At 46.3% G+C, this 112547-nt stretch overlaps 4 protein-coding genes across 22 annotated transcripts; 3 read left to right on the forward strand and 1 right to left on the reverse strand.

Annotated features, from left to right (window-relative positions):
* Positions 1-7136: 7136 nt before the first annotated feature.
* On the forward strand, positions 7137-20256 carry PGF (placental growth factor). 3 transcript variants are annotated; one of them, XM_017663857.3, is made up of 8 exons: positions 7137-7253; positions 7455-7598; positions 8810-8852; positions 13233-13429; positions 14281-14357; positions 16610-16639; positions 16746-16808; positions 19452-20256. In XM_017663857.3, the coding sequence occupies exons 2-8, from the start codon at positions 7524-7526 to the stop codon at positions 19477-19479; spliced, it is 513 nt and encodes a 170-aa protein (XP_017519346.3). In that variant the 5' UTR covers positions 7137-7253; positions 7455-7523; the 3' UTR covers positions 19480-20256. The 3 variants fall into 3 exon arrangements, with proteins under 3 accessions (XP_017519346.3, XP_017519347.3, XP_017519345.3); XM_017663856.3 differs by having other exon boundaries at positions 7139-7598; XM_017663858.3 differs by lacking the exon at positions 16746-16808 and having other exon boundaries at positions 7138-7598.
* A 16079-nt stretch (positions 20257-36335) lies between these two features.
* Positions 36336-55613, forward strand: RPS6KL1 (ribosomal protein S6 kinase like 1). Of its 17 annotated transcripts, none has more exons than XR_001849777.3 (13): positions 36336-36481; positions 37799-38079; positions 39393-39517; positions 40388-40480; positions 45367-45414; positions 45807-45939; positions 46711-47319; positions 47723-47812; positions 47967-48049; positions 49337-49456; positions 49746-49852; positions 51939-52027; positions 55382-55511. XR_001849777.3 is itself a non-coding variant. In XM_017639934.3 (12 exons), exons 2-12 carry the CDS (start codon positions 37815-37817, stop codon positions 55422-55424), a joined length of 1698 nt encoding a protein of 565 aa, XP_017495423.3. In that variant the 5' UTR covers positions 36336-36481; positions 37799-37814; the 3' UTR covers positions 55425-55557. The 17 variants fall into 17 exon arrangements, 14 of the variants coding, with proteins under 14 accessions (XP_017495423.3, XP_017495424.3, XP_036846573.2 ...); XR_001849778.3 differs by having other exon boundaries at positions 55385-55509; XR_001849779.3 differs by lacking the exons at positions 51939-52027; positions 55382-55511 and adding an exon at positions 50910-51027 and having other exon boundaries at positions 49746-50414.
* On the reverse strand, positions 52485-71420 carry DLST (dihydrolipoamide S-succinyltransferase). The gene is made up of 15 exons (XM_017639940.3): positions 70926-71420; positions 70308-70341; positions 67612-67660; positions 65143-65198; positions 64924-64998; positions 64643-64698; positions 63851-63962; positions 62084-62236; positions 61641-61717; positions 60680-60777; positions 57479-57609; positions 56005-56078; positions 55601-55684; positions 55027-55194; positions 52485-54052 (listed from the first exon to the last, which is right to left on the reverse strand). The coding sequence occupies exons 1-15, from the start codon at positions 70986-70988 to the stop codon at positions 53918-53920; spliced, it is 1365 nt and encodes a 454-aa protein (XP_017495429.2). The 5' UTR covers positions 70989-71420; the 3' UTR covers positions 52485-53917.
* An 11454-nt stretch (positions 71421-82874) lies between these two features.
* On the forward strand, positions 82875-93169 carry PROX2 (prospero homeobox 2). The gene is made up of 4 exons (XM_017639924.3): positions 82875-84389; positions 88324-88431; positions 89482-89676; positions 91200-93169. The coding sequence occupies exons 1-4, from the start codon at positions 83070-83072 to the stop codon at positions 91383-91385; spliced, it is 1809 nt and encodes a 602-aa protein (XP_017495413.2). The 5' UTR covers positions 82875-83069; the 3' UTR covers positions 91386-93169.
* The last annotated feature ends 19378 nt before the right edge of the window (positions 93170-112547 follow it).

The raw sequence follows: 112547 nt of genomic DNA on the forward strand, positions 1-112547 counted from the left end.
TCAGAACCGCTCCCCTGTATGTGACTGTGACATACATCAGGGGCCCTGAGGGTTCCTTTTGCATAGACTTGTTATTGTTTAAGACAACATTAAGCCTTATCAGCTGGACAGGAAGCTCCTTGAGGACCATCATCACCTTAGTGCCCCCAACACTGAGCCCAGGGGCCAGTGCTGAGTAGGGCTGAATAAGCAAATGACCCTCAGAAGATGCAGCTCCTTCTCAGAGTCCTGCGGATTTGTTCTGGCCCCGCTTCCTTTGAAGCTCAGAGTGAGATATGACCAGGGGCTAACACTCCAGGAGATGACATTAAAATGGAATAGGAACAGGCGCCTGCAAGGGTCTTCGCTGAGGCCATGCTGTTCCAAACAGGAGACGTTTAGTCTGTTCTGTCTCCATTGACCTTTCAACCCAAATAGAGACAACACCATTCCTGACAGGAACAGAAGCCCCTCACCACCTGCCAGGCTTTCGGCATCTGGGTGAGTACCAAGATGAGCCACCAGGTCTTTTGCCCCACTGCCAGCTGTGGGACACGGAACAGGAGCATTCAGGCCAGACTGGCAGCCTCCTCAGACTATAGATTTGGGACACGATGTCCTGAGGGTGAGGGTGGGCAACTTTTTGGTCGCTCTACCTTCCCCTGAGTCCCTCCTCCAGGCTCTCAGAGAAGCCTTTCATACCCAGAAAGCAGGCATTACTATTGTTTTTCCTTTGAGGAAGTCCCTGCAGAAGACTATCACACTGCCACCTTAAAGACATGGCTGGGCCAGTAAGACCTCTTTTCCCAAGAGGCCTCAGGCTCTGGTTCTAGGATCCATCACCTTTCACAGAAGCTTCCAGCTTCTGGGCTGTCTGCCTCCCCTGATGGGAGAAGGGATGATCAGGATTCCAAGGCTAGGAAGATCCAGTATTTATTTTGACACCCCCCACCACACACAGATACACACACATGCATCATCTTTCCCACTCTTTATGGTTCTGGAGCACTTTGTACCTGGATTCTGCTTTTTCAGATGCAAATTCCTAATTATCTGACCTGGGAGCATCTCTGCCTCCTTTTGTGACTGGCATAGAGAAGGGGCCCAGTGGATGTAGTCCTCTCCTCTCCCACCTCCTCCCCGTATTCCCACTCTGTGGGGAGTGAGGACTCCAACACTGGCTCCACCCCTCAGAGAGCAAGGGGGTAACCCAGAAGCCTTGCCTCCCCTGGGGTACTCTCCTGCCATTTGCAGTGACTGTGCTCCTGGTGAACTTGATGGTAATCTGGCCCATCTCTTTCCCCTTTCCCCAGGAGATGATCGTAGTAGCTGGAGTTAAGAAGCATTCACAGTGTACAGGCACTGTGTCACGTGACCGGCTTCCACTTTCTCAGTTAAACTACACAATTAGCCTCTAAGATGGAGTCAGAAAGCTGAAGAGACTTGACCAAGGACACACTGCTGGTAGGAGGCAGGCTCGTAATCCCTGCCCGACACTGCTTCCTTGCGCAGCCTCAGCTGGTCCTTATCCGTCCCTCTCCCTTCTGCTGCTTGCTAGCTGAGGGAATGTGCACGAGTACTTCACCTCTCTGAGCCTCCGTTTCCTCACCTGAAACCTGGGAGCAGCAGTACTTCCCTCCAAGGTGGGGGGTAGATGCCCACGCACTGCGGGTGTCCGGCACAGAGCCTGGCGCACAGGAGGCACTATGTGGGCAGCTACAAGCCGCCATCATCCCTCAGGGTCCCGGGGCCATGGGGCAGGGGAAGAGGAGGGTGATCTGCCATCCCCAGCCACCCGGCTGTCGGCTCTCACCGATTCTCAGAAAGCTCCATTGCACGTCACAGCCGATTAGTTACAAATAGCTTCCTCTCCTCATGTATCACTTACACAACAGAGAGAAAGGGGCGATTGTTCCTGAAGAGGAAGGTCTCCCAGACCCCCTCAGGGCAGCTGAGAGATGCAATAGGGAGAAGAGGAGGGGCCGGAGGAGAAGGGGGGGCATAGACACAAGAAATAAGGATGTGGGGGGTCCCAGCAGTTAAGAAGGGGCCAGCTGAGTGTCTGCCCCCTTGGGCAGCAGGCAGGCAAGGGACCAAGCTTAGCAAGGGTCCTGAGTTCTGAGGGCGGGAAGGGGAGGTAGCTACAGTGCCAGTTCTTCAGCCCAGTGCCCTGAAAGCAGGTTGCCAAGTAGCCCCAGCTGAGGAGGGACTGGGCCCTGAATGGATAACCAGAGCTCAGTAGATGCCCAGCCTCTAGATTTCTCAAGAGCTCTGGACACTACTGGAATCTGAACGAATGCCCTCCCTCAAAGCAGCCGTGACTAGCCAGCCCTCCAGTCCTTCTGGTTTCAATAAAGCCCAATCTGGGGCCTGAAAGTCTGGAAGGAAACTCAGTGTCAGGGAGGCTGCTAGGCAGGCCCCAGAACCTCCTTTTGACCTTGGTGGTCCTTGACTTTGCTGCTACCACTAAGCTAGGTCCCTGCATGAAAGTGAAGGACCAAGCACTCAGAGAGAACCCTTTTGTCATTCCTCTTAGCACAGCTGAGACCAGCTGGCATTTTCACAAAGGGCTTTACTAAGTACTAAGGGAGAACAAAGGAGAAATAATTACAGAAATCATGAAAAACCCAGGCCCAGCTGCCAAGTTCCCAAAGTACAGGTTTCCAATGCTTTGGTGATGACATGCCTCCCCAAAGGCCTGGGACAAGGCTGCAGGCACCTCGCCTGGCTTCCCTTGTTCGCAGCCGTTTTTGCGGGCGCCATCTTGTTTCCTGCCCCTGGGAACCACTTGGTCACCCATGGGCTCTGCTCTTGTCTTACTTCCAACTCACCCCACCCCAGGCCCCCCACTGGGTTCTGGTCTTTGGCCTGAGGCATGAGCCTCGTCCCTTGGGGGCTGGCAGGGCTGTGGTGACCAACCCAGGGTGTGATTACACAGCAATGGGAGGTTGTTCTCCCACACTTACCCCACCGGAGAGGCCCACCCAGGCTGTCTAGGAGGGCTGCCTCTGCAGGCTGGAGGACAACTGACAATTGGGTAAGGAATGATCAGACTTGGGACGTTTTCCCTGTGGGGGGAGAAGAGAGTGCTCTGAGGATTGACCCAACTCAACAAACATCAATAAAGCCCCTGCTGTGTGCCAGGCTCTGTACAATGTGCTGGGGGGTCCAAGGGTTAACAAGTGTCTGCCCTCTCAGACCTTACAGTCTGAGGGATGGAAGACAAACAGCTGGGCAATGATGACACTGAGGGCCAGGTGCCACGATGGAGAGCAATTCAAGTTCCCTGGAAAGCCAGGGAGAAAGGCATCTCACCCAGGGGTGGTAGCCAAGGGGAGCACCAGAGCTTGCCTGGAGGAAGTGCGTGGAGAGAAGGAGAGGGATTTAGGGTTGAGGCTGGGGTGGGGTGGGGTGGGGCCCCAGTAAATCCCAGTCCAGGAGGGAAGAGGTAAAGGCAGAGGAGGCCAACTAAACAGCTTCTTCCTGGTGACATTGGCCTGCTGGCAACTCTAGCATGTCTATCCTATAAAATGGAAAAACGCTCAGCCCAAGCTGCCCCCTGCTCCTCTCCATGTCAGCCGGGGGGGAACCTGATATGCTACTTCTCACCCACTTCTGGCCTTGGCCAGATCTGGGGCTCAGGGGCATTGTCAGAGGGCAGGTACTTGTCCAGGGCCACCTGAGACACTGCCTTGGTGGGAAAAGGCCATAGTTAGCAAATAGTTCAGAGGGTTAAGACAATGAAGACAAGACATTTCCCAAAATGGGAAAATGAGTCAGGAAGCTGGAAGTCAAGAGATTGGGATGGGTTGGGGCAGATGTTTCAGGCTAAGACCATGACTAATGTGAGGTGTGGGAAGTACGCTGTGTTTGGGGGCAGCTTTCGGAGGCAGACACTGGCCTGGCAGCCTGGCATGCAGGCCTAGACCCCGGGCTGCTCAAGGTGACTATGCTCAGGTATCATGGCCCAAACAGTCTATCTACAGCGTAGTCCCTTGTGTTTGCCCAACCCGTGTGACAGGATCAGCTGCAGGGCTGGGATGAAGGCTTCTCCTCCCACACATCAACCCTTCAGAGTTTGTCAAGCACCCACTGTACTCAGGCAAAAGGAAGACCCAGAAAAGATTTAAGACATCAGCCCTACCTTCAAAGTATTTGCATTCTGATTGGCAGAGAGAGCTTTGCTCACTGGAGAGAGCTCTGGAGAAAGACCTACGCTGACCCTCATCCCCATCCCTTAGTAGCTAAATGACTATGGGTGAGTTGAACTCCCTAAGCCTGCATTTTCCCATCTTCAAAATGGGAGCAATTAAAACCTACTGCAGAGGGTTCTTGGGAGAATTCACTGAGTTGACATGTTTAAAGAACCAGGCATGTGGCTTGGCACAAAATTAGTGCTCAGTAAGTATTAGTTCTCTCTCTAAAACAACAACAAATGGTTGAGATGGATGATAAACAGTTAAATGTTGAGTCATGAACTCTGACTCTGCCAGTGGGTCTACTCAGAAGGCCTTGATGACAGTTGGGGACTAATTGCCGGGATGGTGATGGTGAGAATCTGTGAGTGTGTGTGGGTGCACATGCATGCACAAGCATGCACAGGCATGTGCAAATTCCTCCATCTTTTTGCTCCTCTGCAACCGGCAGAAGCATAAGATTCTTTATTTTCTGTCTTATGTCTGTGATAGTAAAGACTCTGCTCTCTAACTGTAGTGTTTTATATCTTTTAATACGAATCATACGTTGCATTAGAAATCATGCATAACAGCTACCATTTCCTGTACTCTAGATGCTTCGTCATTCCTCACCTCTGAGGTCCCACTTTAAATGGAGGAATCTGAGGTTCTGACAAGTAAAGGAAGGTATTTGAGGTAACATAGCTGGAAAGGACTAGAGTCATGATTCAGGGGTGCAGAGCCGCCAGCCCACCTGCCCTGGACTGGATGGGAGCAAAAATAAACTTCTATCTAACCTGTGGAAATTTTGAAGTCTTATTGGTTCCTGCCGCCTCACTAATTCATCTCACATCCCATGAAGCCAGGTTTAGAAGGGTATGATCCCCAGTTTAGTGACAAAAAGACATTGAGCTCACCTGTAGAAAGAGAGCTGAAGCATCCCCAGCCATCTGTACCCCCACCCATGAACCTAAACTTCAAGTGAACCACCATACCACATCCCCAGTACCCAGGGCAGTGCCTAGAGCAGAGTAGGGCTGAAGCAATATGTGTCAAATGAAAAACTGAATGAATGCATACAAATACACACTATACACACCCCTATATGAACAGCTTTTTATAGGCAAATATGCCGAAAGTGTAAGTGCTCAAAACATTCAATTACAGACAGCATACTTTATACAGATACTTAAGTACACACCTGTACCCACATACACAAATCCAAATCCAAAGTAAAGACACACATAAGCACATGTCTATGTATACACAGATGTTATGGGCAAACATACATGATCCAGATATGTACAACACACATCTACTCACCCACACACACAGGCACAGCAATGCCCAGACACCCTCCACCATGACCCTGGGTCCAGGAAGGAGTCTGTGTGCCCCATGAGCCCTAGCATGTTGGAGCTCATCAGAGAGTTCTTTGCAGCCCCCTGACCGATGACTGGCCCCTAACTCCTGGCCTCGGGGCTTGGGGCTGGCCAGGCAGAGAGGCAGTGTCTCTGGTAGCCCCACGTGGGTGGGCAGGCAGGCAACGGATGCAAAGGTCACTGGGGTGAGAGCTGGGGCTGCCCTGGCCTCTCTGCTCCTGGCTGGAATGTGAGCTGCAGGGGCTGCCCCCCAGGCCTCCCTCCTCTTGCATAGCCACCCAACAGCCACAGGCCCAGGCCAACCTCTGATCCCAAATCCTACCAGATTCTTGCAGCCAGAGAACTGTGCTTGGAGGGTGGTGGTGATAAATGCTCAGGGACCATAGTTGGGCACATAAAGAAGCCAGTTCAGATATTCACACACACAAAGACATAGGCAGGAATACAAATTTACAACCCCACTGAAGTGGGATACATTTCCAAACATACCTAGAAATACAGTGGACACATGCACACACCTAATACCAAAGCATACAGCGATACCAGAGACCAGACCCACACATTAGCCACATTCATACATACGGCAGATGCACACAGACACTCCAGATCACACAAAAACTCATAGCGCATATGGATCTTCACAGTCACACATAAATTCTCACACACATGCACACACAGGCACACACAGACCCCAGTCGGCAGACCCCTGCCAAGTTAGCATTTGCTCCGGTCACCAGGTCACTCTCCAGCCCCCGTGCGGCAGCCTCACAAGGAGGGCCTGGGAAAACTGCTTCCGGCAAGAGGAAATAGTTCTGGACACAACCAGGTGCCCACAGCTGGGCTGCTTTGCTGTCTGTCTGATTAGGAGGACAGTGCATGGGTGAAGAGACAGTTCCGGAGTCACATGGCTTGGGTTTTGTATCTGTCAGTTACACACACAGACACACACAATTTTTCAAGACTATATTATTTATGGAATATGTATAGGCAGGGGCACTCTGGGAACCTCAGTTTCTTCATCTTTCAAATGGGATTAATAATCCTTTCACCCCTGAGGATTGTGGGGATGGCATGGGTGCACCACAAAAGGCCAGGAGCTGCAGGAAGCAAGTGAACAGCCTCATGGCAGGCATCTTCTCAGACGTCCCAAAACATGGGATTCCAAAGGAAAATCACCATGCTCAACCCCCTAGGAGGAACCCCTGGCACAGGAGGTCTCTATCTTCCTAGGGGTCTGGGGCTGCAGTTTCTGAAGAGCCCGCGAAAAGTCCTAATAAACCTTGTTCGCGGACGTTGGGCTCCATACCTGGATGCCCCCACCCAGGGAAAGCGGGAGCAGAGCTGTGGGCCACTGTCCGCTGGCTGCCGGCACTGGGTACCGCCCGGGTCGGCCGGGGCGCGAGCAGCCCCGGAGGGAGCTGCGGGCTGGGCTCCGCGGGGCGCGAGGGTCCGCGTCGGGAGCGCCCCTTCCCCGCGGCGCGGCCCGAGCGCGCTCACCCCTGGCCGGCTAGCGCGGCGCGCGGCCGCTCCCGGGACGCGGGTCCGGAGAGCCTCGTCGGCGGTGGGCGGGGCGGGCCCGCAGCCCCTCCCCGTTCACGGCCCCTGAAACCCAGTCGCCGGCGAGCTTGAGTCCCAGAAGGGAGCTGCTGTCTGAGGAGGGAGCTGCCTCTTCACTGGCCTGCCACGAGAGGACCGGAGGTCGCGCCGGGCGCCCGAGGTACCCTACCCAGGGACCCGCCTGCCCCACACCGCCCCGCCCCGCCGGCCGCTCGGCATCAGGTTTCCTAGCCGCAGCCGTACCTGCCAGCTCCAGACTCCCCAAGGCTCCCAGAGGATGCTTGGACCACCGGTGGGGACCTCAGGGCGGCAGTGAGTGGGACATCCAGCCCCCCACTCAGCTCCTGTCCTCCTGTGCCAGGAGTTCCCCCTAAGGGGGTGAGCATGGTGATTTTCCTTTGGAATCCCCTGCCTTGGGACATCTGAGAAGATGCTTGCCATGAGGCTGTTTACTTGCTTCCTGCAGCTCCTGGCTGGGCTAGCGCTGCCTGCTGTCCCCCCCAAGGTAAGGCCTACCCCTACTCCCAGCCTGGCTCCTCTGATCTTCCCACCCCCTGCACTGGAAGCAGGGAGTCTGAAATCACCAACCCGCTCAGGGGAGTGGCTCCCCCAAGGATGTCCACACACTTCCCAGGAGGCAGCCTGGACCATGTTGTCTGGGAGGAGACCTCAAGCTGGGCTGTCCCAGACTCCAGCTCGGGGGTCTGTCTTTGCGGGAGCAGGGAAGCCACAGGGAAGGGAGGGAGGCTTCCTGTCTGGCCCCTGGAGCCCTGGTGGCTTTGCTAAAAGCATCTCTCCACTAATCCCAGGCTGGTCCCTGGCCTTGTGGTCAGGGTAGAGGCCCCTTGACCAGGCAGGCACCCCCAGGACCTCTGACCTGGCCTGGTGGAGGGGAAGCCAGCTGAAGAGACCATTGGTGGGGAGGCTGGGCCCTGTCCCCACCAGAGCTCTGGTGAGCCCAGGGCTGCTGGGTTACTTGGGGGTAAGGCACGAGGTCCTTCTGTGCCATCTTCCCTCTGTGGGCAGCCGAAGTTCCTGAGTGCAGGGCCTGGGGAAGTGAACAGGGCCCTTTTCCCAGGAACTGGGTGAGTCTGGCAGGGAGCCAGCTTAGGCAGTGAAATCATGACAAAGCCAATGAGCTCTCTTCCCATTGCACTGTCCACTAGCCCGGGAGTCCCCGGCCCCAGCCCAGGAGTGGGTGGGCTAGGCAGTCTGCAGGGATGGAAGAGCCCCAGCACTGGCCACCCGCCCGCCTGCTGCAGGGCTGGCCAGAGGTGTAACGTTACCAGCAGCACCAGCTCATGGCGCCACCCGCTCCAGCCCCTCAGCTCTCACCAGCTGATCATCTCCCCCTGGGCCCTGGCACCCAGCCAAGGCGGGCTGCTCAGGGCCCAGCAGCCTGGCCTGGGGGCTGGGTAGAAGGGAAATCCCAAAGGATTGCAAGATCTTTGGGACACAGAAGACAAAGGGTCTCCAGAAGCCTCCAGCCTCCCACCCTTTCCAAATGAGGAAACTGAGGCCAGAGAGAAGGTGGGACCCAGGGTCCAGTGAGTTTTTAGTTGCACCTGGAAAGAAGCAGCTCTGAGACAGGGCAGAGAGTGTGCACAATGGGTGGGAAAGAGCTCAGAAGGGCCTCTACGCTCTTGCCAACACACTTGGCCCTAGAGCGCAGAGGCCAAAGGTGGTCCCTTCATCTCTGCACCTTTCTATCTGCAGCAGTGGGCCCTGTCTGCTGGGAATGGCTCATCAGAGATGGAAGGTAAGCTGTCTGGGCTGGGGGTGCACAAGCTCACCAAGCGCTTTCCTCCCAAGCCTCTGCAGAGGATGAGGCATGCAGGGATTGGCATGAAGGGTGGGAACAGACTGATATTGAGTGGGGGAGAGTCTGCAAGGTGGCTGACATCCTGGCTGATGAAGCTGGCAGGGCCCAAGAGATCCCCTCATTGTGACCCAGAGGCTTAGAGAGATGTATTCCTGGTTCAGAGTCACCAAACACACAGAGTAGGGCTGGGGCCAGTAGACCCAGGGTTTGTCTGGTTGGCTTAATGCCCCTTCCCAGCATGATGTAAGGGGGCAGATGGGGCTTGGAGGGCAGTGTGGCCAGTGAGTGCCAGGAGCCAGACTGGGGGTCTGGGAGCTAGATGTAGTGGGCAAGCAGTCAAGGGGATCTGGAAAGGGTGTGGGGAGCATCCCAGCAGCCCAGCCCTGGTGGAGCTGCAGGGATGTGACCAGGCCTTTCTATTGATTACAAACAGACAGAACATGAGTTGTGCCCTCTCTGGCCCCTCCACTCCCCATTGCGGGTTGCATCAAGAGGCAATCTTCAAAGGGCAAGTCGTTTGCCAAAGAGACATATGTGCGAAGTTGGGAGGCCCATGCCAGGCCCCCAGCTTTGCTCCTCCCTCCCTGTCTCTTCAAGAGGCCACACACCACTCCTGAGGCTTCCTGCTGTGCTGTGGGAGAGGGAGTGTGTAGGGATGCACGCATGCACATGCACACACACACACACACACACGTGTGTGTGATAGCCTGTGCAAGCTGGGAACACCCTCCTTCTGCTGGCCTGCCTGCCTGGTAGCCAGCCTGCCCTGGGCCTGGCATGCTCCCGCAGCTCAGTTCCAGGCTCCCTGGGCACATAGAGGTTGGGGAGGTAGCAGCCCTTAACTTCATTGATACTTCCCCTCCCCGTGCTGTGCCCTCTGGAACTGGCACAATATTATGCTCTCTGGGATTTGGGGAGGGACTCATCACCCATCTCTACCCCATGACCTTTTTGATGCTTTTAGTGTATGTCAGGCAACAGCTACCAAAGAAGTTTGGGTCTCACTTTCCTCATCTGTAAAATGGGAGCATTAGACACATGATCTAAGGTTCTGATTCTAAAATTGTAGGGTTCTCTGACTTCAGAGAGGAGACATAGGAGTATATATATCTCCCGCGGGATGAGGGTGAGGAGGCTTGCAAGTGTTAATTTATTAGAGCAACTCATCTGTCATCCTAATTAATCAGAGAGCCTATATTGTGGCCAAGAGAAGCACCATGAGCTTTGGACTCCAGTTATCAAAATCTGAAAATGCCATCCCCTCCCACTGACACCAGACCAGAAACAGTATGGTCTGTACTTTGCAGCTGTAGACATCGATTTTTACTATTACTACTCATGGTAATAGTATTGGGCACTTACTATAATTCGGTGCTGACCACAGGTTGTGTACCATGAAGGCATTTGTGTTCTTTTATTTGAAGAACCTGAAGCTCAGAGAGGCTGTTGGGGTCACCTAAAAACTCAGACACTCTTCAGCGTATGTGGCAGAACCAGAGTGCATGGCACTGGGCCTCCCCACAGACCATGGCAAGCAGACAGGAGCAGGGTGTCCCTTGCAGCAGACGGTCTGTGTGCCCTGCCAGTGACCATGGGAAGGACACCTGCTGGGCTCGGGCTGGTGGCTAGTGGCTCTACCCAGCCTTGTGGCCCCTCCCCAGTGGCTTCCCCAGGAGCGTGCTCTCAGGATTAAACACTGCCCTTCTTGCATCTGCTCAGTCCTGGGTGGCAGGCAGCTAGGGTCCGATGGGAGGCTCACCCACAGGGCTGGAGAGATCGCTGAGAGCTCACTCTTGGCCCCAGGAGCAACTGTTGTGGAGCCACCCAGCCCTGGCCAGGTGCCTGACTGGGCTGCAGCCTCTGTTCCTCTCACCCCCACCCATGCCTCTGAAGCAGGTCTGGCGCCAACGGAAGTGCTCTCAGGAGCAGCTGAGCAGAGCTCTTTCCTGAGGGGCTCAGCCCACATCTGGGAGTGGTCACCACACTCCCTCAGCTGGCCCCTCACCCAGCCCACTTTGTTTCTGCCACACACCCAGATAGGGGCCTCCAGGGATGAACTGCCCTCTTTCTTGGTGGCTGCCAGGTAGATCAGGCCCAGCCCATCTCCTTCCCAGCCCTCCCCAGCACAGTCTGGCCATGCGGCTGGGAAAGGGGCAGGCCTTAGGGTCCTGCAGCCTGGGTCCTGGTGCCAAAGCCTGCATGATGGGGTGTTGGGACAAGGAAAGGAAATCGCTTCTTCTGCTGCCAAGACCCAGCCAGCTCTGCTTAACCTGGCCATGGTCTGACAGCCCGGACGGGTGGGAGCCTGTTTGTGGAATGGTAGGGTGCTGGGGTGTCCCTTCTCTGCTGCTGGCCCCCTCCCTGGTGGCTGGGCCCAGGGCAGGAACCTGAGCTTTCTATGGTGCTTTGGCAGCTGGCTTTTCCTCTGTTGTTATTTATTTTTTCCAAGGTGGAGATTAAATGTTCAGAGTTGCACAGTGCTCATGGAGCTTTTAGACTAAACACCCACTCATGGAGCTGCTATAAGGAGGTGCTCCTCTGACCTCACACTGCAAAGGCTGCCTTCCCCGAGGCCTTGGGGCTGTCTATGGGAAGAAGACCTTGTTTCCCAGTTGGGTCCAGGGAAAGTATCCCAGTGGCCTGGAGAGGCTGGATCAGGGGGTGTCTGGTCCCCCTCCCATCCCTGGGCCCAGCCCTAGTGTCCCCTAAGCAGACAGGGCAGAATGGAGCAGCAGACACCCAGATAAGCCCAGTTTATTGCCTCTGTGGTCGCCCAGCCAGCTCCACGTGGACACACCACCTCTTGGGTATTTTCCACCAGCTTGCAGCCTTTCATGAGGGCCTCTGCTAGGGCTGAAGTTTATTTTTCCTCTGAGATTACCCTGAGATTCATGTCCTCGTAGGCTCAGTGGAATGGACTTCAGCCCCTCTGTCTCATAGGAAGGGCCAAGGAGGGAAGTGAGGGGCTGCTAGGAGAGGCCACTGCTCTAGGGCAGAGGCTGCAGGATCCCCAGGTGATCCTGCTTCCCTGTCCTCACACACGAGCCAAGGACCACCATCAGGCGTAGGGCAGGATGACCCAGGGCTGGGGATGTTTCTCTGCCCAAGGTCTGAAAGCTGGTCTGGGTTGCATGTACAGAATCACAGATAGTCTGTCAAGGCAGGGAGAGACCATAGCGACCATCTATTCCCAACCTTTACTCAGCTGAGGAATCTCATAAACTCAGAAAGGTTAAATGACCTCCCCAAGGTCACACTGTCCATGTAGGCCAGGACTAGAAGCCAGGTCTCCTAGCTCTGGCTGCTTACTTTCTATGATCCTGTGTTTGGGCTCAGGTCATAGGCCCTCCTTAGAGGAGCAATATCTTTTAAGAGAGTTCAGATCAGCCCCCAGAAGATCCTGGTCGTGACCACCAGGACATTGTGGGGGTCAGGGATGTCCCTTATAATCCTCACTGAGCTATCAGCTAATCAATTAGTAACTACTTAGCCTGTGTTTACTGGGTACTTAGATCCCTGTCCTCACAGAGCCTCGACTTGGCTGTAAAGGAGATAAGAGCCACCAGTAACCAAGATAAGGCAAGCCTTTGGGGCTAAGTTATGCTCAAAGGAGGAATATCTTGTTCATACTGGAGAAGTTGGAGAAGGCCTCTGAGAGGAGGTGGGGTGATGAGCTTTACTTGGTTAGAAACAAGAAGGGGACAAGGAGCAGAGCCCACAGGTAGGAGTTATGGTGATGCAGCCTGGGCTCGGTGTGAGGACTGGTCCCACTAAAATGGGGAGTGGGGAATGGGGCACGTTGCTGGCTGCAGTCTTGGCTGCCAGGCAGAGGAGCTGATCCAGAGTTGGGCAGGAAATAAGGACTAAGGGGAAGGCTAACCCGCCCTGTGGGACTCGGCAAGCCCTTACAGAACTGGCAGAACTATTTTCTGCAAATTCCCCAAGACCAAGGAAACACCAGGTCAGGCCTGAGAAAGACCCAGGGGGCCTGGGGAGCTGCCAGGGCATGCTCCTCAAAGCTCCAAGACACCGAGGCAGACTGCATGCCTGAGTTGAGAGCAGAGCAGAGAGCTCGGGACACAGAAAAATGTTGTTCCACTGGGATTTCCATCCAGCAGATGAGCTAAGGGTCCAGCAGTCCTCCCAGAGGGATCACTCAGGAGTTCAGAGCAGAGAGAGCTCACATAGGATGGGGGCTTCCTGGAGGAGGAGTGTGGGCTGAGTCTGGAAGGCCCTGCAGGGCCTGGGGAGCCAGGACTGGGACTTCGAGGAGCAAGCCACGCCTGGCCTGATCCTGCTGTCTGTGCCTCCTCATAGTGGTGCCCTTCCAGGAAGTGTGGGGCCGCAGCTATTGCCGGGCACTGGAGAGGCTGGTGGACGTTGTGTCCGAGTACCCCAGCGAGGTGGAGCACATATTCAGCCCGTCCTGCGTCTCCCTGCTGCGCTGCACCGGCTGCTGTGGTGATGAGAACCTGCACTGTGTGCCCATAGAGACGGTCAATGTCACCATGCAGGTAGGGAGGGTCTCCTTCTCATGTCCTGACCTGCCCCATCGTCCGCATCCTGCACAGACGGCCACAGAACCTGGCCACTAGAAGGCACTAGAGAGGGAAGGAGGGCAGGCCAACTTCAGAGGACTGGAGCTGACTCCCAGGCTCTCAGCACCCCAGCACAGTGCCCCTCCGTTCTGAGGCCATGCCCTGACATTCAGCCAACTTATCTCCTGCCTTTCCAGCTTTCTCAGGCTCTATCTTACCCCTACTCTGAGACCCAGGATATCTGATGGAGGTTGGAAAAGAAATCTGCTCATATTTAAGAAGCCTCTGTTTATATTACATCAGGAGCATTCAGTACCCTAGGATTTGTGCTCACACACACATATGCATATATATGCACATGTACACACACACACATACACAATGGCTTAGTGAGTGTTTCGTAGTAATGCTAAGTGCCTTACTGTACTAAGCACTTATAAATGTTACTTCATCATTCAATCCTTCAAGGCAAGAGTTATTTCCATTTCATAGATGAGGAATTTGAGGGTCAAAGGTGTTATTTCACTTGCCCAGCAGGTAGAAAGGCCAAGATTTGAACATAAGTCTCTCTGACTCCAGACCATGGGCCTTCCTCCTACACTGTTGCTATGCTGGTGGTCCTGGGTAGGGAGGGACAGGAGCCCCCCGCAGATCCACATGCAGGTGGGAGGGCCATTTGCCCCACACTCAAAGCAGAATGAGACTATATAGTCCAAAGGTTGCTGGGAAGTGGAGTCTGGTCCTCGCCTGAAGGAGAGGGTGGAGAGAGCTTTGGAAACCCTTGGGCCACCCTCTAATGCAGGCATGCAACCTTTCTCTCCCCGCAGCTCCTGAAGATCCGCTCTGAGGACCAGCCCTCCTATGAGGAGCTGACGTTCTCTCAGCATGTGCGCTGCGAGTGCAGGTGGGTCCTGAGGGGCGGCAGGGGCAAGTCCTGCACACTTGGCAGCCTCAACCGAATGGCTGCCCATCCCCGCTGCAGGCTACACTTCCTTCCTGGCTGAGGGAAACCAGGGAAGTCAGGAACCAGTGGCAGCTGCCTTTTGGCCCCACTGTCAGCCAGTTTTGCCTGGGGAGGTGGTCCTGGCAGCTGGAGTGCAGCTGCCAAGAAGCCACAGAGGCAGAGGAAGCCTGGGTCCTCCCAGAGGAGGAGTTTGGGCACACCACCCCCTCCCCAAGGTGGTGGGGGGCAGTTTTCACAGCCCTGGCAGAGGTTTCCAGGGCAAAGACATTGCTGGCCTGGGCTTGGTTCTGGACCAGGGTGGTGACCATGGGAAGGGGCAACTGGGCTGAGGAGCACAAAGAAGGACAAGCCCTGGAAGGAGAAAAGGGGCAGAGGAAGGAGGCAGGGGGATTTCTTTAAGTCTCAAAGCCTCGGACCAGCACCAATCTGCTACCTCTGCCCAGGGCACCCTGAACATTAGTTCCCAGGATGAGCAGGCCTGGCACAGCTACCAAGTTCAGAGAAGAGAGAAATGAGTTGAGGTGCTCTCTGGGGATGGAGGCACAAGACCAGAGGTCCTGAGCCTATCCTGCGGCAGGAAGAAGGGGAGGACCGCCCGTTATCATGCACCTCCTCTGTGCCCAGCCCCACACCCAGCGCTTGAATGTGCTTTCTCATTTAGTCAACAAACATTCATTGAACACCTACTGTATGCCAGGCACTGTCCTAGACGCTTGGGATATAGTGGTAAGGAAGACAGACAAGGTCCTGCTCTTATACAAGTACCTAGGAAGTAGGTACTATTGTCCTGCCCATTCTGCAGATGAAACTGAGACCTGATGCATTTACATGGTTTGCCACAGCTAGTGAGTGAACCCCAGCCTGGCTGGCCTCTATGCCTGCCCTTGTCCTTGCCAGTTCTCATAGCCGTTACCACCCTTTCAGAGCCCTAGTACTGCCCTGGGCTTGGCCCTGCCTTGTGTGCAGGGTTCTGGCCGCCTCTTTTGACCTGAGCCCAGGCTCCGAGCCCTCCCCACTGCTGGGAGTCCTGCCTCAGTCCCTGTCCGTCCTCCCCCTCAGCCAGGGCTCAGACATATGGAACAGCTCAGGAGCGAGCCCCCCAGGCATGGTGCGGGGTGGCTTCTTTCCACCTTTTACGTCACCTTTGCCCCCACGGCCACTCTGTCAGGACAGGCAGACGAGGATCCTGAGGCTCCACGAATGTCTCTGACTTGCCCAAGATGGCAGAGACATGACTGGGCAGTCCCAAGAGGCCCTGGTACCCTGCCCTGGCTCCCAAGGGAGGAAGCCCGCCTAGGGCAGCATTCCCTGGCCTCAGAAGGGCCCCGCGCCCCCACCCTGTTCCCAGGGAAGACTGAGGCCCTGTCCCCTTCCAGCGGGCTGGGCAACAGGGGTACCTTTCTTCTCTCTCTGGGCCAACAGCCACAGCCCCGGAGGCAGATCCAGGACAGGCCTGGTGACTGTGGGGCTTGTGCTCCCCTCCCCTCCCACTGCTCCCTCGCCCACTCCTCCTGCTGTGGCCTGCAGTGGCACATGGCCCCAGGTTGGGGGAGGGGGAAAGCGATGGTGGCTCTTGTGCCCTGACAGGCATCCTTAGCTGGCAGAAACCACCCTCCCATCCAGGGCATTGCCTTCCATTCATGGGCCTTGAAACCCCCAGGATGCACGCTGGAAGGAAGGGTAGGCACAAGGGAGGGAAGTGAACAGAGAAAACCAGCAGAGAGCAGAGTCCCCAGATTTGATGCCAAGAGGAAGAGGGGTGCAGGAGGGCGTGGAGAGGGGCCCCAGGAGGGGACGCAAGCCTCTTTTGGCAGGCTCCCAGGCCAGTATTTCTGCCACTCCTCCGACAGGGCCTTGGGTCCACTAGCTTCCTCTCTCCCTCTCGATGCTATGTCTTGGCTTCACACCTGGAGGCCCAGGCTGGAGTCCAAGCCTGAGTGTGGTTGGGAGAGGGCTAGAGGAGGGAAAGTCCCAATCTGTGAGAGTAAGTAATAAACATAAAATATTTCATATGCACGCTGAACCCAGGCGCCTCTGGCCAGCCCTGCCTCACTGGCTCCATGCTTCCCTCTAGTGGCTTCAGTGCCAACGCAGGACCAGGACTCAGGGTGTCTGATGGGAGATGTTGGGGATGGCTGGGAGCCCCCACCTACCACTTTCCTTATTACCCCCTGGTCCATTCTGTTTTCCAGGCCTCTGCAGGAGAAGATGAAGCCAGAAAGGTAAGTAGCCTGGCTGGGGCTCCGGGCTCTTCGTGGGCCTGCCAGCCCCTGTCCCAGCATGGGGTACCCCCAGCCGCTTCGTCCTGACGCTTCTGGCTTATTGCAGGAGGAGACCCAAGGGCAGGGGGAAGAGGAAGAGAGAGAAGCAGAGACCCACAGACTGCCACCTGTGAGTGTGAGGGGGCTGCCCAGGGATGGCAAGGAGGCTGGGCTGAGGGGATTCCCCGCCCTGCCATCAAGGGTGGAAGGGGAAGAGCAAGGCCCAGGGCAGTCTTGGGGACCAGAACAGGAAGCGAGCACCTCCTAGAGACTCTAGGGCCCAGGAAGCATCAGAGGACCTTGATTCCTGCCCTGGCTCAACCACGAGTCTCTGTGGCCTTGAGCAAATCGTGTCACCTCTCTGAGCTTAGGTTTTCTATGTGTGCAGAATGAGGGGTCAGGGAATCCACCAAGCATCCAGTCATTCTCCAGACATCCACTAAGCATTTCGTGGGTGCCAGGTACCTCGGCAAGCAAACCACTAAGATTCCTGCTCTCACAGAGCTCACATTCTAGTGAAAGAAAGTCCAACAGCTGAAAACTTGTCCAGGGCTACTTCTTCAGGGCCCTGGGGAAGGCTCAACCTCACAGGCTCCCAGGCCAGTATTTCTGCCACTCCTCCGACGGGGCCTTGGGTCCACTAGCTTCCTCTCTCCCTCTTGATGCTATGTCTTGGCTTCACACCTGGAGGCCCAGGCTGGAGTCCAAGCCTGAGTGTGGTTGGGAGAGGGCTAGAGGAGGGAAAGCCCCAGTCTGTGAGAGTAAGTAATAAACATAAACTATTTCATATGCACAGTGATTCAGTCACAACACAATTCTCCTCCAGGGCCTGTCTCTTCCAGGACCACATGAAATCATTGCATGCCATGCAACTGGAGCTGATCCAAACCCTGCCCCAGGAGCTCAACCCTCCAAGAACAGAGACTTCCACCCCACTCTGTGAGGCTGGGGCCTCTAGGGACTTTGGCCCTTGAAGGCATGTGGCCCTTATTGCTCCCCTGTTCCCAAGTATCAACTTGGGGAAGAAGCTGGCAGTATAGTCCATGCAGGGCTCCCCCCAGGTGGCCCCAGATACAAAGTGACCTCTTGCTCCATCTGCCAGGGCAGTGGTTTTCAAACATCTCATTCAGGACTCTCCAGAAAGAATTTCAAAAACCCTTGTGCTCCCTTGCTTATGTTTAAGTTGACATTGAACTTTTTCCTCAAAATTGTAAATAGCTACAAAAGATATAATTTCTGGCATGTTATAAATATTAATTTTTAATATAAAGCCATCATTATAACACTTCAGAAATAGCCTGTGGAATAAGCCATCCTTATTTAATACTCACCATGACCCATATAGTGACAAATATATATATGAACACTTTCCTTTAATAGTTGCATATTTACATTGCTTCTTTTTAACATGAACTTGTATTTTCATTTCATTTCCCCCACAGAATTTCAGCGCAATATACTATTGTTTTAATACTAAACAGCTCTTTATATATCACCTTGTCACATTTATTTGCTATAACAATGGTATATAAATGTGAATTATTTTAAATTTCCTGGGAACATAAAACTCTAAATTAAATTTCCTCCTGGAAAGAACTATCACAATAAGTATTAGTAGTACCAAGTGATCAAAATAGCAGATATATGTAATATTTTAATAAATGTTAAACAAAGAAGTGCAATCAACCTTATTGGGAATGCATCTCAATAAGATGGGCATGGCAGAAAAAAAAGATGGGCATGGCTACCTCTTTTCAATTAGTTAATGAATCCATTAATGAATGGTTCCTCCTGCCAGACTACAGGATTCAAAAATGATTCCATTGTCATATTTGATAGATGAAAAGGTTGAGAAACCATGCTCACCTGGAAGTAAATGAATGGGATCAAAGGTCCCTTTTTGAACTCCTTCCAAGTTATTTGCCAAAAACCTCAAGGTGATCTGCTCACAAAAATTATTTCTCACAATATATAAGCTGACACTCAGGCTGTTCTTCAATTTTGTCAAAAGCCAAGACTTGGAAACCATCTGACTTGCTCAAGGCGAGGTCTCTCAGTCATCCGCCCTATCTCCTCTCTCCACACCTACACCAGTATCTTAACTTGCCCTTTTGCTCACCATCTTCCCCACTATACTCTCTTACCTTGGAGAATAGTACTGTAAGAGCATTTGGAATGGGCAACATGTTTCCGTCCTTTCTGAAGGGAGAAGAGCAGCTGTGAGCAGGTGATGAGGAGGCAGCCGCCAGGCACTTTCTCTCACTGACAGTTTTCAGGTGGAGTCTACATGGAAGCTGGAAACTGATTCCCTGAACACCATCAAAACTCATCAGCCCCTGGGGCAATCTTTGTGTACATCTAGGGTTACCATTTGAAGACTGCTGTCCCAGAGTAACTGGTGGCATTACTGCATGGAGAAAGACTGGGTTCAAAGCTGGCTGTCACTGACTAGCTGTATGACCTTGGGCAAGTTTCTTAACTTCTGTGAGCCTCAGTTTCCTTATTTTCAAAAGGGTGACAACACCAGTGCCCTCCTTGCGGATGTTGTTAGAGGTGAATAAGAGAGTGCATAGCACAGGGCTGAACACCTGGGTAGGTTTTGGTGAAGGGTAGCTCCTTGCTTCCTGGCCTCAGTGCAGGCAGAGACCCACAGGTGCTGAGAGCGCCCCATGCTCCCTGTTCAAGCTTCCCCTTCGGTTGTCCCTCCTCCCACAGGAGGGACCCCGCCCTGAAAGTGTGCTGATGCCCCCTTTCTGTGTCTGGTCTCTGGCAGGTGCGGTGATACTGTTCCCCCGAGGTAACCAGCGTTGGAGGAGCGTGATCCCACACCCTGCTCGTCTATTTATTACCGTCACACTCTCAGTTACCTCCCTGCTGGCACCTGCCCTCTATTTATTAGCCAATGGTATCCCTGCTGAGTGACTCCCTCCCTCTGAGATGAGGAGCGGGGAGGGACAGGACCCTCAGGAATTCAGTGCCTTAAACACAACGTGAGAGAAGGAAGGCAACCGACCACAGACGCGTGGGCTGCAGCTTGGAAGAAGCAAGACATGTGGCTTTGTGGGGGATGATCCAGGCCCCAGAGGCTTGGGGGGTCTCCCCTGGAGAGGCAACAAGAGGGGCACCCACCACCATTACTGGTCCTTGGGCTCCACACGGACAAGCAGCCCTTGCTCTGGGGGCTCCTGGCAGGTTGGAGGTGGAGCAGCCTGTTTTGGCTTCCCTGGCTCCTGCTAGGGGGAAGGCAGGCACGGGGTGGAGGGATCCTGCTGTGTTCCCTTCTTCCTGGCGGCAGCTCTGCACCCTGGACATCAGAGCACTCAGCTCAGGAGAACAGTTGTTGCCCAGGGGCCTTTGCCATTCCTTGTCCCCTACAGTCTGTCCTCACATCTTGCCACTGCTTGTGCTGAGACATTGTTCTTTATTGCCAAGGCACCACCATCCTGCCCCTCTAAGGGACACAGGCAAAGAGTGGATCCCAGGCTGAACGTGGAGCAAGCTGTCCCTGTGTGGCTGTCTGACTGCCAAGCCAGATTCTCTTGAATAAAGTATTCTAGTCTGGAAACCGCTTTTCCAGGAGAGTGTCTGCTGGAGCAGTGGGCGATAGCACAAAATGGAAACAGACAGAAAAGGGGCTGGTGGGCTCCAGGGCTGCCTTGGGGGTAGCTCCAGCCATTCTCGGAGCATCTGGAGTCTCCCCTTCTCAGTTACTTTTGGCAAACCTCTGGGGTCCACACCTCCCATAATGAGGGTTTCACAAGATGTTATCTTGGTCCCAAAGTTGGGTGCCTAGCCCCAGCCACCCCTGAACACCCTCAAATTCAAGAACACAGTCGCCTTCCCCTACCTCCAGGTCTGCCGCACACTCAGGCCAGTGGTTGGCTATCTGGACCTCGAGTGAAGAGGGGCCTCCAGTCTCCTCGGGCCCTCGGCGGAGATGTCCTGGCCCCAGAGGGCTGAACTGCCACACCTCCAGCCTGGTTGGGGTGGCAGGTGCAGGGAGCTGCACGTGCCCAATTCTTCCTCCTTTTACATGCCATCTGCCTCTGACCTGCAAGGTGTATATGCATTTTTATGTTACATGTGTTGCAGGAAGGGGAGCTCCCTATTCTCATGTGAGGCTGCTGAGGATAAACCCATAGGCACTTGGGGGGCAGGCTGGCCAGGAAGCCATGGTCAGTCCAGCGGGGTGGGGCTACGGAGGCAGCTGCCCTTGGCCACCTGTTCACTGAAGCCTGGGCCTCCCTGAGGACACTGGTCAGAATGTGCTTCTGGCAGGTGATCACAGACAGGGTGTGGGTCAGCCCCAGGGGACAGGCTTTGCATAAGAAAGGCACTTTCTCTCCTGCTTCTCTACTCTTAGGCTGTAGCAGTTCTGAGCCATTTCCTCAGCTCAGCCCCAGAGACTCTGGCCCAGCCCCTGTAGCATCTCCAAGACTCTCAGTACCACCGGGTCACCTGGAGGTCAGCCTGTCCATGCAAGCCAGCCACACCTGTAGAGAGCTGGACAGAGACCAGGGTTGCTCCCAGAGGCCAGAAGCAAACACCTGCATCCCTAGCCAGGAGACTCACAGCAGTCCTTTCGGGTCATGTAGGTCCTAGAGGGCCCTTTTCATTTGCTCATCAGGAGAACAGTTGTTGCCCAGGGGCCTTTGTGGAGCAGCCACTGGGTGCCTGACACTGGCCTAGGTACCAAGAGTCCAGTGGGGAATAAAACACAAGGACCTGCTTGCCCAGATCTTATATCTGAGTGGAGACCATAATCATGTGTGGCAGGATATTAGGTGGACTTGTCTGTTGCCCAAATTGGTGACTAGACCCAGAGTTAAGTAAAAAGAGGTCTTGAGTACGTCACACTCTAAAACAAAGAAGAAACTATTTGGGGCTGTACACCTCTGCCTAGAGGATTTATTAAGAGATGGTTGAAGTAATTCTGCGAGGCCCAAACACCACCCAGGCCCCCTTTTTCAGTCTCCGTAAGCAGAAGGGGTGGAGGGAGTGAGGTCACTGGAGACCTGGGCTGCTGAGCCCCCTCTCCTCTACCTGGAGCTGGATTTGCTGTGCCTATCAGCCTGTGTGCTATCGGAGTGAGATCTGCAGGGTGTGGAGAACTGAAGAGTGACAGAGGACAGAGAGGGGACCTCCAGCAGGAGTTTCCCATGGGTCAGGGGACATAGTGGAAGGGGAATGTCCATGAGTCCATGAGCTGCTTGCCCATGTTCCCCAAGAGAGAGGCCTACAGGTAAGGAGCCCCCACGGGCTATAGACTGCAGGTGTAGGGCTGGGATGAGAGCTGAATAGGAGGTGTCAGACGCAGAGCTGGAGAGGGAACACACTGCTGCAGGATGGCCTTGGGGCGTGCCCATGAGAGTTGGCATCTGCATGCCCATCATGCTGGATGCATTCATAGAGAAGAAATAGCCACAGCTGGGTGAGGAGAGAAGGGGCTGTGTCCAGGAGAGAGTATAAGAGCAGACCATGCCCCTCCCCACTCCCTTAGGCCAAATTCAGGGAAAGGGGTTCGTCTTAAACTGGATGGCCCAGCCCAAATGGGTGCCTGGAGGAACATGAGAAGACCTGCCCAAGAAGCTATTGAGAGACAGGAAAAGGAGACTCAACATAGTTCATCTAGCAGCAATGAGAGGAAAAAACTGTGTTGTTTGCACCCCACTGTTTGCTCAGTAAGCCAGTTATGCATGTAAACAAAGAAATTAATAAGAAAATGTCTTACTGCCAAAATGTGATTCTGGCATATTCAAGGTGGCCTTGAATTCTGCGACATTCTTCCCCTTGAGAGGCAAGGTCTCTGTCCCTTCCCTTTGAAACTGAGTTGACCTGTGTCTGCTTTGATCAATAGAGTGTGGCAGAAGGCATCCTATAATGGTCCTAAGTCCTTCCAAGTGGACTGGCAGCTTCTGCCTCCATCTCTCGGAACCCTGAGCTGCCATGTAAGAAGTCCAACTAGCGTGAGGTTACCACGTTGGAGGGAAGCCCAAGTGAGACATATAGAGGTGTCAAAACACAGAGAGAGAGAGGCCTGTCCCTCTGCCAGCCTTCAGCTGCTCCAGCTCCCTGCCATTACAGCTATGTCAGCTGAGGCCCGAGACCCCGTGGAGCAGAGACGAGCACACTCACACTGCCCTGTTTGATTTCCTGAACCAAGGAATTATGAGAACAGTAATGATAAATTGGGGGCAGTTTTTAGGCAGCAGTAGGGCCTGAATGGAAAAGAAGGAAAATAAGGGAAAGTGATGAGATCGTATTTGGGAGAACTCGAGACCAGGAGGTCGTGGAAGGCTGCTCTGCAGAGGTGACATTTCCGGTGGAGCTCGAAGGACAAGAAGTTGGTCGTGAAAATTACAAGTAAGAGCTCTCCAAACAGGACACAGCTGATGCAAAGGCCTAGAAGGAATCCCAGTATGGCTGAAGCTTGATGGGCAAGGGAGGAAAGGACTTAAGATGTGACATCAGAAGTGGGCAGGGGCCAGATCATGGCTTTGCAAGGCAGGGTAAGGAGTTTGAATTTTATTATAAGGTGGAGGGAAGCCATTGGAGGGTTTCAAGCAGGGGGATGAAGTAATATTAGCTACATTTTTAAAAGATTCGCTCTGCCTTCTGTGTGGACAATGGATCGTAGCGGTACAAGACAAGAGGTGTAGAGACCACTCAGAAGGCTGTAGCAAATCCAGGTAGGCAATGATGGTGGCTTGGTCTTAGAAAAAGTACTGGGAATGGAAAGAAGTAGAGTTTAGTCTTAGTTATACATGTGAGCTGGTTACCCCAATTATTCATTTAATCATGGGTATTTTTTGAGTCTACTAGGACCAGCCATTTTGTAGTAAATACATATGAGGGGGTGAAATATATTGACATATGAAACTTGGTTTCCCCACTTAGTAAAGAAAATCCCATTCTGCAAGAAATGAGAATAAGGGGTGTGCACTCAGCTGGATAGGCTGAGCTGATCTACCTGAGAACTAAGAGAGAAGGCAAGTTGGGAGAGGGCAATCAAAGATCTCAGAGATGGATTGAGAATGCTTGGAGTGTTGTAGCCCTTCTGATGATTTCAGACATTTTGAGAAGTGAAGGAAGGGTTTGGGAATGCCACACATCCCTCAAGCTGAAGGCCCTAATGCTCTTTGCGAGAGGCTCACTCAGTGGGACAGGAGGCAGAGGCCAGCCCAGTGGAGTACCCGGAGTAGCTCGGGTTACATACAGAGCAGGTAAGACCTTGTCAAAGGAAGCAGATATGTACAAGGGATTGTAACAGAAGGAAAGAAGGCCGCATAGCTTAAACAAATGCAGATGGAGTTTTGCAAAAGCAAGCTGAGATACCTGAGATGATTTACACAAGGGGAGAATCAGGGCCACCTTTGCAAAGTTGGTAGCCCTGGGCCTGTGACTTGAAGAACAAGCAAGAGTGAGTGTGGGGAGATGACTGAGGAAGGCCTAGGGGGCAGCAATCCATTAACAAAGGCCCCATGTGGAAAACCCATAGCAGTGTAGGGATTTTCAAGTGGCTCAGTTTGCCTGATGCTTAAGGTATGTGAAAGAGAAGAGTGATGGATTGGGCTAGAGGGTGGGTGGGCCCTGGATGCTATCCCAGGGAGTTAGGGCTTTGCCAGGCTGTGGGATGCACTGAAACTTTTTAGGCTGGCAGATGACATGATCTTAGAATTTAAGAAAAGAAAATGTATATAATAATCCATTTCCACATCCTCATTTTATGAGTGAAGAAACCGAGGTCCGTGCTTGTCCGAAGCCATGAAAGTCAAAATGAGCCAGAATTTCAAAATTCACCAGTAAGTGGGTGAAATGGAATTGAATCCAGATTTGTCTCCAAAGCCTGTGCTCCCTAACCCTCACTGCATCGTCTCCTCCTCAGACGGGGAACCGCAGAGAGGAGCACGGGAGTAAAATTTCATTTGCTTCAAGTCTGAGAAGCAGGCCAGACATCTGTGTGGTGGGTCGGGTAGGTCGACAGATTAGGCCTCTCTACGAACTCTGCTGGGAAATCAAGGCTCCAGACGGGACACGGACAGGATAGAGCCTTAGATGTGGAAAGATGGCTGTCTGCCAGCACCAGAGCCCAGCAGCTGTTTTCCTAGAGAAGGCTGACCCTTCCCTTCCCTGAGGGAAGCCTGGGGCCCTCCCCCTCCCCTGACATTGGCTGTGACTGAGGCGGATGAGAGCCTGGCCCAGGCTAGCTGTTTGGGCCCCACCTCGGAGGCTGTGGGGCTCCAAGCCAAAAAGATGGTGTGTATGGTGTGTGTTCCGAGCCCCTGAGGTAACTTCATTACCATGGAAACCACCAGGCAGAACAGCCAGGCAAGGAGGAGGTTGAGGGCTTCCTCGCAGAGTTGGGCCCATCCCTGTTCCTCTCACTGAGTGATCCTAGGTGATGGGGAGAGGACCCTGCCTCCATACCGGCCTCTCCTGGAGGCACTCTGGACAATCTGTTCTGTCCTCAGTCAGTAAGAGAGACAGTCCCCCGGCCCCCATGCGCTCAGTCTCTGTTTCTCCTCCTCTCTGCTAAGGCCCCTGCCCCCACTCAGCCAGCAGGCAGCCGGGGCCACCCATGAGTTGGTGTGTGGGCCACACAGTAATGGGAGCCTCTGTGCTCACACAGCCTGGCTGACAGAGCTGGTTGTTTACAGACGTGTGACCGCCTGATGCCCCCAGTGGGGGTCTGAGGTTTAGACTGTAATGGTGATATCCTTCCCTCCTTGAGTGCTTTATCCCTTTCAAAGCTATCTCTGCCACAGTCCTCTTCTGAAGCCTGTGAAGAATTCTCACTTGCAAGACAAGCTGGAAGGAAGTGCCCTGAGGGGTGAGAAATGGGCCCCAGGAATTTCAGCTCCAGCCTCTCTGGAGGGTCAGAGGACCAACAGCTGGCTGCCGCCCTGAGGTAACTTCATTACCTGGGGCGCTTCCCCACCCGGTGTCCTGCTCGCAACAGGAGGCAGAAGTTGCCCAGCAGCTGAGCCCGGGTTCTCTCCTGGACCCAGGGCTAGCCTTGTCCGATCACAGAGGTCATGGTCAGGACCGAGGGCCCTGTCAGAACCTGAGGGTGCATCCTGGAGCTATCCTCCCAGATCAACTGGAAATACAGCTTCTCACTAGACGTGGGGAGCTGAGGAGGGGTTCGGACTGTTCTTTCACAACCCAGTCTGAGTCCAAATCCAGGAGACTCTGGGTGCCTTTGGGATCCTTCTTTAGAAAAACCCACCCTGGCCAATCGAGATTAGCTCATCTGCAAAGGCGGTGAGACCCTGCATCGATATGTATATGTAGACTGCCCATCAGCTCCTCCCTCCCCCCTAAGAAGAAAATGAACCCATCCTCTTAGGAAAAGACTGTTATGTGGTGATAATAGCAAATAACTCTTAGAACCAGTTATAAACCTGGTTTAGAAGACCACCTGTTCCAATAACCATACTCCTGAAACTGGGCACTCTTAACCAGTCAGCAGCAGCCTCACTCCATTGACCATGCTTCTAGGGCCAAAGGTCAACCAATTCCTAAACACTCTGCAAGTTGACCCATTCCTGAACTCCACGCTGCCCCAAAGCCAATATGAGATTAACTCTGCCTTGCTCAGAGACTGAGCCTAACATGTACAGCTCTCCCTGGCTTAAGTGAGCAGTAAACTCAGCCTGTTAATTCAGATGTTGAGTGGTTACATCTTCCTTCAATTCCCTCCTCACCCGACAAAATCTTTCTTATAATCTACCAAAAATTCTTCCAAAACCCAGAGATTGGGCAATATATTTTTGCATCTTGGCATAGAACTGGCGTATGTAGGCTGGGGCCAGAAGCCACCCTCCTTCCTATCTTTCTTCCCTCCCCCAACATCCCAGCTCCACACGGGACACATATGAAGCATCCACAAGACAAATAAACCTCTTTTGAGAAAGTGGATCACTTCCCTCGGCATAATTTGTATTATGTTGCATTATGTTAAAGATCCCCCCCTTCCCATCACTAACAGGCATGAAGACAAGGAGAAAGGAAGAGGTGAAGGAGACATCCTGCCACATATACCTAATTTCAAACACCAAAAGGAGATCACAGTATACTTATTATTTTATAACTTGCTTTTTAAATTTAATATATTGTAGATATTCCTCCATGACATTAGATAGTCTTCCGCAATAAGATTTTGTAACTACTGAATTCCATAGCATCATTTGGACATCCCATAATTTGATCATTTGATCCATTACTGGATATTTAGGTTTTTGTCATAAACCATGCTATGGTGAACATCCACATGGCTATGTCTTTGTGTGTAAAAGTCTTTCCCATCATAAATATAACAACAGCAGTAAAAATCAAACCCACCCCTCAGTTGTACATTCTTTTCCAGGAGCCTCCCTACCCCCATTTTGTGCTTCAGACCCACATGTTCTAAGAGTTGTGTACGCTTTCGGTCTCTTTCTTGGTACTTCTGTTCTCCACCATAATACAGCCATGAGAAAGTGACTTGAGGGACTTTCATGTTACCAGTCAGCATTTCCAGTTTTCATCTTACTCAACAGCACAGCACACATTGTTCTTAGAATTAAACTCCCAGCTCTTCCCTCAGCCTGGAAGCTTCCATGAGGTCTGATCTCTGCCCATCTCTCTAGCTTCAACTCATGCCATGCCCCCTCTTTCTCTAAGACCCAACACAGTTGTCTGCTTAGTTTCTGGAATTTGTGGTGCCCCCTCAGGGCCTTTGCTCATGCTATTTCCTCTGCCAGGAAATCCCTTCCCCCTCCCACACCCAAACCTTCAACCTTGCTGACTAATACACATGCATTATCCATAACTCAGCTCAAAGGCACTTCCTCAGGAAAGTCTCTCAAACACTCTTCCTCAGCGCACTGGGTCTAGTCCACCATTAGAGCCTCATGGAGCACTGTCTACTTCTTTGTAGCATTAATCACTATAGGCTGAAAAACCATGATGTAATTTCAATACACATAATACATAATTTCATATACACATAATTTTTAAAAATTAGTTTTAACATCACAAATAATACACCTCTTTACTTCATTCTCTAAATACATAGAACATTGCCAAAAAGCAAATAACCCAATTAGAAAATGGACAGAGGATATGAACAGACACTTTTCAAAAGAAGAAATTCAGATGGCCAACAGGCACATGAAAAGATGCTCCACATCACTAATCATCAGGGAAATGCAAATCAAAACTGCAATGAGATATCACCTCACACCAGTTAGGACAGCCAACATCCAAAGACAAGGAACACCAAATGCTGCCAAGGATACAGAGAAAGGGGAACCCGCCTGCACTGCTGGTGGGAATGTAAATTAGTTCAACCATTGTGGAAAGCAATATGGAAGTTCCTCAAAAAACTAAAAATAGAAATACAGTTTGTCCCAGGAATTCCACTCCTAGGAATTTACCCAAAGAAAACAAGATCCCAGATTCAAAAAGACATATGCACCCCTATGTTTATTGTAGCACTATTTACAATAGCCAAGATATGGAAGCAACCTAAGTATCCATCCACAAATGAATGGATAAAGATGTGGTACATAAATGCAATGGAATATTATTCAGCCATAAGAAGAAAACAATCCTTCCATTTGCAACATGGATGGAGCTAGAGGGTATTATGCTCAGTGAAATGAGCCAGGGGGAGAAAGATAAGTACAAAATGATGATTTCCCTCATTTGTGGAGTATAACAATGAAGCAAAACTGAAGGAACAAAACAGCAGCAGACTCACAGACTCCAAGAAGGGACTAGCAGTTACCAAAGAGGAGGGGTCGGAGAGGGCGGGTGGGGAGGGAGGAAGAAGGGGATTGAGGAGTGTTATGATTCGCACACATGGTGTGTGTGGTATCACAGGGAAGACAGCGTAGCACAGAGAAGACAAGTAGTGACTCTGTGGCATCTTACTACGCTGATGGAGTGACTGCAAAGGGTGTGGGGGGGACTTGATAATATGAGTGAATGTAGTAAGCACAATGTTTTTCATATGAAACCTTCTTGTATATCAGTGATACCTTCATAATAAATTAATAAAATTTAAAAAATAAGCAAAACCATACAAGAAAAAAAACACATAGAACATTTCAGAGTTTTATCTGATACTCCTTGTCCCAAGTCAGGTGCATGCCTCCACTCCCCAGTCAACACCATTAGGGGCCTAATGTGGGTAGCACAGTGATCCAGAGCTGGGATTCTGGAGCAAAATTGCTAAGGTTAGATTCCTAGTACTCCTACGTCCTGTGTAAGCTTAAGCAAAATACTTAACCTCTCCCTGCCTCAGTTTTATCATCTGTGGAATGAAGATTAATAATAGTAACTAATAGTGTAGTTTTAAGATTTACATAAAATGTTCCATGTTATAGTACTGGAGGTCCTAGCCATGGCAATTAGACAAAACAAAGAAATACAAGGAATCCAGATTGGTAAAGAAGAAGTCAAACTGTCACTATTTGCAGATGACATGATATTGTACATAAAAAACCCTAAAGACTCCACTTTAAAACTACTAGAACTAATATGGGAATTCAGCAAAGTTGCAGGATACAAAAGTAATACACAGAAATCTGTGGCTTTCCTATACACTAACAATGAACCAACAGAAAGAGAAATCAGGAAAACAATTGCATTCACCATTGCATCAAAAGGAATAAAATACCTAGGAACAAACCTAACCAAGGAAGTGAAGGACCTATACCCTGAAAACTACAAGACACTCTTAAGAGAAACTAAAGAGGACAATAACAAATGGAAACTCATCCCATGCTCTTGGCTAGGAAGAATTAATATAGTCAAAATGGCCATCCTGCCCAAAGCAATCTACAGATTCGATGCAATCCCTATCAAATTACCAACAGCATTCTTCAACGAACTGGAGCAAATAGTTCAAAAACTCATATGGAACCACCAAAGGCCCCAAATAGCCAAAGCAATCCTGAGAAGGAAGAATAAAGTGGGGGGTATCTTGCTCCCCAACTTCAAGCTCTACTACAAAGCCATAGTAATCAAGACAATTTGGTACTGGCACAAGAATAGACCTACAGACCAGTGGAACATAATAGAGACTCCAGGCATTAACCCAAACATATATGGTCAATTAATGTATGATAAAGGAGCCATGGACATACAGTGGGGAAATGACAGCCTCTTCAACAGTTGGTGTTGGGAAAACTGGACAGCTACATGTAAGACAATGAAACTGGATCATTGTCTAACACCATACACAAAAGTAAATTCGAAATGGATCAAAGACCTGAATGTAAGTCATGAAACCATAAAACTCTTAGAAAAAAACATAGGCAAAAATCTTTTGGACATAAGCATGAGTGACTTCTTCATGAACATATCTCCCCAGGCAAGGGAAACAAAAGCAAAAATGAACAAGTGGGACTATATTAAGCTGAAAAGCTTCTGTACAGCAAAGGACACCATCAATAGAACAAAAAGGCATCCTACAGTATGGGAGAATACATTCATAAATGACAGATCCAATAAAGGGTTGACATCTAAAATATGTAAAGAGCTCATGCACCTTAACAAACAAAAAGCAAATAATCCAATTAAAAAATGGGCAGAGTAGCTGAACAGACACTTCTCCAAAAAAGAAATTCAGATGGCCAACAGATACACGAAAAGATGCTCCACATCACTAGTCATCAGAGAAATGCAAATTAAAACCACAATGAGATATTTCCTCACACCAGAAAGGATCACCACCATCCAAAAGACAAACAACAACAAATGTTGGAGAGGTTGTGGAGAAACGGGAACCCTTCTACACTGCTGGTGGGAATGTAAACTAGTTCAACCACTGTGGAAAGCAGTATGGAGGTTCCTCAAAAAGCTCAAAATAGGAATACCATTTGATCCAGGAATTCCACCTCTAGGGATTTACCCTAAGAATGCAGCAGTCCAGTTTGAAAAAGACAGATGCACCCCTATGTTTATCACAGCACTATTTACAATAGCCAAGAAATGGAAGCAACCTAAGTGTCCATCAGTAGATGAATGAATAAAGATGTGGTACATATACACAATGGAGTATTATTCAGCCATAAGAAGAAAACAAATCCTACCATTTACAACAACATGGATGGAGCTAGAGAGTATTATGCTCAGTGAAATAAGCCAGGCAGAGAAAGACAAATACCAAATGATTTCACTCATATGTGGAGTATAAGAACAAAGAAAAAACTGAAGGAACAAAACAATAGCAGAAACACAGAACCCAAGAATGGACTAACAGTTACCAAAGGGAAACGGACTGGGGAGGATGGGTGGGAAGGGAGGGAGAAGGGCGGGGAAGAAAGGGGGCATTATGATTAGCATGTATAGCATGTATAACATGGGGGGGGTCATGGGGAGGGCTGTGCAACACAGAGAAGACAAGTAGTGATTCTACAGCATCTTACTACGCTGATGGACAGTGACTGTAATGGGGTGTGTGTGGGGGACTTGGTGATGGGGGGAGTCTAGTAAACATTATGTTCCTCATGTAACAGTAGATTAATTATACCAAAAAATAAAAAATTAATTTAAAAAAATGTTCCATGTTAAGTGATTAAGATAGTGCCCAGCTCCTAGTATAGTTCGCTGTACTATATGCCCAAATATTTGGTTAAATATTATTTCTGGATGTGTACATGAGATTGTCTCTAGATGAGATAAGCATTTAAATTGGTAGACTTCAAAGCAGATCGTCCTTGCCATTGTGAGTGGGCCTCATCCAGTCCATTGAGGGCCCCGAGTAGAACAAAAAGGTGAAGGAAAGGGGAATTTGCTCTCTGCCTGACAGAGCTGGGACACCTATCTTCTCCTGCACTTGCACTGGGACTTATACTACAGGTTCTCTTGCTTCTCAGGCTATCAGATTCAGACTAGAACTATGCCACAGGCTTTTCTAGGTCTCCAGCTAGCCTATGGCAGACCATGGGTCTTCTCAGCCTCCATAATTGCATGAATCAATTTCTTATAATAAGAAATCTACCTATCATCTATCTATCTATCTGTCTATCTATCTATCTATCTATCTATCTATCTATCTATCTATCTATCTATCATCTATCTATCTATTACCAATCTATCTCCTTATCTATCCTATTCTATTTCTCTGAAGAACCCTATTCTGTTTCTCTGGAGAATCCTGACTAATACTCTATGAAGTATAGGTAATATGTAATAGTTTTTTGTGTGTATATTTAAAAATACAAAAATATAAATGGCGTCATATTGTAGGTAGTATTTGAGAAATGACTGATTTTAGTCAACAACATTTTTGAAATCTTTCATGTCCATACCTGTAGACTTAATTCTGGTTCACTCTATTAAAATGCTGAATAATAATAATAATAATAATAATAATAATTCAATATATGAATATACCATATTTTATTAATTCATTTCCATGTGGATATTCCATAAGATACTGAAATTTTATTTTTTCCAATTTTTTTTATATTGCAGACAATGCTGCAAAAAATATCCAAATATATCCTTATGTATCTGTCTAAGACTTTTTCTAGATTAAATATCTAGAAGTGGAATTGATAGGTCATAGATTATGTGTATTTCCACTTTAAATGACTCTGATGAATCACCCTCCCAAACATACTAATTTACATATTCCTCCCCATCAGGAATTTTTATAAAGGCACTTTCTACCTGAAGATCATGCTGATACCCTTTGACACTTCTAAAATTTCGAGGTTGTTCTCTTTTTTTTTAGTTTAGAATTTTAAACTTGAATTTATTTTTGTATGTGGTATGAGGGAGGGATCAATTTTTTTCCCTAATTTAAGTCAGTTGCCCCAACACTTCTCATGAAAAATTCATCCTTGCCCCACTGGTTTGAAATGCATTTTTTTTTTATCCTAAGTCAAATCCCCCTTGATGCATGAATTTGTTTTTGGACTCTTTTCTCTTATCATCTATTGATGTATACCAATGCCACCTGTTTTAAAAACTCCAATTTTATAAGATGTCTTTTGATCTGGTAAGACAAGCTCCTAATCCCCACCATCTGTTCTTTTTCAAGGGACTGTTGCCTCACATTTATAGATACTATGCAAAGTCACCGTGAGATATTATGTATCTGCATGTCTATGTGTTTACATATTGCTCTTCTCCACTAGAATGAAAGCTCAAGGAAGGCTTTTTTTGGTTTGTTTCATTTACCACCTTATCCTCAGTTCACATAACAGGGTCAGACCCATGGTAGGCCCTCTATAAATGTTTGTTAAGTGAATGTACAAACATACAGATTTTAGAAGCATCCTGTTAAGTGCTATGGAGTCCTTTCGGTATTTTGATTGAATTGTATTGGAGATTTAAATTAAATTGGAGAGAATCAACATCTTTACAATGGTAAGTCATCCCATTATTGAAAGCAGCATATCTCTCCATTTTTGGATCTTTTTTTGTATCATTTAATATGACCTTACTGTTTTCTCCATGAAGATCTTATATATTTCTCATTAATTTATCCCTAAGTATTTTGTAGATTAGGTTACTATAGTGAATGGGATTAAGTTATCACATTTTCAAATTGCTACTGCTGATTGTAGGAAAGCTCTTGATTTATAAATATTGATCTGGTGTCCAGCCACTTTGCTGAACTCAACAATTGTTCTGGGTTTTCCAGGCAGATAATCACATGATCACAAATAATGGCAATGTGGCCTCTTCCTTTCTAATTTTTCAATCTCTTGCTTGTTTTTACTTTCTTACTGCATTAGTTGCAACCTCCAATATATGGTTGAAGGGTGAGGCATTGGTTCATTTCTGACTGCCTTGGGTGTATCATTCAAGATAGGTCAGGATATGCTGCAGTAAGAAATAATCCTAATATCTAGCAGCTTAATACAATAAAACTTTATTTCTCACTTAACCTCATGTCCAACACAAGTCATTAGCAGGGAGGAGCTCCTTGTTTTTCAGAGACTCAGGCTGGTGGAGGTTCTGGGTATCCATGGACATGTGCTTCCATGATCACTATGGCAAGAAGAAGGGGCATGGTGAATTTTGTCCTGGCTTTTGAAGCTTTTACCCTGAAATAATTCATGTTCTATTCATCAGCACTTCAAAGCAAGTCCCATGGCCAAACCTAACTTCCAAAAGGGTAGGAAAGTGTGATCCTACCCTATGCCAGAAAGACAACTGGACTGTGGGAACACTTCATTACAGACGGTGTTTGCTCTATGTTTCTGGTAGATAACCCTTTATCAAGTTAAAAAGTAAGTTCATGAGTTTGTTTAGCGTTTGTTAAGTAAAGAGTTTGTCCTTACATGAATGATTGTTAAATTTTATCAAACGATTTCATGCCCTCTGTTTGATGTACAAATGTTATTTTTCTCTCTTAATTTGTTCAGGCCCTTATACATGCTGTTTCTTAGCCCAGTATATTCTCCGCTGCTCTCTGAACAACCATCACACTATCTAATTGCAGGACATTTGTTGACCCCAAAAAGAAACCCATACCCATTACTACTCACTCCCATTCTCCCCTCCCTGATACCTACTTTCTGTCTCCACACATTTGCCTATTCTGAAAATTGTGTATAAATGGAATCACATAACATGTCGCCTTTTTTGTTTGATTTCTTTCACTTAGCATAACATTTTCAAGGTTCACCCATGTTATAGCACGTATAAGCACTTCATTCTCATAACTTTTTGAGGAACTTTCAAGTTGCTTTCCAAAGCAGCTGCACCATACATTCTGACAGCACTGTAGGAAGGTTCCATTTTCTCCAGATCTCAACACTTGTTATTGCCTAGATTTTTTATTATAGCCATCATAGTGGGTGTGAAGTGGTATCTCAGTGTGGTTTAAATTTGCATTCCCTTAGTAACTAATGGTGTTGAGCATCTTCTCAAGTGCTTACTGGCCATCTTTGGAGCAATGTCTGCTCAAATCCTTTGCCCATTTTTAATTGGATCATTTGTCTTTTTATTGTTGAATTGTAAGAGTTGTTTATATATTCTGGATACTAGGCCCTTATCAGATAGATGATTTGCAAATATCTTCTCCAATTATGTAAGCTGCACTTTAAGAGTTTAGTCCTGGACTTGATGAATTTGAGGTGCTTTATTACACTATTAAATATTTAAGTTTGGTAGAGAGGGGAGGGCTAAGAGATACGGATGATATATCTGTAAGTAGACACACAGAATCATCAGTATATGGAAGAATACTACTTAAAATCATGAGACTAGGTGCAATACCTTACCAAGAGAGTAAGGCTACAGGGAAGATGTCAAGGTCTGAACCTTGGGACTCTAACATTCAGAAGTTGAAGAGGAGGGTAAGAGCCATCCGAGGACACTGAGAAGAAGGGGTCAGTGGGACAGAAGGCAACCAAGAGAGTATGGGTCCCAGAAGCCCGGGGAGAAAGTGCACGGAAAGCAGGCTGTGATCACCTGGGTCAGATGCTCCTGAGAGGCCAAGTAAAACTAGGACCAAACACAACCATTGGGTTTAGCAATCCGGAGGTCACTGGTTGGACCAAGAGCAATTTCAGAGGAATGTTGAGGAAGAAAGCCTCACCAGAGGGAGTTCAAGAAAGCCCAGAAGAGCAACCGAGACAGCAAGTACAGACAGCAAGTATCTCTTTTGAGTTTTGTTGCAAACCTAGGGTGGCGGAGCCAGCAGTGAGGCCATGAGCATTTTTCGTTTTGTTTTGTTTTCTTGTTTTGCTTTCAGATCGGGTAGTCAGCATTATATTTGTATCAGATGGGGATGGTCTAGTGGGAGCCAAAAATTGTTGTAGGAGAGCGAGGCAAGAATTGCCGGAGCAGTGTCCTTGAGTAGGTGAAAGGACAGGATTGATCCCCAGTGGAAGGTTGACTTTTTGATGGGGCACAGACAAGTCATCTATGGAAAGAGGTGGGGAGGCAGTGTGTGGGTACAGACCTGGCCAGAGCGGGGTTGGTGGGCAGGGTAGAATTCAGACCACTCATGTTTTCCAGGGAAGGAGAAAGCACATGTCTGGGTGACAGTGAGGATGGGGAAGACGGAATGGGAGTCGGGATACGTACTGGTATGAAAAGATTCCTAGGGGAGAGCAAGTACACTAGGGAAGGATGTGTGAGTCCAGGCAGCATTACGGCGCAGATGAGGGTGTGTGCACAGCTGGGATATCACTCCCTCCAGAAAGCCTTTAGAGCCCCAGGCCAGGTCATTCCACATGTTATAAATCCATTGCCCCTGTGGTGCTTCCCTCTCACAAAACTGATCCCAACTGTATTCTTTAGTTCTTTAACCCCCGCGGCCCTCGTTAGACTGTAAACCCCCTGAAGATGGGAGCAGAGACTGTCTACTCCATTGTTGTAACTCAGCATCTAGCTCCTCCGGCATAGTGCTCTTTCAATTCATAGTTACTTAATAGTTGAATAAATGAATGAAATGAGAAAAGTTCTGGATGTGGCTCGTGTGTTTTTCAATCAGCCTAGATTTCTGAATCAGCTCCCCCTGCATCCCTGTGTGATTACGGCCCTCCTCCCCTCTCGCAGCATTCTCCTACCACCCCGACTCCGCAACTCCCCTCCACCGCGCTCCGCACCTCCGACGCGGCGACTTTAAGCGCCGGGAGAAGCCGAGTTGGGGGCTGATTGGTGGTTTATTCTAACGCTAGAGAATGAGCTCATCCGCAGCCAATAGCCGGGCTGCACACGGCCATACCCCTGCATCTTGCTGAGGGTGCAAGGCCCCAGCTCCGCGGTGCACCGGCGCCCGCGGGGATGAAGGGGAGGTGGCGGCACGGGTAGGTCTGGACGCGGACCGAGTTCTTGGCTCAGGTAGGTATGGTGTTTGTTCGGCTCCTCCTCCATGCTCCTCTGGCCAGGGCAGGATCCCTCTCCTTTCACTCCCCCAGCGCGCCTTCCTCCGCGGGGCGGTGCACTTTTCTTGCCGCGGTCTCACGGGCCTGACGCGCCGCTCTCTGGGTCCTGAAGCCGGGGCCTATCGAGCCGCGCAGGCTGGTCGTCCTTGGCGCTGCAACACAGGCCTTCAGAGCTGCAGGTCCCTGGAGGCTAGGCGGAGCACGGAGGGTGCGGCTTCCCTCCCTCCCTTTCTCCACCGCTGCCGCCGCCAGGCCAGGGGGCGCTCCCCACTGTCCTGGAGCTAGGGGTTTCCCTCCCCGTCCCACTACCCACCCTATTCTCTCTTCGGTCTCTCCACAGAGGCAAAATGGCCCAGGGTTGAGAGTTCGGGCCCTGCCCCTCTTCCCAATGGGTCCTGAGAGCAAAGGTGCCGGAGGGACGGACGCAGCTCTGCTGGCTTCTCTCTGAGCCCTATCCCTTCTCGCAGCCAGTGCTCTTATCCCTTTGACCACTTGTGTCATACACTTCTCAGGGAGGGGCTCTTGTCTGGCCCTCGGAGGCCTCCTGGCCTTCTCAGAGGACAGAGCCATCCCCTTCCCAGAGCTGGGCCGAAGAAGCCGTCCCTTCCTTGAACTCCGTCTGGAATCTACCAGTCATTTCATTTGCTCACAGACTTTAAGACCTGGCCTTGTGCCCAGCTTTCTGCTGGGCTTTGTGGGGGGCCTTAGTCCCTAACCAAAGAGACCTCAGCACCAAGGGAAGTGAAATAAAGCAGTAGCAATCCATCCTGTTTCAAGAGGTGCCATTGAGCTGAACCCTGAAGGATAAATGAGATTCCCATAGGAGGAGCAGGGAGAGGAACAGGCAGAATGGAGGGACAGTGTGAGGATTGGCCTTTGAGCCTAGGGCCCTTGCCTGGGCCCCAGAGTGCTTGGCCTCCACAGAATTACTGTAGTAGACCCCAGTTTACTCTGTGGAGGTCCTGCGAAGGCTGCTCTGTATTACAAATATCCTCGGCTCTCTCCAGTGCTCACACATAGTAGGTACTCAGGAAGTACTTGTTGAACTGGATTTGAATTGAAAGGAAGCACCCCAAGCATATTGTTATTCTGTTACTACCCCCATCACGGAAAGAGCTGGCTCTGGAAGGGACAGTACCACTTTAGCTAGGATCCCTAGAGCCTTTAGAAGTGAGCATTCGTCTCCAGTGTTCGGTGGAGGAAACCAGGGTGTAGATGGGGTGCTGTTCCCAGCTGGGTCCTCCCTAATGCATCTGTTTTTTCCGGGTTGCAGCCACAGGGCAGCAGCCATGAGCCTGGTAGCCTGTGAGTGTCCACCTGGCCCTGGACTCGAGCCTGAGCCTTGCTCACGAGCACGGTCCCAGGCCCGCGTGTACCTGGAGCAGATTCGCAACCGGGTGGCTCCAGGGGCACCTGACATGACCAAGCACGACTACCTGGTGGATGCAGCCACGCAGATACACCTGGCTCTGGAACGCGATGTCAGTGAGGACTACGAGGCAGCCTTCAACCACTACCAGAACGGTGTGGACGTTTTGCTGCGAGGCATGCACGGTAAGGGCTGGACGGGGCAGGGCCACGGGCCTCTAGGGACTGGCCGGCTCAAAGCTTGTCCTACCTTCTATCCATGTGTGTTGGGTAAACAGGGCTCTATGCTGGCCCTGCAGGGCTTCTGTGAAGGACAGTAATAACTGTTAGCATTCATTAAAGTTCCTATGCACCAGACACTGGTCTAAGGGATTTACCTATATTAACTCATTTGAGACTCATAGTAATAGAAATTACTATATATATTGTTGCATGTAGTTCCAAGTATATGGGAATTATTTTTATTCCTATTTTCCAGATAAGGAAACTGAGGCACAGGACAGTTAAATAGCTTGCATAAGGTTCCACAGTGGCAAAGCTGGGGTTTGAATAGTTTTGGCTCCAGAGGCTGTACGCTTGACCCACTGTGCTTGCCTGCCCCCTCCCCACTCTGCCCACCACCCACTACTCCTCAGAGCTGGGCTGGGTTCCTGCCTTCTAGGGGCTTGCTTGTTGTAGTGGGGAAAGACTGATGAGTTGATGATGGACAATTAAGCCCCAGGTGAGAAGAGCAACAAGGAGGAAGTGAAGGGAGGGAAGGGGAAACTGAGGCCAGGCTCAGTGGCACAGGGTATTTTCTAGAAGTCAGAACTCTAATCTGAGCACTGAAGGATGGTAAGTGCATTGTCCAGCTGAAGGGCTGGGTGGTGCTCCAGAGAGAAACAGCTGAGGCCCAGAGGTGAGAGGGGTGGCCCTTGCAGGGCAAAGTGAGACATTTCCCAGCCGTTGGGGAGGCTGTTCCTGAGGCCAGTTTGAGACCCCTGAGGGTGGGGGTTGGGCCTTGACTCACCGGCTTTCTATCCCTTCTGCGGATGAGGTCCTCAACACCTGGGCTACGAGCCTATCCGGTGAATTCCTTCATCCTCCAACCCTGGTCCCCATTTTGGCCTTCTTCACGCTGGGCAGCAGAGATGGAAGAATGCACGCTCTCTGGGAGCTTCTGCCTCATCCTCCAAAAATGGACGTGGAAATCCCCGCTCTGTCCCTTCCAGGGTCTGATGGCAGCCAGTGAGGTGGTGGGTGCCAACAGTAAAGCTGCAGGCTGAGGGGGGACCATGGTTCCCAGCCTCTCCTCCACCTTCCTTCTTCCACCCTGAGGGGACCTTCTTCCAACCTGGTCCCCCATCTGGAGGGGGGCTCCAAAACAGGTTTGGGGGCAGGATCTTCTGGGCAGCCTCAGACCTGAGCACTCTTCTGCAGAGGGCAGAGGCAGGCAGTGGGAGCTGGAACCCCAGCCCTCCAAGGCCGGGGTGGGCCCTGGTGACCCTTTCTTCCCATAGTCGACCCCAACAAGGAGCGGTGTGAGGCAGTAAAGCTGAAAATTGCCAAGTATCTGCAGCGGGCAGAGGAGATCTTCAATTGCCACCTGCAAAGGACGCCGGGCAGTGGAGGCAGCCCTGCTGTGGTGAGGAGTCACCTCCCCACAGGTCCGCGGGTTGGCACCTTACAGCCTGGACCTCCGGCAGAACGGGGGTGGTGGGGCCAGATCTGTCTGCCTTCTGGCTTCTCTCTCCCTCACCCGCCATAGTTCATTTATTTTCACACACTTAGTGCATCCTCTCTGGTCCAGTACCACACCCTCCCTACACAGAGTTCATGCACATCTCCCCACCCTTCCACACGGTTTGTACCCATGCTCATGTGTGTACACAGGCAATCTCTCAGATCTGTTTGCATTTGAATGGGTTGCAGTGTGTACTTGGAGCAGACGTGAATACCCACTCATGTACACATTTGCACATGAATGTGTGCAGACACGAATGTGCACAATACTGTCCCCATACAGCTTTTCCTAACCCAGTGGACACTCAGAAAGGGCTGAAAATGCACACAGACTTCTGCCCACAGACATGCACAGACACACACGGCCCCCTCCGGGGCTCACGGCGTCTTAGAAAGTTGCTTTTCCCCAAAGCAGCTCACTGGGCTGCATGCCTTGGTCTTCCAGGCATGTTCCCTGTTCCCAGATTATTTCCCCACCCCTAGATCATCTGTCTACTGTGGATGGGGCTTTTGAGAGGGGGTTTCTGAAGCCCCAAGAATTCCTGGGCCTTGTTGGAAGTCGGGGGGGTGGTGCTGAGGGAGGACAGCATGGCTCCCAGGATCAGTGTGGGCTCTGCCAGCCAGGGCCAGCTTCTCCACCCATCGTGTCCCTGGGAGGTAGGGGCCGCTGTACCACAGTCCTGCTGGCTGTGGCCTGCCTGCTGCTGGGTGACAAGGCAGTGGCTGGGGGGCTGGGCCCTGAGCCTGCACGGCCTGTCTTCTACCTCCACAGGGTTTCAGCAGCCTGAGGCTCCGGCCCATCCGGACACTGAGCTCTGCCCTGGAGCAGCTGAGGGGCTGCAGAGTGGTTGGGGTCATTGGGAAGGTGAGTGAGCAAATGCCCATGATGTGCGGGGAAATGACGTATACGATTGGAAGTGGTGGGTGGGGGGAGAGAGCAGCTGCTGCTTCTCCCCCAGAGGGGGCTGGAGATAGGGCAGAGGGTCCAAGGGGAGGGCACAGCTGTGTCCAGTTGGTTCCCCATCCCAGCACAGACCAGTCAGTCCTGGAAAGGAAAACAAACAAAAGAGGCAGACAACCCCCCTCCACTGCCCTCCAGCTCAGATAGAAAACCACGCCCTCCAAGATTGAAGACAAAGGCCACAGGAGACGCTGTGCCACAGCACTGTGCTGGGCACCGTGTCGTGCACACTGCCCTGCTCATACCCACTGCCAGCTTCCCACAGGCCCCACCCTGCTCTCCCTGTATCCCCGAGCTGGGGCCCAGAGTCTCCCCACCAAGCCCAGAGAGAAGTTCCTGTGGGGGGCATGCTCATCTGCAGAAACCTGTCCTGCAGACGGTCCCCGCTGGCCGCAGCGTCATCCAGGACTTGGGCAACTGTACCTTTCTCTCCCCCACCCCACCTCATCTCAGCCCCATCTGGGGCCCTTTCCCTTAATTCAGGGCAGACAGGAACCCCTACTTGGGACACCCATGAAAGGGAGGGAGTCAGAAGGATGAATGGCTGGGTCAGATGAGGTTTGAGCCAATATTTGATTGTTCCCCGTCCCATTCCAGGGGTGGCTGATTTGTTGCTAAAGGTGTTCTTTCTCAAATTGGCTGTTTATCAGAGTCACCTGGGGAGCTTCCTAAAAATACAGATGCCGGGCTCCACCCCAGATCTGTAGAGTCAGAGCTTCTTGGTCTGAGCCAGGAATCTGTACTTAAAACACTCATGGGGGGACTTTGATGGGGCTGGGAGCCCAGAGAGGGAAGGAGGCCAGGGTGGGCTTCCCTGCTCACCAGAGGGTGAAGGGCTGTCCAGGCATTGCACCATGTGGCCCTCGTAGCCCTTCGCCCCTTCGGGGTAGGTCTCCTCATCTGCAGCTGTAAGTGGGTAAGAATCTCCCCCCACCAGCCCCAGAGGGGTATGTGTGTGGGAAATAAAATGAAATAATTTTTGGGAAAGGCTTGGCACACACTAAAATTTGATACATGTTTGATGGCTCTAATGCCAGTGACAGGAGTGCGCTGGAGGTGTGCAGGCGTCCGGCCCCCCAGCTTTGCTCAGCTGCTTCTCCCAGGCCCCTGGCACAGGCCCCCTCTGTTAGCCGAGGCCCAGCCCGCTTCCAGCAGTCTTCCCTCCCCCTGCACTAGCCGGTACAGTGTCAGCCGAGCACAGCCACTCCCACAGACCGCCGGGGGAGGTGACTGCCACCACCATTTCCCTGCGTGAGATCCCACTGAACCACAGGTGTTGTGGATAGAGGGGTTCTGGGTCACACAAATTTGGGAAACTGTATTGTTACATTACTTTGTTTTTTAAATGATAGTTTCCAGAGCTGTTAGTATGCAAATGTTCACCTAGAGTTTCCAAGACAGAATTCCCTGAATTTGTTTAACCCCAGGACATGCATATGCAAAGCATTTTCAGAATCTGCTATTCTGAGGCCAGTGCTTATGGAAAACACAAGTTAAATAAAGCCAAACCCAATCACTCTCTTCTGAGATTGCCGTGCTTTCCTTCTTCCCTCTTTCCTTGAGCACTCAATTTACCTGCCCGCCCCCCCCACACCTCCTGATATCCTCCTTCCTTTGCCTGTGTCATTTCCAAATTGGGGAACACCAATTTCCCCAAATTAGGAGAGGTGTTGGGGCCTCTGGGCCCAGGTCCCTGCAGCCAGGCCTGGCTGTGCTGTCTGTTCCATTCCACAACTCTGCCCAGGCAGATCTGGACAGGAGGGCGAAGCGGGCCAGCAGCAGCCTGCAGAACCAGGGAGGAGCCAGGGACTCGCTCAGGAAACCTTGAGCATCCCAAAGGATGCCTGGTTGCTAGGGTTTACCTGGCTGGGGGCAGTACTGGCATCTTAAGAGATACTGGCATCAGTAGGGGTTGGCTGGGGACAGTGAGGTGAATGGGTCAGGAACCAGGTAGGCAGCTGGCCAGAATACCCAGGGGCCTGCTCTTAGGGAGCATGGAAGGCCTGGGAGATACCACTACATATTTGCTGAGCCTTGTCCAGGGGCCAGGCTCTGAGTCAGGGATGGGGAAGAAAAAGCCATCCAAGTCACTTACTGTTTTTTGGCTTGAACACAGGAGTGGTTTGTTTGTTTGTTTTTTTAGTTATCAACATTTAACAATTGTCAGGTTTCTATATGACTTCATGTGGAAGCCTGCTTTCCTGCTTCTCCTGAAAAATGCGAAGGTCTGGACCTGTTGGCTTACAGCTCCGTGGAGCGGCAAGGAGTGGAGGAGGGGCCTTTAATGGGGCACCAGCCTTCCAGTTTGCCCCTGTCCCTGCCCTGTGCATGGGCCTCACATGCCCAGCCCCTGTGGGCCTTGGAGTTTGAGAACCTGGCAATTCCTCCTGAGATTTTGATACTTTGGAGTTTTTTAAAGAAAGGGCTAATGTGTTTCACCAAAGCTATGACTGTCCCCAGATTCCAGAACTCAGTGGGTTTCTTTTTTTAAAAAAAAAGGTTTTCCTGTTTTAAAAGATTGAAGGCAGGTACCCTGAACTGGCTACCATCTGCCCACCAGCAATATGCACTTGACATTAGACATGTTCTTGTTTGCCAGGCTGTTGCATTAATCCCCCTCAGCCACCCTGGGGAAAAAAGCTTTACACTGTGCAGTCTGATAAAGTAGTTGTGAGCCACGAAAGACAATTTAAATTAAAATCAAGTATTGTGTTTCTCAGTTGCACCAGCCATATTTCAAGGGCTCAATAAGCCCCATATGGCTGATGGCTTCCCTATTGGACAGCGCAAATATATAATATTTCCTTTATGGCAGAAAGCTCTGTTGGGCAGAACTGTATTTCAGTAATTGTCTTAACAGAGAATGAAACTGAGGTTCACAGAACTCAAGTGACTAGCTAAGGCTCTGTCCCCCATAGCACTGAGCAAAAAATAAGAGGATATATTGTTTCCTTGGTTTAATGGGAAAATGCTCCCTTTTGAGAAAGATATATTCTTTTTTTTCTCCAGCATCCTACCTAATTCCAAGATAATTACTGTTACTGTTTTGGTCTTTTTCTAGATAGGCAGGTTTTATATATAAATGTTTGAACACACTTGTTTTAATGTACCGATTAATTTTATTTCTGGCTTCCCCAAACTTCTCTGCTGGTGTTTTGACTCCACTTGCCCAGGATGAGGTGGTAGGGAACCCCATTTGGCAAGAGACAGAGGGGAATTATCTGTGGTGTCAGTACTTGTGGGAAACTCTGTTCTCCTAAATGACCCCAGAGTTTCCTTCCTTTCTTTTTCAAACAGTGCACAAATTTGGCCGTGTTTGTGGGGCCAGGCTGGGTTCGGTCCCTGGCTGTTGAGGGAGAGACCTCTAGTGGCCAGAAGGGACACCTCACTCCTGCTGCAGGGAGGGCCCCTGTGCTCATCTAGTCCACTGCCTTCATTTCACTGAAGATGAACCTGGGGAGACGGCACGTGGTTTTGCCAAGGTCACCTGGTGGTGCCATGTGTTGCAGGGCTCTGGGAACAGCGTGCCTGGATTAAAATCCTGGCTCTACCACTTTTTATCAGTGGGATAGGCAACATAACTTCTCTGAACCTCAGTTTCTTCATCGATGGATCACTAATAACACTCACCTGGTAGGGCTGTGGCAATAAAATTAAATAATCTATATAAAGTGCTTAGCACAGAGGGAGCACTGGACAGCCAAAGGGAAGTTTCTCTGCAATAGTATTAGTAATAATCACTACACATCCTGAGGCCAGCACAGGCTGCTGCTGTGCTTGAGTGACCTGCTTTAATAGGATCTTCCTCTGACCTGCACGAGGTACTGCTGTGACCCCATTTTGTAGTCAAGAACAAGGTTCAGAGAGGCAGTGTCACTTGGTAACAAACCAGTGTGCTGGTCTTGCCCCCACATGCCCCTTATCTGGGCCAAGTCTTCCGCCTTCCTGCCCTGACATGTGCAGCATGCCCTCTCCTGTGGCTGGGGTCCACACTGTTTGGACAACTCCAAACAGGCGGGCCAATCTAATGAAGCCACAGGAGTGGGCTGCCCTCCAAAGACAGCCTCCAGAAAGAAAGCCTATTTAAAAGAAGAGACAGGGGGCAGGTGGGAAGAGACCTGAAGGAACATGCTAAGCCCTTATGCTTCCAGGTACGGCTGGGCCTGTGGGTGACCTGGGGCCACACTGCAGAGCCTCAGCTGGCTCATCTGTAAAATAAGAGATCAGAGTAAGAGTGTATATCAATAATACCTTAATAAAAAATTTTAAAAAAAAGAGATCAGAGGAGGTAACTGGCTCTGAGGTCCCTTCTAGTGGTGATGCCCATAGACCCTACAGGATGGACCACTCCCCATGCCTGTGCGAGGCTCCTACTATATTCCTATACTGTGTGCAGAGCTCTTGGAATACAGGGCTGGACAGTGTGGGCCCTGCCCTCAGAGATCACAGTGCAGTGGGGAGAAGGGAAGTCAGCCATGGTGTGACAGGGCTTCTCTTAGGATCCCACAGAGCACTGGAGACAGATTAGAGGACCCAGCCTGGCCTGAGGGTTGGGAGGGCTTCCTAGAAGAGGTGGCACCTGAGCTAAGACCTAACAAGGGTGATGAGCAGGACAGGATCCATGTCAGCTTGTGGTGGGAATGTGGGGTGGGGTGGGACGTATCTGCACCACCAAAGTCTGCCCATCCTGTGCTGTCCCTGGAGTGATTCTGCCTCTGTGGAGGAACCTGGGGGCTGTGGAACCCCAGAACTAGCATGTGCCTTGACTGGGGCCTTTTGGACCTTGGCAGGTGCAGCTGGTCCAGGACCCAGCAACTGGAAGGACCTTCGTGGTGAAGGCAGGTGCCGCCCAGCCCCTGCCCTTCTACATATCCTGGGACTTTCTCAGAGCTGCTGGAAACCTCTGTCCTCTGGGAACCCTCCTATCCAGACCTATATCTGAAGCCCATGCTCCCTCCAAATCCAGAAGCTGCTTTCTTTGCCCCGGGCATGTCTGCCTCTGAGATAGACGCATGTATACTGTCTCCTTCTTGGCCCAGAGGTGGAGGACCTGGATTCCATGGTAGAAATAGGGGTGAGGGCCAGGTCAGGAATGGGTGGGGGTGCGGGGGAGGCAGTTGCTCCTCAGGGTGACTCCCATCCCTCATCTGGTTGCCCCAGAAGCCGGGACCAGCATGTGCTCGAGCAGAGCAGCCTCTGCCCATCCCCAGCTGCCCTGTCTCATCCCCAGAGCCTGTCTAGGTGCCATGCAGCGAGCCGGGAGCGGCAGACCATCATCCCACGTGGTGTCCCCTACATGACCAAGCTGCTGCGCTACTTTATGAGTGAGGACTCCATCTTCCTGCACCTGGAGCACGTGCAAGGTGAGGGCCCTCCTTGGGCCTTGGGGATGCTCTTCTCTTCCATGGCCTTCACACGCCAAACCCAGGGCCAGGGTGCCTTGCATCTGTGCAGCACAGAGAACCTAGCCCTCCTGGAGGCTGAATGGCAGTGCTGGGCTGCTGTTGGCCTCTGTGTGGGGCCAAGGGGGCAGGGGGTGTCCTGGGGAGGATGTGCACAGGCTGGGTGGACAGACGGGCATGTATGCAGTTGTCCCTTTTGTCACCATTTCTCCAGCCATGACTTCTCATTTGTCTTGTCTGTGCCCGTCCTTTGGAGTGGCACGTGAGATGGTGGTGACTGACGCTGTAAGGACAGGACTGGGATAGCTACTGATCACCTATTATAGCGATGAATTTTTTAATGAGATGTAGGGTCATGATGTAAAGTCATTGCACGTCCGTGCCTGGCCTTCTTTTATTTTACTTACTCAAATTTCACTACACTATCCTCCCTTAAAAACAAAAACTTGGAATATACTGAACACTCGTGAACTCACCCCCCAGGTCATGACCAATAACCTACAACTACTTTGGGGTTAAGCACCTATTTTTGTGCTAGGTTATGGGTCTTCTTTGGGTGAATCAAGAGGAGGGGAAAGGGCATTCTAGGCTCAGGGAGGGAGCAGGGGTGAGGACCTGAAGCAGAGGGTCCATGCCCAGGATGCAGACCAGGTTGGAGTGGGGATAGGGACCTGGCGCCCATGCCTTTTTCTCCCCTGTCCCCATGCTTGCTGCTCCTTCTCTGGGGCCCAGGAGGCACTCTCTGGTCCCACCTGCTCTCCCAGGCGCACCCTCCACAATCTGGGCCCAGGTCTGGCTCCAGCCTGGAGAGGATGAAGGCTCCGCTCAACGCATCTGTCAGCTTCCGGCCCCCAGCGCTGCTCCCCCGGGGCCATACCCGCCTGCAGGACAGAATCCCCCTAAAGCCCCCCTGGATTTCTCAGAGCCTTCCCCCTAACAGGGGGGCCCCACACATCAGTCCCCAGAGAGAAGCTGGAGGTGAACCCCCAGCCAGGACCCATACTTCCTACCCCTCAGAACTTCCAAAGGCCCCAAGTGGCCCCCAGCACCTCCAAGCCAGGCAGGGACCTGGCCAGAGATTGGACATGGGTCCCTCCTGGGGGCTCCCTTGGGTTCAAGAGGGAGCTGCCTGGGTGCTGGGGGGCTATGGCCATGGCAGAGGTCAGAGCCACCCCTCGATGGATGGCGGGAACCTGGGTCTCAGCGGGGGTGCCTGGAATGTGCAGGAAGAGCAGGTGAAGCAGTGGGCAGCAGAGACGCTGGTGGCCCTAGAGGCGCTGCACGAGCAGGGGGTGCTGTGCCGGGATCTCAACCCCAGGAACCTGCTCCTGGACCAGGCAGGTAGGTGCCCCAGGCCTGGGGAGAAAGGAGTGGGCCACCTGCACACTGTCCTACCCACAGGCCTCAAGACAGAACCAGAGTTCCCCAAATGAAGGGCCTGCTTCTTCCCATGCCACCACCAGGCCTTTGCATCCAGGAGTTTGCTGAATCTAGTTGGCCAAGGTTGAGCTTGGGAAGGAAGCCCCTTTCCCCACAAGAGTCCAGGGCAACAGCTCCTATGAATACCTGGTTGTGTCTGGGCCTCAGGGGCCATACCCTAGGGAAGCTCTGCCCCACACTACCACTGGCTCCTATCCTGTTTGTTGGGGGGGCCCTGAAGTTGGCTTCCCCATGCCAGCTGCTCAGTGATGATTCACTGTAATTTTTGTCCTCTTACTCCTTTCTATACACATCGGACGAAAAGGTCACATCCGGCTCACATATTTTGGCCAGTGGTCAGAGGTGGAGCCCCAGTGCTGCAGAGAGGCTTTGGACAACCTCTATAGCGCCCCAGGCAAGAAGGGGGAAGGTCCCAGGATCCTAAATCTCCAGGGTGCCCTTGGGTGGGTTGAGGATGACAGGGGGAAAGTGCCAAGTCTGGGTGAGATAAGTAGAACTGAGACCTGCCCCCTTGGGTATGGCCATGACCTGTATGTTCTTGTTCCCAGAGGTGGGTGGGATTTCTGAGCTGACGGAAGCCTGTGACTGGTGGAGCTTTGGGTCTCTGCTGTATGAATTGCTGACTGGAATGGTGAGTGGCTGGGCAGGGTGTTGGAGCCCTTGTGGGTGTCCATAGGTGCAGGAAGGGGGCTTAGTCCACCCATGCCCTGGCTATTGAGCTCTGCCAGCCTAGATGCCCCCACAGGCCATGGGAGACACAGGAAGCCACTCCCACCCAGGCCATGGACACACTTAGCACCCCCACCACATTAGTGAGACTGTCAACTTCCATGACTAGGAGTTGAGTTGGAGTGGTCAGGGAAGGTTTCTCAAAGAAAATGCCTGCATGGAGGGAGTATGGAATTTGACACAGTCCTTCTCTGGGAAGCCATTGAATCATCATGCCCCCAGCTTCCTCCCCACTGCTGCCCCCCCCCACCCTTCTGATCTGTAACCCTGAGACTTAGGCTGCAGAATAGGAGAGAGGGCCTCCTTCACCCAGGCTAGCAGCTGCCCTGTCCAGCCTGGGTCAGCCAAGAGCTCAAAGCACCCCCTGTAAACGCCCCTGCTCAGGACAGTGGCCTCTGCCCTCCATCCTCCCTGACGAGCTCAGCACTGCACCTGGGGCTGCCTAGGTCAGGCAACCAGGGAGTAGGCCAAACTGCATTTGAGCAGGAAATGACAGGAGTGGGTGCAGTGTGACCTGAAGTCCAGATCTGACTAGTCCCTCCTGGCTCCCTCCTGTTCTTGTCCAGAAGCCAGGGCCTCTGAAAACCCTGGCTGCAGACACCCACCCCAGAGCAGCTGTCTCCTCTCAGTCGCCCCAACCCCCTGCAGCCCAGGGTTCCTGGCCCTTCCTCTTGGTTGCTTCTTGCAGCTCTTCCTGACCACCTGACAGACCTCTCTGCTCTCCAAAGCTGCACCCTTCTGGAGCAGAGGTCCTGCCTTCTTCCCCTGCCACAGCCCTGCTTGGCTCTGCCAGCAGCATACCATAGTTGGCTGGCAAACGAATAGCCTGTGGAGATCTTTTTCCTATAAAGAGACATGTTCCTGATAGAATGCCTGCCCTGACTGCAATCCAAGATCGATTCTTCTAGCAAGCTTAGAGCCAAAAGATATGTGGGTTCAAACCCTGAACTCAGCACAAGTCTCTTTACCTCTCTGAGTCTGCTTCTTGTCTTTAAAATGGGAATATTCATACTTAGTTGTGGAAATTACAGATAATGGATGGCAGGCATCTTCCCCAGCCTAGTACATAGTAGAATCAAAGCAGAAGGCAACGATCCAATCGTCATCATATCCATGGGATGACACAGGGAAAAAGTAAAATCCTGGCTGCCCCTGGAGTGTCCAGACTTCCCTGGGGTTGCCTCGTCAGAGGCCCCTCCCTTTGTCTTCCCAGGCACTGTCCCAGAGCCACCCTTCGGGAATCCAGGCCCACACCCAGCTTCAGCTGCCCGAGTGGCTCAGTCGCCCAGCGGCCTCCCTGCTGACTGAGGTGAGGTACAGCTGGCCTCAAGAGGGAAGCTTCTTGGCCTAAGGGTGGGTGCTGAGAGGGCAGAACCCTGTGTGTACTGCTGACTAGATGTCCGATGTGGGTGCAGGAGGGTCATAGGGACAAGGAATTCCTATATGCTGGTGGCCGAACAATAACAGTGTTCCCCAGGTTCTGTTGGCCATGCTGGCAGCCCCAGGGCCCTGATGACTGGGAGTCCCCAGAGGTCCCCCCAGGCCTCAGCAAAGAGGCTGGGAAGGCCTCTTGGCGCTTACTGGGTCTTCCTCCTCAGCTGCTGCAGTTTGATCCCACCCGGCGCCTGGGTGCTGGAGGAGATGGTATCAACAAGCTCAAGTCCCACCCCTTTTTCAGTACCACCCAGTGGAGCAAACTGGTGGGGTAAGGGCCGGTGGAGTAGGCAACAGAAGCAGCTGGACTGGTCTGGATCTCCCCTCTTCCTGCCTGCCACCCAGAGCTGGCCCTTCTACTCAGTGACCCTCAGGCAAAGAATGCAGGGCAGCAGCCTTTCCTGGTCAGCCCCCTCCCTTGTGCCTCAGAAGTAACTGCCACTGCCCAGGAAGGGCCTAGGGAATGCCCAGCCAGCTCTTGGAGAAACCCACTGTGGTCACTGCTGAGGGGGAGGGTTGGGAAGGGAGATCTCCCCCTGCTCAGTGGCTTGGAGCCCTCCACCCATCACTCAACAGGTATCTGTTGTGCACACCCTGTACCTTGAATGCAGATCTATGTGTTAAAGGGTGCCTCTGCCTCCTTAGCACTGGACTACTGACCATCTGCTTAGCTGACCAGGTTTTGTGACTCATTATCTGTCCCACTTGGGACATCTCTGGAGTCTCTTCTCACGATACCAGTCCACTGGCTCAATGGACCCAAACCAGGGCTCTCTGGCTGGTCATCACAGCCATGCTAAGTGGGCCTCTTCTACCAGGCTACACCTGCTGGGGTGAGCAGGCCAGGGAAGCAGGAAAGACATCTGTAGTGGGCATTGGGTGAAATAGGGGACAGGGTGATCCACTCCCCCCACCTTTACCATGCCCCCTATCTTGTGATTTTAGACTTTGGAGCAAGAGGGAGGGGAACACAGTAAGGATAAGGAATGGGGAGAGGGGGGAATGCACAGCTTGCCGCTTAAAGCAGTTTTGAAAACAGAGTAAGATCTTTTGCGCACGTAGTCCACGGGTGTGGACTGCAGGGAGCCTGCCTGATGGGTCTGAGAAACCACGAATCAGCCTTCAGGCTGAAGCTGTTAAGATAAGTTGTACCCATTAGGGTTCCCTTCTCAGGCATTTTCCATTTACCATTTTGTATTTTAGTCTTAGGCTCCACTCAATTCATAGTGCACTGTGACCCCATCCCCTTTTAAAATGAGAAATCACAAGACACACAGAATGAGTGCCGAAGTTTTTAGCTAGAAGCAAGATATTTCTGGTTTCTTTAGAGCCTGGGGTAGTTACCCCCAAAGACGATCCCTTCCCCAAGTTTGGAGGCTCACCTATTCCACTCAGGACTCACACTGTCACTGGGGTGGGGCACCTAAGACAGAAACTTCCAGCGGATCTCTGGCCCCAACTCCTTCCAGTGTGTCCCTGACACCACCAGGTGGCGCCTCGGACACTGTTCTCCAGTCTGTGAAGGCCTCACTTGGGGCATGCACCTGGGCTGTGGGGAGGCCAGGATGACTCGGTCAGCAAGGACATGGGAACGCACACAGCCTATGTGGCTTTCCCTGGGGCTTGCCCATAGAACCCCCCACCTCCCAATAAAGCCTGCTGTTGCCTATGGTGTCCTTGCTTCATTAGTACAGTGAGAACAGCCCTGCTGGAACCAGGAAATTGGGAGGCTCTCAGAGAAGCTCCAGGATAGCCAAGAATGAGCTTGGACTCTGCTAGCAAGTAGGAAGCAGGGCTGGTAATACATGGCATATCAGCCTCTGCCCTGCAGAGCAGCTTTGCACCTGCAGGGAAATGCTGGCACGTAGTGCCTACTGGGATCTGTGGGAAATAAAATAGGGATGAGAAGTGTTGGGAGAGGGTGACAGGCTTGGGCGGGAAATACTGGTTTAATACAGTGACCCCATGAGATGGATGGTGGTGCCTGTTCAGAGATTAATGATAGAACCTGGTCAAAGCCTGGCGGAGCCAGTTCAGAAGTCTGTGTTCCTTTTGCTACACTAAGTCAGGCTGGATCACTTCCAACCACTGCTGCACAAAGCATAAGTTGCTTCTGTAACTTCTGGGCCTCATCCATATAGCGAACACTGAACACCTCAGGTTCTGAGGTGGCTAGGCTTTGAGTTTTGAATACTGTGGTCCTTATAGGGCTTATAGTCTACCACCTTCAAATAAAATAGGGCTAATCACACCTCCTTTGTAGGTTTATTAGAAGAATTAAAGCTTCTAGCACCATGCCCCAGACCTAGTAATTCTAAAATTCTTCCTTTCACTGAATGCTTTTTTTTCCTATGTAGAGACAGAACCACACAGTTACTGTGACAGTCCTTCATACAGAGATTGTATCACTGCAAGCAAGAGATTGTACTACCTGCAGGCAGCCCAGGTTAGCTCCCAACCCTGTATACTCACCCTCCAGGTCACTGCTCCCAGGAAACGGACTTTCACATGTTCTTACTGCCCTTGAGCATCTTGATACATGTGACAAATCTAAAATTCAAAATTATCTGTCACCTGTCCTCCCAATACATCCCAGAAATAACGCAAACCCCCACAAAAATGCAAATACCTATTGATGTCCGAAGGGGCTTCACAAAGGTGGGAACCAATTTCTATTCAAGAGTACAGCTTGCCAGGCTTGAGGGGCTCACTGACAAGCAGCAGGGCCACTGTCCTGACAGCCAATCAGGGTTCCACCTTCTCACAGTAGTACAGGGTTAACTTCAAAAGTCTGGAATCTCACAGGGTAACCAACAGGACATTATGTGGCTTTCAATGCCAATGCCAACCACAGGCTAGAGAATGGTACAACCTCAGTAACCAAAGGGGCTCAGAAGCAGGAACCATTTGAGAACATTTGCCCTTTAATTTGCATTTAAAATCAGTTTCTTTAAATATTTTTAAGTTCTGAATAGTGAAGACTTAGATGCTGCAGGCACTCAGTATTGGCTCCCATCCCTGCCCCCCACCCTACCCATAAGGCCTTGACTCTTCGCTCAGGATACAATTGGGCATTGCACATTAAAATGGCTCCAGGTGTCAAGGGTCAGCAGCCTCAGGTCTGGATGTGGTTGGATACAAAGTGATGAAGCCTGGTAACTTTCACAACATATGTGCATTGAACCAAGTTCCAAGGAATTCCAATGATTGTGCCCAGACCCAGTGGGCAGTACCTCAGAGGTGACAGTGACCATTTCCCCAATATGTCCTAGCATCTTGGGGCTGGTTTCCACCCCAGTTCATCCTCCCCCAGACCTGTGTTCTGCAGAGGAGGTAAGGCCCCACTCCCTAAGGGCCACAATACAGGAAGGAACAGAACTGCCTCTTTAGCCCACACGCATATACCAGTGGAATTTAAAAGCTCGAGTCAATCTGAGGCAGTCCACAGGAAGCCTCCCTCACCGCAGTCTCCACCAGGCTCCAGCCCATGGTTATGACCATGCTCTCTAGTCTACTGCCGTGATGCCAGAATCTGCTCTAAGAGAACAATATGCTGGAATGGTTCCTAGAAGCCTGAAAAAGTTGGCAGAACCACAGCTGGGAGTGTGCCAAAATGGGTCTTCCCAGAGTGAGGCTATGACAGAGCGTGAGGGCAAGCCTGGGTTCTGCCCCGTCCTGTTCAAGACGTAGGACCTAAGGGAATCTGCCCTCTCCCCAACGCTGCCCACCCCTTCTATCCCAATCTCTGGCCTGTGCTTCCTGGAAGAGGTAGAAGAGGCATCTTGAAGTCACTGACAGCTGAGAATGAGGGTGCCATTTAATAAGCAAAGCAGCACCTAGTGGCCTATGGTCAATCCCTCCACACAGGTGGGACTTGGTGAGAATGTGCCCAGTGGCTGCTCTGAGCTTAGGAGGCACAGCACCCTCCTAGATGTCTCTGGAGAATAGGCTTCCAAAAGATATAAGCATAATCACATGGTCCTCGGTGGTTCCCTATGGTACACCGGCACGGGAGAAGCTTAATCATCTCTGTGGAGGGCTAATAGGAGAAAGGCAGGAATATTAATGTGCGTCCCTTAAGGATCTCTCTCTCTCTCTCAAGTCTAAGGATATAATAGCTCTGGGTGTAAGAGAACAGTACAGAGAGGGAGAGAGCCCGGCAGGAACACCAAGAAAAGACCTGCGACTGCTGGTTACATCGTGCCCTGGCTTCCTTCCTTGAGGCCAACAGCATGTGCCTGTCGGTCACCAGGCTAACCCGGGACCCATGAGGGGACAGGGAGAGGACTGGTTTTCAGTTCCTGCATGGTGGATGTGTAGGGCGTGTGGCTTCCTTCTAAAGGTCCAGTAGGAGGACTCTGGGATCCTCTACCGCTGCCTTGATTTTGCGGAGAAAAGTCACAGCCTCTCTGCCATCGATCAGTCGGTGATCATACGTCAGTGCCACAAACATCATGGGCCGCACTTCCACCTGCAGAGAGAAGTGGTGGACAGGTGTTTGCAGCAGGTTAGAGAAATCCCTGCTGAAAGGGGCAGATGAGAAAGCACAGCCCAGAGGAAAGTTCCCAGCTCCAGAGCCATCCTTAATAATGCTGCTTCTGGATAAATATTTTCAATGGCCAAGCCTTAACTTTACGGCAAAGCTCCCAGACTCAGAAACAAAGCTTAACCAAGAAAATAGGAGTCTCCTCAACTGCTTTTTTAAAACATACTCTGCCCTTTTATTCATCTGTTGTCAAAAGGGAAAGTTCCCCCTTCACTTCTGGCTGCCAGCAAGTTTCTTCTTTAGTGTTGCGATTTTTTTTTTAAGTTTTTTTAAAATCCTGGGGTCCACCGATTCTCTGAATTTGTATGAAAATTTGGGCATGTGAGCCTTTACAGGGAACAAGATCTATGATTTTTGTATTAACAAAGGAGTTAGTGACCCCAGAAAGGTTCCAAACACAGCAGTCCCAGAAAATGTTTTCCTACCAACATATCTTCCAGGACCAACTCATGGAGACCCTCTGACTTCATTCCCTAAACTCCCAGAGAACCTCTGAGCCTTGTCATGCACTTGGCAGCTTGTAGATTGCTCTGTATTGTTGTCCTGTTTCCCAGGAGCAAGGATCATGTTTCCAACTGTATTCCCATTCCCTATAGCACTTAAAGAATGAAGCTTGTAGACTGTCCCAGATGAAGGAGCAAGTCTTATCAGCTCAGTGGTCCTCAAACTTTAATATGCATCCGAATCACCTGCAGTTTCTGCTTCAACAGGGGCCCGAGAATTTGCATTTCTAACAAGTTCCTGGGGAATGCTGATCCACACACCACAATGGGAGAATTCCGTGCCTTAGCAATTAGAAACTGAGAGAACTTCTGCCTGAAATTATAGTACATTTTTTCTAATTAGCATTTCGTTAGATTTTACCTAGCTGCTAGGACATTAGCAGTGATGGCTCTTACCTGGCCTCCCACAGCCACTGGCCTGTCAAAGATGGCATGCATGCCCAGGATGGCAGACTGAGGGGGGTTGATAATGGGTGTTCCAAAGAGTGAGCCAAAAACACCTCCGTTGCTAATGGTGAAAGTACCACCATCCATATCTTCAATGGCAAGTTCATTCTTCCGGGCCTAAAAACAGATTTCATAATTGAAATATTAGTTCAACCCAGCTTTCTGCCCCTAAAGGAAGTCCAGAAGGTTCCTATTTGAGATTAGCAGTCCACCTCTAGCTTCAACATGGAAGTCGTTCAGCTGAGATGTCTAGGACTAGTGCTCCACCATGGGAAACGCATGACGGGACCTTTTCTTTTCCCAGCAGGTCTCATCTGATGAGATCTTCAGTCACGAGAGCAAGCTAAGCCCTCCAGGTATCTGGGCTTCTGCCACTGTGGGCCATCGCGATTCTCAGGGGCTCTCCTCCAGAACAGAGAGAAGCACCAGCATCCTGAGCACCCCTCACTGGCAAGCCCTGCCTGCCCTGTCTCTCCTGTCCGACCTGCCCAGCACCTGATATACATGCTGCTTTCCACTTTACCTTTTCTCCCAATTCACTGATGGTTCGCTCAATATCTGCAAAATTCATAGCTTCCACGTTCCTGATGACGGGAACCACCAGTCCCTGATGAGATTGAAAAGCTGTTTTTAGTTGCAGATTATACCCCTTATATCCCAGTACCCCTTATAGTTACAACTCCCTTGATTGAAGCCAATGGTCTCTCCTCCCCAGAACATCCTAATTACTCAATGTGATTAACAAGAGTCTAGAATATTTTAGGCTTGACATTAAAAAAATGTGGTGCAGTCAAAAAATGGTTACTCTTTTACTAGCTCCCTTCTAAAAAGGCAGAATTACAGAAGTGATCTCTCCTAGGGGTCTGCTTCTTCACACAAATAAGGTGAGAATCCCAGACCAGAGCTCCCCACCTCCTCCTGACATACCCGTGGGGTGGCCACCGCAACGCTGATGTCGATATAATCCCTATACACCACCTCTTTGGTTGTATCGTCAATCACTGTGAGAGAGCAAACACACATTACACACAACTCCCCAGGTCTAAGCTAATGAGGTAATATTTGCACTGACAGAGTAAAAATCCACAATGCTTGGTACAGTGTGGGCTGAGCAATGAACATGAAAACCACCGTGTTACAAGCGGCAGATTCCTTTACTCCCAGTACTAACCCATCGTGACATCTCCCAAGTGCCCTGACTGAGCCTGAGCACAGGTGCATCCATTTCTTTGGCAGCCCTCAGAAGGGCTCAATACCCTGGCTCACACAGGGTATTGTGTGCACCAGGCTCTTTTTAACTACTACTCAAGCCCTCTCTGAGCAGAGAACAACCGGGTTTACAAAGTGCTCCCAAAAAGACAAATTAGCAAGGGGGAATGGGCACTGCCCATCCTGCTGCCCACACTCATAAAGGGGTGAGGGAAGCCTCTTTCTAGGAGACTCAGGAAAAAGCAGGTGGTCTGGCTTTAATATTGTAGCACAAGCTAGCAAACCAGCAGCTGGAAATTTAGCTCAAGTGCTCAGGAGAAAATACATGCTTGGCAATCTTTTCCACAGAAAGTTTAAGTTTGTTGTATTGTTAGATAAGACACGCAGGAAAAGAGGCCAAGAAAACTCTGAAAATCCCTACATGTGCTGCAGGCAGAGCAAAGGGATGGAGGAGTCAATCAGGAAGCAGGAGAAGAATGGAAGAAACAAAGAGGTACACATTTGGGCAGAACAAAACCAGTCTTCTACCTACCTAGAACACACCACTTAATGGAAGGGACTAGGGCTTCTATTTCTAGATCTTTAGGGACCCTGGCACTGCTGAGGATCGCAAAAATGTCACTGACCCATCTCTAATCTTCCCAGCAACAGAGAAGTGTCTCAAAAGGAAAGAGAACTGCTTGTTGGGTCAACATTTCAATGAGGTAGGTGAGTAAAAGGTAAGGAAAAGGAGCAGCAAGCCCATGAAAGAGGGACCACGCCCATGGCCTCTCAAGGAGGCCCATTGACCAGAAATAAAGGTCACCCTGGAGCCTGTGCCAAGTGTAGAAGTCAGGTCCCAACATAACAAGGCCCATGGGAAAGTGGGTGCCGGACAGAACAGGAGCCTCCTCCCTGACATGAGAAGCTAGAGAGCTGGGCTGGCTCAGAAATGCTTGCTGCCAGAGCAGCCGCCAACCTGAGCACTGGGAGAAGAAATTTTTCTGCCCAACTAGTGGAGAGAAAATAATCAAGATTCCATTTCAGGAAGGTGAATCAAGAAATGACTAGGGAAGACACTCGTGTTTTCTTTTTATTCTGAAATTTAAAGTCTTGGTCTGTTGACCCTCGTCTTTCTGTCTGTGTGGGAGCAGGTCTGTGTTCATACACATACCTCCCAAGACCTCTGTGATTCTGGCCACCACAAACTCACCTGCATTTACAACAGGCTGCTCCTGTAAAGCAAAGGCTGAGGCCTTCACAAATGCCGACATGAAGCCTAGTTTGAGGTTATGTTTCTTCAGAAAAGCATCTTTGTGCCGAGCCCTCATCTCCTGGATGTTACTGCAAAAACACATTACAGAACAAAGCCTTGATTCTGACTTTCATGTTGGTTTCTAACTCCATGTACACAATCGGGTAAGGTTTTTTCCCTTACTCTGGACCATCTACCTAAGTTCAAGTTTTGATATAGTCCACTACAGGTCAACAAAATAGCTTTGTTCCTTTACAAAATGCATAACAAAGAATCAGGTCTATTCTGTCTTCAAGGTAGGTGGAGCCCTTTACAGGGATCCTTTATGTTCCAGAAGCCACAGATTTCAGTGACAGATAATGAACAAGAGATCACACAGCGCACCAACATTTTTGCCCTAGATGAGAAAGTAATTTCCAGTTACACTAAAATCATGAGCTCTCTTCCCTGAAGAAAAAAAAAGTTTTTGAGCATAAAGAAAGTCCACAAAATAAGCAATATTCTTTTTATTTTTTGTCAGGTTTATTTCTAAAAAAACCCACCTAACCTGATTAGGACTTCCTTCTGACAACATTCTTTTTATCTCCTAATTAGTGAAGACAAATAAACACACAAAACCCCAAAACTCCACCTGTGTGTGAGTTCTATGTGAGTGAGCAAAGGTGGTCACAACTATACATGGCGTGTATGACCCAGTGTCCTTTCAGGCTCACTGGAAAGGCAGCTGATCCATTCACCTCCCCAGAGCTGGCAGTTCCACCCCCTCGTTAGTCAGGTGCTAACACCCACCACATGCAAGGGTCAGCGCTGGACACCAAGACAGAATGATCATAAAGACACAGCTCTTGTCCTTAAATTAAGGTCAGTTTAATGGATGTGGTATCCCTGATATTTAGAAAAGTGGCCAAGTGTAGACCTAAGCTTTTCAAGTATGAGCAGCAGGGCCTTCTGAGAAGCCTTTGCTACTTCAGGACTGGTTTTTCTACATACATACCAAACATACTGCAGAATTAGTGGGAAATGGCTTCTCACCATTTTTTGCAGAAACCTCAGTATTTATCAGAATACTGTTCTATGACGGAAATTGAATTTAACTTTATCTCAGGCCAAAAGCTCAGTTTTTCCTTTCTCCCTATAATGGTCTAATTTGACATTAGCACAAAAGATAAGATGGCATAGCTTTAACACGGCCGCCCCCTCCCCGCCTTCAGACCTTTGCTTCTGAAAAAGGAAGTTTTCCTAGGGGAACTGATTGGGTTTAAATGTTTGTTTTCCTGAGTCTAACCTTATTTAGTGCTAGGATTACTACCCTAAAGAAATTATTGGTTCCCAAGACACAAGAGCTGCAGAAGAGGGAAAAGGATGTGATAAACATCTCTGCTCTCAAACCTGCCCAAATGCTATTGTCTGGTCATTAAGTAGTTTCTATTTCAGAGCTCTGCCCTTGGAGGCAGAGGCTGGGACAACAAGGGAGAAGAGAGAGTCTCAGAAGGGCCCCTATGGGTTAGCTGATTAGCACAAGACCCAAAGGGCACTCAATCTAAACCAGATTACTGACTGCAGTGAGACCCCAGGCCATCATTAAGTGACACCTCGATTAGCTCCTGAAAGGAGATCCAGCTATTACACTTCCCTTCCAATCAAAGCTGTTGGGCCAAGTGCACCTTCTGAGGCCACAAATATTTACATGTTTTGTCTTAAGGAATTGGGTAGAATTTCAAAGTCCAATTCAATTTGAGTACAATTTGGTCCTAATGCACTGAAACATAAGCTGCAGCCTTTCTGGCTCATTAGTCAAGGTCCTTTCCTACGTCCTATGGATAGAAGAGGAGTCTTTGGCTTGAATGACATCCAGTCTTTTCAGGAAGCTTCACAATGGAATGGATGATATCTAGTGAGAGGCCACAGAGCCCTCCCCTGCAAACAGGGTCACAGCATACTTTCAATAAAGTGCTCCTTTCTCTATACTCTTCAGACCCCTCCCAAAGGAAAACAGATTCCCTAATGAAAAGTGGGTTAACAGAGTAAACGTTTAGAACAAAAAGAAGAAATGTGACAGCCTTTAGACTTAATGACTTACTTCCTGAATTAAATATAAACTTACCCCTGGCATTCAGAACATTCTCAAATATGGATCCAACTCCCCTTACTATTTTTTATGCATATTCCTCACCACAGATATTTCTCAAATGTGTCTTGTACTTTCCTGTATGTGTCAGATCCATATTGCTAACATTGTCTGAAATGACCATTCTCCACAGTGCTGTATCAAAATGCTAGTTGCTCTTTGTCTATTAAAAATCTCTTTTCTACAGGAAGCACTTCCCTGACCCTACCCTCCGTATGTCTACCTTCTCCTCAAAAACAGATGATCTCATTCTCTTATCCACTTCATGCTCTTTGTACCCTTCTGATACTTACTTTTGTAGATTTTACTTCGGTTTATTCAAGCCTGGAAGCTCCAGAACAGGAGGGGTTCTTTCCACTCCTCTTTGTATCTCCCTCAAATACAGTGTAGTATCTTGTACACAGTTAAGTGCTTAAAAAAATGTTAACTACAGCCTCTTCCCTAGTGCTGATACTCACACATGTCAAAATCTGGATGAAAACAGGTGAGTCAACAATTAGCTCACTACAGAAATAGAAATGGTATACTGAATTAGCCCCTTTAGTAAATATTGAAGTTTATTTAAAAAGCACAACTTTCAGTATCAAAGCTGGGAAATGTGAAAAATACAACAAGCATGTGCCTTTTCACCCACCCAGTTCTGAGCCATGTAGGAACACACATAAGGAGCAGTGACCATGAGAAAAAAGCAGGGTGCAGGGCCCTGGCTCTGGGCACACTACCAAGTGATCTCTATCCCAAGGAGCAGACCCGAGAGTTTAAGACTATAACCAGCCTCATTTATCAGATGTCACAAGATTCAGGTATGAGTCTAAAAGGCTTAGTTTTTAAGTCACAGAGGAGGAAGGCATAGTATCAGCAGTCAATTCGAAAATGAAACCAATGGGTCATTCTGTGTAAGTCAACAAGCAGTACACAGTAATAACTCTTCTCTGCTGTTGGTTTCAGAATCAGCCCTAGGTAGGGACTGGTCCAAGTCCAACTGTTCTCCCAGAATAGGGCCTGCAGAGCAAGAGGACTGAAGTGCTCACCTCATGTCAATCTCATTGAAGGTAGTCAGCATTGCACATGTATTCTGGGCCTCCTTCAAACGCTGAGCAATACGCTGCCGCATCCTGTTCATTTTCTCCTGAAAGTGAAAGTGGGACAAGTACTACAATCTGGTCTCTTTGGATCAAGCACTCCCCACTTAGTCCAAGGGAGCACTCAGCTTTCCAGGACTGGATGGTCAAGGGCTACAGTATCTATGTACAAGAGCTCCAGACTTCCTCTTTCCCGGTCTTGCTCCTCTAAGCAAGAATGAGGAAACAGACAAGACCTACCCATTCAGATGCGCCTGAAATGTGACCAAGAATGGAGGCCCAGGAAATGGTTTGACTTAAAAACCAAAGCCAATTTATGAAATAGGGCTAGCCAGGCAAGAAGTATTATAGAGAGGGTGATTTCTGATGATAAAGATTTGTATGAGAATAGCTACTTGTGGAATGGAAACTCACAGGCAACAAACTTTTGAGGCTACAGTATTTTTAGGAGGCACTCTGCAAAGGAACCCATCCTCTTGACCATACTTCATCGAGGTTTCATGTCTGCCTGACAGCTATGCTACTACCTCACCCTCAGCTAAGTATCCCAGAAGTTTAGGAATGGGAGCTCACTAAACCACCTCTCTGACATGTGTGTTAATGTGGCAAGGACGGGCATGTGACTAAACAACAGTCCCGGGCAGGTATTTTCCTCACCCATGGCACCTCAGTGGTAGTATGATATAGTGGGAAAAACCACTGGGCAGGTGTTCAGAAGACCGCAAGCTCTCATCCTAACATTTGAGAGTTATGTGACCAGGAACAAGTCACTTCCTAAACTCACTGTTCTTGTCAAGGCTAAGGGGATGAGCTGCCAGCCATCACAAGGCAGCACCACCATACTCACTGTCCACTAATCTCAACATTGCCCCTTCTAACTCTTTCCTGGAAGTGGTCCTCAGAGGCTTACCCGATGCTCTGAACGCAGTCCTTTGCCAGCTCCTGGCTCAGCTACTGGAGGGGCGGCACTGGGTTTTACCGCAGACACTGAAAACCGAGAGAAGGTGCAGCTGCATCAGGAAACAGAGATGCATTCACTGAGTACATGCCAGTGCTTTCATCCTGCCAGGCCACTTAATCAAGATATGCTGAGGTATACTAGGGCCATTCCCATGTCACAAATGAACAATCTGCTCAGAGAAGTTAAGTAACAAGCCTAAAGTCATGAAGCTATAAACAGAAAACTGGGATGCAAACCAGGTCCTCTGATACAAAGTCTAGAGTTCTTTCTACAGAGCAGCCAGTGGAGCCTGTTCAGTCACAAGAAGTCTCCGACTTTGCTCTGTGAGGGAACATGACATTAGATGAGATGTTCTTCTCCCAGCTACATATGCACGGGAGAGGGAGGCTCACCTGGTTTGCTAACGGGAGGCTGTGTAGGTGAGGGCACTGGTGGCATCTGAGTGGGTATGGATGCTGCAGGGGGAGGAGCTGCTCTTGTTGTAGGCTCTGCTTTAGGGACTGCAGCAGCAGGAGCTTCAGCCAGCTTGGCCTTCACTGGAGCAGCTGGAAAATAAGAAATATAGATGCCGTTGTCACTGCCTGGAAAGGAGAGCGAACAAACTGCTGACACTACAGAATTTAGCAGCTAAAGCTCTAACTCCAATCAACGAACAGATACATACTGGGTATCTGCTCCATATGCAAGGCACCACAAGACACACACAATGATACACAATGATGGAATTCTTCAATGGGAAGAATTCCCCAGGGCTTCTACATGTCCTACACCAGGTAACTGACTTAACTCAGCTGCCTTCCTGATTTCACAAATATCTACTGATCAAATTCAGCAAATACTTTCCAGGCACCTACGCCCATAGAAATACAACCTTACAAGCAAAAAAATCCAGGCAATGTAAGATGTTACAATACATACACAAAATTAACATTTCTAGTTATGGTAACATTGCTAGTCTCATCTTCTATTTAAACCTTCCAAGCAAAAAAATCCAGGCAATGTAAGATGTTACAATACATACACAAAATTAACATTTCTAGTTATGGTAACATTGTTAGTCTCATCTTCTATTTAAACATTACATGTGGAAGAACACTCAGAACTCTTAAAAAATGAAAGTTTAAATAATCAAGGGCTCATTCATAAGTTCAAAGCACTTCATCCAGGATGACTCTCATAAACTAATGAGGTGGTCAAGTAATAAACTCACAACTTTAGATGTTCACTTAGATTTTACCCATCTGGACATCAAGTCTGGTTTTATATTTAATTCAGAATACTCTTAAGGAATGAATGAATGATCAGAAGATGGAATTCTTCAATGGGAAGAATCAATCTTATTCCCTAGCCTTCTACTGCACATTTTCCCACTCTGGGCTTCTGGTCTGGACTTGATCAATCTCAATGATGTTATCTACCATCTCTCTGATTAAGTGTTTTAACAGTGAGAAACAGACTTCAGTAGTTAGAGCGTTTAAGAATCAGAAAATATTTTCTTTTCTAATCTCTAATATTGACTGTAAGATCCACTACAAATTCTTTCGTTTCTCATGTCTTCCCAAGAGCAATACCAACCCTCTACAATGTTAGTAGAGAACAGATGTGAAAAAAACCACAGTGAATCCTCCATAATAGACACCATGAAATATTGCTGCTTCTCACTTTAGAACAGTGTCTCTCAGTCCTGGCCAAGAATAACTTGGAGAGCATTAAAAAAAACAGTAACAACAAAAACAATGACAGACAACCAAGATCTGATAACCCCAGATTTAATGTATCAGATTCCCTGGACCACAGAGTCTAGGCATTTGTACTATTTTTAAAGCCCCCATGTAACCCTGATGCCAGGGCTGGGGAAAAGGAAAAAAAGTCACTCTTAGGAATCTTCTTCATTTCTATTACATCTTTAAGAAAAGGTCCAGCATAAGGAACATACATGCAAAGAACAGGGTACCATGAGGTTTTTTCTTTTTAACACCCTCTTCTAGAAGTTGGTATTTAAAGTTCAGACTATATAAATATCACCCGTCTTATTCTCTCAACTAAGGGCAATTGGAAGGCCAAACAGTCTTTAGGTATCAAGGAATTAGTACATTATGCTCAGCCCCAGTTCCAGGGGGGAACACTGGAGACCTTGACAACCAGGAGAACTTCTTTACCGCCAGTTTTCCTGAGTGTGAAAAGAGGAGTGCCTCCTTCTACTTTTCCCCCATCAGGTACCAAAAGAGCTTCAATCACGCCATTTGCTGGTGATGGAACCTGCACAGATGTCTGGAAAAGGAAGACAGATGGAGAGTCCAAATTTTTACTCAGCATTAAAAAATTAATTGTACTGAATCTTGAATATGAATCACAAGATTTTCAACACAGATATAAAAGACACTACATACAGAAACACCAAGGCCACACTTTCAAGGTAAGAGTAAGACAAATCAATGCTCTTGTGAAGATTTACCCTTTAGCCTTTCTCAGAAACATTAAGGCAATTTTCAATTAATGTGTTTCCAAGTGATACATGAAAAACAAATGGCAATAGCTCATTCACATACAGGAAAAAAGCTATAAAACTAAAGCTACTAAAGTACATAGTACATACACCTAGAACAATCTAAAATTAATTTAAATTTTAAAGCTTTTAAACCTTTTTTCCTTTTTATTGGCAAATAAAATATACATGTTTAATGTGTACAACTTATATAGAGATATACATATGAATTATATATATACTTACACAAAGATTGTGAAATAATGACCAGAGACAAGATAATTAATACATCCTTTTAAAGCTTTTAAACCTTTTAAAGCTTTTTCTTTTTAATGAACTATTTTAACACTTTGACAACAGAAGTTAGATAGTTAAAAATATCTCTAAACACAGTTAAGTCCCTGTTTCTTTCTTTTAGGTTAAAGAGGAGACCAAGAAAAGTGGTCCTACTATAGGACAAACTTACCTTGTCAGTTTCAATCTCACAAATTACTTCATCTTCTGCAACTGTGTCTCCAACAGCTAAAAAGACAAAGGCTACCTGTTAGTAGGAGAGCCTCTAGGAGCTACACAATCCCTTTTGACAAGTGTCTTGTAAGACTCCTTTCCTAAAGGCCAGGAGAAAGCACACTGCATGTAAAGAAAAGGGTGGAGCCACAGGGTCCACTGATTACCACGGGAGGGGTGGGGGGAATAGGGAGACACTTTAAGGAAGTACTTAAGCAATGAAAGAGCACTAAATCTCACCTTTCTCCCACCTGACATCCCCCTCTGTAACAGACTCTGCAAACGCTGGGGTTTTTACTGTGATCACGTCATCCTCTAGGAAAAAAAACAAAAAAGAAAACCATACATAGCCCTTATTTTTCCTTTAAAATTTTTTCTTTAATTAAACCCTGTCAATTGTTGCTCTTCCCATTAAAACTCCATTCCCAGGAAGGCAGGGAACTGAAGGTGAATACTTACTACACAGGACTGTAGTTCTGAAGAAGCGAACGTTGAACACACTACAGCTGTTAATGCTACAAAAGAAACATAGGTGTAAAGTACTTTAGCAGGTGAACCACTCACACTACAGTCTAGATAAACTACCTTCCCTTTAAATCAGAGATGGGGCACAGGGAGCCTGGATGACTTGGGTGCCTTAAGTAGGGAGTTTTTGGTTGAATCCAGACCTTGTGCTGCAGTGAAATGCCAGCTCTCACAGAACAGAGACTTGTATTTTGTTCTGGGAAGAAAAAAGGTAAGTATCTGGGGCCTTTGTATACCCACCAAAAGGATTTAGCTTCCTGACTTTTTTCCTTATCTAAACCCAAGTCAGACAAATTGTGTGCCCTCAAGGTACATGCCACTGTGCCAAGTACAATGGAATTTCTGTCCCCAAGGTAACAGATTTAGATAAGGCAGCAAGATGAGACAGTTAACTAGTAAGTAAAACAAGGTGTTATGTGAAAAACAAAACAAAATCCCCCAAATACCCACGCGGCATATCCTACTCCATTCTCTTCCTAGGAGGCAGCACATCAGTCCATTTGGGACTCACTCAAGGGGAACTTCAGAAGACTGAGGTATTCTCTGATATGGCACTAACTTTAAATAATGCAAACTGGAGAATGATATCACCTCGTATGCACAAAACCATTAACAGTGGTTACCCGGGGAGAGTGGGAGATGCACATGTATACAACATTATGGTTATTCATTATGTATGTACACATACTGAGAGTAATTTGGACTGGTGGGGACTTTCACTGTCTACACTTCAGGACTGTCAGAATATTCTACAACAAGCACCTTTATAACAGAAAAATAAAACAGACTTCAGTTGTCTTTGATATTTTTGCTTTTATGTCAAAATTACTATAAGGTCTATGTAGAACCAAGGGAAAAAAATGTATGTTATAACAAAATACAGGAAGGCAGGTGTTCTGTATAGTTTTTAAGCATGTACGCGTACCTGCTCTTGGACAAGGACTAATGGGTTATGTGCAAATGCAGAGAATGCTGTGCAAGGACAGCCAGGAACCTGGGGCGCCTGCTGTCTCTAGGAAGAGGAACTTGGTGGCAATGGAGAATAAGGATAGAGTCTTTTCACGAATAATCTTTTTACTTTTGAATCATGTAAATGTATAACCTATTAAAAAAAAACATAAAACCATAAAACAAGTCTTATAATAAAAGATTTTTTAAGTAAAGGGGGTACCTTAGTCACAGAAAAAAGCCAACACAAAAAAAGTTACTAGATTAGGGTGATACCTTAATCTAATGTGTGATCTTACCCCTCAAAGTTTAGGGTTTTTTAAAAATAATATACTTTCAAGAAGTTATTTTTATTGTACTTATTGTGGTTGTATTTATTGCATAGATACATGGTTGCTCTGACTTTCATTTAAATTGCAGATGAGCAGCACATTTCTGAAGCTTTCTAAGTAATTTTTTTATTACAAAAGTATTAGATGTTCATTGCAGAATTTTGGAACAGCAAAAAGAACATTTAAAATGAGATCATACTGCAGAGTAAAAAATGGAATCATTTTATAACCTGCTTTTCCCCACTTCTCATACTGTTAACAGGGCATAGCTTAACCAATCTCCTATTATTTGTTCATTTTGAGAGAAATCTGGTATACCAGGATTAGTACCTCAAAAGTTACACACGTTCCAAGATTTATGAATGCCAAACTGCCATCCAAAAATAATACAGGAATTCATGCTTTTAGTATTGAATGCAGTATAGAGTACACCCTTTTTCTCAATTAAAAAAAAAAACCCATTGTGATGGACAGTGAAAAAAGAGCTAACTGTTGACCCTTCTTTGAGGATTCTTCCTGTAGAAAGTAGCTTGATAGCTGTTTCACAGGTAACTAGAAAGCGTCCTCTTACCACCCTGAAAATACTTAGAATGCAAAATAGCATTAAGCAAAATTCACAAGCAGAAGTTAATCTGAAACACACATGGGTGGCCTTTCTCCAAACTTTGCATGATGCAATACCACATTCCCTCCAAACTAGTAAAAGTCCCAGGACTCAACCAACTAGTCTTTTGCTTTTACTGTTTCTAAAAAGAGTAACTATACTACCAAGAGGATGCTCTCAATCACCACAATTAATGTAACTTCCAGCCCTTCAGCTGCACTTGTATCCAACCAGAATATTTAGGAGCACCCACCTATACGTATTCCCATAAAAAGAGAGTTCCAACTTCACTTTTGTTATAATCTGAATATCTGAGGACAGGCACACTCCTGGCTGGCCAGGGGCTAAAGCTCAAGATGCATCATGCGTCATAAATTAACATCAAGGTTAGGTCTAGGGACTCAACATAACCACCTCAATTTCTAGGCCTAGAGCAGTGAAGAAAGCAGATGGTCAGATTTAGAACTGGTATCTTAAATACCCCATCACCACATATCTGTGCTCCCCAGTGATACTTACACAATCTTCCTGTTGTCAGGGTAACCTGGTCCCTGACATAAGGAGACCCCTGCAAGAAACAAAACAACTCTTAACCAACAACTCCTATCTTACACAGGATACCTGCTGGGAATGGAAAAGAAGTCTGTTCACCCCCTAACTCTGAGATAGAAGGATCAACCGCAGGCAACAATATAATCCTTATCACACAGAGTACTGCTTCTCAAACTTTCCCACCAAAGTAACTGTGATGGCAGAGAATAGCAGGTTATGTGTGGTTGAAAGTAGGTATGTGTTTAGGGAGGAAAGGAGAGAATTCTAAGGGCATAGCTTGAAGTAGTTTTATAATCTTACCTTAAAATTCATAAACTTTCAACATCCCTGTATGTTTCCATAATTAAATGTCTCTATGCCCCAAATCTTCAAATACAACTGAAGCCTGAGAAAGACATGTGATGGCTTATCCTGTCATTTTGCAGAGCCTCATCTGAGAAGCAGAGGGAATGTTCGGTCTAGTTTCTGTTTCCCTGGTTACTTAAAATGCACTGACCTGGAAGTCTTACTGCCTGAACTCTAATAGCAAAGACTGCGCTACTTTCAACCAACCCAGGGTCTCCAGGGTGCCCCAGGACTGAGCAAATCATTCTCTCTCCTTTCACTTTTTCTTCCCAGGCTCTTCCTGAGGTCTTCAACTTTGGTCACACTCCATAAGGTGGGAGCCCTTTTCTGCCTTCCCAACTGTCCTCAAAGATAAACCGCATTTCCCCAACTGACAACTAATTACTGTAGCTGCCTCACCTGACATTTTTTTAACCTATTTTTTTTCTAGTCTATTAATAACTCTTTCTGAACCATTCAGGAGACACCAAATTGGAGAGCGCTCTCTCTAGTGCCCACCTTCTTGAGAAAATCCCCAGAGATTCAATGTCATTCATCTCTATGACCAGCAGCTAATGACTCCGCAGTACCAATCCCCACATACAGCATGTCTTTGACTTAAAACAGCCAGCAGCCCATCCTGATTCTTGGAACCCTGAGTCCAATTAGAGTTCATCCTACAGCAAGTTTCATTTGTATAGTGCTTCAGGGTTTATAAAGTTTTCACACGATGACCTCATTTTGATTTTCATGTCTCACAACTCCCTGAAGTTGAACAACCACCTGCCATTACTCCCATTTCATATTTAAGTAGGACTTCTAGAGGTTAGTGACTAGCCCAAGGTGAAGCCCTGAACCATGATGCCAACCCCAAGCACATAGTTCTTCCCATTGTCCTGCCAGTCTACAAATGGAGAAAATGTCTACTGATATTTTTTATTAAAAAAAAGAATAAAAGAATATTTATTCCTAAAAAGAGTATTAATGAGAGTCCCTATGAGCTAACACTGTGCTAGGTGCCTAAGTTCCCATGACTTTTAGGATAAAGTCCAAAATCTTTACACATTCCTGTACTGTCCAGCCCTCCCTATCTTTCCAGCCAAAAAGGCTTTTCTTTCCTTTCCTATCACTGGTTAAGTCCCTTTCTGCTTGAAAACTTTTTCACAAGCAATTCCCTTTGGCTGGAATACTGTTTCCTTGGCCAACTCCTCATTCTTCAAGACTTGGCTTCAATGTCACTTCTTCAGGGAAGCCTTTACTGACATTCCCACCACACTCTCCAACACCCGGAGCTGGGCTACATCATGCCACCCTCTCATTACAACCCGCACTTCCTTTTCACAGTCATCACAATGTAATCATATCCTTATGTGTGCATAAATGTGTATTTGCTGTCTCTCCAGCTAGCCCATAAGATCCTCGAGGGTAGAGACCATCTGTATCCCTGTACCTACCACAGTGTCTGGCATGTAGTAAGAACTCAATTAATAATCTGTTGAGTGCCGGAATAAATGATAACATGGTGGGCTAAGAGTTCAGGTTGAGGCATCATGTAGACCTGACTTGACCAACAGTTGGTTGAGTGACCTTGGTCAAGGCACTTAACCTCCCTTAGCCTTGGGTTATACACTTGTAAAACAGAATACCTGTTTCTTGGTGATTTACTGAAAAATGCACAGAAAGCACTGAGTACAATGGATGGCACACAGAAAGTCCACAATTAAGATCGATTCATTCAACAAATATTTATGCCAGGCATATAAAAAATTATTAACATAAAATCTAAATTCTTTGCAATAATTTCTACACTAAGTCTGTCTCATGCCACTCTCTCCCTTCACCAAAATGCTCTGGCCAAGTTTTTTTCTAGTTCCAAAACACTGCAAGCTCTTTCTTTCAACAGAGATTTCGTATATGCTATTCCCTTTCCTTCTTCTGATCTTCACTGGGCTGGCCTCTGTCACATCCTCCAGGTCATAGCTTTAATGTCACCTACTAAAGGGGCCTTGTCTGTGTACTTTCATTAGTTTCCTTCTCAGCACTTTACTAAAATTCATTCATTACCTCAGAAATTTACACTCTTTCCCATTAGACTGTAACCTCCAGGAGGGCACGAATTGTTAAATACTATATCCCTGAGTGCCTAGCACAATACCTGACACACAGTTGAAATTCAGTAACTATGTACTAAATGAATACATGATAGATGTTATTGTTAAATAGCATTTTGTTTCATTCCTATCTGAACATTATGCGGAGGCACATATGCACCCCGATTTTTCACATACTGCTCTGCTCTGGAGGGGAGCAGTTGAGGCGACAGCAAGGACAGAACTTACCAGGCAGGGAACGTCTCCCTAGAGGGCAGTTCCCCTGTTGAGAAAGAAGACATTATCGACGTCACCCAAAATGAAAGGAGGGAAGAAACTGCTTTTCCTTTTAAGTACAGACTGAAAGCTGTCCAGGTGCTGGTGACAAGTGAATCTCGTGACTCCAAATGCTAAATGCAACAGCCAGGGATTTCAGTCCCAGTCAGCACACTGGGCCTGCCAAACTAGCTCAACTTGCCAACGGGACTGATACCCACTGCTCTAAACAGGAGACAGGGAACGGGCCCCCGGATCCCGTCGGGGACTCCGCGGCGCCTCCTCCCCAACTCTTTAGTCTCGTGTCAGGGCGGGCGCAGCTCTGGGCGGCTCCTCGGCCGCGGCGCGGAGGACGGGGTGGAGCAGGGGATGGTGCCCGGCTGCCGCGCGAAGGCGAGGAACCGCGGGAAGGGCTTCGCAAGACAGCTAAGTGCAACGACGGCCCTGGGCCGCCCAGCCCGCGGAGGCCTCCGCGTCCCGGTGTCCTTGTTGCTCGGCTTGGCCACTGCGTCGCGCTCCTGCCCCCAGGCTGCCCGGCTGCCCGCCGGCCGGTTTCTTACCCTCCGAGACCCCGGCCCACCCGGACCGTACCTTATGGAAAGCGAAGAGCGAACGGCTGAACGCCCGGGACACGCAGCGGGACCGGGACAGCATTGTGACGGCGGCGGCAGCGGCAGCGCAGCCGAGGGCGGGCGGACACCGGATGTAGGGCCCGGCAACAACCGGAAGCGGGGCGGGATTCCGCACCCGCCGCACCAATGAGGGGTGTTCGGAGCGAACCACTGGCGGGCAGGGGGACCTGGCGAGCAGCGCGGAGCAGCCCCCACCCGCCGGTGAGCCAATAGAGGTCGGGGGTGCTCGGAGCCCGCAGCGCTGCGTTCCGGCCTACGCCAGTCCTTCTAAAGATGCCTACGACTCGCCGGCGACCTGGTCGCTCCCAGGGTCCGGCTCTCCCAGGCCAGTCATCAGATCTGGCTCTGAGCTTGGCGCCCTTCCCTCCTGGACCCTAGGGCACCGCGCCATCCCGCCTCTGCACTACTGGAAAAGAAAGGGAGGCGAGAGCACGGGCTTTGAACTCGGGTCTTGGCAGACAAGTCTTCCTGATCTCACACTGGTGTCCTTGGGCGGGTGAAATTGCCTCCGAGCCTCAGGTTCCTCAAATATTTAAAAAAAGCAATTGTTGCTTCCCTGTCCTCCTAACCCCGGAACAAAGAAACAGCCCCAAAGAACCTCTAAAGGACACCCCTTGCCCCTTTACCAAGCCGAAGAGAGTCACCGAGTACCATTACTACTGCAACTAACTTCTGATCTTCCGAGTCCCAACGCAAACACTTTGCAGCCAAGCTAATAATTTCCCATACATCCAGAGCATTTTGGAGGCTGTTCATCTGTCACTCTACCCGTAAAATATAAACTCCATGAGTAAAGACCTTGTCTGTCTTGTTCACTGCTGTATCCCCAGCATTTAGAACAGAGATTGGCATAGATTAGGTGCGCAATAAATACTCATGGGCGTTTGAAAATCTCTCCGCTTTGGGCATACTATTCCGCCAGCTACCTTCAAAGAGAAAGCACACAGCACCTCCTTCCCCTCTGTAGTTTTCCCTCTTAAATCACCAGGCCCCTGGGTATTCACCTTAACAGCTCACCTTCCTAAAAGAAAAGGTTTGTTTGTTTTTTAAATCATATACAAGCTTTGGTGGAATTAAGAATGAATGAATGATTGAATAAGCTACTTGGTGCCTGCTCATGACAGATTCTTTAGCTGAGTCATCTTGCCTGGTCCTTAGGACCTTTATGGTACCTTCACTCACCCCAACTCTGAAAGCACCTCCACTGGAATTCCAGGGGGTTGGGCAGAAGCCCTAACTAGAAACGGAAAAAACATTCTTGCCCTGCTGCTGCCCCAATCAAGTTCTCAGCATCCTTCACCTGGGTTATTTTTAAAGCTGTCTAAAGGAATTTGGGCCTCCATTCTCACTTTCTCTAAACTGTCCTCCACACCTGTGTCAAGGATCCTTTTGAAATGCAATATAGTCCTGTCACTCTCTCCTTTGAAGTCTTTCAATTGCTTTTCCGCGTTGGTAAGATAAAGTCCAAACTCCTCAGTTTGACACAGCGCCTGACAACCTAGCCTCTGGCTGTGTTGTAATCGCCCGCCACCCCTCCCACATTCTCACAGGTGTTGAGCTTTAGTGCTGCCACGCTACTGTCCCAGTGTGCATTCCTTCACATCTCTGTGTGGGCTGTTCCCAAATTCTGTTTGCCTAGGGACTCCTGATCATCCTCTAAGTCTCTTTTGAATTCCTTTCAATCCCCTTTGGCAGAATTAACAGAAACCATTTCCATGCTTTCAAAGCATTGCGTCTGTATCTCTACATTACATTGTGATGTCCAGGTTACCTATCTGTCTCCTACTAGGCAGAGCAGCCAGGGGAAAGATGACTCTGTTTTCCTGAATCCCCTTAGCAGAACCCAGTGCTTGGTACTAGATAAATACGAGTTGAATGACTAGTAAGTACTCCATGCTCACAACACTGCCTGATGCAGCCAGAGTCCAAGAGCAGTCACCAAGAGTTATGACAATCCCTTGCAGGGGTTGCTTGCTGTTGATATTCCTTAGATAGCTACTTAAGTTTTTTAGTTTTAAATACTTAATTTTTGGGATTCTTAATCTAAAATTTAGAAGCTCAGGCCTGGATGATGTGACAAAGGATTTCTTCTGGAGTTTTAGTGATCACCCAGGTTAATCTTAGATATTACAATCTTAGGCATCACACACATAGGTATGCATACATGCATGGTAGCATGCAAAGTCCCTCTCAGAGAATAAAGGTTGAAATTGATTTCCTTGAGATTCATATATAAGCTTCCATATTGGGAGCCCAAGGTACAACCCAATAAGTTCACTCCCTCTTCTGTATTTAGAGCCTCCCAGGACACAGTATCATCTATGGGGACAGGAGTTTATGAATACAAGTTCATAAACTTGTGTTTACAGCAGAGTTCAAAAGATAATTTAAAAAATTTTTATTGTAAAATATGCATTCAGAGGGTATATGTGTATGATTTAAAGAAAAGTAATAAAAGGAATACCCATGTGTGGTCCTCCTTGCCAGTCCCCTAGCATTCATCACTCCCACACTGAATTATGTATCAACCAACCCTTCACTTTCACTGTAGTTCCAATACACATGTGTCCTAAACTATACACAGTTTTTGCCTATGTTTTAAATTGAAGAAAAATGTGTTTATTTTCAAATTATATAAGAAAAAAATTTGTTTCAAGGAAGGATAAATGGCTCTGCTCATGATAAACACCAGAGTGGGCAGCTTGCCTTAAGTAATATGCACAGTATACTTTTCTCTCACCTGAAATTCCCCAATACTCATGTGTGGTCTGAACTATAACATTCACATCTTTGCTTATATATTTTTGAATTTATTGACCAGATAGTAGATGGGGCTATAGCCTACCCTTCCATCTCTGGGCTCCTTAAAATAGAGACTATACCCTATATTCAATTTGTATTACTCATGATACCTAGATTCCATCTTCCTGTCTATCTCTCCAGTCAGTTGTAATTTAAAATAAGGGGAGGGTGAATACTCAGTGAAAGTCTAAACATTGTTTGGCCTATTTTAAAATGTAATATAAGTGGAATCACATTGCCTGTACCATTCTGTAGCTTATTTCTTTCACTTAACATAATGTTTTGGAGATTTATCCATGTTGAGTTGAGCTGAGTTCACTGATTTTTATTGCTGTATATTGCAACATTCTTTCTACTTCCCCAACTGAAGGAGATGACAAAATATGAGTGAATTTTGGGGCAGGTGGATTTAACTAGTAAGTTTTCCCCAGCTTTGCCGGATATAAGGCTTTTGACCCAGCAAACCACTTTCCCAACAGTGTTCAGACCTCTACTGGAGGGAGAAGTCACACAGCCATGCCTTCCTCCAGAACTAAAATGTCCTGTCTTGATGCTAGGCTGGCTTCAGTATCCTCTTCATGCTTGAGGCACAGGGAAGATGTTCACTTTGGAGCTGCCTCTCTAGAGAATTTGGAAGCAAGAGTAAGTGGGGGGGCCAGTGCAGTGGGTGAAACTGGGTAATTCAGTTCCCAAATTTCCAAGGGGCTCTGTGGGGCCTTAGGCAAAGACAGAATAGATGGCATTTCAGAAAGGTCTTCTCTGAGCTGGCTTTATGGGCATCTGAACTGGGGTGGGGGTGGGAGATGGCAGTGGGCAGCCAACCAGCTCTGGCCTTTATTTGCATATTCATAAGCCCCACACATCGGTTGGTTGGGTTAGGCAGCACCCACTCTCCCTTAGTGCCAGTAGCTGCAACAGGGCTGGGTCTGTCAGATGGTGCCTTGCACTAAGAAGGGGCTGGAGGCTTCCCTCACCCAGCCACAGGCACCAGGCCTGATTAGAGAGGAAGCCAAAAGCACTTTCTGACCGTGGCTCTCCGTGTCCAAGGCTGGTGAAGAGTGGGCTGCTCCATCTTCTGGGGGGGCGGCCCACCTGACCAGCGCCCCGCACCCGGACTTGCCTGAGGGCGTCTTCTCCAAGTGAGTAATACCATCCCTTCCATTTACCTTGCCAGAGCACTTCTCTCTTTTTTTTTATGATGGAATGTTTATTGTAAAAATATTCAAGTATGCAGAAAAGTAGGGAAATTAGCATAACAATACCCATCTAGATATCTATCACCTAGATTTAACCATTGTTAACATGTTGCCATGCCTGCTTCATGTTTTGTTAGTGGATTTTCAAGTAAATCACAGTGAGACTTTTCACTCCTAATACCTCGTTCAGTAACCACCTGGGATGGATCTCCCCAGACTTTTAAAGTGCCTCCTTCATAAGGTTCTAACATGGTATTGAGTGAGGAGGCAATTATGACCCCCATTTTAGAAAAATGGGAAAGGCAGAAAGTTCGGGCTCAAGGGCAAATGGCTGGGACAAGAGACCTGACCTCCTAACTCCTGGGCCAGAGCTCCTGTCTCAGGCACATGAAAGGATCCCTTAAGTCCAGGCAACAATGAGACACTGCAGCCTGTGACCTTGGGGGTATCACTTCACCTCTCCACACTTTGGTTGCCTCATCCATAAAGTAAAGGCATGAAGATCTGAGGTTCCCTAACACTGGTCTGTGATGTTTTCTTTGATTTTCAGAAAAGACAATGTAAAAGGTTTTTGACAAAGCTAAATTCATTTGGATATTATGCCCTTCCTCCCCCTTTTTTTTTAAACACAGGGTGGTTAAGATATTTTTCTTTTATGAAATAAAAATGATAGTGGATTGTAGTCTTTTGTATAATTACCTTTTGCACCCTGACCTGCAAATCAAATGTCAGCAGCTCTCCAGCTGGCCCAATTTTTTGTTTGTTTTAATTTTTTTTTTTTTTTGGTTAAAATCTAAAAGTCTGGAAACTGCTTATTGTTCCAGATGATCCCTAAGTCCCTCCAAGGCTAAAGTTCTAGGGCTGCAGGGCTTCCGGGACCTGCTCTAGGGGGAAAGGAAGCTACAATTGAAGGAGTGGGTATTACCATCTGGGGGCACAGGCACTCGTCATGTGTTATCACATGTGATCCTCTGCACAACTCTAGTTGATGACCCTGGTATAAATACTATTTTACAGGCAAAGGAACTGAGGGGGAAAGAGGCTAGGCTAACTTGCACAAGATCACATAAGAGCTAGGGAGTCTGACCCAGGCCTGATCATTCATATTTCATGGGCACCACTGATATAGACCCCCAGGGCTTCTGACTTGGTTGTATCTATGGATGGACAGGGCTGTGTGGTATGGGTCGTCAATCTGACTTTCTCTCCCGATTTCCATTCTCAGCCAGTGTGGCAGGGAGAGTTGCTCAGGGCTGGACCAGAGATAGATGGGACCACCACTGGCCCACAGCCATGTAGGGATGATGTAGGGGGCTCCCAAAGAATGAAACAGAGATGAGTTTGTACATGAAAACAGTTTAGTGAAGTGTAAAAATGCTGCATAACTTTGAGATATGCCACCCTGAACAAGTCTTACACTGGCAGCTAAAGTTTGCTGAGCCTGGTAAGTGCTTGGATGGGAGGCTGTTCAGGAATAGTGTGCATCAGACAAAAATGTATTCATGTCTAGATGTGTGATTAAGGAATCACTATTACAAATGACCAGTAGTGGACCCTTAAATCCTGTGATATCTGCATAAAAGAAGCTATTTCAGGATAAAACATTTTCCTCCTTATTTCTCCAACTTATAGTGGGTAGTTATCCACTAGGCACAAGGCTGGTCCAAATGGAATCCAACTGAGTCTAGAAAATGAATAAACAAAATCTTGGAAAAAGAAACACTGCTTTCCTAATTAAAAACCTGGCAGGAACTTTATCAAGGAAATAATAAACTTTCCAGGATAAATCTGGATTGGGCATCAATGACTGTGATGAGAATGAGTTAGCGTTTTTTGGGTTTCCAGCTGTGCCTTTTATCTAAGGATCCCTGATAGGCCATCTTGCTTTCCTGATTGGTTCCCCCAAAGCCAAGCTGGAGTCTGAGGTGTTTGCTCTTCCCTAAGTATGGGCACACCACAGATGGGGAGACAGCCTGTCAGCTGCTGGTCTCACTGGCACTGGTCCCCAGGACAGGCCTCCCCTTTCCCTCTCTGGGAAGAGTGTTGGGAGATCTCGAGGGAGATCCAGTGGAAGGGCAGACTGCAGGGAGAGGGCTCCTACCATTGGAGGTGATCTGCACTGTCTTTGCAGCTGTGCTCATGGCCTTCAACACTCCAGCTGAAAGGAGACAACCGACACACAGCTTCTTTCTTATGTCTATTATTTCAACCTCTCCTTCATTAAATACTTTCTAGCTATAAAATCCTACATGACTTTGCATCTCACAAGCCCTGGCGCTATGTTTATGTGTGTAGCTAAATTTGTTTCTCCAGTGGGACTTTTTATGTCCGGTGCCCAGAAATGTATATCCGGGAAAGGCTCAATGAGAGAAAATGAAAGTTTTGTTTGTTTTTCAATAGATTTTAATTTTTAGAGCAGGTTTAGATTTACAGCAAAATTGAGCAGAAGGTACAGAGATTTCCATGTATCATTTGCCATCACACATGCAAATCCTTCCCCATAAACACAAGTTTTTAATAACTATGTGCAAGGAATTGTTCTAAAAACAGATGTTAACTCATAGGAGCCTCACAACAACCCCATGGGAACAGTATTATGATTGTTCACATCATATTGATGAGAAACTGAGCTACAGCAGGGGCACAAAGCTGGGAAGTGGCTCTAGGGATTCAAATCCAGGCAGTCTGACTACGAGGTCCACGCTTTCAACCTCTATGTTAGATTGTCTTTACTGCTATAATAGTGAAAACTTAAAAAGAAATCTGTCTGACAAAAAGGGAATTTGTTAAATAAATAATGGTACATCCATACAATGGAATATTATCAACTTTCATGATGTTGCTATAGATTGATATTCACTGACATGAGAGGGGGAAGAAAGAAGCTACAGAACTATGTATTTGTGTTTCATTTTTGTTTTGTTTATTTATATAATTATAAGAAATTATGTGAATTTATCTGTACAGAAAAAAAGTTTGGGAAAAATGAACACCAGAATGTTAACTGTCAAGTTTTTTTCTGGGAGGCAGCGTTATAGCTGTCTTTCTTTTCTGTATTTGGGAAGTAAAATGATCCTGTATTACCTTCACAATCTAAGAAAAGCAGTAAAACTGTTCTTAAAGGGCTGTGACGATTGCTACTTCTACCTGTGAATGTGAGAGTGTGGTTAATTTTCAAACAGAAAGCTGCTTTATGCCACACCCAGATAAAGGGCTCTGGGCAGCACCTCGGCCCCAGCACAGAGGTTTCCTGTCGCTTGGCTGCCTAGATGCAGTGGCTCTGATCGTCCTCCAGAGATGGGTGTAAATACCTCTGGGCACCCAGCCACAGTGGAGTCTGGCTGAATTCTGAATATCTAGCTTCTGACCTCAAGACATTCCTGTGGGTTGTTGCTTCATTAAATACAGAGCCCCATCCCTTGCCCTAGTAGTCGTGCCTCTGGAGCACACAGACTATATGGAATCTTAGGGAAAAACACCTTAAACTACCCACAGGGGAGATTTGGCAAAGTTGGTCGTTCTATGTTCTATCTATCATCTATCAGTCTGTCTGTACTGATTTTGTTCTATGTAGGGGCTAGAAGGATCTGAAATAAAGTACTTCTAATGAGACAAAAATCAGTCTAAATGAGGTGTATACAGAACATTTTTTCAACTGAATCAGCAAATACCTATTTCATGACAACTGGGAGTCAGGCCTTACTTGGGGAAACAAAGAGAGGGCTCACAGTCTAAACGGAAAGAGACATTGATTGCTTCAGAGAGGAGGTGACATTTCAGCTGGATTTTGAAAGAGGAGTAGGAGCTTTTCAGGTGAAAAAGTGGGAGACAGGTCTTCCAGGCAGCGAGGACTGTGCATGCCAAACACGGAGTCATGAAGGAATTTGGCATGTGCGGGGAACACAGCCCGGGACAGCTCCACACTTAAAACCGGGTAAGTTTTGGGCATAATGGCTTCAGAGGAGTTAGATTAGGACCACATTTATGAGGAGCTGAGACATCTGAATCTTATATTCCAGAGGCAGCTAGCAAAGACTGACTCCATGGAGGGATGTGAGCAGACTCACATTAAAAAAAATTAATGCCAATGCTAACGTCACTGAGAAAACTGAAATAATCAAAAGGGAACTTCCACCAACTCCCATCACTGCATCTATCCGTCAGCTGGCTCCTGTCCAAACACATTGACTAGCCCACCCCCACCACTGACAAACTGAGGATTCTCTTCTGTGAAGTCAGTCATCCATGTGTGCACTACATTTTGTAGTCCCCTCCTTGCTACCCAAGGACTGGCCCCAGAAATTCTCCCCCTCTTGCCTACATTAACAGTTTTTTCCTTCACTGCCATAAGCCTACAAATATGCTGTTATTCTTTCTCTCTTGAGAAACCCTCTCTTGACCCCACTTAAGCCACCATCCCATTTCTCGCCTCTTTACAAAACACCTTGAAAAAGTTGTCTTAGTCAACGCCACCAGTTCATCTGCTCATCCTCTTCCTTAAATGCTCTCCAATGAGGCTTTCTCTCCCTTCACTTCACCCAAACTTCTCTCATCAATGTCCTGAATGACTGCACTACCAAATTGAATGGTCAGTTCACAAACCTTATGTGGCTTGACTTCTCTCCCCTCCTAGAAACACTCCCTTCACTTGGCTCCCAGTCCCTCACACACCCATAGATTTCTTCCTACCTCCTGATTGTGCCTCCTGTGTCCCTGAGTGACCCCCGTCTTACCCTAGCCTCTTCGTGTTGTTATGTCCCAGGACTCAGTCCATGGCCCCTTCTCCTCCCTATCTCCATCCACTCCTTGGTGAGCTCTTCCACCTACATACCTACAACCTCCATTTTATCTTTCCAGCCCAGATCTCCCTACTGAATCCAAGGCTTATTTATCTAACTGCTTTCTCAACATCTTTACTTGGATGTCTAATAACACCTCAGATTTATCATGTCCAAAGCTGACCTCCTGATACTCCTCCTAAATCTGCTCCTCTGTAGTCCTCTCATCTCAGCTCATGCAATTCCAACCCCCGTTGCTCAGGCCAAGCACTTGGAGTCATCATCAGTGATGCTTTGTTTTCTCCTGCACCCCACATCCAGTCTGTTAGCAAATGCCACTGGCTCCAACTTCAACATATATCGAGGATCTAACACAACTTCCCACCTCCATTACTACCAACCTTGTCCAAGCCATCTTATCTAGATTATTGCAAGGACCTTCTAAAGTCTCCCTGTTTCAACCCTTGCTCCCTACCAGTAAATTCAGTTTATTATCCACCCAGTAAAGAATGATCCTTTTATAGCTAAGTCAGGTGATATGCTTATAACCTTACAATGGGTCCTCATTTATCTCAGAGTAAAGGCCAACATTTTCACGATGGCCAGCAAGGCTCTACATAACACTTTCCATTACTTAGTATGTTATTCCATCTGTCTCCCTTCTCATGAATGTTAGCTCTGCATGGGCAGGGGATTTTCATCTGTTGTCAGCAATTGGTGCATGTTTGTTGAATGAATGAGTGAATGTAGAAGAAGGACCAGAGTGAGAAGAGGCTAAAAGAGGAAGACCAGTCATGAGGTATTAGAATCGTCCAGGTGAAAAGTTACGCAGTCTTGATCAGGAATGTGTAATGGGAAAGGCATGTAGAATGTAGTTCAGAACCATTGCTGCTATAAATTCACCAGATGTGGTGCCCAAATCAATGCTAAAGATGAGGAGTTGGGCAGGAGTCAGAGAGACTGCTCAGCATGCAGCCTGAACAAGATGGGTAGATTGAGAGGCAGAGGGGCAACTCTAGAGTTTGGGTTTGAAAATGTTGAGTTTAAGCAGGAAATGTCCCTGAGCAATTAGAATTACCATAGCCAATCCCCTCTTTTTGAAAGCTATTTAGTTGAAATTATATGTGGCTTGTATTATAGTTGTATGCTCCCTCCTGGTTAAAATATAATTCTTCCAGTATAGTGATAATTAGTAGTTAGAAATCAGCTTATATATGCTTAATGATCCAGTTATGCTTATCAGATGTTAGGATCTGATTTAAAAATAATTTTTCATACTATGCAAATAATACATATTCATTGTCAAATGATCATAGAAATTTAAGAAATGTTTCTCTCTCCAAGAGGTGGCAAACCATCCAAACTTGGTTTGGCAATAAATCCTTTAATTTATATTAATTTTGCAAGTCACCTATTTTTATTTTAGTAATTTACAAATGTCTTACTCAAAGCAAGTACCTTTGGGTTATTGTAACCTGATAATATAGCCCACTTTCTGTGTCATTTTCCCCATGAGGGCACTGCAGCTGTCACCACCTCCCACCCTCCACCCTGGAGCTTGGAGTGACATTGCTCACAGAAGCTTATGTTGGGTGTCTCTGCCATGTCCAGGTGGACACTGTGGCATTGTCTACACACCAAAACCCAGTGGCTGCAGAAAAATTGAGATTTTCCCAAGGTAGAGAATTCCAAGTAAGTTTTAGGATGAAAGTGGGAAGAACAAAGCAGGCTCTTTCACCAGAGGAAATTTGTGCAAAATAAGCAAAGGAGAGTGGAAATTCGTAGAGGAAAAAAAATTCATTTGCCTCTTCTAGGAAAGGAAGAATCTGCTTAACAGATAGAGAAATGGGTCTCTTAATGCATGTCTTTTTTTGGGGGGGGTATCATTAATATACAATTACATGAGCAACATTATGCTTACTGGACTCCCCCCATTATCAAGTCCCCACCACATACCCCATTACAGTCACTGTCTATCAGCATAGTAAGATGCTAGAGAATCACTACTTGTCTTCTCTGTGTTATACTGCCTTCCCAGTGCCCTCAACCCCGCTACATTATGTGTTATGCATGTCTTTTCATCTTCAGTTTCCTCATCTGTTTAGACTGACTCTTAAGTTTGGCATGAGGGGCAAAGCAGTTAAAATGTACAAATGTTTTGTAAACTCAAAAAATGCCTGCTACTAGGAGCCTCCTGATTAAAGCATTTTGGTACTGTGTGGGAATAAAACAGTTTTACGCAGCCTTTCCTAAAGTAGCTCCCTTATTCTCCCCATACCCTCATCCAACCCCATATGATGCTTTTTCTTAATAGCAGATATCATGACCTGAAAACACACTTGTTTATTCTCTTTCCCCCTGCCAGATGACCAGCTCCATGAGCACAGGGCTCTGCCTGTCTTGTTCACGTCTGTCTCTCCAAGTGCCCAGAAGAAGGCCTGCTGCTAGTAGGTGCTTAATAAATTTTTCTTAAATGTTGAACAGTGAATGCATAATCTGATTCTTCCAGGAGCAGGACAGCAGAGTGGTTAAATAGCTGGTTCTCAAACTTTGCTTTGCTTTTTTCAAAGGCAGGTTCCCTGCCCCAGCATGGAGGGATTCTGACTTAGCAGGACCGGTATGGCCTCCTGAATTTACTGTTTTTAACAAACGCTCCAGGTGATTCTGCTGCAGGTAGTCACTAAGTTACTCTGAATCAGACAAATGTTCTTTGGACTTCAGACTGCCACATATTAGCTGTATGACCGTCTTAACTTCTCTGAGTCTATTTCCTTATCTGTAAAACAGGGATCACAGCATTCTCACAGAATAAGAGAATTAAATTAGGTACTGAATATAATGCCAGTTATGCAGTTACCTGCCGTTAATATTATTGCTGTGCCCTGGCAGGGAAGAACTGGATGATCCTTCTTGGGAATCTCCTCAAAGTGTGGGCCTGACCACCCGCACCCCATTACCTGGGAATTGGTTAAAGATGCAGAATCTCTGCCCACCCAGACCTGCTGAATCAGAATCTGCATCTTAACACTTTTTTTAAAAAACAATAAATGGTTTCTTTGCACATTCAAATTTAAAAAGTACTGTTCAAAGTTGCCAGTACTGTTTGCTTTCTGTCTCTGATTTCAGAGTTTGCCCAGGAGGCTCGGAATTCCTGGCATCCAGAGCCTGAGTCTGTGACGGCTGCTTTCCACCTTTCTAAGTGCGGAGGAGGAAGGACGCCCCAGCTTACTCTGGGTGCCCCTCCAGCTGAGGACATTAGGAGGAGGGAGACCCCTCAGAGTCCTACTGGCTCGGCAGCCTCCCAGCAAGTGCCTGGGGAGCCAGGGGATGGACCCAAATTCCAGCTTGCTTTCTCCTCCATCCGGGGCCTGCTCCCACCTGGCAGAACCCCATATGGAAGGTGAGAGAAGCTCATCCCTCCAAGAGCAGGGCAGGGACTCCCCTTTAGCCTGGAGCTGGGTCCCCAGCTCCAGCCTCACTGACCCTGACTTGTTTTGGGATGAGCACATCCAGGCAAAAAGGGCCAGAGTGGAGACCATCGTCCAAGGCATGTGCCTCTCCCCTAACCCTCCTATGCCAGGCAATTCCCGAGCCAGGGACAGCCTGTGCTGCCCAGAGAAGGCCCGGGAGCAGAAGAGGAAGCAGAACCTACCCAGGCAGCAAAGGCCTCTGAAACCAGGTCCTGCTGGGGGCCACAGCAGCAGGAAGGGGGACCCTCGAGTGAGAGAACAGCTTCATCTGCTGAAGCAACAGCTAAGACACCTGCAACAGCATGTCCTGCAGGCTGCTGAGGCCAGGGACACAGCTCTGGGCTCCAGAGGCTCCGAGAAGGGGCAGGACCCTTTGAATATGAAGCAGAGGAATGGCTATAGGCCCAGACTCTGGGGGATGGACAGTGACAAACACCAGTGTTCCCACAGGGACCTCTCTGGGGCGGAAAAACACAGAGTGTCTGAGGTCACACACCAGTCTGAGGAACCCAGTTTCCTTCCTTCCGGAGCACGTGCTTTGCTGGAGATTCTGCGGAAAGAATTGGCTGGGGCAGTGTCCCAGGCTGTGGACTCAGTATTACAAAGGGTGCTACTGGATCCACCACGTCGCCTGACTCAGCTGGGCAGAAGCTTCCAGGAGCTGGTGCCAGAGGGTAGAAGCCAGCCCTCACCTCCTGAGGGAGCAGCCTGTAAAGATCCACTTCCTCCGGCCGCCTTGCCCAGGAGCACACACCCACGGGCTGGGGTCCCCCTGGGAAACTTCTCATTGGCCAAGCCTCTGGATTCTCCTCGGTATCCTGTCTCTCCAAGAATGATCCCCAAGCCCTATCAGGGTCCCCCAGCAAACTATCCCTTGACTATGCCTTCCCACCCCCAGGAAAATCTGATTCTTAGCCAGCCGGTGGGTCATGGGCCCCAAGGTCACGGGAGCAGCAGTCTTCCCCAGGACTCATCTTCCCAAAGTCACCCCTCGTCAGAGGCTGCCCTACGACCCTGGGGAGCTGTCAAACCGCGACCGTCAGGTCTGAGCCAGCAGTGGCACCCTTTGCTCCTCACGCCCACCCATCTGGAAAGTCTGCCCCTTCTTCCCTCAGTGAAGATGGAACAGGGGGGCCTGCAGGCTGCTGCTCACGCACTTCCTTTCTCCTCAGTCCACATATCCTTTACTAGTAATTGTCACAGTCCAGATAAAAGGGAAATCCAGAAGATGAGGGGAGGTGGGGACAACTGACTACATGGAATAGGGAATAGCTTTGCTTTCCCAACGGTCTTCTTGATGTCACTTGCAGGCGTTCCTTCCCTGTGGCTCACAGCTTTTAGGTGAGGAAGTGATGGCCACATTCTGGGACTTAAGGATGCTTGCTGGGAGGTTCATCTACCTCCTTCTACGACACAGGAGATTCCACCACTACTGATGTATTACTTTGGGTCTAAAAGAGTTTTGTTTTTAAACTCAAACAGACTTCCAGAATATGATAAGTACCCTATGGAGGGAAGAACCCCTTAATTTGGTGTCAGCTGCCCACACCCCTAGGCAGAGAGGCTCACAGGAATGACCTCATCTGAAGCAGGGCTCCTCCAACCTCTTGGATCCAAAGGCAAAAAGCCTGCACTGTTTAGGTAATTCATGGGGAAGATATAAAGGACCAGAGACTTTGGGCAGATGGGAAAGAGGAAGTTTTCCTTAAGGACTAGAACTGAGAGGCAGCTGTAAGCTGTAAGAAGCCTTTAGTTTAAGGAATAGCTTCTAAGCTGCAGCTGAGAGGACTAGAGTCTGGGGCTGGGCACGTGGAGGGAGAAGGCAGCCCCATGGGATGACTGAGGGGCAGGCTGGTCTGCAGGAGTCTGGCTTTTACTGTGTTATCTGTGCAACCCTTAGGCAGACCCTAGTCTCTTAAATGGTGTTTCCCAGAGGAACGCGCCCTCAGATTGGGTAAATACTGGGTTAGTGTCCTTACTGAGGGACTTCTCAGAGCCTTTAACATGCTGATGTCCAATGTGAAGCTCTAAGAGAAGAATGTATGCAGCTCCAAGCTCATATGTCCAAAGGATTCCCTCCAATAAGCATCTTATAGGACTAAACTTTCAGACAACACATTTTGGATGTTGCTTTTTTAGCAAGCTGAATTCACACCATTGCTTCTGATGGGCAGCCTTGAATCTAGTCTCCAGAGGTCAATGTATGTGTGGAAATACATAGCCAGGTGTGAACAGTCGTGCCCTCTGCCTGGCAAGCTGTAGTAAGGGCAGCAGGATTGGATAGGACCGGCTCACTGTCACACCAGGGCTTGCTCTTGTGTCCTAAATGCTATGAGCGCCCTCTGCTGGTGACACACACACACGCGCTGGGTACTTCCCACCCCCCTGCACGCGCGCGCGCGAGCGCACACACACACACACACACACACACACACACACACACACACACACACACACACACACACACACACACACACACACACACACACACACACACGCTGGGTACTTCCCAGCCCCCTCCACGCGCGCGCACGCACACACACACACATATACACACACACACACGCTGGGTACTTCCCAGCCCCCTCCACGCGCGCGCACGCACACACACACACGCTGGGTACTTCCCACCCCCCTCCACGTGCGCGCGCGCGCGCGCACACGCACGCACGCACTCACGCACGCACACGCTGGGTACTTTCCCCACACGCAGTGAGCAACTATAAAACCAGCAGCCTCTTCAGGCAGTAGGGAATCTTCTTGGAGGTATGGAGACATCAGTGCAGATATCAGTGCAGATAAGATTTTCTCAGTCAGGCTATCACCTTGTGCAAGAAAGGCTACCAGTCTGGGACTTTGATAAGAGGCTATCGATTACGAATCCCTGATAAAGTCAGGCAGTGGTGGCAGCAGCTCAAGAATTCAGTCCCCAAAGATTCTCTGCCCAGCTTCCCGTGGGAGGGGCATGCTGCTATTTCCCAGGCACCTACTGTGCCCCATGAAATGAGGCCTGGTCTCAAAAGAACTTCAGGAGGTTTCTGGGCCCATCCACTAGGCCCAGATGCACGGGCAGGGTACTTAGCTACCTATGGAATGATTTGGGGCTCCCAGGCAGCATCCTGGCTCCCCAGCTAGTCCCTCATTCCTGCTGCCTACATTCCAGCATTAGAGATTTGTTTTGGTGGGTCATGAAAGCCACTTAAAAGTAAGCTGTGTTGAAGTGTAAAAGAACTTTCAAATTCAAACAACATCCCTGTGAAAAGGCATGATGTGAGACAATAATGAGGGTTAACATTTACTGCACATGTTCTTCCTGGCAGGTACCACTCCCAGCAATCCACATGTATATGTCCATCACCTCTCAGCTACAATTCGGAAACTCAGAAAGCTCTGAAAATCCCTCTGATTTCTTTCCCTAAAGTTGATGGCACATTTTTGGTGGCAAAACCTGACTTGCACCGATTGGAGGCTATTTATAGACTTTTATAGACTATCCCACTTAGTGTAGACAGTCATCCATTCTGCTGTGGAAATATGAACGTATTGGATTACAGACTGCTCCCATAGCCTCTGCTGTGAGAGTTAACATGTGGTATGTGTACCATATTACTGTTGAAAAAATAAATTCTGAAATCTGAACCCCCTTTGCCCACTGTTTCAGAGAAGGAGTTGTGGGCCTGTGTTCTCTCACAATCCTCAAGCATCCTCTCTAGATCAGGCATCTGAGGGGCAGGAACAGAGAAGCAAACCAACTTGCTCAAAGTCACAAGACAGACATATGTGGAACTGGGATTTGAACCCAGGATCTGAATGCCAAGCACAAGCTTTAACCACCACACTCTGCATTTTAGAAGTGAGGCCGCAGCTAATAGGTGGCAAAATCAGTATCTGAAACTGGGTCTCTGGACTCTCAAATCCAGGAGCCTTTCCAAAGCCTTTATGAACCTGTAAGAGGAGTAAAGAAGTAAGGCCAATGAGACAGGGTACAGGGCTCTCTGGATAGCAGGCTGGGTGCCAGCTGATTACTATGACTGTAATTCTCTACTATGACTTAGTTCTCCTAAAGCTACAGCTCTCAGACTTGAGCTCCAAGGTTACTCTGTGTAATGCTTCTCACCCAGCCCAGGATTATCCCTGAGACTAAGTGTTCATGTCTAAGCATTTTTATTTCCCTCCAGCCCTGGTGCTGGACAGTCACACAACAGCTCTCTGCTGCTGCTAAAAGGAAGGAGTCTGCTCCCAGGGTGAGTTATGTGTTGGAATATAATTTCCATTATTTGTGGATGGATTAAGGTTGATCAGCTAATCACGCAATCAGTCCTTTATCCAACAGACATTTATTGAGCACCTACTATGTTCCTAGCACTGGGCTAGGCATGTGGAATACAAAGATGGAAAGATAAGGTCCTTGCCCTCAAGGAGCTCACAGTCTAAATGGGGAGACAAACATGCGGTAAAAATTCCAATAAGGTCATTGCTAAACAGAGGTTTGTACAAAGAGCCTTGGTAGCCCAGGGTAAGGAAGGCCTAATTTTCACAGAGGGAGTGTGAGCTGAGATAGGAAGAATGGAAGCTGTGCCAGGAAAATGGAGAGAAGGTGCTGCCCAGCAGTTCAACCTTCCTGAGCCAAAGCACACTGTGATCTGGCACTCAGTCCAGTTAGATGCTTGTGGCTTAAATACTGCAAAGGAGATCATGAGAGCCAGAATGGGGACCGTCTAGTTGGCTCCTCTCATTTTACAGGTGAGGAAACCAAGGCAGAGAGGGGCAGGAAACCCCTACTTGGGGGTTTGGACGGTTTATCTGGGATTGACCTGCCATCTCTTTGCTCCCTTTCTGAGAGCACACGCACCAAGTACAACAAACTGTTACATAGGCCATACGACTTCTACACATCTAAGTGTTTTTTAAATTCTGTAACTTCACTATACATAGATGGTATTCATCTAGAAAGAAAAGGCTTATCTGATCAGACTTGCTACAGAGTAAATACACCATTCAACCAGGAAAAATAAAATTAAATAGAATCATAAGGAAAAGAGACAATCCACTATTTAAATTGATAAAATTATTTGACAAACTGGTGCTAGTTTTCCTTGACGCTGGAATAAATCCAGGAGGGCCTAAATCCGGGTCACCTGAGGAAGGCCAAACTAATGTTTTTCTTCACACGCTATCCCAGCTCCAACCTCTTGAAGGCTTATTTCTCTGACGTTCAGGTAAAGTTATTCAATTCAGTTTCAGCCTCTTCAAAACTCCCAAGCGGCAGTGGATTTTGCCCCATTTGAGGTCCTAGGTCATCATACGGGCATTTTATTTTCCCTTCATGTTGTTGATGGAATCAGTGCAATTTCCAGTTCTGTGCTAAGACTGCCTGAATACTCCTGAATAATATTGGACTAGGAAGGTTGGGTATCTGAAGTCTTAAGCTTTGAGCTGTAGATATACCCAGAAACACACGGAGAGGGAAGATGGAAGGAAAATGATTAGTAAACTGAATCTTCAGCCTAGTGCTCTAGTCTTTCCTGGGGACATTATGAAAAAATAAAAAATGTGTAGAATTGGACACTGTCAAATTTCACAACATCAAAATCGCTGTGTTTCAAAACTGCATACAGATCAAGTGTGACAATAAGGAAAATCAAGTTCTGATGGTTGGAACCAGACTTTGCCTGTTGTCATGAAGTTTCTGAGGGCTTCCTTTACCCTGGGTTGTTGGGTTAGGGGATGTTAGTACTTGTATCTACATCTTCCCTTTGCATTTTCTAGGTCTTTCCCTCATGTTCAGTTGCTTGGTTGATGCCTGCACCAAGCTCTTATATCTGTCCATTCTGCAGCTCCAAGTTGCTGATAAATTGCTCACTGATCTGCACTCTTACCCCTTCCTTGGCCCTTTACTGGTAGAAGGCTCCGGGGACACCATGCAATCTGCCTGGATGCAGCAGAAGCTGGTACCATACTGTTCTTGGCTCCAGACCCTCCCCAAACCTAGACACCATAGAAAGCTTTTCATGGATAAAAAATAACTTCCATAAATCTAGTATATAAAAAAACAATTATTTTCTAATGGGCATTATAACAAATTCAGATTCTTCTGTGTGTAAGTTAGTGGGCTTGGAAAATAGCCGAGGTTTCTTTTTAAAGGAAACCCTTTTTAATGTTGGTTAAAGTCATTCTTATTAACCCTTACGTTGAACTGGAAGCTGATAGTTCTGACTCTGAGCATCTCATGGCAAACATCTGACTCAATGGACCCACTGTTTGTACAGTTCAACCGCTGCATTACCTCCCAGATGATCAAGTGGTTCAGCAACTTTCGTGAGTTTTACTACATCCAAATGGAAAAATTTGCCCGGCAAGCAATTTCAGATGATGTCACAAATCCCAAAATGCTGGTGGTACTCCGTGACTCAGAACTTTTCCGAGCTCTCAATATGCACTACAACAAGGGAAATGACTTTGAGGTAAGACCATGTACTTGGGTGCCATGAGGTCTGATGAGTGCTGCCTTACTTTGTGATCGAGTTTTAGAGGAAAAGATCCCCTTCTGTATCTGTCCTTTAGTCACTGAGAGCCAGGGCACCCTGGGGTCAATCTCTGTTCCATTCACAAAGATTACATCCTCGACATCCTCTGTTAGGCAACAGGCAGGTGCCACAAACAATATACAGCCAGTCCTCATTCTAAAACTTATACAGAGGTTTGCCAGGTCTTAGGCCACTTTGTAGTTAATACTCTGTAAATTATCTCATTACTTACCAAGTTGACCTCTTTGCCTTAGCACCAGGAGGCCCAGGACTCATGCTGGAATCAGCTGCAGCTCCTAGTCTTGGCTCAGGTTTTCTTGACAACGATTTGTTCTTTTCATCATTTGGTTCTTATATTTATTTTCACTTGAACAATTTTATTTGTGGGCCTTCCGTGGCAAATCACCTCAAACCCTTCTGGAAAAAATGAATAAACAGTACTAAACCTCTCAGTCCTTTGGGGATCCCTATGAAGGCACACTGGTGGCACCTTAGAGGTAAGTGTCAGTCAGGGCAAGCAAATGGCCTAAGTGTCACTGGCGAGAACTCCCCATCCAGACACACATTTCTTTGTGTGGGGCTGACAGCTCTGCGAAGCTGGGGGCCAAGTGTGTCTGGTCACCAATTGTGCGTCCGTCTTGCTGTTCTCCCTTGACTGTGATTACAAAGAGCAGTTCATTAATGCCTCCAAGAAAGGGAGGAAATGCTGGCATCCACTGGTCAGATGCTCTGTCAGAAGATGTTTGGAAACCTAAGCCCGGCTGTAGGGAAACCTAAGGCTCCTTTCTGAGGCTTGCGGGGTCAGGGCCTGGGGAGGAGCAGGGCTGCCACATCTTTCCAGGCTGGTGTGGTCACTTGGTATGCAGTGGTGGCAAGCCCTGGGCCAGGCTGTGTCTGGAGGACCCATGGGACTCCCCATCTCCCTGTCATTTATGGTACCAGTCTGGGTGAGGTCCTGGGACATATTCTTGAGTGCCCCTCAAACTCATGGTTGGCTTTAGGAGCAGGAATGATTCCACATCCTTTGGATCCAGCCCCAAAAGATGGTGGGATGAGGTATGACAGTCATAAACTTGGGGCACTCCTTTCCACATCAGGCTTAGACTAAGGGAAATAATACTAAAAACCTCTTTTGAATCACAGACTTAATTTCAGAGTCAGAGTTTCCCGCTTACTTACTAAAAATGTCACCTGTTAATGGAATCACATCCTTCTACAAAGGGAGTATTGTTATGCTTTCTCCCACAGCCTGTCTCACTGACACCATCATTTCAATGTTTTTATTTGATGAAGGAGCAGGGGATTCCTAGGACTGCAAATATCACGGGCCAGCAGTGCAGAGACACTCTTAGCAGCCCACCACCCTAGGAACAGGCAGCATCAGGCAGTGAGGTCTGTATGGCGTCACTGCTTCCCAGCCTCACGTCTTTTCTTTCTTGTGGGTTTCTTTGCAAATGCAGGTCCCAGACTGCTTCTTGGAAATTGCCAGCTTGACGTTACAGGAGTTCTTCAGGGCTGTCTCCGCAGGGAAAGACTCAGATCCTTCCTGGAAGAAACCCATTTATAAAATTATTTCAAAACTGGACAGTGACATCCCAGAGATATTCAAATCTTCCAGCAACTCCCAAGGGCTGTTTCGGAATTAGGATCCCACAAAGTGAGGAGGAGCAACTGGCCAGGATTTCCTAGATTTGTCTTAAATGGCCATCAGTATAGCTGTAGTCATATAAAAATGGCATAAGGAGAAAACACCGAAATAGGTATTATTACCATTTCGGACCATTTATTTGCTTTTCCAGAATCATCACAGTTAGTTTGACCTCAACTCTAACACATATCAACCTAGTGTAATGGTGTGTTGGTAGCACACTGTAAAAGGCATACAGTAGTTTGAAATCAGAAGATTTAACTCTTTACTTCATTGTTCCATGTGTCATACCCCTGGGAAATTGCAAAGACCTCTGCATCTGTAAAATGAGGTGGTAAGGATTAAAGGATGATATGTCCTAAAGCACTCTGTGAAATGTTATTCACTACACAAATGTGGTTCCCCCCCCCCCTTAGATTTCAGATAAGGTTATCTTATTTGGGGTTTCTATAAATGGCTGGTTTTACTTGTTTTCTTAATCCAACTTCATTTGCTAGACACTTTCAAATACATTTTCTTTAAGCTTTTCACCTTGACAAGCAGATATTCTCTTCACTTAAAAAGCAACCATCACACATAAGTTTTACAACTGTGCAGTAACTTGCTAAAGTAGAAGGCTAGGGGGTTTGGGTTGGTAGGGATGCTGAGTAGTAACCAAGAGAACTCCAAGACCTTCTGGTGTCAGACTGCATGCTGCCCACCTCACACTGCCTCTTATGATTTTAAACAGTCCACCATCCCCAGTATGCTGCTGGGATACTGTCATCTGAAGCCTCCCACTTAGGGGGTCTTCATCACCCAGGATTCCCACTGATCATTCCAGCAAGCCCTACATCAACTTTCTACAGGACTGGCCTGTTGCTCTTCATTCACATTTGGCTGCTGGAAATGTTTATCAGTTGGACAATGCGAACAGTCTCGAGTTGACCAATGCAATGGATATGACTTCTTATACGCAGAAGAAACTGAACTTCAGACTGTAGAAACTAGAAAGGGCCTTAGGATATCATCTGGCCCACTCTGCTTAAATTAGGAAGGAGGAAACTGAGCCCCAGATGGAAGACTTGCATAACCCGTGCACAGCTTCACAGACAATGAGTGGAATAACTGGGACAAATAGTCTCACACACAGAAATGGAAATTCTCTCACTCCACAAGGAAGTTACAGTCCCTGGTCAATCCAGTACAGAAAAAGGAATTCCTGAAATCAACATTGTTTTCCCCTACTGGCTCAACACAAATTGTGACTCACTCTGAGTATATGTAGGCAAAACATCTGCAAGCCTGAGTACCTGCATCTGCCTTCCTTGCCAGTCAGAATCAAGTCCTTGTAAGCACTGCCCAAGTTGTGTGGGCTGGGCTGGGGGGCCCCACAGAGCTCCGACACCGTCATTCTGACTCAGGGCTGCCTGTGACTTTGTTAGCTTACTTCTTTCTGTTTACATAAAACAAGTCTTCACAATCAACTACTCCACTTCCTTGACTTTTTGAGTATGCTGGATCAGATGAGATCAAATCTCCTCTATTGCTGGATTGTCAACATAAAAAGGTATGAAAGGTGATTTTCTTATTAATTTTCTCTTACTCCAAACAGCTGAGAGGAAAACCAAAACAACGTACTTGGCCCCAACTAATGTGCTCAGGTTCTTTTAAGTGTCCTCCAATTTTTAAGTGTCTTCCAACACAGCCAGCTGCACTCAGATGATCTCTGCCTTTTTTTCCCCCCAACAATGTTCCCTTTATAAAAATGAAGGAATCTGTGAAATCTAAGTTTCAAAGTAGGCAAACCCGGAGCAAGGGCAGTTATCTGTGTTCGGAGACAGCAGAAGAACCCACTATCCAGAGATATTACATAGCTATGTAAGACATTCATGGGAAACGATCCCAGGTTCATATGACTGTCTGATATGGAGCAGCCTGTTTCTGTCTCAAACCTGAAATTCATTAGTGTGTGTTTCAAAGACAGAGCCAAGCCACCTCCAGGACAGTGAACCTTGTCCCAGGGACCAATTACATGAAATGTATGAGTTCAAATTGAAAACATTTGTGTACTGCACTCTTTCCAGGAAGTGTTTTCTACCCACTGAGCTAAACACAGAAGAATGTATAAATACATACTCTGCCAACAGAAGAATTCTACTTTATTATATTTTTCTGTTTCTACCAAGTATATCTCTTTTGCTGTTGGGAACCCATTCTGAGTGCAAGCTGAGCTGGTTATTAAGTTCTTTTAGCAGTCATAACATTGCAAAGGTCTGGTCATTCTTTCCACTAAGGTAGATGTGGGCACTATTCTCTCCCAAATTAGACATGTTCAAAGTCTGGTCAATAGTACATAATTGTCTAATCCTTCAGTGGTGGATTGTAGGACCTGGATTGTAGTTTGTGATGATGGCACTATTGAGGAGTTAATGCCCAGTTATTAATTAAAAGTAGGCAGCTAATTGGCATTCCATGCAGGAAAAGGCTCATTAGGAACCTTATTTCAAACATGGTAGTACACACAGCTCCAAACAGGATTCATACAGTGAAGGGGCCAAAGACATCTCTCAGGTATATAAGGGGTACCGGAACCATTTCTGTTCCATCTGACAAAGGGCAAAGCATAAAGGGCAGAGGTGACGTAGCACTATTAATAAAGAGCTGCACCCCAGCTCTATCACTATATGTTGGTCCATAGATCCACTTTTAAAAAATTGTCTTTGTTTTCAATGGCAAAATAGAGAATCCCCTCAGGAAAAATAATTAAAAGACTTGTATAACATAATGTTACACATGCCTTTAGCAACGATTTTTTTAAATCCTTATAAAATAAGCTAAAATTTTGGTAACCAGTTCTGAGAATGAAGTCCTATGTATTCTGAATTTTCATGATCTTTGTAGCTCTTTTCTTTATAGTTTTGATCTTTCACTCTATCTACAGATCATTGATTTGATGATGTATACATTCACAACAAAATAGATAGATAAAAAATCTTTTGATGTTTTTACATACTCCATCAGGCATTTGCATAGGTTTCACATGTTACATGAGCATTTTCTCAGGACTGAGAAAATGAGAAAAGAATGAAATAAAGTGATGGGTGGGAAAGAGATAAAGAACACACTGGCTAACATAAGTTATATTTCTATCTGATGAATAAATTATTTACCTTTAAAATTTGAAAAGTGTTCTGTAACTTTTAACCATTGCTTCAGGGCTTTATGCTTTGAAGAAAAAGATAAGCTTGTGAAAATATGGCAAGTAAAGTATTTCTCACGAAAATATAAAATATTCTTGGTCGGATTTAAGTATATGCAACACAAACTGTAAAGAATGAGCTGTGATTTTCTATTTGAGAATATCAATAATGCATGCTGTACTGCTGAGCTAGATCATGGTACCAACACTTAAAATGTGTATTAAGCACTCACCTTTGGAAAATGATGATTTATGAAGAGAATATTTTTCAGTAGACAATTTCTACAGACCAAGGAGCTCTTCTAGACTATATAAACCTAGAGTAACCAAATGCCCAAGAGTTGCATGTTTAGTCATGTTTTCAAAAACCCAGATGTTAGCCTCCAGAGGAAGAAGGGAGTGTCTGGTGAGATGCTGAGAGCAGGTACAGACAATGAGAACAGTAGAGGTACATCCACCCCAAACCTCACCAGTTTCATTATGTCCATCTACTCACTGAGGAGTCTGCCTTCTCCTTCACCAAGAGTCTTTAGGGTTTATTTTGTTCTCACAATCTCACCCCTTCACATGTACAGACTACTTTTGCCATTTCCAAATTCTCCAGTCACCCTTCAAACAAAAGTCAGGTCCTAATCTTCCTTTAGAAAAACCTTTCTTTCCCCCTATTTACCGATTTCTGTGGCTCAGACTCCTATCTCCTTGTTAACTGATTCTGGCCTGGATTTTAGCTTTAGGCAAGAAGGCTGTCTCCACTTTTACCTTCTCCCCATTCATCCTCAGTTATCTGATCTGCTGTACCCCACCCTTCCCCAATCCCCCTTCACTTTCCCCTCAACCAATACCAATCTCTTGAGTACTGTGGTTAGGTGCCTGAGCTCTGGAGTGTGTTTTCATCCTGGGTCAAGCACCTACCAGCTATGGATCCCTGCAAGTTACTCTTTTGGTCTCAGCTTCCTCATCTGTAAAATAGAGATAGCAGAATAGTACCTACCTCACAGTACTATTCTAAGGTTTAGAAACTACACATGAAATCCTCAGCACACTCCTAGTGCACAATATAAGCTCAGTAAATGTTAGTTATATTACTCAGCAGTCATAAACTGTTTGCAAAGTCATGAATTTGTATCACTTTACAGGGAAAAAATATTATTTCATAGCTTAAGATCAGCACTGATGTGTGACATTATTGATATGGAATATTCTGAATTTTGTTTTACTATAACCATCCAGTAGCACATACTAATATTTATGATAACAGCATAAAACTTAGCTTTAAACTGATATATTAATGTTTTCCAAGAGATAAAAACCAGCTTTAAAAAAAAGGCCTTGTGCTATAAACTCTAAATGCATTTCTTCATTTACTCTTCATAGCAATCCTACGTTGATGTGTTTGACACATGACATAGATATTATTGCCATTTGTTAGTTGGTTGCTAAGAGATCAACCTGCTTTTGTCTTTTACAGGCCAATATGTTGCATTTTTGACACTCTCGTATGTGGTATTTTGAAAACTGTTCAACTTGCCATCTTTAACAATTGCTTCTTGGGTCTGTTTTAATGTCTACTGAATAGAGTGTTTTTGGCTTAAATATTTTCTTGATTAACTTCTGTATAGTTATTCAAAACATCCTTGTAGTTGCTCCACTTGCTGAAAGAGGCTAATAGCTTTCTTTCTTGACTGGATGGTTGTGTAGGGGGGCATATACAACCCTGGTTTTTTTCCCCTAGCACTTCAAATCTATGTTCAAGATTAGGTTTCCATAAAGATAAGATTACTTTTTTTTGAAAATAATCTGGCCTCTTTTCTGGCTATTTTCATTTTATAGTCATTAATGTTAACTTCCTCCTCTGCTCTTTCATGAATATGGGTTAGTGATTACCTTTTTCAGAATATTTAGACTCGAAATGTTTTTTGGCTACTCTTTCTAAATAAATTGACATTTTGATATCAAGCTTTATGAGACAACGGGATTACCAATTTGATGCTTTACTGATTTCTCACTATATTAAATCCCTAACAAAAAAAAAACTGTAATTACATGGGACAGACTATTTTTTTTTTTTATAAAGACCCAAGCTGCTTTTGCTCAAGATTACTATCTTTGTGTTTAGACATTTCATTTCTCATCACATATTCCATTACTTCATCAGGGCTTAGCTTAATAGCTCTGGACCAATGAGAACAAACTCCAGAACTCTTCTAAAACTCAGTCAAAAATGGTGTAAGAAAAAAGAATTTCTACGGAAGACAGTGGGGTGCAGGTAGAACACACATACAGTTGCTAGACTGTAGACTTTTCAGCAAATCTTGGTAACAGAAAGCTTAGTAACACTGGACTGACACTTCTAAGGACCTTAGTTTTTAGATACTGGGTGCGAAGAAAATTAAAATCCTCACCTCATGTGAATGGTAGATACAATTATGTATCCTTAAGCTCTGGAGACAGTAATTGCCTAAAAAATGTTAGGTGAGGCAGTTTAATATGTTGACAATGCTTAGAATATGCTATTGACTCCATTTCTTTATTACAGACCCACACCCATTCACTTCAAATATATCAGGGCATTTCTCCACGAGGTTGACAGTCTTCTTACTGCTAATTTCAGGAACTAGAACAATGCAACGTTTACTAAGAAATCTCAAACATTCTAAAACTTGCTACAAAAAGAACTGCAATGCATTCATTTTAGGAGACTTCAACACACCACTCACTCCAAAGGACAGATCAACCAGACAGAAAATAAGGACACAGAGGCACTGAACAACACATTAGAACAGATGGACCTAACAGACACCTATACAACATTCCACCCAAAAGCAGCTGGATACACATTCTTCTCAAGTGCACATGGAACATTTTCCAGAATAGACTACATACTAGGCCACAAAAAGAGCCTCAGTAAATTCAAAGAGATTGAAATTATACCAACCAACTTCTCAGGTCACAAAGGTATAAAACTAGAAATAAATTGTACAAAGAAAACAAACAGGCCCACAAACACATGGAGGCTTAAAAACATGTTCCTAAATAATCAATGGATCAATGACCAAATTAAAACAGAGATCAAGCAATATATGGAGACAAATGAAAACAACAGCACAATGCCCCAACTTCTGTGGGATGCAGCAAAGGCAGTTCTAAGAGGAAAGCACATAGCAATCCAGGCCTATTTAAAGAAGGAAGAACAATCCCAAAAGAATAGTCTAAATTCACAATTACTGAAACAAGACCAAGAAGAACAAATGACGCCCAATGTCAGTAGAAGGAGAGACATAATAAAAATCATAGAAGAAATAAATAAAATTGAGAAGAATAAAACAACAGAAGAAATAAACGAAACCAAGACCTGGTACTTTGAGAAAATAAACAAAACAGATAAACACCTAGCCAGATTTATAAAGAAAAAAATAGAATCTACACACATAAACAGAATCAGAAATAAGAAAGGAAAAGTCACTATGGACACCACAGAAATATAAAGAATTATTAGAGAATACTATGACTATATGCTAACAAACTGGAATATCCTAGAAGAAATGGACAACTTTCTAGAAAAATACAACCTTCCAAGACTGACTCAGGAAGAAACAGACAATCTAAACAGAACAATTACCAGCAATGAAATTGAATGGGTAATCAAAAAACTACTCAAGAACAAAACTCCTGGATCAGATGGATTCACTACTGAATTTTATCAGACTTTTAGAGAAGACATAATATCCATTCTCCTTAAAGTTTTCCAAAAAATGGAAGAGGAGGGAATACTCTCAAACTCATGAAGCCAAGCATCATTCTAATACCAAAACCAGGCAAAGAAACCACAAAAAAGGAAAACTACCAACCAATATCCCTGATGAAACAGATGTAAAAATACTCAACAAAATATTAGCAAACCGAATTCAAAAATACATCAAGAGGATCACATACTATGATCAAGTGGGTTTCAGCCCAGGGATGCAAGGATGGTACAACATTCGAAAACACATCAACATCATCCACCACATCAACAAAAGAAGGACAAAAACCACATAATCATCTTCACTGATGCTGAAAAAGCATTTGACAAAATTCAACATCCATTCATGATAAAAACTCAGCAAATTGGGTATAAAGGGCAAGTACCTCAACATAATAAAGGCCATACAGGATAAACCCACAGCCAATATCATACTTATACTTAACAGCAAGAAGCTGAAAGCTTTTCCTCTCAGATCAGGAATATGACAAGGAGGCCCACACTCCCCACTTCTATTCAACATAGTATTAGAGGTCCTAGCCACGGCAATCAGACAACACAAAGAAATAAAAGGCATCCAGATTGGTAAGGAAGAAGTCAAACTGTCACTGCTTGCAGATGACATGATATTGTACATAAAAAACCCTAAAGAATCCACTCCAAAACTACTAGATCTAGTATCTGAATTCAGCAAAGTTGCAGGATACAAAATTAATACACAGAAATCTGTTGCATTCCTATACAATAATGATGAACTAGTAGAAAGAGAAATCAGGAAAACAATTCCATTCACAATTGCATCAAAAAGAATAAAATACCTAGGAGTAAACCTAACAAAGGAAGTGAAAGACCTATATGCTGAAAACTACAAGACACTCCAAAGAGAAATTAAAGAGGACAGTAATAAATGGAAATTCATCCCATGCTTTTGGCTAGGAAGAATTAATATTGTCAAAATGGCCATCCTGCCTAAAGCAATCTACAGATTCAATGCAATCCCCATCAAAATACCCACAGGATTCTTCAATGAACTGGAACAAATACTTCTAAAATTCATATGGAAACACAAAAGACCCTGAATAGCCAAAGCAGTCCTGAGAAGGAAGAATAAAGCAGGGGGGATCTCGCTTCCCAACTTCAAGCTCTACTACAAAGCCACAGTAATCAAGACAATTTGGTACTGGCACAAGAACAGACCCTTAAACCAGTGGAACAGAGAGTCTAGACATTAACCCAAGCATATATGGTCAATTAACATACAACAAAGGAGCCATGGATATAAAATGGGGAAATGACAGTCTCTTCAACAGCTGGTGTTGGCAAAACTGGACAGTTACATGTAAGAGAATTAAACTGGATTACCGCCTAACTCCATACACAAAAGTAAACTTGAAATAGATCAAAGACCTTAATGTAAGTCATGAAACCATAAAACTTTTAGGAAAAAACATAGGCAAAACTCTCTTGAACATACACATGAGCAACTTCTTCATTAACATATCTCCCCAGGCAAGGGAAACAAAAGCAAAAATGAACAAGTGGGACTACATCAAACTAAAAAGCTTCTTTACAGCAAAGGACACCATCAATAGAACAAAAGGCATCCTACAGTATGGGAGAATATATTCATGAATGACATATCTGATAAGGGGTTGACATCTAAAACATACAAAGAGCTCATGCACCTCAACAACCAAAAAGCAAATAATCCAATTAAAAAATGGGCAGAGGATATGAACTAACACTTCTCCAAGGAAGAAATTCAGATGCCAACAGGCACATGAAAAGATGCTCCACTTCGCTAATCATCAGAGAAATGCAAATTGAAACCACAATGAGGTATCACCTCACACCAGTTAGGATGGCCAACATACAAGACAAACAACAACAAATGTTGGCTAGGATGTGGAGAAAGGGGAACCCACCTACACTGCTGGTGGGAATGTAAATTAGTTCAACCATTTTGGAAAGCAGTAGGGAGGTTCCTCAAAAACTAAAAATAGAAATACCATTTGACCCAGGAATTCCACTCCTAGGAATTTACCCTAAGAATGCAGCAGGCCAGTTTGAAAAAGACATATGCACCCCTATGTTTATTGCAGCACTATTTACAAAAGCCAAGAAATGGAAGCAACCTAAGTGCCCATCAGCAGATGAATGGATAAAGAAGATGTGGTACATACTCACAATGGAATCTTATTCAGCCATAAGAAGAAAACAAATCCTACCATTTGCAACAACATGGATGCAGCTAGAGGGTATTATGCTCAGTGAAATAAGCCAGGTGGAGAAAGACAAGTACCAAATGCTTTCACTCATCTGTGGAGTATAAGAACAAAGAAAAAACTGAAGGAACAAAACAGCAGCAGACTCAAGGAACCCAAGAATGGACTAACAGTTACCAAAGGGAAAGGGACTGGGGAGGAAGCATGGGAAGAGAGGGAGAAGGGGAATAAGGGGCATTATGATTAGCATACATAATGTAGGGGGGGCATGGGGAAGACAAATAGTGACTCTACAGCATCTTACTACACTGATAGACAGTGACTATAATGAGTATGTGGTGGGGACTTGATAATGGGGGGAATCTAGTAACCATAATGTTGCTCATGTAATTGTATATTAATGATACCAAAAAAAAAGAACTGCTAGCATTCAGTCCATTGTTGTTGGTCTGAATTGGTGGATTTGCTGAAAAAATGATCAATAACATATTTTTACGCCTTGGAATATATACTTGTCATTTCCGTTCCTTTAAATAAAGTGACCATGATCTACTTCTTCAAAACATAGTTATTGAGAAACACACCTTTAAAGATGACCCCATGAAATAAAAGAGGAACCCAAAAGCCATTTTATGTTGCAAAAGCTGTGCTACCTACGCTATGCCCTCAAAGAGGCACAACAGCACAAAGTCCTAAACTCAATTTACTGATGGGACTAGAAATGACTCATTCCATATCCCTTAATACTTCTTCAAAATCCCCTGTAGAGTACTGTATCTTGATTACTGTGGTGGTTACATGAAGCTACACATGATAAAACCACATAGAACTACACAGGCACACAGACACTTGAATACTTGTAAAACCAGTGAAATCTGGATAAGCTCTGTGTAGTGTGCCAATGTCAATGTCTTGATTTTGAAACATTATATAAGATATTACCACTGGGGAGGCTGGGTGAAGGATGCATGAAGACTTCCTTGTACATTTTTTTTTGCAGCTTCCTATGAATCTATAATTATTTCAAAGAGTTAAAAACAACCCCTGCCCCCTGGCACAAACCATGTAAAATCAGAATCTTTGAGAAAGTTCTATTGAGGGAGTCCCCTAAAGTGAAGCAAATAGAAGTCTTCACCTCCACAGATTAGAGCACTTCTATAAAAGGACAATTAAAACCACAAAATCATTATCTAAAATACCATAGTAGATTAATCCAATAAGGTACATTGTAGCTTCTTGATTAAATAGCAATGTTCATTTTGTTAGGATTTGTTTGGTTTTGTTCTGACTATACAGATAATCAGAACTATCAGCTAGTTCTGCTCTCCTGAAAATCAGAAAGAAGTCATAGAAAAATAATCTGTCCTGTACAGCACGGAGAAGACAATTACTTTATAATATCTTACTATGCTGACAGACAGCGACCACAATATAGGGGGTGAGGACTTGATAATATGGGTGAATGGTGAAAACATTGTGTTATGTGAAACCATCATAAGATTGTATATCAATGATACTTAAATAAAAAAACATTAAACTAAGTTTAGAAAATATTCAAGTGATTCTAAAATACATTGCAATTTCATGTACACTATAGTTTTTGCTAATTGAAAGTCATCAAATAGTTGTAGTGATGCCAATTTTAAATTTTAACTGTACTGAAAAAAATGAAAAAAAAAATCTGTCCTGCCTCCTCACTGCACTTCTATCTACAACCTCTTTTTCAAACAAATTTCTCCTTTACGCTTCAACATTAAATAGCATTGTACCATGACTCATTTCTACCTATGGTTAGGAGTTTTTACCACAACTATGAAGGTCTTGGCTTGTTTTCAGGCCCAGGGACATATGAGTGTTTTAGATTAAAAGACATTTTAAATCTTGGCTTAATTTGCTCCTAATTAACCAGATTCTCCCTATATCTAAACTGTTCTTTGGCTATCAAGCTCCTTTGAAAACTGCATTAACCCTTTCAGGCTATATGGATTATTCTGCATTGAAGGAGCTTGTTCTTAACAAGTATCCTTTTTTTTTTTTTGAGAGGGCATCTCTTATATTTATTGATCAAATGGTTGTTAACAACAATAAAATTCCGTATAGGGGACTCAATGCAAAATCATTAATCAACCCCAAGCCTAATTCTCAACAGTCTCCAATCTTCTGAGGCATAACGAACAAGTTCTTACATGGTGAACAAGTTCTTACATAGTGAATAAGTTCTCACATGGTGAACAGTGCAAGGGCAGTCATATCACAGAAACTTTGTTTTGATCATGCATCATGAACTATAAACAATCAAGTCAGATATGATTATTCGTTTGATTTTTACACTTGATTTATATGTGAATCCCACATTTCTCCCTTATTATTATTATTTTTTTAAATAAAATGCTGAAGTAGTAGGTAGATGCAAGATAAAGGTAGAAAACAATTTAGTGCTGTAAGAAGGCAAATGTAGATGATCAGGTCTGTGCCTATAGACTAAGTACTAATCCAAGCTAGACAAGGGCAACAAAACATCCATGGATGCAGAAGATTTCTCTCAAAACGGGGGGTGAGGTTCTAAGCGTCACTTCTGTTGATCCCCAATTTCTCACCTGATGGCCCCCCTGCGACTGTGCCTCTTAGGTTGTTCCTCCCTTGAGGAATCTTACCCGTCTCTGGCTAACCAGTCATCTTCCGGGGCCATACAGGGAAATCTAAAGTTGGTAAGTGAGAGAGAAGCCATATTGTTTGAAAAGGTTAGCTTTTTACTTCTTTGCAGATTTATGCCCTGTGGCTTCTATGCCCAGCACTTGTCTCGAGGTATCTTTACCACTGAGGAATTATGATACTCAGTAACTTTGATATGAGGCACGAATTCTATTTAAGGGTTGTAATTAGGAAGGAAGAAGAAAAGCTATAGAGGTAGCATATGGAAGAAAACATGGGAAGATTGATTATTTCTTTGACATATCTTCTTGTAGAGTAACATAAGCATGTATAGGTTTTAACAAACTACTAATTAAATTGCATACACACATTAACATAATAGGAATACAGCTACATAACAAAAGCAGACCTACAATTACCAGCCATATCCAGTGAAACCAAGAAAACCAGTTAGGCACCCTAGGCATTTGTGAAAACTTATCAATGATATGATGGATATTGTCTAACTGAATTTGAATAGTTTTGAGAAAAATCAGACAAATTAAAACAACACATTCCTGGGAACTGTTCACATCCCATATGTTCTTTTAACAGTAGATAGTCTATAGTCGCACGATTTCGGAGCGCTGCAACTTGCACTTCTCCTAATTCTTGGTTGAGTTCCAACAGTATAGATTCAGTCAAATTTGTTGTTTTACTGTATGCACAGGCCAGCTTAGATATCTCCTTCTTCATTTCAATGGCAAGTCCAGGAACCGGTCGGATGAATGCAGGTACAACTGCAACAGCACCAGGATCTTTGTTGAAGTTTTTTGATGATCATCTTCTGGAATGACTCTTCCAGAGGATGTTGATGTTGGAAGTTCTTCTTCATATCGTATCTTAATTCATTTTCTGGGTAGCCAAATTAGTCTTCGATCCTCTGTATAAACACAAACAAACCCTTTGCCCACACTTTGATATGACCTTTATACCATTGTGAAGAATCTATTGGAGATCACCACACAGGAACTGTTTTTTCTTTTTTTTTAAGAGAAAGGAATATTATCAGAAAAATGTACTTCCATAGCTGATCATCTGACACCCTTTAAAAGATCAAAATTAAGGATATGTAAAGCATGCATTAATTGTTGATTTGCAGTTAGTTTTATCCTATCAGGGAGTAATCCCCCTTTTCTTTTTTTTTTGTTATCATTAATCTACAATTACATGAAGAATATTATGTTTACCAGGCTCTCCCCTACACAAAGTCCCCCCCATAAACCCCATTACAGTCACTGTCCATCAGCATAGCAAAATGTTGTAGAATCACTACTTGTCTTCTGTGTGTTGCACAGCCCTCCCCTTTCTCCCACTCCCCACATTATGCATGCTAATCATAATACCTCCTTTCTTCTCCCCCCCTTATCCCTCCCTACCCACCCATCCTCCCCAGTCCCTTTCCCTTTGGTACCTGTTAGTCCATTCTTGGGTTCTGTGATTCTGCTGCTGTTTTGTTCCTTCTGTTTTTCCTTTGTTCTTATACTCCATAGATGAGTGAAATCATTTGGTATTTGTCTTTCTCCACTTGGCTTATTTCACTGAGCATAATACCCTCTAGCTCCATCCATGTTGTTGCAAATGGTAGGATTTATTTTCTTCTTATGGCTAAATAATATTCCATTGTGTATATGTACCACATCTTCTTTATCCATTCATCTACTGATGGACACTTAGGTTGCTTCCAATTCTTGGCTATTGTAAATAGTGCTGCGATAAACATAGGGGTGCATCTGTCTTTTTCAAACTGGAGTGCTGCATTCTTAGGGTAAATTCCTAGGAGTGGAATTCCTGGGTCAAATGGTAAGTCTATTTTGAGCATTTTGAGGAACCTCCATACTGCTTTCCACAATGGTTGAACTAATTTACATTCCCACCAGCAGTGTAGGAGGGTTCCTCTTTCTCCACAACCTCGCCAACATTTGTTGTTGTTTGTCTTTTGGCTGGTAGCCATCCTTACTGGTGTGAGGTGATATCTCATTGTGGTTTTAATTTGCATTTCTGTGATAACTAGCAATGTGGAGCATCTTTTCACATGTCTGTTGGCCATCTGAATTTCTTTTTTGGAGAACTTCTGTTCAGTTCCTCTGCTCATTCTTTAATTGGATTATTTGTTTTTTGTTTGTTGAGGTGGATTAACAAGTATCCTTTAAACACCTCCAACATCTTCCACACCTACAAAGTTACTAACACACCAGGGAATTTGGAAATTGTGATTAATGAATCTATCTTCAGATGGAGATGAAGTAAAATTTAAAATCTCCTTTAGCCCTCCAGTTCTCAAGCTTGGCTGAACATTGGAACTACCTAGTGGGCTTTAAAAATTACCAATGCCTGAGTCTCACACCAAGATTCTGGTTTAATTGCTATGAGATGTAGCCTGAGCTTTGGGAGTTTTAACAGATTCCCAGTAATTCTTGTATACAGACTTTGATAATTACTGCTTTAATATACAACCCTTCACATAGGGCACTTTTCATATTTTATCATTATTCTCAACATGCATATATAAAGAAAAGAGTAATCATATATTCAAATGTTTATGGAATCTAAGCAATTATTCAGCTAGAACCTTATCAATTCTTGGATTTTCAATGGAACACTCAGATTCATATCTAGTGAAAGGCTCATGTGAAAAACAGAAAATCCTCAAAGTATATTATTCTCATTAAAAAATACTTTTATTTTATAGAGCTGTTTTGGGTTCACAGCAAAATTGAGTGGAAGGTACATAGATTTTTCCACATACTCCCTGTCTCCATATAGGCACAGCCTCCCCCATTATCAACATCCCCACTTAAGTGGTATATTTGTTACAACTGGTGAAGCTACACTGATACATCATCACCCAAAACCATAGTCTTTCCTAGTGTTTACTCTTGATGTTGTACATTCTGTGGGTTTGGACAAGGGTAAATGCCATGTATCCACAATTACAGCATTATACAAAATAGTTTCACTTCCCTAAAAATCCCTCCCTTCCCACTAATCCTTAGCAACCACTAATCTCTACTATCTCCTTTTACAGAATGTCATATGATTGGAATAATACAGTGTGTAGTTGCTTTCAAATCCTGGAAGTTTTGAATAGAGCTGCTAATAACATCCATGTGCAGGTAGCTTTCAATATGTTTGGGCAAATACCAAGGAGTGTGGTTGCTGGGTCATATGGTTTAAGAGAATATTCACTTTTGTAAGAAACTGCCAGACTGTGTTCCAAAGTGGCTATACCACTGTGCACTCCCACCAGCAATGAATGAAAATTCTTGTTGATCCACATCCTTGCTAGAATTTGGTGTTGCCAGGGTTCTGAATTTGGTCATTCTCATAGGAGTATAGTGACATCTTGTTTTAATTTGCATTTCTCTTATTTATAACATGGTGTGAAGCACTTTTCATAAGCTTATTTGCCATCTGTATATCTTCTTTGGTGAGGTTTCTGTTAAGGTTTTTAGTCCATTGGGTTGTTTGTTTTCCTATTGCTGTTTTGAGTTCTTTGTCCGTTTTGGATAATAGTCCTTTACCAGATATGTGTTTTGCAAACATTTTCTCCCAGTCTGTGGCTTTTTAAATTCTTTTGAGAATACCTTTCTCAGATAATTTTTAAAAATTTAAGTGAAATCCAACTTGTCAATTTTTTGTTTCATGGGTTGTGCCTTTGATGACCTAAAAAGTCATTGCCAAACCCAAGGTCATCTATATTTTCTCCTGTGTTATCTTCCAGGAGTTTACTAATTTTTTTTTTTTTTTTACATTTAGGTCTGTGATCCACTTTGAGTTAATTTTTATGAACAGTGTAAGGTCTATGTCTAGATTCATGTATTTGCATGTTGATGTTCAGTTGTTCCAGCACCATTTGTTGAAAATACTCTTTGCTCCACTGTATTGCCTTTACTGTCTACTGATTGTTTATGTGGGCTCTCAATTTTGTCTATTTTGGGCTCTTAGTTCTGTTCCATTTATTTATTTTTGTCTCTTCTTTCACCAATACACAGTCTGACTGAAGTCAAGTTGTGTCAGTTCTTCACTTTTCTTCTTCAATATTGTGTTGGTTAGTTTGGGTCTTTTCCCTTTCCATATAAACTTGGAAGCAACTTGTTAATATGCACAAAAGAAACTCGTTGGGATTTTGGTTAGGATTGCATTGAATCAACAGATTAACTTGGGAAGGGTTGACATTTTTACAATATTGAGTCTTCCTATCCATGAACATGAGCTATCTCTGCCTCTGCATCTATTCTTTGATTTCTTCCATCAGTTTGGTAGTTTTCTTCATTTAGATGTTGTACATATCTTTTTAGATTTATACCTAAATATTTCCTTTTTGGGGTACTAATGTAAATGATACTGTTATTTCAAATTCCATTTTATTGCTGACACACAGGAAAGCAACAGACTTATATATTAACCTTGTATCTTGCAACTTTGCAGTAATTGCTTATTAGTTCCACGCAGTTGCTGATTCTTTTGGATTTTCTACTAGACAATTGTCTTCTGCAAAGATTTATTCTCAATCTGTGTACTTTTTGTTTCCCTGTTTTATTGCATTAGCTAAGACTTCCAATACAGTTTTGAAGAGCAGTGGTGAGAGGGAATATCCTTGCCTTGTTCCTGATCTTAGTGTGGAAGCTTCAAGTTTCTTAGCATTAAGTATGATAAAATGTTAGTTGCAGGGCTTCTTAATATTCTTTATCAAGTTAAGTTAGTTCCCCTCTATTCTTAGTTTACTGAGGGTTTTTATCATGAATGGTTATTGGGTTTTGTCAAAACCTTCAACAGCTATTGATATATTCATGTGATTTTTCTTCCTTAGCCTGTTGTGGTGGATTACATTAATTAATTTTTAAGTGTTGAATCAGTCTTGCATACCTGGGATAAATCCCATTTGATCATGGTGCATGATTCTTTTTATACATTGTTGGATTCAATTTGCTATTTTGTTGAGAATTTTCAAATTTGCATTCATGAGATCTGCAGTCTGTAGTTTCTTGTGTTTGATTTTAATATTAGGATAATGTTGGCCTCATGAATTAGGAAGAATTCCCTCTGCTTCTACCTTTTGGAAGAGCATAATTTCTTGCTTAAATGTTTGGTAGAATTCTCAGTGAACCCATCTAGGCCTTGTGCTTTCTGTTTTGGAAGATTAACACTTATTGATTCTATTTCTTTAATAGATACAGGCCTATTCAAGTTGTTTATTTCTTCTTGTGTGAGTTTTAGCAGATTTGTGTCTTTCAAATTTCATCTCGGATACCAAGCTTGTGAGCAAAGAGTTGTTCATAGTATTCCTTTGTTATCCTTTTATGGTGTATGGGTTCTGTAGTGATGTCCCTTCTTTCATTTCTGATATTAGTCATTTGTGTTAAGAATATCCTTTTAATAAAAGTTTTAATACCTAAATAAATGAACTAGATCCTCTCAAGAGAAGTAGGTATTCCAGACTTCACTAAAACTTTAAAAACAAAAACCAAAAAACAAGGGTGCAGTGTCAAAACCTGTATTTTCCAGGATTATTCAAACAAGTATTAAAAGATGTGCAATGTGAGAAAATATTTTCATAGCACCTGTGGATCCAGTTGTCAGAATTCCAAAGGGAACAGACAAAAACTTGAAAAAAAGAACTTAATGATCAAGGAAGATAATCTTCTCAACTGACCATTTAATTTCCCCACCATTGAAATATAACACCTATTCCCAAAAGCTTATTAATTTTGAACAATATATGGCTATTATTCAGAGCCTATTTTGCTTATCCATATCAGTTTCAAATTGATTCAAAAGGCAGAATTCAAATGAGAGCAGCATATTAAATGGAATTTTAAAATGCTGAAAGAATTTTGATACCTAATATTAGATTAGGACTCTCTCTAAAACACACATACAGATAATTATTAGGAAGACAAAAAAGAAGAAGTATTTTCCTACAGTTCAGTAAATTCTGTATTTTTCCTGGAAAATTAGAAAATAATCCCAAAAGGGGCATTTAAAGAAAAATAAGGGAAAATAATCAATGTCATATACATATCATGGCATATACAAATACACACATGTATATATAAATACACACAAGACATAAAGAGCCTTTAGAATAGTATGTAAAGAATATCACATAAAAACAAAACTACATCCATATAGATACATATATATGTATATAAATGTATAGGAAAAGGTTTGGAAAACCACACTCCAAAATGGTAACAGTAAATACTGCTAAGATTTTTAAGGTGTTTGTTGCTCAATGGGGGGTTTTAGTATTATCTGTAATGATTTTATTTTTTTAACAATGACAATGAATTAATATTTTATGGCTGAAGATCACGTCTTAAAACACACTTTTAAGAAATCAAACATAACAAAAGTATACCCACCTTGACACTGACAGATGCCAACAAAGAAGCTTTAACGACACATACCCTCTTTCCTCAGTGGAAATAGTAGAAAGCAATGGAGAGTTAAGAGCAGAACATTCTGGTCAAATTCACATCTGGATATGGCTGCTCAGCTACTCCAATTAACCGAAGGAATTCTTGCTGTCTTTCCACTGGGATAGATGAGGACCCATACTTAGCTGTTGCACACACAAGGTGCTTACCTTCATCTTGGTAAATGGAACCATTGGAGGGATATCACCCAAGCACGGGCAGTATACATGCTTCCATGTGAAATCAAGCAATGGACAATATAACCCTTTGCAAATTCAGCATATTACATATGTATTACCATCTGACTCAATGAAAACAGAATTGCTCATTCCAAATATCAGTTAAAAAAAAAACAAAATACAAAAAAAAAAGTTGCTGGTCAAAATATTTATATACAATCTATGTGATATAACCAGATGTTTCCTCTCCCATAGATATCTTTGCAATAACCATCTCACAGAATTGCCACCATCCTTCATCTTTATCATATTTATCAGAAATCCCAAAATAATGGCCTATAGGTACTATGTGGCCTTCAAATGTGCATTGTTTTGCCTCAGTTGTCCCCATAGTATTTTGAAAAGACTATTTCACATAGAAATCCAGACTTCCACTTGATTTTCATCTGGTAACATTGGGTCTGCCTTGCTTCTTGGCAACCACTAGCTAGAGAAGAACTATCTCACTGAAATGAGGGAAGCACTCTGCATCACCCTAGTCCCCACCATACCCTATTGTCTCCAAAACCACTGAGGCTAAAAGTCAACTGCCATTATCATTCTGCTTCCACTGTTGTTTTACTCACAGTAGAGTTAAGAAAATTAATTCCTATACTTACATCTCTACTAAAAGTGGGAAAACTAAAGATATAAGAGTGTCAAATGTTCTAAGAAAAATGGGGATATTTTCCCATGAAAATGAAGAACATTCCTAGATATATCTTACTTGCAAAGTACGTTTCTGATGAAATAATAAACTTAACCTTCCATTATGAAACTATTGGCCAATTCTTTCACTTATGCTATCATCCATCCATAGCAGGCATTTGGACTTGTGATGCCTGGTTTATATAACACGGATACGCCTCCAACTAGAACACACAAAGGTAGTGAAAAAGCAAACACAAGAAATTAAGTTTTGTGAATTACACATATATTGACCTATATGAATTAATTTTATACTTAAATTTCATCATGTCATCAATTCTAAATATGCCTGTCAAGCACCAACGATACATAATAGGTATTTTACATTAGCGGTTACAATGATGGAAGATGAGTAGAACAGTTCTTACCCTCTAGGAGCTTGCAATTGGAGGGAAAGCCATGGGGACGAAGAGACAGTTACATAAGTTACTCTATTCGAAGGGGAAATTAAGAGATCATAGGATAAATACAAGTAAAACCCTGTGAAAGCTGGAAGGAAGGAGCAGGAGAGGATCAGGAACAGCTTTAGGGAGAAGGTGGCATGGAGTTGGCCTTAAGATAGGTACAATTTCAAAAGGGTGAGACAAAAAGAAGGCAGTAAAACAGGAAATTTTAGGGAGTGCTGAGGGATCATATGTCGTACGGTGCTCCTGCAGTGTAGTGTACGTGTGGTAAGAGTGGAAGAGGAAGTATGGGATCATGTTACTGACAGACTTCACTGCCAAGCTTGTAAGTTTGTCCTTAATAACATGGCTAATAGCAATTTCCAAGTGAAGTAGGTAAGATGCTTGTTATTGGTGCTAAAGCAAACAGGATAGTTACATTACCTAAGAAATTACAAATTACAGAAAACAAAATGACTTCTAAAAGCTATCTGAGCAGCAATACAAGAATGATTTTTCTCTACAGAGACAACCCCATTGTTCTTATACACTTAATTCAATACTCTTGATTTTTAAGCTGCCATAATTAAAAAGGAGTCTATCAAACAATCTAACAAGTAATAAATGAGATCCTAAATATAGTTACATTTTTGAGAATTCAAGGGAGGTGGTTCCAGAGGTAATCAACTGAGTTATACTGTTTCTGTGAGATATATTTAGATGAGATTGCATTCCCATGTCCACAGAATTTAGTAGACACACACACACACACACACACACTACTGGAGGGAGAATTCAGCGTCCTAGAACTAACGAATGGCCCTAATAAAGGAGATGTTGTAATTAAGGAAAGAGAAATTGCCAGGTTACAGACCAAGAAACCCAAGTTCTAGTCTTGTTTTACCATCAAGTAACCATGAGACTTTGAGCAAGTCATTTCTTTCAGCCTCAGAAACTTCACCTGTAAAATGAAGGGACTTGACAGGAAGGAGGTCTAAGGTCTGTCATCTCTAAATATGATGAATTTCAAATGCAGCTTTCAAGTCTGAAATGGCAGTCAGGCTGTGTGGGCCAAAGTACTAACAAAAAAATCAAACAAAAAATAAAAAAAGTTCCTGGAACTGAAACATTGAAGATTTCACATAAAAATCCAGATTTCTCACTTTTCTGAAAAACCAAGAAAATGTGACAGCACAAGACCCACATTCCTGCATGGCCACTATCTGCTGTGGCTGAGCAGGTGCTGTCTCCCCTTTAACCGAACCTACCTTATTCTCCAGTTTGCCATAGTTCTCACCCTCTGCCTCATTCATTTAACTGCCAGACCCTGAATGAGTGCATGACCACTGCAATATGAACAGGAGACATCCCATTTATTCACTCTACAGATACATGAGCAAGGCACTGAGCTAGAAGCTGTAAAAGAAATAAACATCAGACACATCTAGTCAAGACACAGGAATTCACTGCCAGAAATAATAGAGCTGATACTAGAATTTCAAGTTATGGTAGGGAATTATTTCAGTTCTTCAGATATCATAGGAGAGAGATCTGTAATCTAGATCAACATTGTCAAAAACAGGAATGTGT

This window comes from Manis javanica, chromosome 8 (genome assembly GCF_040802235.1).
Source record: "Manis javanica isolate MJ-LG chromosome 8, MJ_LKY, whole genome shotgun sequence".
Classification (NCBI taxonomy): Eukaryota; Metazoa; Chordata; class Mammalia; order Pholidota; family Manidae; genus Manis; species Manis javanica.

Coding starts and splice junctions, on each gene's coding strand:
- PROX2 (XM_017639924.3), top strand. CDS start 83,070: ATGGACCCAAATTCCAGCTTGCTTTCTCCTCCATCCGGGGCCTGCTCC. Junction 84,390..88,323: donor TTCCTTTCTCCTCAGTCCAC/ATATCCTTTACT, acceptor ACGCTGGAATAA/ATCCAGGAGGGCCTAAATCC. Junction 88,432..89,481: donor CTTATTTCTCTGACGTTCAG/GTAAAGTTATTC, acceptor CTGTTTGTACAG/TTCAACCGCTGCATTACCTC.
- DLST (XM_017639940.3), bottom strand. CDS start 70,988: ATGCTGTCCCGGTCCCGCTGCGTGTCCCGGGCGTTCAGCCGTTCGCTC. Junction 70,342..70,925: donor CGCTCTTCGCTTTCCATAAG/GTACGGTCCGGG, acceptor CTTTCTCAACAG/GGGAACTGCCCTCTAGGGAG. Junction 61,718..62,083: donor GCCTCCCGTTAGCAAACCAG/GTGAGCCTCCCT, acceptor CTCGGTTTTCAG/TGTCTGCGGTAAAACCCAGT.
- PGF (XM_017663857.3), top strand. CDS start 7,524: ATGCTTGCCATGAGGCTGTTTACTTGCTTCCTGCAGCTCCTGGCTGGG. Junction 13,430..14,280: donor CGGTCAATGTCACCATGCAG/GTAGGGAGGGTC, acceptor CTCTCCCCGCAG/CTCCTGAAGATCCGCTCTGA. Junction 14,358..16,609: donor CATGTGCGCTGCGAGTGCAG/GTGGGTCCTGAG, acceptor TCTGTTTTCCAG/GCCTCTGCAGGAGAAGATGA.
- RPS6KL1 (XM_017639926.3), top strand. CDS start 37,815: ATGAGCCTGGTAGCCTGTGAGTGTCCACCTGGCCCTGGACTCGAGCCT. Junction 38,080..39,392: donor TTTGCTGCGAGGCATGCACG/GTAAGGGCTGGA, acceptor TTCTTCCCATAG/TCGACCCCAACAAGGAGCGG. Junction 49,457..49,745: donor CGGCCTCCCTGCTGACTGAG/GTGAGGTACAGC, acceptor CTTCCTCCTCAG/CTGCTGCAGTTTGATCCCAC.